General features: G+C 45.4%; 1 protein-coding gene across 1 annotated transcript; it reads left to right on the top strand.

Moving 5' to 3' along the window:
• Positions 1–26,215: 26,215 nt before the first annotated feature.
• Positions 26,216–106,998, top strand: BBS10 (Bardet-Biedl syndrome 10). The gene is made up of 2 exons (XM_069629374.1): positions 26,216–26,700; positions 95,996–106,998. Exons 1-2 carry the CDS (start codon positions 26,666–26,668, stop codon positions 97,920–97,922), a joined length of 1,962 nt encoding a protein of 653 aa, XP_069485475.1. The 5' UTR covers positions 26,216–26,665; the 3' UTR covers positions 97,923–106,998.
• Positions 106,999–144,179: the final 37,181 nt, after the last annotated feature.

Below are 144,179 nucleotides of genomic sequence, written 5' to 3'. Positions count from 1 at the left end.
TAATTTAAAAAAATTGTTTCTTTTAATGAAATTCTTTGTCTTCTTTTTTTTTTATAAAAAGCAGTTAAAATGCCCACGGACAGCGTGCCTGTCCGGCCTGTCCTTAGTTAACAAGATGTGGATGTCCTAAGGACACTACACCTGTCCGTACCATTCACAACCAAGATGGAACTGTTCGTAGAACACACCTGCTGCCCGAGATATCCGTAAGTGAGCAAAATGGACGAATCCTAAGGACACTATACCTGTCTGTACCGTCTGCAGCCAAGTTGAAACTGTCCTAAGAACACGCGCGGTGTCCGGGATGTCCGTAGTCAGACAAAATGGAGGTGTCCTAAGTGCACTATACCTGGCCATACAGTCTGCAGAACATCTACGCACATGCGCACCACACCCGTAAGTCCTGCAAACATCGCGCCTGTCCGTCTCACTTGTGTCGCTCTTTTAATTAGCTTCAGGACCCGAACACTGTCCGTTCCTGTACATTTGATGTCCTGCGGACACCCGTTCCCTTCGCGGACGTGTTCCGACGTCATGTGACCGCACCCATGCTGAGCGTGTGTCCTAATTTGCAGATTCTGTCCGGTTACCCAACATTTTAAAATAACTTATTCAGACAATACAAATTATTGTACAGTAAAAATTCACCATTTCATATGTCCCAGACAATGGCCCTGGCTTTCCACATACTTTTTGTAACTTTTTGAACCTTTTTGAGTGTTTGATATGTTTGTGAGGCGCACTCCTCCACCCCTATAAAAGGCCACAACCCAGAGCTGATCTTCATTGTACTTCTGGCTATTGCAGATTGACTTTTGCTGCCTTTGCTGCTCTTGCTGAGATTATCTCATCAACCCTAATGGCATCCATGGCTGCTGCTGCTATATCTGCCTCAGCACCACCACCAAACCCTCCACCACCTCCGCAAGGGCCTGCAGAGGGGAACACACGTGAGGATGTAGAGAACGAGGATAAAGAGGATGAAGAGAATGAGGTTGAGGAACTCCCTACTATCAGCACTCGCCGGTAGTCTTGGGTGTGGCAGTTGTTTACCGTTTATGATAACGTACCAAAAGCACGTGTGAACAAGGTCACCTGTAACCAGTTCAAATTGGTTCTGAGTCGTGGGAGACGTGGTTCGTACAGCTTTGGTACGACATCCATGAAGCGACACCTAACTTTGTTCCACAGTGCGGACATTCGCAAGGTTGTACCTTGTGATAAACGTAGGTGGAGTTCCTCTACAGCATCCTCCGTTTCCACTCCTCTCACCACAAGAGACACTCCTGTGGGAGAGCGCATCCCTCCAGCTGCTTCACAGGCCATTCGTGATGCTGTTGACCCTTACCTTTCGAGAGTCATAATATTGTGTATGTACTGCGACACAGTACTCTGCAGGGGGGAGAGTCTTCGAAGTGCTTTCGAGACTACGGTCACGGAGCACCAGAAGACCTGCTACCTACCTAAGGCCCACCCTACATCTTCCTCTCTCCACCTGCCCTTTCTTATCCCCGTGGTTGGTGTCCCTTCCTTACCCTCCTTTCCCCTCGTCTCATAGTGTGTCGTGTGTAAAAAAGCAAAAAAAATATAAAACAACAAAAATCTCCCAAAAAAGTCTCTTTTCAGAGCCGCCTTTCACAGTTTGAAAATAGAAGTGTCAAATAGTGCAGGGCCCTGAGCATTTTTTGAAAGTCCGCGGACAGTCCTAGGACATTTAAAATTTTGGGGTGCTGCCCTAGCAAAACCAATGCACTTTTCTCTGGGAAGAAGTGGTGGCTCTGTAAAGAACCTTTTGGTGGTGTTTTTGTGTGTTTGAAAAACTTGAAATGGTCAACCTCTACTGCAAAATAAGTCACTCTAATTACAAAAAAGGTCGCAATGCATTTTGTACATTTCTCAGAAAAATCTGATTGCCAGCATAAGTAAGATGTACTCCATCTCTGCGAAAAATGCATGTGCTACGAAACATAATATTTTCATTGTGAAAAGAGGACATGCCAACATCTCTTAGAAAGGCACAAACAGCCTTATTGACATTGCGCCTCGCTTTCTCCATTTGTGGACCAAATAAAGAGGAACGCAGCCACATTTGTCTTTGCGCAATACGAGACAAAAATTACTTGGGAATTTGGAAACATGTCCATGACCTTTTCAAGTCCTTCTTTCATTGCAAATTGCAAAGAAATTCCAGACACATGTTCCAGACAACTGTTCCCTCCACAATGAATTATAATTATGTCTGGATGATGCTCTGTCTCTAAAGTAGCACAGAGAGGTACCAAGTCCAGCCACTTCATTCCACACACTTCATGCCATAGCATTTCCATATGAGGGAATCCAAGATCTGCAGCTACTCCACAACGTTCTGCATGCACCTCCAACCAATGTATCCATGAGTCTCCCAAAATCCAGATAATCTGTTTTCGAAAACACACAGCAATAGCTATCTGTTCTTCTCTCAGGAAGAAGACGTTCTCACAAAATCTCTCCTTACACAACACACCCACTAAACTATACTGACCAATCCCTAGCTCCGCTCGTTCTCATTTGCATGCCTCTCCACCCCAGAATCCCTGTAATACGCGCTGTCCGCAGACTACTGCCATGTCCGCTGACATATCGAAGATCTGAACGTGGTGAAGGTACATTTAAATAGTGTGCCCCATTTCCCCTTTGAGGTGGGCTCTGAAAAGGTTTTTTTTTTTTTGTTCAGATGCCTGACAGACACCTGTTTGTTTTTTTCTTCTTACTTTACAACTAAAATCTTCACATAGCCTTCTCCAAAGCAACCCTTACATTCCAAAACAGCTTGGCATTTCCCAAAATATTCTCATTATTACAGAAAAACATACCTCCTCTAAGCATGAAAGCACACATGCCTCGATTGATTGCACACCTAGCAATGTTTTGCTGAGGACCAAACACAGAACTATAGTCCCATATTGCCCTAGGTAGTAATCCAGAAAAAATTACTTTCGCATTTGGCAGGATGTTCATTACTGCTTGAACCAACTGTTCCAAATCTGCCAACAAAATAGGGGCACTCACGTAGCCCAAATGGAAAGCACCATAGTGCAAAACTACCAGATGGGGACTGTTCATCATACGCATATCTTCACGAACTTGTAGAATTCCCTCTACATTGCAATCGGGCACAGCGCTCCACACCACCTCCACTATTTTAACATCGAAATTGTTTGCCACATGCCTGCATTGAGAATACTGCTGTAAACCATGGACAAACATATCTACGAGCACCAACACCCTGACTTTCTCCACCTCTGCCATCTTCACTACACACACTCTCTTTCTACACAAATCCACAATGTCAACCTCTGATTGGCTGATTCCTACAGTCCCCTTTCCATACTGGATTTGCTGGAAAACCCATAATGTGGCACGCCCTACCTGCGGACAGCCGCGGTGTCCGCGCGGCACATAACTCTTAGCCAGCCCTTCTACCCTTTCCATATCACTCTCGGTGCCATTCCCTAATTGGATACAGCTAAGCAGTCACACAACCATCCTCCAATCACATCCAAGTACAAGTCTCATATCATTGGAAAGCACCTACTACAAAAACTACTGTACATGTCTCGAAGATTTCTACTTACAGCTCCATGCATATCCACATGCATGATTACAAACTACAGGTATGCATATTTTATTCAAAGTACATGTACAACTCTTATGTATCCATATAAACGGAGTAATGCCACTAAACATGCCTAACCTATACATACATGCCAACCCACCCGATTTAGGTGCGAGACTCCCGGTTTTTCCTTGAAAAATCGCACAATTTTTTACTGTCTCGTACCTAAATTAATGCTAATCCCAATGCAATCCTATGCGGAAAATAAATGTTTCCGATTGCTGTGGTGAAATCTCCCACTCAGGGGCTCCCGATTGTTGGCATGTCTACCTATAAAATGAACTTATTGAAATGTTTCCCATCTACTATAATCAACTATCACTTCCAAACCTGTCTGCTATCTACAACACAGCTTTAAAAAAACAAGTGAATTTCATGCACTTAAAATTCTACTAATTTGCAAAGCATGTTGAACTAACATATTGTAAATAAAATTTAAATGCTGCACATAGTCAAATGAAATGCACGCATACACTATGTTCAGGTATCAAACAAGAATACTACCACAAAAACATAAAAATCAACGTCTACATTAACATCAGTGCTATAAACACACAAAATTACTAACTTCTTTCTTTTACAAATGCAGTAAAGACCACTCTCCTGAAAATCAGCAGCATCCGAACTACAAACAACATATCTGAAGAAATCTGCTCATTCCACAAAAAAAGAGTTAAGTACAATACTACCTTAGTATTCTTACTGTTCCTCAGAGACACTGTGTGGTTCATTCATGTAATTTGCACACCAAAAAACCAGCGATTTCTGAACCATTCTGCCCACAAATCCCCATTTATTAAACCGAGATTAGCAGGCAGAATGGCACACAAATCCCTGTTTTTTTGGAACACAAATAACATACCCAACCCTTAGAATGTTAGTACTACAAAACAAAGAACTGTTTTAATTTTATACCATTACATTTACTATTAATGCTTCTCCTCACCACTAGCTCACTTTCTACTCTCATATGAACCGCAGTTTAGTAACACACAAATAGAAGAATAGCCTTCCCAACTCATTGTAACTGCCCAATGCACAACCACACACCACCCCATACATCTTTCCCATCATACTCAGACACTCATGCACACAGCACACATACATTGCAAAACGGCCCAACCTATACCTTATTTTTTTCCAACTGACCCCAAAGAATGCCTATCAAAAAGCAAGTCCGTAGAAAGCAACGCAGAAATAGAGCAAATGAAAATGTGTCCAAAATAAGCATCCATCTCTACCAGAGTTTGTACAAAACGTTCAAACAAAACAGCTAATACAGTCATTTAGCGAAACAAAACAAGCTTCTAGTACAGAAACTTTGCCTCCTCTATCAAAATGTAAAACGAAACAAAAAATGCTTAACAAGAATTCGGCTACCAGTACTGCTAAAACTGCTCCTATAAATCTTGATATACTAGCAAGTAACCATACCAAAAAAAGTTTTTTTGCAAAAATGTTCCGCCACAGAGTCCTTCAGAACCTGATAAAAACAGGAGAGAAATCATGCACAACCCTTAAAACCTACCGTAGAAAATTAATCCTAGAAGCTCTCGTAGACAGTGCAATCCTTCTCAAAAGGAAGTTATTTATTTTAGTTTTAAACAGGATGAAACCACTAACAAAACTAACTACTAAACTACAAAAAAACTTCTCAATAAACGGAATGTCAACAAAAATAACTTCCTAAATATCTGTGGAGGTGAATGGAGTCACACCACGAGCACAGAACCATATTTCGAAGGGATTGTGTCCTCTGACATATTCCTTATCTTAGATATCTCCTTCCAGCTCTGCTGGCCTCGGAAAATTTTTCTCTAGAGGCCGCTGCGCGTCGACGTGCGCCGAGTCGATGTCCCTCGACAGCCGCCGTATCGACGTCGACGTTATCCTGCCTATAAAGGCTGCGCGCAGCGTCCGTTGCTCAGTTCCATTTTTCCGCGCTTACTCATTGCCTCGGAATACCATTGCTCAGTTTCGTAGACAATTTATTCTATTTACCTCGAGATATTCGATCCGTACTCGATGGCTTCCTCGTCGGAACCGACGACCCCTCGGTCCGGCTTCAAAAAATGCCGAGATTGTGGGAAAAAGATGTCGCTGACTGACCCTCACAGAGTTTGTCTGTGGTGTTTGGGAGCTGAACACCATTGTTCAGAGTGCGAGGACTGTATGGCCATGACAGCTAAGGCCCTGAAGGAGCGTAGGGGGAAGCTGGAGAAAGGTAAGACTTCAAAAGCTTCTTCTTCCTCGACGAAGTCGAGACATTCGTCTCCTCGTCACCATTCGCGCTCCAGGTCTCGGAGTGGGTCCCATCACTCCTCGAGATCGAAGCACTCTAAGAGGAGACGTCGAAGATCCCCTTCTCCGTCCTCCTCTTCCTCTGTTTCTCCTAAGAGAATCCCTTGCCCCACGAAACATAGTTCCCGGGCTGAATGGGAGGAATTCCGCAAAAATATGATGAGCGTCTTCGAGAAAGCGGCCTCGACCCCCTCGAAGACTGTCGAGAGCGATGCTCTGGTCGAAAGACCCGAAGGTCAAAAACGCCGCGACTCGCAGTACCCGGCGAAGGAAGCTTCTCGAGCGCGTCACGAACCCTCGAGTAAAGCTATGACCTCGAAACCTTCTTCCAAGGTTCCGTCGACGCTGTCGACGAAGGTTCCGTCGACGCCGAGGTCGGTGTCTTCGACGCCGTTGTCGAAGGGATCTTCGACACACGGGTCTGTCGACTCGACGCCATCTTCGACACCGGCGTCGACGCCAAGGAAAGTCACGGTCACGACGCACCCAGTGACTATCCCCAGGTCCTCGAGCAGAATCCCAATTCTATCGAGGACCTCGAGGCCTCCGCCTTTGTTTTCGACGCCACGCCCGAAGCCTTCGACGTCGACGACATCGACGTTTTCGAGGCCGATTATGACAAGTTTGGCACCCTCTGCCTTGGAGATGGGTTTTACACCCTTTGTGAGTTCAGAACAATTGAGAACTATGTCCTCAATTTTGGAAGAGGGAGAACTTTCTGAACAGGAAGACACATTTGAGTTGCAGGGACCTGCAACCCCAGTTAGAGAGGAGTTATCCTCAGAAGAACGCAGGTTAAAGGATCTTCATGATTCCTTACATGAGGCAAGTGGGTTAGACACTTGCCCTGAGGTGGAGTTTGCTAGGCCAGACCCGGGGGAGCATGCTGAAACCCCCTATAGAGCCTTAATGGCCAGGATCACAGAATTTATGGGGTGGTCAACACCTTCACAGGCTTTCCAACAAGATGACCTCATGGATATTCTTGACAAAGGTCCACAGGAGGATCCTGTAGTGCCCTTTCATAAAGCTCTTCAGAGGAAGATTATGACGAACTGGGACACCCCAGAGGTCGTCCCGGCAGTAAATAAAAAGCTGTCCACAAAATACATGGTATCTTCTGCAGACCCGGAGTTTTTGTCAAAACACCCATCCCCAGAAAGTCAGGTGGTACAGGCAGCATCTTCTACTGACGTCAAGACTGCTTACCCTACCGTCCCACAGCACAGGGACGATAAGAAATATGATGCTATGGCAAAGAAAGTTTTTTCGGCATGTAGCATGGCGTTAAAATCTGTTAATGCTACTTGCACCCTTGCTAGATTCAGCCATACACTTTGGGAGTGTGCTTCTACAGCGGCTGACTGCATCCCGGAGGGAGAAGAAAGGGAGGCGTTCCTAAATATCATACAGGACGGTAAAGACGCTATGTGCGAATCCCTCCAGACGGGCATTGATTCGGCTGACAGTATCAGCAGAGCAATGGCGGCAAGTACAACAACCAGGAGATTTGTTTGGTTGAGGAAGTCTGGTTTTGCCCCAGATGTGCAAGCCTGGCTCTTGAACATGCCATTCGATGGCTCTTCTTTGTTTGGGAAAAAGGCGGATGACAGTTTAGAAAAACTGCAGACTTCAAAAGCAGCAGCAAAATCCCTAGGCGCTGCAATCCGTCAGACACCTTTTCGTCCCACAGGAACCTCTGCGAGGGGCAAGTCCTTTCGCTTCTACTCCGCATTCGGAAGAGGTAGAGGACGACCGGCTCAAAGGGGACAAAGAAGAACTACCCGAGGTGGACGGGGTAGATATTCAAAAGCCACAGCAACAGCAGGTGCCTCTTTACCATCGGCATCTGCATCAGCCGCCCCAAAACCGAGGACTTCCCTCACAGGACACCTGTAGGAGGCAGGTTAACTCAACATCTGGCGGAATGGCAGGCTATCACGTCAGATGCTTGGGCATTGGAAACAGTTGCCCACGGTTACTGCCTGCCTCTCCTACGCATACCTCAGAGTCATCCACCAGGGATCAGCTCTCAGAAAGCTCCAGATCCGCTCCTCTTGCAGGAAATTTTAGATGTGCTAGAGAAAGGTGCCATAGAACCGGTACCTGTAGCGGAGAGGAACAAGGGCTGGTACTCCCCTTACTTTCTCTTTCCAAAGAAAGACGGAGGACTGAGACCCATCTTGGACTTGCGAGAATTGAACAAATTCCTCAGGAAAGACAAATTCAAGATGGTAACTCTTTCTCAGATCCTTCAGGCCCTTCAGTTCCAGGACCGGTTGGTATCTCTGGACCTCCAGGACGCTTATTTCCATGTGCCTATCCATCTCAAACACAGGAAATACCTGAGGTTTGCAATTGGCAACTCTCATTATCAATTTCGGGTACTGCCATTTGGGCTGACCTCCGCCCCGAGGGTCTTCACCAAGTTAATGTCGGTAGTGGCGGCAAGTCTAAGGAGGGAAGGGATTCACGTCTACCCCTACCTGGACGATTGGCTGATCAGGGCTGTATCTTCGGAACAAGCTCAGATCCAGCTAAATCACGTTTGCCACTCCCTTCACAAACTGGGCTTCTCCCTCAATTTAAAGAAGTCACAAATGATACCATCACAGAGACTCCAGTTCATCGGAGCGATCCTGGACACTTCCCTGGGAAAAGCCTCGCCACCAGAGGTGAGGGCTCAAGATATTCTACAGATGGTTACCAAGTTCCGAAATGCCCAACGTCTCCCAGCCTTCGACTTTTTGAGGTTGCTAGGCCTCATGGTATCCTGCATTTTCCTAGTGCCAGAGGCTCGCCTGAGAATGAGATCTCTCCAGTGGACACTGAGGACTCAGTGGTCACAATTCTCAGGAAGAATGACCGATCATCTTCAGGTTCCCGACAGGGTGGCTCGAGACCTTCAGTGGTGGGCCTATCGGGAGAACATTCTGAAAGGAGAGCAGTTTTGGCAACCTTGGCCGGAGATAACAGTAGTCACGGATGCCTCACTCACGGGGTGGGGAGCCCACGCCAATGACTTGACCATCAGCGGTCGTTGGTCTCAATCGGAATCCAGACTACACATCAACCTGTTAGAGCTGGTGGCCATCAGACTTGCGCTGAAGGCTTTTCTGCCATCTGTACAAGGAAAGAATGTCCTAATAATGACGGACAACACAGTGGCCATGCATTACCTCAACAAAAGAGGAGGCGTAGGATCACTACCTCTGTGCAGAGAGGCGATGCAGCTCTGGTTTTGGGCAATCCAAGAAGGAATCTCTCTATCGGCAGTTCACCTAGCTGGAGAGAAGAACTTGACAGCGGACGCTCTGAGCAGGCAGAGCACAGTCTCCCACGAGTGGGAACTAGCTCAGGAAGTCCTTCAAGAGATCTTCGCCCTTTGGGGAACCCCTCAGGTGGATCTGTTCGCCACCAGTGTCAACAGGAAATGCGACCTGTTCTGCTCAAGGGAATTTCCCCCGATAGGAGCTCTGGAAGACGCGTTCATAGTGGACTGGGAGTTTCCACTTCTGTACGCGTTCCCACCGGTCCCTGTCATTCCTCAAATGATCAGGAGGTTGAGAAGATTCAGGAAAACCATGATCCTAATTGCCCCGGATTGGGCCAGGAGAACGTGGTACCCGGACCTTCTAGACTTGTCCATCTGCCCTCCAATTTGACTTCCACTCAGAGAGAACCTACTCTCACAGAAGGGAGGTCAGGTTCTCCATCCAGACGTCAACACCCTCAACCTTCACGCTTGGCTTCTGAAAGGCTGAGGTACAAGGATTGGGACCTCCCTGATGATGTTATGGAGGTGTTGCTTTCGGCAAGGAGACCAGCAACAAAGTCTTTATACCGCTGCCGTTGGAACAGATTTTGCAGCTGGTGTAGAGAAAAGAATATCGACCCTTTTTCATGTGGTACACCAATGGTTTTGTCCTTCCTACTCTATTCGGCGAATTCAGGCCTTCAAGTTGGCACCATTAAGGGCTATCTCGCAGCGCTATCCATCTTTAAGCGCACTGCGGAAGAACCATCCTATTTCAAGTTATCCTTGGTAATACAGTTTCTAAAGGGGTTAACCAACGTTTATCCCCCAAGATCATTCCAGGTTCCCCTATGGGATTTAAACTTAGTCTTAACTTTCCTGATGGGCACACCTTTCGAACCACTCCATTCTTGTTCGTTAAGATTTCTTACCCTTAAAACTGTTTTATTAATAGCACTTACATCTGCTAGAAGGGTGAGCGAGTTACAAGCGCTTTCTTGTAAACCCCCTCATACAATCTTTCACAAAGACAAAGTTGTCCTGCAAGTGAAGCCTAATTTCCTCCCAAATGTGGTTTCTGAATTCCATATCACTCAGAAGATTACCCTGCCATCTTTCTATCCTCCTCCTCATCCGGGGAAAGAGGAAGAGAGGTTACACAGGCTGGACCCTAGAAGGGCTTTAAGTTTTTACATCAGTAGACTGGCCAGGATAAGACAAGCAGACCAGCTGTTTGTAGGCTACACAGGTCACAAGCTGGGGTTACCGATAACTAAGCAGACCATTTCCAGATGGATCATTCTAGCCATTTTGGAACGTTATAAACTGGCAGGAAAAGAGCCCCCTCAAAACCTTAGGGCTCATTCGACCAGAGGTATTGCAGCTTCATCGGCCCTCAAAAGAGGAGTGCCGGTTAAAGACATTTGTGCGGCCGCCACATGGTCGTCCGTCCATACCTCTACACAATTTTACAACTTGGATTCCTCCTCCAGTCAAGAGACTAGGTTTGGAAGGGCAGTATTGCACTCTATTCATCAATAGAAGGCAGCATGAAGTCTGTACTCCCACCTCCAATAATAGAATACTGCTAAGGGAGCCTATCTTAGATAAGGAATACGTCGGAGGACACAATCCCTTCGAAGAACAAGTTACTTCTTACCTTGTAACGTTCTTTCGATGGGATGTTCCTCCGACGTATTCCTTATCGACCCTCCCATCCATCCCCGCAGTTCTATTTCCCTTGTTACAGCTTACGCTCCTTCAGGGTGATTACTCTAGTCCAGACAGAAATACTGTGGGCTACAAAACGGAACTGAGCAACGGACGCTGCGCGTGGCCTTTATAGGCAGGATGACGTCGATACGGCGGCTGTCGAGGGACATCGACTTGGCGGACGTCGACGCGCAGCGCCCTCTAGAGAAAAATTTTCCGAGGCCAGCAGAGCTGGAAGGAGATATCTAAGATAAGGAATACGTTGGAGGAACATCCCATCGAAAGAACGTTACAAGGTAAGAAGTAACTTGTTCTTTAATGAAGAAGCATACAAACAAAACCAAACAAACACAATTGCCATCCATAGCAGTGGCCGAGGTTATGAAAAAATTAATAATACCATAATGGAACAAGAAATACTGCTTACAAAAATATCCCCAGAAAACTCAGAATTACCTCTCCATTCGACTGAACCAGAACGTCCAGTATACAAATGGCCATGAATGTCAATATGTAACATTCCCAAAAAATCTTTACGCCTGTCCAGTGCGCAAATACACAGGACTACAAGGACTCTTGTTAGCCTGCATTTCAGGACCTATTTGCAAAAGCACCTTCCATAATATGAAAATGATATCAACACATCATTCAACTATAAGAAATCTAGTCTATAAACTGTACTATGCTAAAAGTCCTGCTTTAGAACTAGCCAATTTAAATAACACCCTTCTACATGGTACACCCAAAGACCTACAAGAAGAAATCGACCGTATCCAGAGAAAATATTTTGGAAGTGAAAGACACTTACAAAATGCAATAGCTTTACAACAGACTAGCAACAATTCTGCACATGGCAACCTTCTACTACACACATACAAAAAAGAAATACTAAAATTTAAAAGTACATCCGCTGAAGTACCAATCCATGTGTTTGTGTGTAGCCGCAGAACTTTTTACAAATGTAACACAAAAACTATAGGTGTAACATACAAAATAGAAGACAATGAAGATTCCAAATGGTTTGAATTAGCTCTCTACCTTGTAGCAGAAAACAAATACGAAATAACTGACCCCTTAATACTTTGCAGTTACTGCACTACAAAACTTAACAACCAAACTCCTTCACGTGCTATCACAAGTAACTTTCCCACTACCAAAACCCCTGAAACAACTCGATTTATATGAGAGTATCATAATTCAAACAGTGCACCCATTTGAAGCAATAATACGCCTTGAACCAAAAACAGCAAAATTACCTCCCTCTGAATTGTTGAAAGACATTTGTGGCAAAGTAGTTTATTTACCATTAGATCAATTTGGCAACAACTTGTGGACTTACATAAAGTTAGACAAGCCTTGCAATATCTAAAAGACTAATGAATACTACAAAGAAATAAATAAGTTAAGGGAAACAACTGAAATAATTAAAGAGTCACCAGAAACTGGTCAATTTGAACTTCTAGATCCTGCTACAGTAGCCAATATTTTAGACCATCATACAATTCATCCATTACACTCTAATGACACCATAGATGATGCACTAGAAACGTACCAAATGCGACAAACCAAAGGATCACCAATTAGCATATGGGGAAAAAAGTATAGAAGCACATGCTTTTCCTCTACTCTTTCCTCCTGGCAAAGGAGGAAGGTACGATGATAGACCCACTCAGATAACAGCATCAGAATACCGCTCATTACGAATGAATTCTGAAGATTCCAGAATACATATTCCACCTACTCTTTTGAAAGTGAACTAGCAACTCTGTTACGGAGTTGCACATATATTGAAATCAGGAACCCACTTTCAAAATGTGTCAGCTACGCAATTAAAAAGTACAAGAAAAAGATGGAGGTTTTACAATCGAGCATTACAAATCTGTTTGCAAACATGCGTGGTACGAAAGAGTACTGGTTCCGACGTCACGGAGATGTACGTTGTATGGTAAGAAACCTTGGCCCACCCACTTGTTATTTTAAGTTGTGCAGAATATGCATGGGAAGATTTACATGATTTCCTACTCATATCAAACAAAAACAAAACAAACATAGATATACTACCACCTGGAGAACTTTGCTCTCTAGATCCTGTTAATGTTTCAAGATATTTCCACCATCATTTCATTGCTATATTACACTTTATTTGTAATAAAACGGTTCCTCCCCTCGGAGAAGTGCAACACTTCTTTTGGAGAAAAGAATACCAAGCCAGAGGAGCACCACATATCCACATGCTTTTATGGATTAAAGATGCTCCTAAATTTGGTCAGGACAGTGATGCCACTGTTTTGCAGTTCATCCAAAAATGTCACTTGTGAAATCCCTTCACAAACGAGACATGGCGACCTTCATGCACAAATTGTACAATTTCAAAGACACAAATGTGGCAAATATTGTCGTCGCAAATACAAAAACAAAGGGAAATACTACACCAAATGCCGCTTTGGTTTCCCTACACCAGTTACAGAAACAGGTGAAGTGAACAACTTCATGTCTTCAGTTAGACATAGTGTTAAAGGTAAATCACCTAAGAACACATATTACATAAAAAGAACAGAAGAATCAATGATTACAATGCAATCATTGCCCTCTTATGGAATGCAAACATAGATGTGCAGTACATAGCAGACAATTCCACTGCAGTTGCACAATATGTTACATACTACTTAACAAAAGCAGAACAAACAGATCTTCAAGACCTCTGGAATGACCTATCATCAGACAAAACACTATCTCAGAAATTGTACAGTTTAGGCATACAAATGCTATCTCATAGAGAATGTGGCTCCTATGAAGCTGCAGATCGTTTAACTGGTACTGCTTTGTATGGAAAATCTGAAAATATAGTATGGCTAAGTCTTGTTCCTGCTAAATCTAGGAAAAGAGTTCTCAAATCACATGAGGACATTGTCATGATCTCTGCTTCCAAAAGGTCAGGGTTTTCCCAACTCCCTTGGAAGCAGATCCATAACCCAGGTTCCGAGTGCCAACCAGTCCCAATTGGGACCTTTTGGACCCAGTCCTGGCGCCAGTGGCACCAGGCTCATAAATATGCCCAGTCCCAGCGCTGGAAGCGCCGGGCTCATAATGCTTGGGTGGACTTACCTTCAGCAGACCATGCTGCTTACTTGCCTGCCAGTTGAGCCTCTGATCCTCTTCTGTTTGGAACTACTTTTCCCGTTGGGTGGGGCTGGAGCCACTCCCTAGATTCAGAACACTGGAACTCTTCTGGAAGGCAGGAACTCTTTTCTTACCAGGAACTCTTTTCTTACTTAGGCGTGGCTGTGGAAGGAGACACCTAAGCACTACAGGAGGCTATTTAAACCAAACCCGGTGGATGAATCTTGCTTTGCGTTATTCTGCAACCTCTGCAGCAGAACGCTCATCGTGTCTTCTGCATCCGGTCCTGGGCCTAAGGAAAAAGGCTTACCATCCTGAATCCAGTCTTCAGCAACACCTATAAAGACAAGAAAGAACAGGTTAGCATTCCGGCATCTGAAAGGCAAAGGCTTACCATCCTGAATCCAGTCTTCAGCAACACCTATAAAGACAAGAAAGAACAGGTTAGCATTCCGGTATCTGAAAGGCAAAGGCTTACCTACTCTTCGTGCGCTCCGGAGGTCTTCACACTGCATTCCGGCATCTGAAAGACAAAAGTTTACCAACTCTTCGCACGCTCCGGAGGCCTTCGGCGCTGCATCCCGCATCTGAAAGACAAAACAAGGTGCGTTTAAAGACATTGGGGAACTTTAATACTCACGTGCCATTACTCCTTTCCACATCTAATCCAGTGGGTATTCCGGCACCCTGCAGCCGCTCCGAACTCGTACCTGCAAAATAAAAAGACAGTTAGAGCGCATAGTGAAGCAGGCAACAAGCGCTTACTTACGTGCTTCCAGGCGCTTCTATTCATCACACAGGCTCCATCTTCAACTCACTTCAGCCCGTCATCCGCCATCGCCGGAACCCTGCAAAACAAGAGACATCATTACTAAAGACTTTAAAGACATTTGAATGACTCGAAACTTACCGTTCGTGCAGTAAACGACGGACAGCAGTCCTCTGAAGTCAAGAGGCCTGCGCTACCTATCCAGTGAAGAAACTGGTTACAGCACCCTGCCCCGAGGCAGATGGAGAGCTCGGCATTCACTTACCTAAGGTGAGAGCGTTAACCTTTGGGGGTCTACAGGAGAGGAGAAGAGGAAAGAGATAGGGACACCCCAATAACCCCAGTTCATTAACCCCATATTTTCTATCTGCAGACATCTTACTCTACACGTCAGGCATACAGTGCACAGAGGTCCAGCCCAAAGAGCCAACCGGGTGCTACATGTTAGGGAGAATTCTCTGTTTAGGCTGAATTTCCCTACCTAGTGAGTCCCCCAGCAGCTTTGCTGGATTTCTGGGGTTTCTTTTTTTCTCCTGCCAAGAGTGAGACTCTTTTACCCTCACTCTTGGACATGTTGAAGTGTGTTTTCTTGGTTAAACCTTGTGTTGAATGGGCTATGGGGTCTTTTACTCCATAGGGCCTCATGTATTTTTGTGATGTGGGTTACACAGCACCCTCTGTGCCGTGACCCAGGGGGGTCCTAGGGACTCCCCAACATAGACTCCATACCCTGGGACTGACTACTGTCTCCCAGGGCATGTAAAGTCACCAAAGACTTTGCTAGTCTTGAATCCTGAACAGAACCAGTACAAACCATCATATTGTGGACGTACTGGCTGGGGCAATTCGATTGCCCCAGGGTCTGTTAGTCGAGGGGGCACGTCTCCGTCCCCCCTGATCGAGTTTTGGCTGGTGGCAGTGGAAACTACGTTTTATATTCAACCGCGAATATTTTCCTATGGGATTTCCCATTGTTTTAGGCTAACACATTTAATTATTTATTTACGGTAGCCTTAAACATACCGCCGGTTTATATATTTATTTTTATAACTCCGGTTGGGACTTTTTGCCAAAACTTGATTCTAAAATGGCGTTGGTGTTCGCCTCTGTAACTCTGACCCAAAGTGGAGCCCTTTGTTCCACTTTTGGCGGGCTTCTCCACAGAAGCCCTCCAAAGTGGTGCCACTCTGTCTGGGGTACTTAGGAGGGGTGGAGGGGGATTTAGGCACCCTGGACTGAGTTACCTTGGTAACTCAAGTCGCACTCCGTCCTGATTGGCCCAAGTGGTGAGCCGGCCGGCTCACCACTTAGCATGTTTGAGTGACAGCTAGGCTGGGTGAATGGGGGTTTGCTGCATAAAAGCAGGGCTTTGGGGACTGGGACTTCAGAAGTCGCCACAGGACCAAGAATCCGACGAGGGAAGAACTGAGCCGACCTGCTTCGACGACACCACCCGGTGGAGCCCTGCTGAACCGTCTCACCACTTTTCCCGACGACCGAGGAGAACTCTTAACGGAGTGGCTCCTTCCCTTGACTGGTGGGGACAACCAGTTTTCGCCTTCTTTTCGCTTCTCGAGGTATCTCGTGGCCGCCTTGCCAGTGCCAAGCACCCCGGCAACCGGAACCCCACCACTTTTGCCCCAACCACGAAAGTCGGTACAACCCTTTAACCGGAGGACTCCGCGGCTGGTTTCTTCCCGGGCAGTGCAACGACCTTCTTCTTCTGCTCTTCAGCGAGAACTTCTTCTCCCCTGACCGACGTCGAGCCTTGCTGCCACTGCCTGGAACAACTGCCACCGCTGGAGGATCCTTTCCGCTTAAGGTACCGTGTTCCGCCTGGCTTCCCTTGCTACCGACTGTACGGGGTAGATTTAGCCCCCGGCTATCGACCCTGGGAGTGCCTGGGACACCCTGGCTAAACTTTCTAAGCCACTCTAAACTCTTTCTAACTCTTTGCAAGACTTTGAATCCCTAATAATAGTGTGATCTTGGGCACATTTTCGCTCCGGCTACTCTAAGAGTGGGCCCTGCCTAGTGACTTTTGCTCACCTGTGACTTTGTGTTTCTTTGAGCCTATTGCAAGTGTTCTGGACCGTAGAGTGGTGTGTTTAACCCATTTCTGTTTCTTTTTACCCCTTCCTTAAACCTACTAGAGTGTCATCTAACGTTAAGCGCTCACCTCTGTTTTAATTATGTGGAGTTAACTTAGAGTTGTCTAGATAGGAGTAAGGGTTGAAACTGCTTTCATTATAACTGTGTTTTAAGTGTTTTTACTATACTTTGCTAGAGTGTTTTCAACTTATGTGTTCTTAAGAAAATAAAATAACTATATACTTTTGAAACCAAGCTCTGGTCAGTGTTTGCTTGTGCTATTGTGTCTGAGTACATATTGTGTATACTTTGCATACTGCCTAACTCTTCTTGAGGGAAGTCTGACTGCTCAGCCACAGCTACCAGGTAAATCTGGGTGGTGCGGACTGCTACCAAGTGGGTTTACTGCTATACCTGTAGTCTTAAATCTTTTGCAGTGTTCCCCAAGGGAACTGCACAGGTTTCTGCCTAACACTACACATCACCTTTGAAGATATAGTAGTCGCCCAGTCAAGACCGGCGCCTCTGCGAGAATCAGGTGAGCGTTACAGAACGCAAAGCCTACCGCAAAACTCTCGCCCAGGCGCTATGGAAACCTCGGATACTGACCCCCTAGCCCGGTTACTTGGGGAACTAAGGGCAGAAGTGCATGCAGCTCGTCAGGAAACGAATGCTCTAAGAAGGGAACTAATTATTTCCAAGGAGAGAACAGACAATCTTGCTAGACAAGTGCTACAGTCACAAGCCGGACAGACCCCGTTACCCGCATCAGGGGCAAATCTTCCTTCAACATCCTCTATGAATCCAGTGCAGATCAACCTACCTGGGAATGTACCTCTGGCTCCGCCCGAACGATTTTCTGGTGACCCAAAGAGGTTTGCAGTATTTATCAATCAGTGCCGGATGCACTTCTTATGCCGGCCAGCAGCCTTTCCAACTGATCAAGCAAAAGTAGCTTTTGTACTTTCGTACCTTAGTGGCAATGCGGCAGACTGGTCGATCCCTCTAGTTAATCAAGATGATCCGGTTCTCCATGATTTTCAAGCCTTTCAGCTTAGTATGGAAAAACTGTTCGCAAGACATTCACTGGGGCAGGCCTTGGACAATGAGCTTCTTTCGTTGCGACAGGGTAATCAAGACCTTTTGGCTTATATTGCATCTTTCAATAGACTAATAGTGGAAACTCAATGGCCTGAGGACAAAAGGATTACGCTGTTTTATAGAGGTCTACGTGGAGAGCTCAAAGACGTTTTAGCCCAAGTAGTGAATCCCCCACAAGACTGTTCGGATTATATAGACTTGGTCGTTCAAATAGATCACAGGCTGCAGAACAGGAAGGCCGATCGTTCCAAGTTTGATGCTCGAGTATTTTCCAAACCGCCAACTCCTTCCAAAGGAGTAGACTCGGGGGAACCCATGCAAATAGGGGGTCTGAAAGGTCCTCTAACACAAAGGGAGCGGGAAAGGAGGAAACAGTTGCAATTATGCCTATATTGCGGAAACTCAGGGCACTTTCTTCGAGACTGTCCGGTGAAACCTGCCAAGAAGGCAGTAGGAGCTGCAGTTACCAAAGTTACAAACTCTGAGCAGGGAAACGACCTCGCCCGACAAGAATAGAGGTCCTCTTGCCGAGCGTGAAAACCAGTTCCGTGACCTCGCATTTCGTGATACCTATGGTCCTCATTAGCCCTGATAATCCGGATCGATTACATGCAATTGAAGCTTACGTCGACAGCGGTGCCATCGGCAATTATGTGGATCATGAAATGGTTTTGAGGATGAATCTAACTCTTTGTCCCAAGGCTGTAAAGGACGTCATTACTACGGTGGATGGTACGGAGATAGCCTCCGGGCCAGTAACGCATACCACTCAAGAGGTGACGCTAGTAAGTCAAGATGGACACCATGAGAAGATCGTGTTCGATGTGATCAAGGCCCCTCAGTTTCAGATTATTCTAGGAATACCTTGGTTAGAGAAACACAATCCTCTGATCGATTGGCGAGCAAGAACGGTCCAGTTTCCAGAATGTGTCTCTACTTGTCACCCTCCACCTGGTGTTGCACTGGCCGCAATTTCTTCAGAGACTCCCCAGTTACCTCCCGAATACCTAGAATACCAAGATGTTTTCCGGAAGGATCAGGCTAACTCTCTACCTCCTCATAGGTCTTATGACTGCCAGATAGACCTGATACCTGGATCTACTCCTCCTTGTAGTAGAATTTATGCCCTCACCGAGCCTGAGAACCTTCACCTTCGACAATACCTGGATCAATACCTGGCAAATGGGTTTATTCGTCCTTCCAAGTCCCCTGCTTCTTCAGCTTTGTTCTTCGTTCCAAAAAAGGAAGGAGACCTTAGAACTTGTATCGATTATCGCTCCCTGAACCAGATCACCGTTAAGAATAGATATCCGTTACCTTTGATCCCTGAACTCCTGGACCAAGTCAGAAAAGCATGCATATATACAAAGCTGGATCTTAGAGGAGCTTACCACTTGGTACGAGTAAAAGAGGGCGATGAATGGAAGACGGCCTTCCGCACCAAGTATGGGCTATTTGAATATCAGGTCATGCCCTTCGGACTTTGCAATGCCCCGGCCGCCTTTCAATATTTTATGAACGATGTCCTCAGAGAGCTCATAGATGTATGTGTTGTTGTTTACATTGACGACATCCTCGTTTATTCTTCATCGGAATCTGAACATCGGAAACACGTGAAAATGGTCCTCGAAAGATTGCGTCAACACAAACTTTTCGCTAAGTTGGAAAAATGTGTTTTCAACGTGACTGAAGTTGAATTCTTGGGATTCATATTATCACCTGGCGGAGTGCGTATGGATTCAAAGAAGGTCGATGCAGTTCTCAAATGGCCATCACCATCCTCCGTAAAAGGTGTGCAAAGCATGTTAGGCTTCGCTAACTTTTACCGCAGGTTTATCCCCGAATTCTCTCGAATAGTCCAGCCCATCACTGCCTTGTTAAAGAAAAACAAACGTTTTGAATGGTCTACCGAGGCGGAACAAGCTTTCCAGGATTTGAAGACTAAATTTATCTCTGCACCAATCTTAAAACACCCTCGCCCCGAACTCCCCTACATCGTGGAAACTGATGCTTCAAGCCTTGCCATGGGGGCAGTTCTATCACAAAAGGACCCGGTAACCAATCAGTTGCATCCCGTGGCATTTTGGTCCCGCAAATTCTCGCCTCCTGAAATCAATTACACGATTACTGACAAGGAACTTCTGGCTATCAAGTCTGCCTTTAAGGCTTGGCGGCATTATCTGCTGGGGGCCCGACACACCGTTACTGTGATTACGGATCACCGAAACCTGCAATATTTGAAGACCGCAAAAGCCCAATCCTCTAGACAACTCCGTTGGGCATTATTCTTTGCCGAGTTTGACTTCATAATTACCTATCGACCTGGTACAAAGAACGGTAAAGCCGATGCCCTTTCTCGGATGGGAGTGGAAGAACACTTGGTCAACCCTAAACCTGTACCAATCATTCCCGAACAAAGAATTCTGGGTGTAATCGCCACAGAATCCATAGAGGAAGTTAAGGATAAAGCCAGGCAACTTGTAACTCCAGCAGACATACAGAATTGGCATCTGCAGGGAAAGGACTTTGCAGTAAAGGACAACTTATTGTATTTCCAAGAACGATTATACCTACCCAGCACAGATTTACAGAAAAAAGTAATCTCTTGTTATCACGACTCTTTAATGGAAGGTCATCCCGGTATAGCCAAGACCTCAGAAAAGATCAAGCGCTACTTCTGGTGGCCGTCTTGGAAAAAAGATATCAGAGACTTTATAATGTCCTGTGGAGTATGCGCCCAAAACAAGAGTCAAAAGGAAAGACCAGCAGGCCTCTTACGCCCTATTGACATCCCACCTCGCCCTTGGCATACGCTTTCTATGGACTTCATCACCGATCTACCTCCATGCTCCGGATACAATACGATTCTAGTAATCGTGGACTTATTCTCCAAGATGGCGCATTTCATTCCGCTCAAAGGCTTGCCAACAGCAGCAACTCTGGCCCGAGAATTTCTCGAAAACATCGTCCGACCACACGGTTTTCCTTCGGTTCTAATTTCGGATCGAGGTAGTCAATTTATTTCTCATTTTTGGCGAAGTTGCTGTCGGTCGGCTCAAATTGATGTGAGACTATCGACCAGTCACCACCCTCAGACCGACGGACAAACCGAGAGGACCAATCAAACTCTGGAACAGTATTTACGCTGCATGCTGCAACAAACTGAAAAAACTTGGAAAGATATCCTTTGGATAGCCGAGTATGCCTACAATAACTCTGTCCATTCGGGAACTGGGAAAACCCCGTTTTTTCTTTTGTACGGCAGTCAACCTCGGAGTTGGATCCCCTCCAAGATCTTGAAACACCAGCAGTAGACTACCTGCATTCTACAATCACCCAAGCCTTTAAGGAAGCTGTTTCTCACCTTCAAAGGGCTAAAGAACAATACAAGAAAGGAGCAGATCAACATCGGAAGGAAGCCCCTCACTATCAAGTAGGGGATCAAGTCTGGTTATCCACCAAATATCTATCTCTAAAAGGGCCACGCACATTCAACCCAAGATACCTTGGTCCCTATTCCATCACTACCATAGTAAACCCAGTAGCGGTCAAGTTGGACTTGCCCCCGCACATGAAGATACATCCGGTCTTCCACGTCTCTCTATTAAAACCCGTGCAACCTCAAACCCGACTAACCAAATCTCCAAAACCTATCCTAGTGGATGGAGAACTCGAGTTTGAAGTCAAAAGCATTCTGGACTCCAAGATCTCCAAATCTAAACTATTCTACCTAATTGACTGGAAAGGCTACGGCCCCCAAGAGAGATCCTGGGAACCTGCTGAATACGTCCACGCTCCTCGCCTAATCAAAAGATTTCACAGAACATTTCCTGACAAGCCAAAACCCCCGGAGAAGCCCGGTTTGGGAGGGGCCTTGAGGGGGGGTACTGTCATGATCTCTGCTTCCAAAAGGTCAGGGTTTTCCCAACTCCCTTGGAAGCAGATCCATAACCCAGGTTCCGAGTGCCAACCAGTCCCAATTGGGACCTTTTGGACCCAGTCCTGGCACCAGTGGCACCAGGCTCATAAATATGCCCAGTCCCAGCGCTGGAAGCGCCGGGCTCATAATGCTTGGGTGGACTTACCTTCAGCAGACCATGCTGCTTACTTGCCTGCCAGTTGAGCCTCTGATCCTCTTCTGTTTGGAACTACTTTTCCTGTTGGGTGGGGCTGGAGCCACTCCCTAGATTCAGAACACTGGAACTCTTCTGGAAGGCAGGAACTCTTTTCTTACCAGGAACTCTTTTCTTACTTAGGCGTGGCTGTGGAAGGAGACACCTAAGCACTACAGGAGGCTATTTAAACCACACCCGGTGGATGAATCTTGCTTTGCGTTATTCTGCAACCTCTGCAGCAGAACGCTCATCGTGTCTTCTGCATCCGGTCCTGGGCCTAAGGAAAAAGGCTTACCATCCTGAATCCAGTCTTCAGCAACACCTATAAAGACAAGAAAGAACAGGTTAGCATTCCGGCATCTGAAAGGCAAAGGCTTACCATCCTGAATCCAGTCTTCAGCAACACCTATAAAGACAAGAAAGAACAGGTTAGCATTCCGGCATCTGAAAGGCAAAGGCTTACCTACTCTTCGTGCGCTCCGGAGGTCTTCACACTGCATTCCGGCATCTGAAAGACAAAAGTTTACCAACTCTTCGCACGCTCCGGAGGCCTTCGGCTCTGCATCCCGCATCTGAAAGACAAAACAAGGTGCGTTTAAAGACATTGGGGAACTTTAATACTCACGTGCCATTACTCCTTTCCACATCTAATCCAGTGGGTATTCCGGCACCCTGCAGCCGCTCCGAACTCGTACCTGCAAAATAAAAAGACAGTTAGAGCGCATAGTGAAGCAGGCAACAAGCGCTTACTTACGTGCTTCCAGGCGCTTCTATTCATCACACGGGCTCCATCTTCAACTCACTTCAGCCCGTCATCCGCCATCGCCGGAACCCTGCAAAACAAGAGACATCATTACTAAAGACTTTAAAGACATTTGAATGACTCGAAACTTACCGTTCGTGCAGTAAACGACGGACAGCAGTCCTCTGAAGTCAAGAGGCCTGCGCTACCTATCCAGTGAAGAAACTGGTTACAGCACCCTGCCCCGAGGCAGATGGAGAGCTCGGCATTCACTTACCTAAGGTGAGAGCGTTAACCTTTGGGGGTCTACAGGAGAGGAGAAGAGGAAAGAGATAGGGACACCCCAATAACCCCAGTTCATTAACCCCATATTTTCTATCTGCAGACATCTTACTCTACACGTCAGGCATACAGTGCACAGAGGTCCAGCCCAAAGAGCCAACCGGGTGCTACACATCACCTTTGAAGATATAGTAGTCGCCCAGTCAAGACCGGCGCCTCTGCGAGAATCAGGTGAGCGTTACAGACATAGAAACAATAGTCAAAAATTATCCCAACTGCCAAGACATTTTGAAAAACAATTTAATAGACACATACTACCTGAACAGGAGGACCACTTTGGAAACCATGTGTCTTTACCACGTAGCCCAAAACTTTGCATACAAAAATAATATAAAACCTGATGAAAATAAAGGTAGATATAGAGTGACAGATTTTGAAGGCAGCTTACTGAAACTTACCAAACGAAGCTTAATTAATCATATCAAATTGTCATTAAAAACTCCTTAACAGAAAGAACTATATTACATGTCCCTGCTACAACTTTTTAAACCATGGAGAAAAGAAGAGATACTAGATAACTATGACTCCTATGAAGATGCTTTCAAAGCAAATGAAAGCATTATCACTGATGTAAACTTTACGCAGTAAAAACAATGTTGCACAATGAACAGCAACACGAAGAAGAACTCCAGGCCCAACTAGATAAGGACACTCCCGACAGTAGTCAACCTTCTGTCACAGGAAGCCAAGAACCACTGGGACAGCCACCAATAGCAAATGAGGCAGAATTAGCTATGACAGAAGCAGAAAACACCATGTGTCACTATGAAGAAGATACAGAAGACTTAACTGTACTACAATCAAAACTGAACAAAGAGCAGCGCACCATTTTTGAAGAAGTAACAAAAGAAATTGCATACGGTGTACAACATGAAAATAAAGAATGTACCTGCCAAAATTACAAACCTATACTATACGTCAGTGGTGAAGCTGGTTCAGGCAAAACATTCTTCATCAAAATCATCAGCAAGTTCCTTCAACAATTGACAAACAACAAACTGTCAGCTGTTGTAACTGCCCCACAGGTTAAGCTGCCTACAACATAGGCGGTGTCACTTTACACCGATTACTACTCCTTCCAGTAGAACACCAAAACAAATTAGAGTATTACAAACTTTCTACAGAAGCTGCAATGGAACTACGCAGAGTGTTAAAACAAATGAAAATGCTACCAATAGATGAAGTGAGGATGGTCTCCAACCTAATGTTGGCTTTGATTCACATCAGATTGCAAAAAGTACTTAAAACAAACTACGAAGAGCTCTTTGGAGGAAAACACATTGTTTTCGGAGATCTTCTTCAATGGACACCAGTGAAAGGTGAACCTATTTTTAAAACCTTAGGACACAAACTCTGCTGTAAAACTGTTGGCAGCATAGGAAATGTCAACCTTTGGCAACATTTCCAATACAGAGAATTAACAGAAAACATGCGCCAATCTGCAGACCTCACTTACGCCAACATTTTAAAAAGTATTAGAGTTGGTGTATTATCTCAAGAAGCACACGCAATATTAAAAACCTGGCACGTCCATGCACTTTATGGCGATAACTCATGTGCTACTGATGTTATGGAACAATTGGCGCACAAAAATGTCAATTGTATGTTCTTAATGCCAACTCTTGCAAGCTGTTCCAAAGTCAATGAAACAATGTTGAAAAAAGAAATGCAGAAACAAAAGAAAACAAGGCAACTTTGCCTTATTATAACTGGCACTTCTCAGTTGGTCCCTAGAGAGGGCTGCAAGTTCCCAAAGTATTTCTATCCAATGTTCTAATAAAATCAAAGCATCAGTTAGATCCGTGCAGTTTTGGCCAGGAATGTTTTATTCACATCCCTGTTTTTCTAATTAGATTAGATTAGATTAGATTTATGAATGTGATCTGTTGGGCGATCATATTTTGCCATCAATATACATTTAGCCAATGCATTTCGGTGAAAACATTCATCAGGGCTGTATATAGGCTCTTGATTACATCATCAAGGTACACATAGTCATACATTTGTCAATACAAGTTCATTAAATGGTTTGTATACAACAAATTCACACATACCATTTTGTTTGTCCCACGAGTATTCAATTGGTACGCCAGAAAACACAAATGAAAAACAGAAATGATCATTTAGTGTCAGCGTTACAAAACTCTATGTACACAGTTTAAGAACAGAAGAGTGTCCTACCTGATCACTTTCAATGCGCTCTCTGTCAAATCTGGTAAGCCCCAAAGGCTTTTATTTTGCAACCCTCACGGCTCCAGCCACGTGTGTTGCAGATGCGTGGTGAAACGCATATGTCAATCGTGTCTCTGTGAAAGAAACAGGCTGTTAGACAGCCGTTCTAACATGTCTTTAGTGATTGTATGAATCAAAGTGGCAAATGTTCTCCAACGTTTACCTTCAGTTCCTGCGTTGTTCTGCCTTCTGCAGAGAGACATGCACGCGCATGTCTCTTAGTTCTATTGAAACGTTGCCTTGGAGACGGAGTCCTGGCGCCGAGGTGCGACCGGTATGCCGGAGCACGTACGCCTCGCGCCACACCCCCGGGTGATTACCCTGGGGCGGGGATGTCTCCATGACAACTCCTGAAACGCTATGTGTTGCCAAGCTGTCAGCGCCGTTCTCGTGTGATTGACATTAGTTTCGGACTGTTACTGTGAATGCGTGTGCATTGTAGCGTGATTGCATGTTATAAGTGTAATAGGTTTTTATAATTTCTGCTGTTTTAAATTTCTCATTATTGCAGATGGTACCAAAAACAACTGCAAGCTGACTGGATTTATACACGGTCAAGTATAACTTGGTAAGAAAGACTTAACAACAATAGGTATAATCTAACACGCAGGAGCCACAACCAATGCAGGTCACTACACTGCATATATAAAAAAGAAATGTGGATGGTTCGAATGTAATGATAGTACCATTACTCGAAAGCAGAGATTACCAGCAAATCTTACAAACGCTTATTTAATCTTCTTAAAACCAAAATTGTATAACTTATCTGTGCTTAAACATTAACAAAACTTCAATTAAAAAACTATAAACTGTTTGAATACGCCAACAGGTATCTAACTGCCCCAAGATTCTATAACAACCAAACAGATAAATGAATACCATTACATTATAACAAATAATAGACAGTTAGAATATGCCAACAGGTATCGAACTGCTCCAAAAATCTGCAACAAGCCAACAGATAGAGCTTAGCCAGAAACAACAAGTGGACACTGAAAACAAGACTGTAGCATAACAAAAATCCGACATAGATTTTTTATCCCACAGACCCAATGATTTGAAAAGCAAACACAGAAACTGAGCAAATTGCACAGTACACTGGTTTATAAACTACTAAATATGAGGGTAAAAAAAAAGCTGAACTGTCTATTATGCAATGTAATAAGTCTTTATAAAATACATACACTAACATGCTCTTTTCTTTTATCACAGAAATTGAAAAAAGAATATGTACTTCAGTTACCAATCTCAACAAATCAAACAGTAAGTATATTCTAATAGAACGCATAAATACTGCTGCATAACAGAACCATTGAAGCAAACATCTAACCATACACCACAATACATAATGTTCACTTCCATGGATATTTTATACTACAGTGCTTGTTACCAAACTCTACAATCTTAATGACATGACGTAGCCAAAACTTCACATACAAACTATACAAATCAAACAGTACAGAAACTGTAGATTTCAGACATTTGATAGATATTCGATTCTATGGGTGTGATCTATGGGTGTGATATGCTGCGGTGGTTGTGGCCAGGGCCTAGAGTCTTGGGTGCATGGCCGCAGGCCTCGGCCTGCGGTCATGCACCCAAGACTCTAGGCCCTGGCCACAACCACCGCAGCATATCTCACCCACAACCACCGCAGCATATCACACCCATGCTGACTTATAACTTCAGTGCTTATAACTTCGGTCTTGGGTGCATGGCCTACGGCCTGTGGTCATGCACTCAAGACTCTAGGCCCTGGCCACAACCACTGCAGCATATCACACCCATAGAATCAAACATTTTAACTGCGGCATACGGTCCATTTTAATGTCCGCTGACACCAAGCGTGTCCTTAGAACAGTTTCAACTTGCCTACGCACAGCACGGACGGGAATACTATCCTTAGGACACCCCTCATTTTCACTAATTACGAACATCCCGGACAGCGCAGGCATGGCGAATACATCAGTAGCACCTGCCACCTAAATAAATACAGTATTTCACCCATCTCTTACTCCCCAAGCACTCTTGCACATCAAACCACTCCCCAAAAGTGCATTTCGCCTCTTTTCACCACCGTGCTGTCGGCGGATCCAAGATGGCAGGCGCATCGGAACAATCTGACGCACATCACGCCTCACTTCAGCCAATCGGCAGACAAGTTGCGTGTCCACGGACATGACGCCAGCCAAACAGCCAATCGGTGTCCTGCCCGTGGAGCGAACAGGGAAGTGTCTCTGCGGAGCGGACATAGATATCACTAATCTTTTTAGACCTACTTTTTTTATTGTTTTAAAAAAAACTACTGGACGGGTTTTCACCAAATTTACAAAGGCACGCTTTCGGGACCAAGCCGCTGCTCCTGCTGCAAATTTGGTGAAAATCTGTCCAGTGGTTCTGGCTGTAGGCGTGCGCAAAGTTTTCCCCCATTCAGTCTATGGGAAAAAAATAAATTTTGGGATCCCTCCTATAACTTTTCCTCCCCTGGACCAAACCTCACCAAACTTTGCAATAAAATTCAGAGTGGGCCATATACTTTTTTGCAAAGTTTGGTGTGGATTCGTCCAGGGGGAGCGAAGTTATTAGCCGAGCGGGGTCCCCCGGTAGGAAGATGGAGAAGGCATTCCCTAGTTGGTGAGCCCACAGTGGAAGGTCAGGGCCCTGGTAGGACGATGGAGAAGGCATTCCCTAGTTGAAACAGGAGGCACATTTCCTACAGTTTACATCACAAACTGATTTTAATGGTCACAGTATTTGCGGCGATACAAATACACCAGTGATGAGAAGAACTTGGGGGTGGAGGGGGAACACATGCCCCCAGAACTATATGAGAGAACCTTGCAAGATAGTATACCAGGGTTTTTGCAAGTCTGTGACCCGCACCCAAAGTGTGTAAAGGAGAGAAAATGGCAGGAGATTATACCAAGTGTTTTGCGAGTTTGGAACCCGCACCCAAGTTGTGGTATCTTGAAAAGAGAATCTCAAGGGAGACTAATGCCCTTAGGATTTTGAATTGCATTTTCAATGTGGGTAGGGAGTAATTTGCCCTGGAGTGGATTGCAACGCCAAGAGGAGGGGTGGTTATCCTCTTGGGCAACAAAGAGCTTGGTTATTCTTTTGAACTTTTCTTTTGGTCAGGAGAAACATGGGGAATGGAGTCATTCCCTGGAACTGAGAACATTATCCATTTGGAACTTTAGTTGGATTATGTTTTCGTTAAACGTGAATATGTGTGCACATTCCAGGCCAAAGGCAATACCCCTAAGCAGCATAGTTACTTTTAGAATGAGAGGACTAGGATAGAATTTTGGGCGCAGGACATTTTTTTTTTGCTTTGGACATCTTGAAACATTTTTGGTTGTGTTAGGTAAATATCTCCTATATTGGGGACAGTGAGGCATTTTCCGACCCCTTTTTATTATTTAATATAAGTATATACCAATCACCATGAGTCGTCTGTGTCTGCATCTCATTCCTGGTTCCTGACACTCCTTTTGGCTCGTCTTGTCCTTCCCAGCCCTCCATCAGGATGTGAAGGACGTCCCAGTATTCTCTCCCTTAGACAAGTTCAAATGTGAAGAATCCTGTAGAAGCTTGTGGAGGTTTGCATTCAGCAAAGGAGGCTAGGGATAGTAGCTAGTTTCAATTCCTTGAATCCTGTGAAACCAATTTCCAGAGAGAGTTGTTTAGGGTTTGGTTGATTGCTCCATTACGACACATGTCTGGGGTGGCAGTTTGCAAACTTGAATATTTCAAGGTCGAAATAAATTAAGAACTGTAGCATGGTACATAGTAGGCACATCTCAGTGCATAGTGGCAAGAACGGGGGCTAAGTTTGCATATACTTTGGGGAGCAACTATGTAAAAGAACCTATGTTCCCAGATGCCAAAGTTTCCCACACTTTGCGTCAACACCTGTTCAGCACTGTGAATAGGAGGAGAGGGTGATTGGTACCATGGAAAGCAAATCTTATAGTGCTGTCTATTTCAAAAGCATTTGGATACCTTATGCACCCTAGACCATATATTCCTCCAAGAGTCACATTCAGTTGACATACATTTCCCCATGAATTGCAATTTATCATTTGCATCAATCTTATCCAGTACTTTCTATAGTTGTGAAAACAGACCTTTCCATAGATATTTCTCGAAGGCAAGCACCAAAGGTGTAACTTTCTTTTTTTTCAATTTATTTTTTATTTACCAAGTAAACTATACAAACAGTATAATTTTCAAAACAATTGCATGGTAATACTAACTCTCCCCTTCCCTTCCTCCCCTTGAGACCAAGACCATACAGGTGGGCTGCAGTTCAAATACAACGGGGTTCAATGCTGGCTGTCCGGGTCCTCTCCGGAGGAGCTGTCTTCAGTCACATAAAACAGTGACGTTGTGAGGGCCACCCATTGTAATAGGTCATCAGAGGTGTCCATGTTTTGTTGTCGTTGTGCCAGTTCCCATGCCCGTGTTTCGGCTGTGGACCATCTTTGTAGGTCTGCCCACCACGTCGTAATGCTGGCTCTTCCAGGCCATAGTGATTCGTCTCTTTGCCAAAATGTACATTAGGTCCTTAAGCCTATTCAGGGGCCTGTTCTTCTTGCTCCTGGGGTAGGCGCCCAAGATGCACGCCTTGGGTGATTGCACGTCAATATAATGTTCGCTTCGGCCACTTTTTCTTTGATTAGGGTCCAGAAAGCGTGTATGGCCGGGCAACCCCAGAACATGTGAGACATTCCGGCTGAGGGTACGCGGCATTTGGGGCAAGACACAGCGCCCGTGCTACTGAATCTGGAAATAATGTCTGGGGTAATGTAAGCCCTGTGAATGATGTCGAACTGTATGAGCTGGAAGCGGGCGTTCCTGGATACCTTCTTGTGGCAATGTGTTATAGCCTCCCACTCTTTGTCTTCGAACAATGTGCCAAGTTCTTGTTTCCATTTTGCCTTGCTCTTAAGCTCGTGTTGCGAGGCGCAGTTGAGCATGGTCTCATAGAGCCGCGAGGTTTCGTGTCCACCCTCTGCCACGCTCAACAAGTTCTCAATGGTCTCATGCCCTGTATTGAGGGTCTCTATCTCGGGCCAACGTTTCGTAAGTCTTTTCACTGTCGCTCCATGTAGGAGGAATTGGCCTGGTGGCATTCCTGCGGTCTCTTGCAGTTCCGTGAACGTGAGGATGCCTTGATCATCCACTAGGTCTCCCAGGGTGGCGGTGCCGAGGGGTTCCCATACGTTCCTGATCACCTTCTGGCCCTCTGGTCTGGTCGACATGGTAGCAGCTATCGGGATCTGTGGAGAGAAAGGGTCGACCAATTTGGCGGATATGCAGGCTCTTTTCCAGATTCTGGTGCCTAGCGTGATTAAGTATGGGTTTTGTTGTTTTGCGTCCGGCTCGATCCAGAGTAAGTCCCTGAGCAGTGTCTGGGGGTCTGTGGGTCGTAATAGGCGTGTGTCCGAGGTGGGGTCATCGGCCATCCATTGGATTACATGCTTCAGCTGGCCTGCTAGATAATAGAGTTCGAAAATTGGGGATTTTGAGGCCTCCTTTGTCATACGGTATTTGCGTTACCTTTAAGGCGACTCTATGCCTTCCTTCGTGCCATAGGAATTTTCTGCAGAGTTTGTTTAGCTCATTAAAGAATTGCCGGGGAATGTTGTATGGGACATTGGTGAAAAAGTACAGTAGTCTCGGCAATGCCACCATTTTGAGGAGCCCCGCTCTGCCGGCCACCGAAAGGGGCAATTTGCTCCAAAAGTCCATTGATTTAATCAAGCCTTCTTTTGCGTTCTCGGTGTTCAGCACGTGTTCAGTTCTGGGGTCCCGGTGGATCTTGATGCCCAAGTATTTAAATGAGGTGGGTTCCCATTTCAGGGTTAGTGCGGGGAGGTGTTCTGTTTTAGTGGTGCTTAGGGCGGCTAAAGGGTACAGGCAAGACTTGTCGTGGTTGATTTGGATCCCAGTGCATCTGTGAAATCCCCCCAGTGTCTCCAGTATGTAGGGTAGTATGTGTTCGGGGTCCTTTAGGTAGAGAAGCATGTCGTCTGCGTACATGGAGACTAGGTGGGTCACCCCGTTTATTGTTATGCCCCCGTCGCCATACTCCTGCCTGAGGTATGCCGCCACTGGCTCAATGGCTAACATGTAAAGTAAGGGGGATAGGTGGCATCCCTGTCGGGTCCCTCTGGAATGGTTCCATTTGTCAGAGAACGTGTTGTTAGTTTGCACCCTGACGATGGGGTCTGTGTAGGTGAGTTTGACCCACTTTAAGAAGGCTGGCCCGATTCCCATCTTGGCCAGTGTGGCATGGAGCCATTTCCACCGGACTGAGTCGAAAGCTTTGGAGGCCTCCAAGGACGTCACTGTGCTTCTTCCGGGCTCGCCCTCTGTTCTATACATGACGTGATGCAGTTTGCGCAGGTTTTCTGTGATGGATCGACCCTGCACGTACCCAGTTTGGTCTTGGTGGATCAGGTGCGGGATGACAACTTGTAATCTCCTTGCCATTAGTGCCGTTAGTATCTTATAGTCCACATTTAGCATGGACAAGGGCCTGTATGAGCCACAGTCTGTGCTGTCTTTGTTGGGCTTTAGCAGGGGGATGATAGTGGCCTCGCGCATGGAGTCAGGGAGGTGGCCCTCCTCGCATGCCTCATTGTATACCTGGGATAGTAATGGTGCTAGTATGTCTTCGTAAGTCTTATAAAATTCCCCGGGAAGCCCGTCAGGCCCTGGTGTCTTCCCTGAGGGTAGCGTCCTGATAGTTGCCATAACCTCATCTGGGGTGATAGGGCCGTCCAGTGTCTCTGCCATGTGATTGTCTAAGTGTGGCAGCTCAATGTTGTCGAGGACAACTCCTATATCAGTGTCAGCAGGAGGAGTAGGGCCTGAGTATAGGGCCTGCTAGTACTCTTTGAACGCTAGGTTGATCCCGGCTTGAGTGTGGGTGTTTGAGCCGTCATTGCTCCTGATTTGGCAGATAGGTGACCTGGGGATTTCGCGCTTGTATAACCACATGAGCAGTTTCCCGGGTTTATCACCCAGGGCGTGGTTCCTTGCGGTGTAATTGGCGTAGCTCAGTTTCCCCAGCGTCTCCCAGTATGTTAGGCAAGATTGTTTAAGTTCTATTATTTTATGCGTATGGGCCGGGTCAGGGGATAGCGTAGCTTCTAGGACTTTCAGCTCTGTTTCAGTACGCGCAAGCAGGGCAGTGGTGTGTCTCTGGGCTCCCCCAGCAGCCGCAATCATTTCTCCCCTTATTACTACCTTGTACGCCTCCCATGCTGTGCGTATGTGTTGGATGCTGTCTGTGTTAGTTTGCCAGTAGTCTGTTGTGCCTTGTCTGATTTGCTCATTGAAGGCGTTGTCTAGCAGTGCTTCGCTTCTGTGCCTCCATGTCGGGATTGGGTGCCTGGGGGCTGTTAGCGTCCATGTGGATATCAAGGGGGAGTGGTCTGACAGCACCCTGGCCAAGTATTGTGTGTCATCGAACAGAGTTGTATGTTCCTCACTCACGAATAGGTGATCAATTCTGGTGTGGACTTTATGTGGAGGCGAGTAGAAGGAATAGGCTCTGGTTTCGGGGTGCTGAACTCTCCATAGGTCCTTCAGGACAAATTGATGTGTGAGGGAGTTTAGTATTTTGGTGGGTGGGGAGGGGCTGGCATGCTTGTTGTCCGATCTATCCATGCGGGGGTCTAGGGTGCAATTGTGGTCGCCTCCCCATATTATTATTGCTTCTCTATTCGGGCTCAGGCGGTTTTATAGTGAGCGAAAGAAGACGGTGGCGTCTTGGTTGGGAGCATAGGTGCTGATTAGGCAAAGGTCTCTTCCTTCTATGGTGCCTTGTATCAAGGCCATTCTGCCTTCATTGTCCGTTTTGGAGTGGGTCAGGGTGATGGGAATGAAAGGTGCGATCCATATCAAGACTCCCCTCGCATACGTGGAGTGCGTGGAGCCTATCAGGGTTCCTCTCCAGACTTTGGCTAGCCCTGCTAGTTTGGGTGCGTTCAGGTGGGTCTCTTGCAACAGGGCAACTCCTACCTTGTGGCGTTTCAGGAAGGAGTGAATTCGGTGCTGCTTGACGTAACTGTTTAGGCCCCTTACATTCCAGGACATGATTCTGATGTTGTCAGCCATGGACTAAGAGTGGATGCAGTCCTGTGGGCGATTCGCAAGGCGGCCCAGTGGTATGATCCAGTCTCCGGGAGGGCCCGGGCAGCCCTATATCGATTCTGCTGCCAGTGGTCTTGGTCTGTTCCATGTGTAACTTTAACTGGGTTCCCCGCCTGGGCTTCCCTTCCCTATAAACGTAAACTTTTAACTTTCCTACTAACAAAACGCGTCTAGCAAGGTTTCCCCCGTTCTGACTTCCCCGTTTCTGCTCCATTAGACCTGGGTCTCTTGGTGCCCTACGGGCAGGTAAATTACCCAAACGGTTCCTGGGGGCAGGAGTAGTTCATCTTCAGGTGGTACAACTATGAAGTGTTTCGTGTCTAGAGTGGCTCCAGCTACATCGTTGTCGCCGCTTTCCATAGAGTGGCACTATTACACTAGTGAGCGTTGCCTGGGGACGGCGGGGGGGTTCTTCATGATGTTGGTTGTTGTGGTTTGCACTGCTTCGGTTCAAGGTCAGGGACCTGCTCCCTGTCCATCCATTCGCTAACCTCCACGGGGGTGTCGAAGAAATAGGCTCTGTTGTTGTGTAGGATTTTCAGTCTGGCCGGATATAGTAGCATATAACGCAGGCCTTTGTTTTTCAGTCTGGCTTTGGTATGAGTGAATTGGGCCCTGCTCCTTTGGACTTGTAAGGTATAATCTGGATCGATGGCGATCTTCGCTGAATCTCGTTGTATGGTGCCGCCTTGTCTTGAGAAGGCTAGAATGGTTTATCTATCCTTGGGTGTGCAGTCATAATGTCGACATCAATAATGTCGACAGTCAAAATGTCGACAAATTAATGTCGAAAAACAATAATGTCGACAAACAAAAATGTCGACATTTTTCGATATTTTTTCGAAATTTAATTTAGTGTCTGCATAAATAAATAAATAAATATATATATGATGTGTTGAGTATGAGGGGTGGTTGGGGGGGTGTGGGGGGGTGGCAGGGGGGTGTTGGGTTGGGGGGGGGGACCCCCCCCATAGTAAATACAATTTTTATTTATTTAATTATTGAATAAATAAATAATTGGTATGTGTTGAGTATGAGGGGTGAAAGGGTGGGTGGGGGGGTGGCAGGGGGGTGTTGGGTTGGGGGGGGACCCCCCCCCATAGTAAATGATCCTTTTTTAGGTTATTTATTTATTGAATAAATAAATAAATAAATAATTGGTATGTGTTGAGTATGAGGGGTGAAAGGGTGGTTGGGGGGTGTGGGGGGGGTGGCAGGGGGGTGTTGGGTGAGTTGTCGATAGTTTTAAGGGTTTATAGTCATAATGTCAAAAAAAAGTCGACATTTTTTTTTCGAAAAAATGACTTTTTACATTATAAGTATAGGATGTCGACATTATTATTTTCGACATTTTTTTTTCGACATTTTTGTCTGTCGACGTTTTTTTTTCGACATTATGACTATAAACCCTATCCTTGTAGTTAAGCACTTTGGCTATGATGGGTCTAGGCGAGTTTCCCAGGGGTGGCCGCTTGGCGAAGGATCGGTGAGCTCTTTCTATGGTGAAGCCTTGTGATAGTTTCCCGGCTCCAATTTCGTGTATGAGGAGGTCTTCGACATAGTTCGGGGGGTCATTACCTTCGATACCCTTGGGCAGGCCAATGATTCTGATGTTATTTCTGCGGGCCCGCCCTTCTGCCTCGTCAGCTCTATCTTCCAGGTTCTTCACCTTCTGTGTTAGGGCGTCCACTTCTTTCAGGAGTTGGATTTTTGCTTCGGTATTGTCAAGCACTTGGGTCTCTAAAGCGTCTGTTCTACAGGCAATGGAGCGCACATCCTGCCGCAGTAGGTTCAGATCAATAGCTACAGCGTCAATTTTATTCCATGGTTTATTCCATGGTGTTTTGGAGCGTCATAATGGCCTCTAAGAGCTGCGAGTTCGCCGGTTCCGGTGTCTCCGTGCTCGATGTCTCTCCGTTGGCGGTGCCTGCGGCTGGTCTGAGCGACCCGGTGGCCGCAAAGGACTCCATTGTGGTCCTTCTGTGTTTGTTTCGGCCACCTTTGGTTGACATAGCCTTGAGAGCGGGCAGGCCCGCAGGGTCTTTCCAAGCTTCTTAGCGGCGGTTGAGGTTGCTTGCCCCACAGAGGCGCAGTTTCCAGGGCTGTTCCGGGCCTATCTGGCTGGTCCACGTCCTGCACTTACACCTATGACAGGCGTGGTGCAGGTTTGTGGGAACAATGGGGTGATTGAGGTGGAAGGGGTCCCAGTGGTGTATTTGCCTTGCAAGAGGAGCTCCTTTAGTCTAGGTTGAGGGGGGGCTCCAGTGCCGGTCCTATCCGAGCACCCAGAGTGTACAGGCAGTGCACTGCGTCGGGATTCAGGCTTGGCTGCGGTCCCGCAAGCTGCAGGCACCACCGCGGAGCCGCAGGGTATCACTGTGCCTCCTGCGCACGGGGTGCGGAATGCGATCACAGTTTGAAAGTGTCAATAGACAGGGGCCCTTGCAAAGGTGTTGGTTCACGAGCGCAGTGTGGGGGCCGTGGTGATCGTCTGGCCCTGCGCCACCCGCTGCCTCAGCTCTGCCCCCGGCCGCACCCCACGACCAGTCAGGGTGCGGGCCCTAGATCCGTGGCCCACAACCTCTGCTCAGCTGGGGGCCAATGGTATCTAAGGCCTTCTGTGGTGGCCTTGCCGCGCTCCCCGCGGCAACGCTGCGTAATGCTTGATGTAGGGCAGAGTATGCAGTCACTGGGCGTGCACGCGGTAGGGCCAAGGGATCCAAGGGATATTGTGTTTATGCACTGCGCCAGTGGTGTCCTTGTTGCCCCCTCCTCCCGGCTCCTTACCGCATATCCTTAGGCCGCCCTGCAGGTTCTCTCGGTGCTGCCACCCGGGGCCAGGCTTTCCAGACGCCCGCCGCGCCGGGTGACCGTGCTGAAGGTTGCGGCGGCTCCCCCCTGGGCTCGTGGAGCCACCGCGTGCACCAAAGGTGTAACTTGACGTTTACCAGCAACTTTGACTTGGGGGTTTGATATTCAATATTGCATCTGGGCATAACAGAACTGTTCTTCCTCAGTTAACTGAAAAGCCATCTTGCAATCGTCAAAGGCTAACAGAACTTGATTATATAATTAAGCACAACATCTTTGTTAATTCAGCATCCTTATTTTGTTGATGTGTCCGGAGCAGGAAGACGGCATAAGCCCACATCACAAAACCTCTAAAACAGTTTATATGGTTAGCCATGGCCCTGAAATCCTACCAGATCTATCTCCTGGAACACAAACACATGGGGGCAAGAGTACCCACTAAGAATCAAACCTGTGCCCATGCTGTATAACAGCCTTGAATGCATCGGTCCACTGAGGCAGAGGCCCCTTGCTTGTTGAACACAGTTCACCCACTGAGATAAACTGCTTCACCTTGTAAGCATGCCATGCATTAGCTGGTGCACAGCTCAACTTATTATTTATTTGTGTATAGTTCAAATAACTTTTATAAACACAACATATTAAACCACAAACAAATAATACCGTATAATATCATATAACATATTGAAATCAAATCCAAATCCAGATCCAATAGACCTCCAGATTTAAGAACAGATACAGACACAAATACAGACCCTGCGAGCAGAACATAGCATACTACAGAATCTAGGGTACATTTATACTTCTCCAGCATGGGGTCTGGCATGGATTCACATGCTCATAAATAATCCCCGTCGTCAGGCTGGGAATCCTCGGTAAAGAAAAATCAGTATCAGTTTCGTTTCTGATCTGTCTTTCGTAGTAGTAACCAATCACTGATCTCTGCGTCATACTGACCACAGCCAATGACTGCCATCTCCCTAAGCCCCGCCTCTGGCAGCCATCTTCAGATTTTTACCGCACGTTCAAGTGTTGGGAGTCCTCGTGCTTAGCTCTCGAGCTTTTGCTGCGTTTTCGCGCTTTTTCAGGTGAATTTTCACATTTTTCGGTTAATCGAGCCTCAAGCTCCACCGTTTCTACTCCCGTTAACGGGTACCCGTTGCAGGATTTTCCTACGCCCCTCAAGGGTGAAGATTTCGTCGAATCAACCTTTTGGAGGATTCCAGAAGATTTGCAGCCTACTTCGAGATGGCCCAGGACGCGAGTTCGTCAACTGGACCCAAGCTGTTTCGCAGCTGCCCTGGATGCGGGCTGCAGAATGTGTTTAAGGAAGACGAACATTTGCGATGCCTCTACTGTCTTCACGGGGACAAGACTCATGTAGAGAAGGACTGCCAGTTCTGCAAGAACTTGTCAGAGCGGACCATGAGGGACCGCCGATCCCGTCTCGCCAGCTGGTTGGAGAAGGGCTCAACGGGTGAGAAGGGTCCGAGCGGACTTCTAAATCCTGTGCGGGTCCCCCGGCGACGGGGGCCCAACACCAGGCCAAGAACCGCGAGTCCGCTGGCTCCGGGAGCGCCGAAAGGTCGGGCTCTTCTGTCGCCAGGCAGGGTGCACCTTCCCCGGCACCGTCAACCACGAGCCAGCGCTCCGGTTCGGGGAAGAGGGCGTTTGAGACCCCGGGTAAGCTTCGGGAGAAGCCCCGTCCGATCTCGGGAGAACGGGAGCGAGGCGTCGCCCCTCCCCCTAAGGAGAAGGTCCGGGACACACCTAAGGTGGTGAAGGTCCCTACCCAGCAGGCAAAGGCCTCTATCGAGGCGATTGCGGCGACTCTGGCCAAGCCGGCAGAGACCCCCCCAGCGGAGACTGCCTCCGGGACTAGAGTTTCCCTGCCGCCAAGGAGGGAATCCTCTTTTCAGCCCATCGTCATGGCCACCATGATGGAAGAAGCGAGGGGGGGGCACGGTAGCCTCCTCGAGCTCGGAGTCAGCCTCAGAGGAGGAACTGACCGTGGCCGCGAGGAATCTCGAAGTCCAATTCGAGAAGGTTCGATCCCGTAAGGAAGACCCTCGGGAGATAACCGAGGAAGACGACGAGGGCGAGGAAGAGCAGCCTTCCCTTCCGGCGCAGCCGGAACCTAGGCCTCAGGATAGCTCGGCTGCCATTTTGTCTGCGATCCAGTCCTTATGCTCTGAGAGAAGGACGAGATTACCACGGCCCAGGCCGCAACCTGGCCCGTCGGGAAGTCCTCCGAACAAACGACGGAGGACCCAACCCTCTCCTCCATTCGCCCCCGTAAGGCCTACTGTTCCCTCCTCATCCTCTCACGAGTCGGGAGATGACGGTGCGGTGGGCTCGACGACGGATTCTGAGGGCGACGACGAGGGAACGGGTCTCCCGTCGCACGGGCCTCTCCGCCCGACGAGATTGGCTCATTCCACGTCATGATCGCCAGGGCATCCGAATTGTTCCAGCTCTGCCCGGAGGAGCAGAAAAAGGAAGGTTTCCTCTATCAGCGCCGGGAGGCCAAGAGGAAGACTGTCATCGCGGTGCCTCTAATCGATGACATCTGGGAGGAGGGCCTGTCGGTACTCAAGAACCCCTCCACGGCACCAGCCAAACGGGACCGGTACGAGAAGAAGTACCAGGTCCCCAAGACCGCTCCCCTGTGTCTCAGGGCCCAGCCAACGCCAGACTCGGTCGTCTCGGCGGCGGCGAAGAAGAAAGCGGCGGGGTCAGGAGCCTCAACGTCGAATTCCCCTCCGGACGGCGAGGGTAGGAAGTTGGACGCCATGGGGCGACGGGTCATTTCGTCTGCGGCGACGACGATCAAAGCGGCCAACGCCCTGGCGATCGTGGCCCGGTACGACAGGGAGCTCTGGTTTAAGCTGGCCCCCATATTGGACTTCCTACCGGACGACAAGAGGTCCGAGGCCCTGGATATACTTCAAGAAGGCGAGGTGGCGTCGGACCACGCCATAACGGTGGCAACCGATCTTGCCGATACCGGGTTCCGCCAGCTGGGCAACGGAGTTTGCCTACGATGACGGGGTTGGCTCCGGGCGACCGACTTCCGTCAGGACGTCCAGACCAGGGTGTTGGACATGCCGTTCGACGGCAGCAACTTGTTCGGGAAGGCAGCAGTGGACGAATCCCTCCAAGCCATAAAGACGGACACAGAGACAGCCTGCGCCCTAGGAGCCCTTCAGCAACGACGGCCCTTTCGGAGCTCTGGAGGCAGACAGGGGGCCTCCAAGGGATCCAGCGGTGGCTCGTCGTCTTACCGCCATGCGGCACGCTCCTCGTCTCAGGAGGCCTACAGGGGTCGCGGCAAGCAGGGAGCGCCTCGCCGCCGTCGGCAAGGGGGCCAGGGTGGCAAGGCCACCACCTCCAAGCAGGACTGAACCGGCTGTGGCCTCGGGCCCCCACCGAAGCACCCCAGTGGGAGGCCGGCTGACTAATTTCGTCGGCGTGTGGAAGTCCATCTCCACCGACCCTTGGGTGCTGAATACCCTGGCAAGAGGACACTCTATCGAATTCCTGAAGAAGTGCCCTCACGTTCCACCTGTGGCCAGGAAGGAAAATCACGTCCAGCAACTGCTGTTGGAAGTACGGGCGATGCTCAGGAAAGGCGCCATCGAGCTCGTCCCGAAGAGGCTCCGGGGCTCCGGGGTGTACTCAAGGTACTTCCTCGTCAGGAAGAAGACGGACGGCTGGCACCCCATCCTGGACCTTCGTCGTTTGAACAAATACATCAGGTCACAAAAGTTCAGGATGGTCACCCTCCAGCACGTGCTGGGACAGCTGGAGGAAGGCGACTTTCTATCGTCGTTGGACCTGGAGGATGCATACTTCCACGTTCCCATCCTCAGAAGTCACCGAAAGTTCCTCAGGTTCGTCGTCCAGGGACGCCACTACCAATTCAGAGCACTGCCGTTCGGATTGAAGTCGGCCCCCAGGGTCTTTACCAAGTGCCTAGCACCTGTGGCGGCGCGGCTGCGCCTGCAGGGGATTCACGTCTATCCCTACCTGGACGACTGGCTCATCCGCTCAAGGACGAGGGAACTCGCCGTCGAACACACTGCGAGGACCGTCCAGCTACTCACAGACCTGGGATTCGCCATAAATTACCCAAAGTCCCACCTGGTGCCGTCGCAGGTGGCCCTGTTTCTGGGAGCGAAGCTCGATACAGTGAGGCGCCTGGCGGCACCGTCGAAAGAACGGACGAGGACCATTCTGGGCAAAGTGCAGCGCCTGCTAGCCACGGACGTGGCCAGGGTGCGGTCCATCAAGTTCCTCCTGGGGATGATGTCCTCTTGCATCTACCTGGTGCGCCTTTGCAGACTACGGATGCGCCCTCTTCAAGAATTTTTCGACGCCCGTTGGATGCAGGCGACGGGCACCTTCGAAGACAGGGTCCCCCTCAACGAGGTGTTCCGGCGGGTGATTAAGTGGTGGGGCGTTCGAGCGCACCTCACGGCGGGCAAGGACTTTCAGACGCCGGCGTACCAGGAGACGGTGACGACGGACGCCTCCCTGGAGGGTTGGGGCGCCCACACCGGAGATCTCCACGCAAGAGGCCTCTGGCTCCTGGAGGAGAAGCTCCTGCACATCAACATCCTGGAACTCCGAGCCGTGTTCTGGGCTCTCAAATCGTTCCTCCCATCGCTCAAGGGCAAGGTGGTGCGGATCTTCACGGACAACACCACGACAATGTTTTACATACAGAAGCAGGGAGGCACCAGATCCCCAGCCCTATCCAAGGAGGCACAGGATCTGTGGCACTGGGCGGTCGCCCAGGGGATGTTCCTGGTTCCCTTCCACCTGGCAGGAGAAAGAAACACCATCACCGACTCGCTCAGCAGGGAGGGGCGCGCGTGTCACGAGTGGGAGCTGTGCCAGGATCAGGTGGATCAACTCTTCCGGCGATGGGGCAAACCCCAAATCGACCTGTTCGCAACAGCGACGAAGTCGAAGTGCCAGAGGTTCGCCAGCAGGTTTCCCCAGCCGGGAAGCATGGGCGATGCGTTCTCGTTCCCCTGGGACGGCCTATACCTGTATGTGTTCCCTCCGTTGCCGTTGCTGCTTCGACTCATCAACCAGCTCAAGAGGTCCCGGTGCAGGATGATCCTCGTCGCACCGGCGTGGCCGAGGCAGATCTGGTTCCCGGACCTTCTGGACTTGTCAACGTCCCCTCACATCAAGCTGTCGGTGGACGCGGATCTTCTTCCAGAGAAGGAGGCGCCATCTTCCACCACGACCCGGCGTCGCTGAACCTGCAGGCTTGGCTCCTGCAGCGCTAGAGTTTGGAGGGTACGATATACCGACCGACTGCAGAGAGGTTCTTGTAAAGGCCAGGGGGTCCTCGACTCTCAAATGCTACGGTCACAAGTGGAAGAGGTTCTCTATCTGGTGCCGGGCACAGGACATCAACCACCTACGGATTACGGCCCCTCAAGTGCTGCCGTACCTGCTATCGCTGGCAAAGGCTGGGCTAGCCCATGCCTCCATTAAGATTCATCTGGCGGCGATCTCCAGATATACCAGAACCACAGGACAGACGTCCCTGTGGTCCCATCGACTGGTAAAAGAGTTTATGAAAGGACTGTTTCGGTCGTTCCCGCCGGTGAAGGCCCCAGCCCCGGCGTGGGAACTTAACGTGGTGCTGACCAGGCTCATGGGGCCCCCATTCGAGCCGATGCACTCCGCACCGATGAAGTTTGTGTCGTGGAAGACTGCATTCCTGGTGGCCATTACCTCCGCACGACGAGTGGGAGAGATCCAGGCCCTATCCTGCAAAGCACCGTACTTGACTTTCCATGTCTCGAGGGTGGTGCTTAGGGCGCACCCCTCCTTTATGCCCAAGGTGCCGTCGGACTTCCATCTTAACGAGCCCCTGGTGTTACCTGTTTTCTTCCCGTCTCCTTCGTCGCCGGCCGAGAGGACTTTGCACTCGCTGGATGTGGCTAGAGCGCTGAAGTTCTACGTGGACCGCACAAAGAGTTTTCGGAGGACATCACAGCTATTCGTGAACTTTGGACTTGTGAATCAAGGGAAGGCTCTCTCGAAGTCTTCTATTTCCAGATGGCTTTCCGGCTGCATCATGCACTGCCACCGGTTGGCTAACCGACCGCTGCCAAGCCATCCGAGAGCCCATTCGACCAGAGCGATCGCTGCTACTACGGCGTTCCTATCTGGTGTGCCCCTGCTGGACATCTGCAGGGCTGCTACGTGGATGTCGACGCACACCTTCACGAGATTTTACTGCGTCGATCGTGATTCCAGGGAGGAGTCCAGGGTCGGCCAAGCAGTGCTGCGCAACCTGTTCACTTAAGGTGAGCCTGGTGAGGAGGTAAGAGATGCTTAATGTTGAGTTTTTTGTATTGCTTAATGTTGAGCCTTTTGCCACCCCCCGTGGTTGTGCATGTGTGTACTGCTATGTATTCTTATATTCATGAGCATGTGAATCCATACTTACCTGTAACTGTTGTTCTCCAGCATGGGTCTGGCATGGATTCACATGCGAACCCTCCCGCCTACCCCTCTGCGGCTCTTCACTTGGTCATACTGCCACTTCACGTGCGACCAAATCTGAAGATTGGCTGCCAGAGGCGGGGCTTAGGGAGATGGCAGTCATTGGCTGTGGTCAGTATGACGCAGAGATCAGTGATTGGTTACTACTACGAAAGACAGATTAGAAACGAAACTGATACTGATTTTTCTTTACCGAGGATTCCCAGCCTGACGAAAGGGGAATATTCATGAGCATGTGAATCCATGCCAGACCCATGCTGGAGAACAACAGTTACAGGTAAGTAACTTGTTCCATGTGCACCTTTACACTTTCATGAATTCCAAGAGTTTTACCATTTCAAGCCATGAATCTTTACTCTAGATTGCTTTGTCCATATTTACCTGACCTGAGCGTGCCCCAATTACAGTACATACCATAGGTACTAAGGCAAGAGTGGTAACCAACCTAATTAAAACAACTAAAATCAGATCTCAACCCGTCGTTGAGGTATGCAAGAAGAACAGCGAGACTCTCACCAAAGTGGACTCTCAATAAATACATAAATAATAATCTAGTGCGGGGCATCAAGTGCAGTAACCACTTCATCTATTTGCCCAGATAGGCTAGATAGCTACCTGCCCATTAGTACTAAGTATCTATTTAGAACATCTGATCTACGTTTCCCTGAAGGACCTTTCACTATCTGCTTTGTCATGGTGTTTAGCCACCACACACCAGAGGCGAAACAGAGCAAACCTGACTCTTTCCGATTCAGAGTTTATACAATAGTTCCAGAAATCATCATCTTTTATCGCTTCATACTCATGCACAAAGCTCCCCAGGGTCGTCATATATACATCAGCCAGCTTTTTACACTGTGTAAGGACGTGCCAAGGTATTTCCAATGCCCCTAGTATCTTACAGATACGGCATAGCCTGGTATCTTTGGGTTTGCCGGTAGTTATGCGTCACATTCGCTACGTACTTATAGTTAATAAGGGTAGACAAATGTGAATAATTGTAATTCCAATCCCAGTTCCTTGTTTTATTTTTGAACAGTTGGTTCAGTAAATTGACCCTCGTCCTTTGCTTAAAATCAAGCACCATCCTATCCACTCGTATAGCCTAGCTATTAGGCTGCCATGTTCAATTTCACTTTATCTGAAAAGACAGCCTTCCGCCTTGCTAGGAGTGGCTATTAATTTACATTGTGGGAGAGAATTAACTTTTATATGGAGTAGACCCTGTCTCAACATCAGTTGTTCTTTCAGGGAAACCAACCCCAGTTCTAATTGTAGATAATTCATCGGGGTATAGGAACTCAGCCTCAACAACCATTTCCAAAAGTAACCTTCAAGGACATCCAACCACTTGTAATCGCCCATGCAAAGCACCTCCAGCCCGTACAATACCATTGGGCAGAAGCACTGGATATAGAGTGCAATAATACCATCATGAGCATAGCCTGCTGTCTTAGCTGAATATGTTCTTATTAATGCAGTCAATTGCCGGGCGTTTAAAATCTTGGCCTCTTTGATTTCCTTGTAAGCCCTGTTAGCGCTTTCCTCAAGGCCCAAATAGGGCTATGAATCCACATAGTCAATCCTACCCAAACTGGTATTGACTATTCTTTTAGGTGCGATGGTCATTACCTTAGTCTTTCCCATATTAATTGTTAAATCGTTATCCCCAGCCACCTTGCTAGGGTTTCAAATCTGGCCCGAGCACAAGACAGGGTGTGATTAAACATGACCAGGTCGTCTGCGTATAACATACACGGGATAGGGCAGTTACCAATCCTTGGGAAGCGTCCGACTCCCACCTTAAAACACATTGGGCCTCATTCCGAGTACGGCGCTAACCAATGGCGCTATTAACGCCTTGGTTGACGCCGTACCCGGACCGGCAGCGCCTTGGTGGTTGGCGGAATTACCGCCCCATTCCAAGGTTGGCGGGGCGGTAATTCCCCAATCCCCATTTACCCTTCCCCATTCCCATTCCTGCCCCATAGGGCATAATGGGAGTGGGGAAGGCGTCAATTACGCCACCGTAAATTACGGTGGCGTAATTAACATCAAGGTCCCTTAGCGCCATGGTATTTAACGCCTGCTAAAAGCAGGTGTTAAAAGCACCATGGCGCTAAGGGAACTCGGAGTATGGCGGTAAGGGATTACCGCCACCGCTCTCGTTAGCGGTGGCCGCTATCCCTTACCGCCATACTCGGAATGAGGCCCATTGGCAAATCTGCCATATATAGGCTATACAGGAATGGGGCCAATGGGCACCCCAGTTTAATTCCCCTGTGTATATGCACCAATTGGGTCATCACACCCTGGTCATCTAATCGGACACAAACTTGGGTGTTAAAGTGCAGGTCCCTCATGATGTTCAACAGCCATTCCGGGCATCCTAATTTTTTCATTTTCGCCCACAGCTTCCCCCGGTTAACACTGTCAAAAGCCTCCCGGAAATCCACAAAAATAACATAGAGGGTAGTCTTCTCAGAGGAGAAGGCTCCCCGACAGAGGGCATCGAAGACCCTCAGGTTGTGCATCGTACTACATCCGGGCTCGGAACGCTGTTTGTGTAAAGTGCAATAAATTGGCGCTAGAAGCCCAACTCTGCAGGGCCCTCAATATAAATCTGGAGAAAATGTTCCCCGTAACATCCAAAAGGTACAGCAGTCGGTAATTGTCCGGGATCAACCAATCCCCTTGTATACTGGCACAAGAACCGACTGCTGCCATGAGTTGGGGACAATTTGTGCCCTACAGACCTTATCGAACAAAATCTCAAGGATTCGTGCTCACCTGCCAGGGTTTTGCTTTAGGACCCAGGTGCCCTCGAATCCTTAAGGTTCCGTATTACCTTTCCAATTTCATCTGCCCCTGTTTCCAGGCACCACCCCTTTAGCAAAAAGCTTGGGCGACCAGCCTCTTGTACACCGCCTCTCCCGCATATATTCCATCCACCTACCTTCTTTTATAGGGTGTAGTTTCTACGTTCTGGGGCCGCCTCTTGTCCTAGATAACTCCGCCCATATATTGTTGGAATCGCCCTCACACAACAGCATAAACATATGTTGCCATTGCTTATTTAGTGTGGAGCGTTTTCAACTTCTCAGCCAGCATTTGCAGTCCCTTTTAATCAATTTTACCAAAGAAGCCCTCTCCATAATAGGGGCCTGGGAACAAATCTGCCTACGTTTACGCCGCATCACACGTTTTACATCTCTAATAGCGCTATCGAACTAGTAAATAGGTTTAGCGCAACTAGCGATGGGGACCCTGGAGCAGGAGTCAGTCTTCTCTGCGATATCCTTTATCCATGCCTCAGTATCGTTGAGTCCCATCTGTCCTTCATCACCAACTACTTTCATGCCAGCTCTCCTTCCCTAGACCTATTTGCTATCACTAAAACCTGGATTTCCTCATCTAACACTGTCACTCTGGCGGCCTTACACAACTGCAAACTATCTTTCATTCACTCTCCTCATCTGACTGGCAGAGGTCAAGGCGTCAGACGCCTACTCTCTTCCTGCCTCAACACCTCACAAATCTGCGATGCCATGTCCTCTCCTATCTCTTTTGAATCCACCATTTCTACTATTGCTCTGTTCACTCGCTTGACATCTCTATCGTCCTTCTGGTCCCAATGGAGCATTCTCGGATTCATTTGGCCAACTCCTTGATTCTCTTTCCAGTAAGCATCACCTTGTCCTCTTAGGTGACTTAAATCATCCCTGTGCAACCACTCTCAAAAATCTGAACTTCTGTGTTTTCTTAGTGACCACGTTCTCCACTCTATCCATAACCTACCAAGTCAAACCGGTAGTAACTCTTTGGCTCTCTTAATCTCCACCACTAATACTAGTGTCCCACCATCCCCATCTGATCACTCCACTGTTTCCACCACTATCTCTGTTGCACCCTCTGACCTCTCCTCACCACTGGCCTCACCTATTTATAAAAGGAAATATAAACCTGCAATTCCCACCTTTCTCTCAGACCGAGGGTACTAATTCACACTAACACTGCCTTCTACAACTTTCAAGCTCTACTATATGACTGCTTGTCCTCTCACTTCCCACTGCTTTCACCCCTAAGTCTCAGCATCCTCAACCATGGGTCACCCAGTTCATGCTCTCTCTCCGCACACACATCCTCGGCTGCTGAGCAAATGGAGGTGTACCCACTTGCATGAGGACCTGCAATTCTACCTCTCTGCCCTGAACGGTTTCATCCTGTTTTGATAGAGCAAAAACAGAATTCTACCTCACCCTCATTGGCTCACTCCAACCATCCTCCCTGGCTACAGCAGGACCTAAACGCACTCCTACTAAACCACGATCACAGCTAATGACCTAGCTGAATACTCTACTGCAAAAAAATCCCAAATGAGTGACTCTCTCCTCACCTTCTTCACACTCCCCCTCCTACATTCCACACTTCCGCCTACTCTACCTTAATCTATGTACTGAACGCTCTCTCTATCAACATTTCCAACAGACTCTCTACCATTAAATATTGGATTGCTTTGCCCTCTAACTCTACCACAACAGAGATGCTCCTCTTCCCTGCCAAATACTCACATTCATCTCTCCCCCTGCCTACTGAGAAATGGATTACTGCCTTCCCCAGGCTTTTTTAGGACATTCAGTATTACTCAAATCCTCAAAGCATCGATCTTCCTTGGGATTCTCCTTTCAAAAGCACAACTTGAGTGCGTGTCCCAGACCCGCAAGACACCTGGTATACTCTCCGGCCACGTTCCTTTATTCATTTATTTATTTACTATGCATTACAGTTTAATTTTAAACTTTTCACACATAATACAATTCAGTTCTAAAAATGTGTTATATTAAAATCACAAAATGACATTAAGAAAGTCCAGTACAGCAACTGATATCAAAATCTCATTGGCATTCAATATTCACATCCAGAACCAGACAGATGAAGAATTATCAGGAGTGTGTACAAATCTGCTAAACCTTTCTATGCGATATGCAACTAAACCAGAGCATTCAGTACATAGATTAAGTGTTTCCACTTTCACATTGCAATATCGACACAATCTCATATCCTTTGATATTCACTCTGGCTCCTATCGCATCCTCTGTTAAGTGCAAATTTAATTTAAATCTCAGAACAGAGGTGCTGAACTCATGTGAAGGGATGTTTTGTGAGGTGAGGTGCAAGTACGTTAAAATGTTTTATCGACCAGCTAAAATGATCATATAAACGTCTATAATTTTAATAAAATGTCCCTGTTTAAAATCTAGTCCTTCCTAAACCGTTTTTGTTTTGTTTTCCTCAGGGAAATACACAATTTGTTCACCCTGGAATTAATGTTCATTAGCAGCTCATCACAATTTTCTTTCCAGGTCATCAAAGTCCTACTTGTGTTAATTGCTTATTTTGCCTGTAAGTTAAAAAATAAAGAAGCTTGCTTAGGAGACAAGAAGCGTTCATAAATGTGTAAAAACCTTCCAGTCCACACGAGGTTGGAGAGAGACCATGCCCATCTTATATCTTGTTTCAGCCATTGGGACTGACCTAGGCCGAGAGAGCCTTTTTTGCCAAAGCAAAGCTCCCAACTTAGACCATTCTATTTCTTAATCTAATGTTTCTGCCCCAAAGATTAGGCGCAGCACCAGCTTTTGATAATAAAATCTAATAACAGGTAAAATAGTAAAACAACCACATTTAAAATCAAATTGGTGCAGTTGTCTAGCTGCTGCTAAAAACGATGCTCTGAAAGTTGTATACATTGTTTTCCCCTTGACGCATATATATAACTCTCCAAGTATTTAAAACATTTGACCCCTTATAGGTCCTGACCCCCAATCTTTCATTTGAACTTTTTCCTTTTAGATTTTTTCTTCATTTAGTATTAGGATTTTTGATTTAAACATATTCAAATCTAGATCAAAATCCAACAAATATGTGTTTTAAACACTCCAGAGATTTTTGTAACCGTATACATGTCAGGTCACAGATTATCATATTGTCTGCATAGTTTAGGTATTGGATTTTAGTTCGACCAGTACTGGGCGGGGTGGGGGGGAGGATTACCCTGCACCTTCTCCAAACTCTGACCCATGTCCCAAATATATACACTAAATAAAAAAGGTGCAAGGACGCACCCCTTGCGTAATCCGCAATTTGTGTTAATCCACTTTGTGGAGCCACCCTGTCTGTTTAGTCTAATCTTAATTCTTGTATCTTTATGCAAAGCAATCAAAATACTAACCAGAGCAGGCGAGTAACCATAGAACAGCATTTTCTTCCACCGTTTTGCCCGATATACACAATCAAAAGCTTTTGATATATTGAGAGAAGCTAGATGAATCAATATTCCATGTGTCCTCCAATACTCATCTAGCAAGGTAACTATAAAAATTTTTAGCGTTGTTCCCACGCCCTTCTTAAAACCAGACGAATGCACATCAGGGCAACCAAAGTTACCTGCCCAACGTTGTAATTCGAGCAAAATCATATTTTCCTCATTCAATGCAGTTCAAACAACCTAAGGGCATGGGTCTTCCTTAGCATTCTCCTTTTTTTTTTTATTATTTGTATTTTAATCCTTAAGATTTTTACAAAAAGAAGATCGCAATGTAAAAGTTGTATTCGAGTTTACAAGTTTTCAAAATTTCAAGTTTTCCGAGTTTCCTAAGTCTCTAGGAGAGAAGTCAGGATGGCGCCTGCAAGGCGGTTTGCTGAGAGGAAGAGGGTGTTGATGTTGATGAGACACAGTTCTCCGTCAGCTCTATTGAATCCGGAAAGGCTTTTTGTATGTGGCGTAAGATGTTGTAGGTTGCCAACAGCCACGAAGTCTTGTCACCCACCATCAGCCTTGCCCATCAAAGGTCTTCATCCTGGAGCACAAAGTCCGAGAAGATGTGTCTTGAGTAGAGAGATCTTAATCTCAAAGTCCCAGGACAACAAAGCAACAAATGGCGATTGGATTCCACTACTTCCGGTAGTCCACAGAATCTTCAGCCATTTGTTGTAGCAAGCCCCTGTATAGAGAGGTTTTCGTTGGTTTGTAACAAGTTCATTCTTGCTCTCAATAACAGGGACCTCGCTTGCTTAGATGGAAACTGTTTTATGAACGGTTGTAGCTCGTTCAATTTTCGTTGGTTCACAGGTAAATGTCTCGTTAGTTTGTTAGAAGCAGTTTTCTTGCCTGTTTTTATCCAATCAAGCTCTTTCACTCTGTATAAAACTTTCACTGGGTTATTGTTGAGGGTCTCCACGTCGGCTGAGACCTCTTGTAGGATTTCGTTGTTCCGTTTTGACCAACTGTTTAACATCGTGCAACTTGAATCGTTCATTTCTTGTAGGATCAAGTTGTAGACTGAAGGTTTGTCCGCAAGCTGGCATTTGCGGTATAGCATCAGGGAGTTGCATCTGACTGAGCCCTCAAGGGAAGTAAACTAAGTTCTTTCCTTAAGCATGCAATTGGGACGCATTTAGGAAGTCCCAAAATTTCCCACCAAAACATTGCCTTCAAAGTTGGCCAAAGAGATGCTGGAATATTAGGCCTGGCGTCTGCTCCGTAGACTAATGTTGGTACCACCTTCATTTTATAAAAGTTGATCACCGGGATCATGGAAAATTGACCACATTTTCTGTCGATAGCTCTGCCTTGTGCCTTAAGTTTTCTGTTTTTTTCTTTTATAAGATTTTGCATGCCTGTCTCATTTTTAGAATTGTCCAAGATGTCTCCCAGGTATCTGAATTCTGCCACATTTTCAATCTGGTTTTCGTTCAACACTAGTTTCGTTTTTGTGTTTCTTGTGTTTTTGAACACAGACATGAGTTTAGTTTTGTTTTCGTTGATCTCCAAGTTGTTTCTTTCCATATATGCCTGAAGGTTGCTGAGTTGACGTTGCAACCCTATTGGCGTGTAATTGAGTATCACGTCGTCTGCTTACAAGAGTCTTCCTATTTGAAGTTTCCCTATTTTGGGTGGGAAGCGAGTTTTTGATATCGCAGAGGAAAGCTAGAAACAAAACCGGAGCCAAGGGACATCCCCGTTGCGTCGAAATGGGAGCGGAGAGAAGTCCTTGTTGGTCGAAACGCACCCTCATGTTGGTATCCGAATACAGGGCTTTAATAGGTTCCAAAAGAGGAGCAGGACAGTTCCATGCCGCTAATTTGTCCGATAGCAAAGAACTATCTACACGGTCAAACGCTTGGGTAAGGTCCACGAAGACAATGAATATACTGGGGCCTCCCTCTAGGACTTTGTGTTTAAAGGTCTTCATTATCAAAATGTTTGCAGATGTTCCAACATTTTTCTTGAACCCCGTTTGCAGGCTATCCTCGCATGGCGCCGTCTTCTCCTTTCATGATCTGCAGTTCTCTTTGCATACTTGGTTTTGCATGGTTTACTCTCCTTCCAGGACTTTTCTTATGTGGTTCACTTCATAATCCAGTTTACTTTTAGTACAGGTCCCAGACTCGCACAGCCCACTTGTTGGGTCCACAGCCCTCTGTTAGTTTGTGGTTTACTTTCTACTTGTGAAATATTTCTCACTCTCCCAATCAACTCCTTTATGGCTTCTGAAGCTGTGCAGTATATGCTGTTAAGTGCCCCAGCATCCCACCGCCTCCCATTGGGCTCACCGGTTTGCTGAGGTCGCTTCAGCATCCTTCGCGCTGCTCGGCTACTGCTTGCTGATGGACTGGTAAAGCACCTTGCTCCTGCTTTGTCGCATGTCAGCTTGGTGTCCCCTGACAGCCTTGCACTGGCACCGTCCTCACGTTGCCTGACTAGTTCTCCGGTTTACAGGGAACAGCGGTTCTTGCCATTCTCTTTGTTTGTGCAGCACATCTCTGGCTTCCAGTTCTCCATCTGGTCTCACCTGCAGCAGAGCTCTCCCCGGGCCTTTTCTCCACCTGACTGGAGCCGTGTGCTCCTATGGGCTTCTCTCGCCCTTCCTTCAGCTGTCTGGGTTTTAAATGTCCCGGCAATGCAAGCCTCTTTCCAACGACTAGAATGTATCATTGGCTTCCGTGCTCTAGTGATCCTTATTACTCCATTCCTCTGCTTCGAACCAGTATTTTCAAAGGCTTCATATACATTGATTTGAAAATCATTTCTTGTCATTCTTTTGATTACATGATTTTGAAAGATGCCATCAGCAAGTCTTGCCGGTGGTTGAAGTGAATTATTACAATAGGTCATCAAGACATGAGGAACGGAGAAGACCTCTTTAGAAGGGAAAGGTTGGATACCATGTCTCACCTGATGTCTGCTCCGCCCCTCCTCCCTCCCATCATGTGATCCTCCATCATATAGCTACCCCCCAGGATCAGGTAGCAGCTGTCGTCACTTGGCCACATGCGGAGAGGCTACCTATGGGAAAGGAGTGGTGACATCATCAGCTTCATCACATACCCAATCCCCTATATCACATGACTCCCTTTGAATTCCCTCACTTGACACCTACTTCCTTGTACCGTCAACAAGCTGGATGGGTGACAATGCAAAACAGGACCAGATTTAAATTTCTACTCCTGGTTCTCAAATCTGTCCACATTAAGCAACCACTGTATCGATCATCCTCTATCCAACTCTACAAGGCTTTGAGTCCTCTCTGCTCTGCCTTCTCGACTACCCTTGTGGTACCTCACCCTCTGTGTTTCCTATCGCTTCTTGCTCCACTTGCATGGAATTCTTTCCCCATACATCCGAGAAAAAGTCAACACATTTTTTTGTCTTCCCCCCCCAAAACCAATCAAAAGACTTACCTACTTACCTCTTACTCTACCTCTCATCTCCCTATGGCTAACATTTTTCCTTAACCTCTAACTAGCCTCTGTCCCTCACTTTCTCTGCCTCCACTCTAGCACTTCATCCACCATGGTCACATCCCTAACACAGCTGTCCGTACCGCCTACCTGACTTAACATTTTTTAATGTTGCTTGTCCTTAATCTATGAATGTCCACCCATGTATTGTCCCTGGTGATTTTTCCATTTACTCGCCTCCACAACCTGGTAAGAATTACTCCAACTCACCCCATTGTAAGAAACTCACTGCTTCCCATGTAATCTGATTTTGTATCTATTGTACGTTCTTTTGTGATCAAGAGAGCATTGTTCTCCATGTATATAAACAAATAAAAATAAATATAACATGCTAACAATTTCATGATAAAGATGTCAGCATGTTTCGATTTGCTGCGTAAGTGTGTGTGGCCTGTCGGTAAAGGGTCAGCTAAGGCAGGTGCTCTAAGAATGCTGAGTAGGGCTCCTTAATTCTTCTAGTAATTGGGACGCCCATAACATCTGCAACAGCACAAATTAAAGGGGACTGCATGTTTACATATCTTGGGGCCTAGAGAGTGCAAATGCATATGGTTGTGAAGCTATAGTATTTTATGGTGAAAATGAACGCTTTGCAATTCTGTAATTGTCCTGGCATTATGGGTCTCTTTCATGTCAGGATAAAAATAATTTCTGCATTGTTACCTGCAAGTGACACCACTATAGTGTCAGACCCGGGATGCACAGCCATGTCTCCCGCCCTGCATTCCTTCCAGCACACCCTTCCCTGTGAAGCCAGATTACAATTAGGATAGATACAATGACCCACACAACACCCAGGGGCCCAGATCGTGAACAATAAGGAACTGCTCTGTTCTGACTGACTTCCTTGCAGCACCTTCTGATTTTTGTTTTAGATTTAATAATCGAGATAGGAAAAGTACAAGGAATAGATGGAATGCAGCTTCCCCCATGTCAGTCCCAACCTTCCACACAATACAGCCGGACATTTCAAGTTGATCTGCTCCTCAATGTTTCCTCCCCTGGTTGATTGTAGAGCCCTTGCTACCAAATTGTCCGCTCTCCCCTGTTAGCTTCCCGCTCTGTTGTTTCCCTGCTTTCCTCACCATGCTCTTACCCCTATGATTGTAAAGCACTCAGTTGCTTTCCAAAGCTAGGATTTTGACATTTCTGAGGTAATACTGATAAGATCGACCTAACATTAAAGGGCATATCTGGGAAGATTTTTGTAAGGGTCAAACTAGTACAACCATAGATTATATAGCTTTGTTTTCTAGAAAGTGTTGCGAGGGTGTCCCTAATTACGCTCCCACAAGAATAAATACACCCCTCTAGGTAAATAAGGCCCAATGTCTATCTTGTAAGGATAACAAGTTTAATCTTGCAAAAATGAGGATCGTAACAAAGGACTCTGCTGCCTGAACGGTCTTCTCCTGTCCCTCTTCCGTTCCCTTTCCTGCCAAAGTGGTCCTAGGCACAGGTTTATATAGTCCTATCTTGCTGTAGTGATGTCACTGGATACGGGCCATGGCTCCATCCCAATGCATCCTTCTTCCATACAAGGGATGCTCTAAAGCCTGCCTTTCTTCATGGTCAGTGGTTTCTGTCAGAACATGCCGCTCTACATTTTGCTAGCGTATGCAAGAATACACTGTAGCTCATGCTTTCCTTTATTTTGCTACCTATAAATATTTTATGTATAGAAACATTTTCTAGTCATTCTCTCCATATTCCACTCATTCTACTCATGTTTATCTGGGCCCTGTAGGTTCCCCCACCCTTAATACTCATATGTCCCATTTCTGCATTTTGTGCACCAAGCATGTAAATCCCATGTTTAGCCTGCATGGACTCTTGACGCCCAGTAGACAGCTGGTGAGTCAATTTGTGTGCTCTGACAGTGCTAGCGAACACTGCAGAAGCCTGTTTCTTCCTGGAACGGAGGGAGGGGGAGTTTGCATCTACTGTACTAAGATTTTTAAAATGCATAGTATCTTGACATTATACATTTATTCAGCTAATAGTTAATTGCGCCTTATATTTAAACAATAACTTCCTTCTTCAGTCTCTGCCCATCTCTGTGTATGTGATTATATCTGCATGAGAGAGCCTTCCCAGTGCTGCTCCTCCCCCTCGTATTTTATAGCACCTAAAAGAAGTCTTGCATAATTCTAAAGCACTTGGGGGTGCGGGAGGACCCTGGTTCCTTCCCAACACATGTGAGAAATAATGATACGTGATCCTGCTTTTTTAGCTATTCGATGGGAGGCGATTAACAAAAACGGAAAAGCCTGGTCAGAACAGAATTTGAGTTACATTGGCCCAAATAAGGAGTATAAAAGGCCTTCATATTAGTATTTTTGGGAACAATTGCTATATTGTGTAAAGGAAAAAAGTAGTGCAGCATGCCTTAAGAGATGCTAGTAAATGTCATGAGCTTTAGTGGGAAGTGATCACACAATGTAGGAGGAGCAAGAACAATATATAGAAATTGAGTTAAGAATGATAATAAAATGAATTGAGGGCAAACTGGAGGAACATGCTGGACATTATAAGAAAATAAATGTTCATAAGATTCTGGGCAGCACACTTTCCTAATGATCCTTTGAGATCCATATCACAAATTAGTCCTCTTGGAGGGGGGATATGGGTTAAACATATTGTGAGGAACCTGGGGGCATCCTCACATCTTTTCCCCTTGGATCTTCCTCTCAGGTGGCCAGGGACAGGCCATCACGTTTGGATCCCATCACTGGGGGTGGATATGCGAAGGAGAAATCACCTGGGCAGAGGGAACTTGGGAAGTGGGTAGAGGATGTCCTTAGGTGAGACATGGAATCCCCATTTCCTTTTTCTCAATAAACCCTCTGTCCTCGAAGCCTTTGTCGGCTACTGTCATCCCCCCCACCCCCTCTAAATGTCCCCCAGAAAAATCTTAACACTGGGACGAGGAGGAAACGGAGTTATGCACACTTACTTTAATTCAAAACACCACCCTGGTACTGAGACGAAAAAGAGAGTTATGGAGGATAACAGGTAGAACATCCAGGCATGTCCACCTAATGGACTCTACGGTTTGCATTGAAGGTCGGGAAAAGTGAGCGTGCGAGACCTGAACTGAGAACAGGTTCAGCATTACGTGGGCGGCCAGCTTCAGGTTTCAATCTCCTGGTAACTGCAGCAGTTCCTTTTGAATAAATATCTAGCTAGAGGCACTACTAGCACCACCAATAGGTCTACTGCGATCTGACCCGTTGGGATGGAAGTTCTAAGTACACTATTTCAAAATCAACGGGATCCTCGCTCTGATGGTTGAAAAATCTTAGTTACAGCGATAATACATCACAGATTTACTCTGGATTATGGTTTTAAGAATATATCAATATCTCCTGATGAAGACGTAACACAAAAAATGTTAACACGTCGAAACCGGTAGAGAAAGTGTGGATAAGGCTATTTGAGAAGACCCTCTATTCTTTGCCTATCCGAACCATTGACCACTCTCAAGAATTATTGTGGCTATTTTGTTTGTTGTTGTTTCTTACAACATATAATAATTTTTTTGTATAAAAAATCGGATTGTGAATGAATTTTGATGTTTTACATGTGTTTTTTACTTGTACTTATTGATGTTGTGTATGAATGAGTTACTGTATGGTGTATGGCTGAAAATAAATGTGTGAATGAGTTTAGAGTATGAATTTCATGAAATTATGATAAGTTTTTAAACAAAAGTGTTCTGCTACCATGTTTAATTAAATAAAAAAATGTTTTGAGTGCAAAATAAATTTGTGATTAAATTCATATAACAAGTAATGTATTAGGTTTAATTAAATCCTTAATACGAGAAATTTAAATGATATTCTCTGGATGTTTTTTCCGAGACTAGTCTTTATCACTAATACCCTCTTCCAGAGAGTGGGGTTTCCTGTACCTTTCAGAGAAATACACCTAATGGACTCTGCCATGGTCAGCACTTAGCCTTAACCCACACCTGAGGTCACCTAACATGCCAAATGGATATAAAAATGCTGGCTGCACAGCACAAGGCGAGCGAGAAGCAGGCTGGAGAGGCGCAAGCTTGAGACACAGAAGCTGGAAGCCGTGTTGAGCAGGAGAGAGGGACGCAGAGGCCGAGGTTGGCCACAAGAGAGTCTGGAAATCCTTTAGCCCTGTGTCGGGTGCATGCAGCGGGAGCCGTGTGGCGCCAACCCACTGCAGAAGCCGTGAGACTACAGGAAAGCAAGTGGTGCTATACTTGGCCTCTGCGAAGGAAGAGCAGAGGTGTTGGAAGCCAGAAACCATAGTGAAGAGTGGAAAGAAGCCAAAGGGAGCAGTTGTATGCAACCGCTGAGTGAAAACGGGGAAACGCTCATACCCAGGTGATCCAGAAACTTAAACCAAGCCCTTTTGAATACTGAATAAACTGAAAGTTGTTGTAAGCACTTTTGAATGCCGATGAAGTCCTTTTTGAATACCAAACAAATTGAAAGACATTGAATAACACACAGAGCAAAAGCAGGATTATGAGCACTTGTGAATGGAGTGAAAGCGGTGGTGCAAGTAGCAGATACCACAGAATGAATTGAGAGACAAGTGCTGGCAAAGCCAAGAGACTACCAAGAAGGGTATGAGATGAGAAAACAAGTATTGGGCAAAGCTAAAAGAATTCAAAGAACTGCAGGTTAAGAGGAAACCTGTATTGGCAAGAGCCAGATGAATACGAAAGTGCATCAAAGTGCGTAGTGGCCAAGTAAGCCATGATAGAGTGTTAGAAGAGTGTGACACTGATGAAAGAAACAAACTTCACTGTAAAAAGAAGGCAGTGGCCAATTGTTGATGGAAAGCAGTCAAGAAGGGGTATCGGTTGCGTGACCTGTAATGGGTGGACCATGTGGTCCAACAACTGCGCCTAGACAGAGTGCCCCCCTTTATGGACAGAGCCAATGAAAGTATCCACAAAGAAGCTTGTGTGTTAGAACAACCGCTTATGTGATTTTGAAGTCAAGAAACAGGAATACCTATGTGAACAAGTGAAAAGAACTGATGTTAAAAGGAATTGGGAAGTGTCCCATGGAACTGGTATGGTTTTGTTTGCAAAAACTGAAAGATTTGAACTCTTGGGAAAGGGAGCCCTGATACATTGTGAACTGTTTTGAACTTGGGCAAGAGGACGCTGAATACAAGTAACACAATGAAAGAGGGGTGGGCAGACAAACCCTAGCGTCTAAGCGCCAACGAACGTCTATAATGTTCGTAGCTAAAACTCCATATCTCAGGGTTAGGTGACAGCGTGAGGACAACTTGCGCCTGTTCTACTTCGCTATGATGTACTGGACTATTAGTGTGGTAAAGGATAGCGACAACCAGTGGTCTGGGCCTTCCAGGTAGGCTAGGTTCAGAGTGGTACCTTCAAAACGGGGACAGAGAAAGATCCAACTGTCCCTACCTCTCGGGATTGTTTTCCCTTGGACGCACTGGTGGGCCGCCTATCTAATAGTGAATAGAAAAAACACACTTTTTTTTACCTTAATTCTTACGAGAATGTACACTTTCATGTATAAATGGCCCAGACCCTGTTGCGTACATAGCTGTCCACAAAGTGAACATACCAGGACAGTTTGACCCAACAACCCTTGCTTCGGAACAATTTAAAAATGTAGGGTTCAGTTCAAATACCAACCAATATAAGCGCAAGCTAATTACTTTAATGGTTGTTACTGGAGATTAGTAGACCATAATTAAAATGGTATTGTCTTGCTTTGCAAGACTAAAATGGAATCGTTTTTTTAAAGACTGATGGGCGAGTAAGTACTACTGTTTCTAACTCTACCCTTCAGATAGGAGTGGTATGCGGCAGCAAGTGTCAGTGCCGTCTCCACTTGTAAGTTGACCGGTTTTGGTGGTCTAGGTAGTTTGAGCCATCTTCTTCAGGACTGTCTTCATAATAATTGCAAGGAAAAATGGCCACTCGGATTACTGTAACTAATATCCAGACGTGACAAAGGAACATTCTCACCTCAGCAGAGTTCCCTGTTGACATTTAGGCTGCCCTGTAAATAAACAAGGGAGCTGCATTAAAACTAGTTTTAGTGTACTAGGATCAAGTATATGAATAGATCAACCTATTAAAGGTACAGTGAGGAGCAATTGCATTATGTAGTATACAGTAAATACTCAAAAGTCACACATCTTTCTTAGTGCTTGGTAGCAGCTCTGTAGAGAACCCGTAGGTGTACGGTAAATTCTATTTCTTTACTCCTGAAAAGAATGAGGTTCTTTTTATTCAGGTGTCATGTTACAGACACTATAAGCATTGGTTACATTTGTGTAAATGCGTGTGATACCAATAGCCAAAAACATTTTGTTGGTGCTCTTAGTGCTATGTCCCATTAGCAATACAGGCACATATTACTATGCGTATGCTACACGCGGTGTGTGCTGCAGTTGATTAAAGCAGCCTCTGCCTATGTTTTCCCACGTATTCCAGCTCAAAGGAAAGAAACAATTTGGAAAACTATCTGCATAATATGCAGTTTAGGGGCTACATTTGTATGGTGTTTGTGTCACATTTAATGCTGATATTGCCTTGCCGATGCTGCATTGTTGTCTACCTCCGTGTGAGGGAAACATGGCAAAACTACAGATCAGGCAAAAAATGCTGGCGTCCTGGGAGCAGGCGCAGTTCTAACCTACCCTTAACATTATAGAACCTGTGCTATGCTGTTCGTGAAAAGCACTAGCAGGTCGGCTTGCACGTTAACAGCTGCGTCTTACGTTGAAGTTTCAGCATACCCGGATAATACGGTGGTCTGTTTCTCCTCGTTTTTGCGTGTAATGTGAAACAAAAGACTGCTATAAAATGTTATCACCGTGACAGCGCGCATGCGTAGAAATGGATAGTCGAGGCCCATGATATAAATCTTAGCAAAGCGCCGCCTACAGCCGGCTATTAGTAAGTGCACAGTAACAGAAAAATAACAGCAGACTGCTCAGCTTTCTGATAGGCATACAGCCGGTTTGGAGCAAGTATGATGTTTAACAGCAAGTTTGCAAACTTTACCTCATGGGAGGATAAAGGCCAGCACGTAATGAACGACTGTGTAATCTTGTATGCACCAACCAACTGAGGGGGTGGGGGGGACACCTGGTGTTCTGGATGATTTATGGTGGGCATGTGTACATAGTGGCTGTAAATTAGGGCAATAACTGGTTCATTTTTTGCCAGGGAGTTAGTAATAATACTTGTCAAGGTACTACCCAGGTATCTTCAGTGATGATCCACGTATGTGGTGGCCAATCTATGCCAGTTTATGGATTTATTTAACCCTTTGCGGTCAGTTTTAAGGCAAAAAATCCATTCCTGTTCCCTTTCTAGTAGGAGGGATTGAATATCTCTGCCTCTTGTTGGGACAGTTACCATCTCTAAGATTGTCCAGTTGAAATCGTTCTCATTATGTTTTTTTTAAAAATAAATGTTTTATTACATTTTCTGTTACAACAACCAACGATAACAAAACCTCAAACAGTGTACATGATCATATTATAGTATCTATTCCGGATATTTCCCATAAACTTCCTACCCCACCAAACCTGCCTGTGCATAATGTCATTGATTTGTACTTCTCTTGTTACACTGTTTCTGCTTCTTCCAGTATAGCCTCCATAGCATCTTCCCCCTTATCATGTGTAAACAAAGTCACGGTCAGAGCAATCCACCTTTGGATGTCCATTCCTAGTTCTAGTTTTTGTAAATCCAGCGCATTTTCCCATACTCCTTTTTCTGCTGTTGCCCATTTTTCCAAATCTTCCCACCATCTAACAATGCTTGGTTCCTTTGTATTCTTCCACCTCATGGCTATGCTGCCCTTTGCTGTATGTACATCAGATCCTTCATCTTGTTCAGCGGTTTATTCTTCGCACTCCTCTTATGACAGCCAAGCATGCAAGCGTCCGGGGTTTGGATTTCAAGTTCGATGCCTCCTAGGGCCGCTTTATGTGCCACTCCCCTCCAGAACACCTGCACTATTGGGGATGCCCAGAACATGTGTATAAGGCCTGCCTCTTCCGTCCTGCATCTTGGACATTCTTGTTTGCCCGCCCCATTGAATTTTGCGATGGCAGCTGGTGTGAGGTATGCCCTTTGCGTAATGTAGAGCTGTATCAGCTGAAGTCTAGCATTTCTGGAGACTTTCTTATGATAAAACTCCACATCCTTCCATTACTTGTCTTCGAACGTTCTACCCAATTCCCTTTCCCATCTCTCCCTACATTTCAATTCTACTTTCAAGTTATGTTCTATCAATATCTCATAGATCCTTGATATGGCGTGTCCACCCTCTGCTGCAGAAAGCAATGCCTCTATTTCTTCGCTCCCTATGGTCTCCTCATTGCTGTTTGGCCACCTACCTCTTAATACTCTGAGCACTGTTATGTAACAGAAATTGATCTGTATGTATACCAGTAACCTCCTGCAATTCAATACATCCCATCAGCTCCTGTTCATTCCGCAGGTCCCCAACCGTAGCTATTCCACATATTTCCCATTGTGACTGCACCATTGCCCCACTGCCTGGCACACCTGCCTTTATCGCCGCTATATGGGTTTGTGGCAAAAGTGGATCTACTTTACAGGTCCTTTTCCAAATTTGAATGCCCATTTGCACCAGGTAAGGGTACCTATTTTGTTCTCTCGTGGGAGACCAAACTAGATCCCTAAGGTATCTCATCTTTATGGCCGGTTGTAAGAGCACAGTCTGTCGTAGGATCATCTGCCATCCATTGCACTACGTATTGTAGCTTGCACGCCAGAAAGTACAACTCAAAATTTGGCATCTTCAACCCCCCCTCGTCATAGGGCCTCTGTAATATATTCAGCGCAACTCTAGGTCTTCCTCCTTGCCAAAGGAAGCCCCTACATATTTTTTCTAAATCTTGGAAGAATTGCTGTGGAATATTATACGGGACATTTCCAAAATAATGCAGGAGTCTCGGCAACGCCACCATTTTCAGTAATGCCTCTCTTCCCATCATGGACAAGGGTAACTTGCTCCAAAACTCCATTGATTTCATGAACCCATTTTTAGCCTGTAATGTGTTGAACTTGTGTTCGCGTTTGGGATCGTGATATATGTTGACCCCCAAGTATCTAAAGGAGGTCTTGCTCCATGGGAGGAGGAGGACCGGCAGAACCTCCCCAGCTACCTTCGCCGTTCTCCCCAGCTACCTTTGCCGTCTTGGCCAGTGGGAACAGACATGACTTGCTCTTGTTTATTCTAATCCCTGTCAATGCACAGAAATTGTGCAACACCTCTAGTACATATGGCAGATTTATCCCTGGACTGCACAAGTACAACATATCAGCGTACATGGACAATACATGCTTTACCCCTTCTATCCCAATTCCAGCATCACTATAGTCCTGTCTCAAATAGGCAGCTATGGGTTACACAGCTATAATATATAGCATAGGGGACAGGGGGCATCCTTGTCTCATACCCCTATATAGTTGCCACTTGTCTGAGTATGTACTCCCCGTCCTGACCCTCGCCATTGGTTTGGTGTATATAAGCTGTACCCACTTCATATACTGTGGCCCTATTCCCATCTTTACCATTGTGGCATACAGCCAGTTCCATTGAATGGAATCAAATGCCTTGGTTGCGTCCAGTGAGGCAACCGCACACTGTGCTTCGCTATCTCTCATGCTGTCAATCACGTGGTGCAGCCCTCTGAGGTCTCCGCAGTATTCCTCCCTGGCACATATCGAGTCTGATCCGGATTGATCAGCGCTGGTGTTATTTTTCAGAGTCTGTTTGCTAGGATTGCTGTTAGGATCTTACTGTCTTGGTTCAGCAGTGACAGTGGTCTGTAGGATCCACAGTCCATACTCACCTTATTTGGTTTGAGTAGTGGGATTATCAGGGCTTCCCTCATGCTATCAGGAAGAATGTCCTCTTCGTACGTCTCATTGTATACCTTGAAAAGGAGTGGCACCAATGTATCTACGTAGGTCTTATAGTACTCAATAGTGAGTCCATCTGTGCCTAGGGCTTTCCCTGAGGGCAACGTTCTGATGGTGACTACGACTTCCTATGGGGTTATGGGTGCTTCCAGTGCATCTGACTGTTGTGCATCTAGATGTCGCAGGGCAATAAGATATAGGGTATCTTGTAGGTCGCACTCGCCATCTATCGGAGGATCCTCAGAAAATACTTTGTTTATGCCCATCTGCGTGTTTACCTCATCTTGATCTATGTTTCGGATGGAACATATAGGGGATCTTGTGTTCTTACGTTTATACAGCCAGGCTAGCATTCTTCTGGGTTTATCACCTTTTGCATGACTTCGTTCAAGATATCTTGCGTGATAAAATTTCCCCAACCAATCCCGCTGCACTAGACATGCTTGCTTCAATCTAATTACCTCCTCTACATGTTCCCTGTTTTACATTTGCTTCCCTCTCCCAATACAAGCAATTTCTCTTCCATGCTTTTCAAGTCATTCACTATAGATGTTTGTACTCCCCTCCCCCCCAGCCCCCGACTCTATCATTTGCCTCTGATTACCACCTTGTACGTTTCCCAGACCGTGCTCACCTTTTTCACGCTTCCCTCATTTATTGTAATGAGGTCCACTGTACTTTTCCTGATGTTCTCAGCAAATGCTCTATCTAATAATGATTCACTTCTCAACCTCTATGTGGGTATTGGTGGTCTCGGGCGCAAATACTCGCCATTTCACTAAGTGTGGAGTGGTCTGACAGGATCCTAGCTAGATATCATCTCCTACAAACAAGTCATCTATTCTTGTGTAGACTTTATGTGGGGCCGAGTAATGGGAATACTCTCTTATCATCGCCATTTTGTACTCTCCATAGATCCCTCATCTGGTAGCGCTTCAAAATCATGTTCAACACTTTGGCTGGTGGGGGCGGCCGAATGTGTTTAGGGCCAGATCTATCAATGGTGGGGTCCAATGTGCAATTAAAGTCCCCTCCCATATCAATATACCATCTCTGTAAGGTCCTAGTCTAGCATACAACGATCTGAAGAAGACTGTGGCATCATTATTTGGTGCATAAGTGTTCACAATACATATTTGCCGGTTCTCCAACATACAATGTAGCATGGCCATTCTACCTCATTGTCCGTCTTCGTGGTTAACACCTTGAATGCTATGGCCGGGTTCACCCAAATGACGACCCCGCTTACATATGACAAATATGTGGAGCCCACTAACGCTCCACCCTACGCACCAGCCAATTTATTTTGTTTTTGTGCATCTAAATGGGTTTCCTGCAGTAGCACAATCCCCACTTTATTTCTCTTTATGTACATGCTTACTATTCTGCGTTTAACATAGTTATTAAGTCGCCTGACATTCCATGTCATGATTTTAACTGTTTCAGCCATTCCATTTACATACCCAGAGTGCTAATTGGGTCGCCAGTCTGATGCAAGCTATAGTAGAAACTTTATGCAGTGTTTATTCCATTGATGCCAGGTCTCCCTTTGTCCTCCCTCTCCCCTCACCTCTCAACCAACCCCAAACCAAACTCAAACGTAACTTGTCCAGCTGTGCCAAACACGCTAGGACTTCCCTGTTTCCGCTCCATTTGACCTGGTCAGCAGCCCAGTCTCCTGGTGCCCAACGGGTGTGCACTGTTTAGTAACCCTAATAACTACCTTTGTGGGGTTAGTGGGTCTGCACGTAGCGTTCCCTCTACCGGGTTTCTGTGGGTACACTGTACTGCTCCTGCTGTTACTTTAAATATTATATTGTATCCATACTTCTTATGCGCAACTTTCTCAATTTAGTCTAAGCATACCCCTCCCTGAAATACATATCTATGCGTCTTCGATTATGCTATGGAGGAGTGCTCACATTCTTCTGGTACTTGTCTAAGTATGTTGACTCTTCTCTGTAGTCTCTGGGATCTGAGCACTGTCAATCCAATCCTGTGCTTCCATCGGTGTCTCAAAGAAAAGTACTTTGCCATTGTGGAGTACCTTCAACTTCTCTGGGTGTATCAACATATACTTTAAGCCTGCTTTTCTAAGCCTTGCTTTCGTTGTGATATAGTGAGCCCTTCTCTTTTGAACCTGGAAGGTGTAGTCTGGGTATACTGAGATTTTAGCCGAGGCTCTTTGTATTGTCCCTCAAGACCTGGAAAAGGCGAGGATTTTCTCCCGGTCTTTATAATTTAGAACTTTGGTTATAATAGGTCTGGGCGGTGCATCAAACGGTGGCCTTCTGATGAGGGAGCGCTGTGCTCTTTATATAGTGAATCCTTGCGTAAATTCACCTGCCCCAATTTCTTGTAGTAACAAGTTTGCAATGTATGTGGTAGGGTCAGCTCCTTCCGTTCCTTCAGTTAACCCCACAATTCTTATATTGTTTCGGCAAGCCGACATTCCGCATCTTCTGCTCTATCTTCCAGTAATTAAACTTTCTGCAGGAGGATACCGATGTCCTTTGTTGTCTGCACTCTGAGCACTGTATTTTCCTTGACTTGTTCTTCCGTTTTTCCTGTGCGTTCTGCTATGGCTCGCACATCCTGCCGCAGTAGTCCCACATCAATGCCCAACGCGTCGATCTTGATTTCGATCGTCATTTGTGATGCTGCAATGGCTTCCAGAATCTGTTGGTTCCCCAAATTCGGCATGTCTGCTACAGGAGTTGCCCGTTACTTCGCTTTATCACTGCTGTCTCCTCCTTGTCGGTTTGCTTGACCTTTCGTGAAGGTTTCCATTGTAGTTTGCTTGTTCTTCGATTTATTACCTTTGGTTGCCATTGTACACAGTCTGCCTTAGTGGGACCAATGCTAACCAGTGGTTCAACTGGGATTATCTTCCCCTGTAGTCTCTCGGCCTTTTTACTCTGCCTTACTCCGGGATGCTCTTACTCATATTCTGGGCAGTGTAGGGCCCCTTCTGACGACAGTCGTGCTGTGTTCGGTTAGTTTGGGCAGTTTCCTTGCAGTGTCTCCCACCAGGTGCACTAGTCGCAGTGTTTTGCCGCCTGCGATCCACTGGTATTCGGAGAATCAACCTTCTTACCGCCCTTCAGCATGTTCCCTGGGCTTGCTATGTAGTATGAGTGTCCCAGACTTTTTCCAATATCTGGCCCAATAAGAGGGTGCGCCCGCTATTGCCATGCTCTTCTAATTTCCACTTTCTCACTGTGAGCCAGAACATGAGGGCTGCCTGGAGCTGACCTTTGTAGTCTGCGATGTTGTGCCAGCAACCTCTATCTTCCTTGTCCTCAAGTCAATTCCACAGCCTTAAGTTCAGCCTCCTACTTAGGTAGCAGCTTTAGGTATAGTGACGCGTGTCTCTGCTTTTGGGCTAGGCCATATGTGTCTCTTCCTTGCCACCTCAACCACTTGTCTTTGTATAACAATATTGCACTGTGTCAATTGTGCGACACACTGTCTTCCGTTCTCTTTGTGCTGTTTTCTAGCAAGCCCTTTTGTAGTGTCCACACTCTGGTCTTCTGAGCTCTGGGGCTTTCCCTGACACCCTGCTTGTGCGCTGCTATTCATATATGGCTCCTCGTGGTTTAGGCTAGGGCCTCTGCACGCTGCCACATTGCTTAAGGTTCGTAGCCAGGTTCTACTGGGGAGGTGGAGAATCCACTCTCCCGGGAGTCGTCCCTTATGATAGACTTTCTATGATACTGTCATTGCCTTGTGGCGCAGGCCCTTTGTTGCCTCCCGCTTGCGTCTTCCCTGCTCAATGGCCTTTACGATCACCCTGCTTTGCGCTGTGTGGTTTGTCGTCACTGAGGTTTTAGGCAACTGGCACAAACCCGCTGTTTATTGCCTGCCACCCTGTTCTTCTGGGGATGATGTCAGTTTGCCTCCCGCCGGGAGGTGTTGTCCCTTCTGGTATACTTAATATAGGACTTGCGTAGCGCATCAGTGCCATACACTGTCTCCCGCTAGTGCTGCGTCAACTCCTAGCAGGCCCTTTGTTGATCCCACATTAGGGTCTTCAGTATTTGAGGGCTATTATTTACCCCCTACCTTGTGCACTGTCCTCCGTATGGCTTCCCGTAAATCATGCTGGGGCCTTAAAACATGGACACGCTGCTTAATACGTGTCGCCAAGTTCTCAGGAGGAGGAAAGTTCTCCCCCCGACCCCCTGGAGGTGGTGTTCCTTCTGGCTCGTTTAACACAGCTCTTCCGTCGCTGAGTGGTAGAGCTCTAAGTGTGGCGGGAGGGAGCCCTCTTCCATTCAGTACATTTATAGCGTTGTAAGCGCAGGGCCCCTCTGGCCCCCCAACTCCTTACCGCCTCCGGCAGTGTCTCCGGTCATCATTCTCCGACAGCTCCTCTGCTGTCCCTCCTTCTACCGCCACTGCAGCTGCCCTCTGGAGAAAGTTATATGGCACAGGAAGGAACCAGTCCGTTTCGTATCTCAGACTGTTGTGGTGCAGTAGGTAACCACTTCAGGGGGCCAGCTGAGTTCGTAGATAATACTGCGGCTTTGTCTCTGTATCACTGCTGTAATCGCTACGACTGCCTCTCGTCACCTTCTGTAGTGTGTCTGCCACGTCCCGGCTGTGCTGCACCTCCAGACTCCCGTTGTGTTTCGACGAGCCTCCAGCAGCAGCCCACCAGGCTCTGTAATCCGCCTCCACTCGTTGCTTCTCCGCTCGCTGGATCATATGAGCATCGGATACCCTTCCTTATCCCGGAGGTTCGGCTGTCTGCTCGCGTCACTGTCATGATCTCTGCTTCCAAAAGGTCAGGGTTTTCTCAACTCCCTTGGAAGCAGATCCATAACCCAGGTTCCGAGTGCCAACCAGTCCCAATTGGGACCTTTTGGACCCAGTCCTGGCGCCAGTGGCACCAGGCTCATAAATATGCCCAGTCCCAGCGCTGGAAGCGCCGGGCTCATAATGCTTGGGTGGACTTACCTGCAGCAGACCATGCTGCTTACTTGCCTGCCAGTTGAGCCTCTGATCCCCTTCTGTTTGGAACTACTTTTCCTGTTGGGTGGGGCTGGAGCCACTCCCTAGATTCAGAACACTGGAACTCTTCTGGAAAGCAGGAACTCTTTTCTTACCAGGAACTCTTTTCTTACCTAGGCGTGGCTGTGGAAGGAGACACCTAAGCACTACAGGAGGCTATTTAAACCACACCCGGTGGATGAATCTTGCTTTGCGTTATTCTGCACCCTCTGCAGCAGAACGCTCATCGTGTCTTCTGCATCCAGTCCTGGGCCTAATGAAAAAGGCTTACCATCCTGAATCCAGTCTTCAGCAACACCTATAAAGACAAGAAAGAACAGGTTAGCATTCCGGCATCTGAAAGGCAAAGGCTTACCTACTCTTCGTGCGCTCCGGAGGTCTTCACACTGCATTCCGGCATCTGAAAGACAAAAGCTTACCAACTCTTCGCACGCTCCGGAGGCCTTCGGCGCTGCATCCCGCATCTGAAAGACAAAACAAGGTGCGTTTAAAGACATTGGGGAACTTTAATACTCACGTGCCATCACTCCTTTCCACATCTAACCCAGTGGGTATTCCGGCACCCTGCAGCCGCTCCGAACTCGTACCTGCAAAATAAAAAGACAGTTAGAGCGCATCGTGAAGCAGGCAACAAGCGCTTACTTACGTGCTTCCAGGCGCTTCTATTCATCGGGCTCCATCTTCAACTCACTTCAGCCCGTCATCCGCCATCGCCGGAACCCTGCAAAACAAGAGACATCATTACTAAAGACTTTAAAGACATTTGAATGACTCGAAACTTACCGTTCGTGCAGTAAACGACGGCCAGCAGTCCTCTGAAGTCAAGAGGCCTGCGCTACCTATCCAGTGAAGAAACTGGTTACAGCACCCTGCCCCGAGGCAGATGGAGAGCTCGGCATTCACTTACCTAAGGTGAGAGCGTTAACCTTTGGGGGTCTACAGGAGAGGAGAAGAGGAAAGAGATAGGGACACCCCAATAACCCCAGTTCATTAACCCCATATTTTCTATCTGCAGACATCTTACTCTACACGTCAGGCATACAGTGCACAGAGGTCCAGCCCAAAGAGCCAACCGGGTGCTACACATCACCTTCGAAGTTACGGTAGTCGCCCAGTCAAGACCGGCGCCTCTGCGAGAATCAGGTGAGCGTTACAGAACGCAAAGCCTACCGCAAAACTCTCGCCCAGGCGCTATGGAAACCTCGGATACTGACCACCTAGCCCGGTCACTTGGGGAACTAAGGGCAGAAGTGCATGCAGCTCGTCAGGAAACAAATGCTCTAAGAAGGGAACTAATTATTTCCAAGGAGAGAACAGATGATCTTGCTAGACAATTGCTACAGTCACAAGCCAGACAGACCCCGTTACCCGCATCAGGGGCAAATCTTCCTTCAACATCCTCTATGAATCCAGTGCAGATCAACCTACCTGGGAATGTACCTCTGGCTCCGCCCGAACGATTTTCTGGTGACCCAAAGAGGTTTGCAGTATTTATCAATCAGTGCCGGTTGCACTTCTTATGCCGGCCAGCAGCCTTTCCAACTGATCAAGCTAAAGTAGCTTTTGTACTTTCGTACCTTAGTGGCAATGCGGCAGACTGGTCGATCCCTCTAGTTAATCAAGATGATCCGGTTCTCCATGATTTTCAAGCCTTTCAGCTTAGTATGGAAAAACTGTTCGCAAGACATTCACAGGGGCAGGCCTTGGACAATGAGCTTCTTTCGTTGCGACAGGGTAATCAAGACCTTTTGGCTTATATTGCATCTTTCAATAGACTAGTAGTGGAAACTCAATGGCCTGAGGACAAAAGGATTACGCTGTTTTATAGAGGTCTACATGGAGAGCTCAAAGACGTTTTAGCCCAAGTAGTGAATCCCCCACAAGACTGTTCGGATTATATAGACTTGGTCGTTCAAATAGATCACAGACTGCAGAACAGGAAGGCCGATCGTTCCAAGTTTGATGCTCGAGTATTTTCCAAACCGCCAACTCCTTCCAAAGGAGTAGACTCCGGGGAACCCATGCAAATAGGGGGTCTGAAAGGTCCTCTAACACAAAGGGAGCGGGAAAGGAGAAAACAGTTGCAATTATGCTTATATTGCGGAAACTCAGGGCACTTTCTTCGAGACTGTCCGGTGAAACCTGCCAAGAAGGCAGTAGGAGCTGCAGTTACCAAAGTTACAAACTCTGAGCAGGGAAACGACCTCGCCCGACAAGAATAGAGGTCCTCTTGCCGAGCGTGAAAACCAGTTCCGTGACCTCGCATTTCGTGATACCTATGGTCCTCATTAGCCCTGATAATCCGGATCGATTACATGCAATTGAAGCTTACGTCGACAGCGGTGCCATCGGCAATTATGTGGATCATGAAATGGTTTTGAGGATGAATCTAACTCTTTGTCCCAAGGCTGTAAAGGACGTCATTACTACGGTGGATGGTACGGAGATAGCCTCCGGGCCAGTAACGCATACCACTCAAGAGGTGACGCTAGTAAGTCAAGATGGACACCATGAGAAGATCGTGTTCGATGTGATCAAGGCCCCTCAGTTTCAGATTATTCTAGGAATACCTTGGTTAGAGAAACACAATCCTCTGATCGATTGGCGAGCAAGAACGGTCCAGTTTCCAGAATGTGTCTCTACTTGTCACCCTCCACCTGGTGTTGCACTGGCAGCAATTTCTTCAGAGACTCCCCAGTTACCTCCCGAATACCTAGAATACCAAGATGTTTTCCGGAAGGAGCAGGCTAACTCTCTACCTCCTCATAGGTCTTATGACTGCCAGATTGACCTGATACCTGGATCTACTCCTCCTTGTAGTAGAATTTATGCCCTCACCGAGCCTGAGAACCTTCACCTTCGACAATACCTGGATCAATACCTGGCAAATAGGTTTATTCGTCCTTCCAAGTCCCCTGCTTCTTCAGCTTTGTTCTTCGTTCCAAAAAAGGAAGGAGACCTTAGAACTTGTATCGATTATCGCTCCCTGAACCAGATCACCGTTAAGAATAGATATCCGTTACCTTTGATCCCTGAACTCCTGGACCAAGTCAGAAAAGCATGCATATATACAAAGCTGGATCTTAGAGGAGCTTACCACTTGGTACGAGTAAAAGAGGGCGATGAATGGAAGACGGCCTTCCGCACCAAGTATGGGCTATTTGAATATCAGGTCATGCCCTTCGGACTTTGCAATGCCCCGGCCGTCTTTCAATATTTTATGAACGATGTCCTCAGAGAGCTCATAGATGTGTGTGTTGTTGTTTACATTGACGACATTCTCATTTATTCTTCATCGGAATCTGAACATCGGAAACACGTGAAAATGGTCCTCGAAAGATTGCGTCAACACAAACTTTTCGCTAAGTTGGAAAAATGTGTTTTCAACGTGACTGAAGTTGTATTCTTGGGATTCATATTATCACCTGGCGGAGTGCGTATGGATTCAAAGAAGGTCGATGCAGTTCTCAAATGGCCATCACCATCCTCCGTAAAAGGTGTGCAAAGCATGTTAGGCTTCGCTAACTTTTACCGCAGGTTTATCCCCGAATTCTCTCGAATAGTCCAGCCCATCACTGCCTTGTTAAAGAAAAACAAACGTTTTGAATGGTCTACCGAGGCGGAACAAGCTTTCCAGGATTTGAAGTCTAAATTTATCTCTGCACCAATCTTAAAACACCCTCGCCCCGAACTCCCCTACATCGTGGAAACTGATGCTTCTAGCCTTGCCATGGGGGCAGTTCTATCACAAAAGGACCCGGTAACCAATCAGTTGCATCCCGTGGCATTTTGGTCCCGCAAATTCTCGCCTCCTGAATCAATTACACGATTACTGACAAGGAACTTCTGGCTATCAAGTCTGCCTTTAAGGCTTGGCGGCATTATCTGCTGGGGGCCCGACACACCGTTACTGTGATTACGGATCACCGAAACCTGCAATATTTGAAAACCGCAAAAGCCCAATCCTCTAGACAACTCCGTTGGGCATTATTCTTTGCCGAGTTTGACTTCATAATTACCTATCGACCTGGTACAAAGAACGGTAAAGCTGATGCCCTTTCTCGGATGGGAGTGGAAGAACACTGGATCAACCCTAAACCTGTACCAATCATTCCCGAACAAAGAATTCTGGGTGTAATCGCCACAGAATCCATAGAGGAAGTTAAGGATAAAGCCAGGCAACTTGTAACTCCAGCAGACATACAGAATTGGCATCTGCAGGGAAAGGACTTTGCAGTAAAGGACAACTTATTGTATTTCCAAGAACGATTATACCTACCCAGCACAGATTTACAGAAAAAAGTAATCTCTTGTTATCACGACTCTTTAATGGAAGGTCATCCCGGTATGGCCAAGACCTCAGAAAAGATCAAGCGCTACTTCTGGTGGCCGTCTTGGAAAAAAGATATCAAAGACTTTATAATGTCCTGTGGAGTATGCGCCCAAAACAAGAGTCAAAAGGAAAGACCAGCAGGCCTCTTACGCCCTATTGACATCCCACCTCGCCCTTGGCATACGCTTTCTATGGACTTCATCACCGATCTACCTCCATGCTCCGGATACAATACGATTCTAGTAATCGTGGACTTATTCTCCAAGATGGCGCATTTCATTCCGCTCAAAGGCTTGCCAACAGCAGCAACTCTGGCCCGAGAATTTCTCGAAAACATCGTCCGACTGCACGGTTTTCCTTCGGTTCTAATTTCGGATCGAGGTAGTAAATTTATTTCTCATTTTTGGCGAAGTTGCTGTCGGTCGGCTCAAATTGATGTGAGACTATCGACCAGTCACCACCCTCAGACCGACGGACAAACCGAGAGGACCAATCAAACTCTGGAACAGTATTTACGCTGCATGCTGCAACAAACTGAAAAAACTTGGAAAGATATCCTTTGGATAGCCGAATATGCCTACAATAACTCTGTCCATTCGGGAACTGGGAAAACCCTGTTTTTTCTTTTGTACGGCAGTCGCCCTCGAACCTCGGAGTTGGATCCCCTCCAAGATCTTGAAACACCAGCAGTAGACTACCTGCATTCTACAATCACCCAAGCCTTTAAGGAAGCTGTTTCTCACCTTCAAAGGGCTAAAGAACAATACAAGAAAGGAGCAGATCAACATCGGAAGGAAGCCCCTCACTATCAAGTAGGAGATCAAGTCTGGTTATCCACCAAATATCTATCTCTAAAAGGGCCACGCACATTCAACCCAAGATACCTTGGTCCCTATTCCATCACTACCATAGTAAACCCAGTAGCGGTCAAGTTGGACTTGCCCCCGCACATGAAGATACATCCGGTCTTCCACGTCTCTCTATTAAAACCCGTGCAACCTCAAACCCGACTAACCAAATCTCCAAAACCTATCCTAGTTGATGGAGAACTCGAGTTTGAAGTCAAAAGCATTCTGGACTCCAAGATCTCCAGATCTAAACTATTCTACCTAATTGACTGGAAAGGCTACGGCCCCCAAGAGAGATCCTGGGAACCTGCTGAATATGTTCACGCTCCTCGCCTAATCAAAAGATTTCACCGAACATTTCCTGACAAGCCAAAACCCCCGGAGAAGCCCGGTTTGGGAGGGGCCTTGAGGGGGGGTACTGTCATGATCTCTGCTTCCAAAAGGTCAGGGTTTTCCCAACTCCCTTGGAAGCAGATCCATAACCCAGGTTCCGAGTGCCAACCAGTCCCAATTGGGACCTTTTGGACCCAGTCCTGGCGCCAGTGGCACCAGGCTCATAAATATGCCCAGTCCCAGCGCTGGAAGCGCCGGGCTCATAATGCTTGGGTGGACTTACCTGCAGCAGACCATGCTGCTTACTTGCCTGCCAGTTGAGCCTCTGATCCCCTTCTGTTTGGAACTACTTTTCCTGTTGGGTGGGGCTGGAGCCACTCCCTAGATTCAGAACACTGGAACTCTTCTGGAAAGCAGGAACTCTTTTCTTACCAGGAACTCTTTTCTTACCTAGGCGTGGCTGTGGAAGGAGACACCTAAGCACTACAGGAGGCTATTTAAACCACACCCGGTGGATGAATCTTGCTTTGCGTTATTCTGCACCCTCTGCAGCAGAACGCTCATCGTGTCTTCTGCATCCAGTCCTGGGCCTAATGAAAAAGGCTTACCATCCTGAATCCAGTCTTCAGCAACACCTATAAAGACAAGAAAGAACAGGTTAGCATTCCGGCATCTGAAAGGCAAAGGCTTACCAACTCTTCGCACGCTCCGGAGGCCTTCGGCGCTGCATCCCGCATCTGAAAGACAAAACAAGGTGCGTTTAAAGACATTGGGGAACTTTAATACTCACGTGCCATCACTCCTTTCCACATCTAACCCAGTGGGTATTCCGGCACCCTGCAGCCGCTCCGAACTCGTACCTGCAAAATAAAAAGACAGTTAGAGCGCATAGTGAAGCAGGCAACAAGCGCTTACTTACGTGCTTCCAGGCGCTTCTATTCATCACACGGGCTCCATCTTCAACTCACTTCAGCCCGTCATCCGCCATCGCCGGAACCCTGCAAAACAAGAGACATCATTACTAAAGACTTCAAAGACATTTGAATGACTCGAAACTTACCGTTCGTGCAGTAAACGACGGCCAGCAGTCCTCTGAAGTCAAGAGGCCTGCGCTACCTATCCAGTGAAGAAACTGGTTACAGCACCCTGCCCCGAGGCAGATGGAGAGCTCGGCATTCACTTACCTAAGGTGAGAGCGTTAACCTTTGGGGGTCTACAGGAGAGGAGAAGAGGAAAGAGATAGGGACACCCCAATAACCCCAGTTCATTAACCCCATATTTTCTATCTGCAGACATCTTACTCTACACGTCAGGCATACAGTGCACAGAGGTCCAGCCCAAAGAGCCAACCGGGTGCTACACATCACCTTTGAAGATACGGTAGTCGCCCAGTCAAGACCGGCGCCTCTGCGAGAATCAGGTGAGCGTTACAGTCACTACCTTTCTGCTCATTCAGTTTCAGAGCCGGTCACTATTCTTCGCCGCCATTTTCTTCTCGTAACTCACGGCTCCGCTCTGACACGATTTACTCTTTGTAGAGTCTTTCTGGGCTCCTCAAGCACCCAGCAGTTCTTCTGATGTTTCTAGCTGCCGATTTCATTTTTTGTTGTTTTTTAGTTGTGGAAGTAACATATGGAGCTTCTCAATGTATGGACCGACATGCTGCATGGTTATGCAGCATGATGTGTTCGACAAGAGGTGCGTTCAACCTTTTGGTCCGAATACAGGATTGATGCTCCTGTATTTGTTTTTTGATAGGCCTAGCTGTCATGCCAATGTATTAGAGATTACAATAACATGTAATCGCATAGATTACGTTACTAGAATTATAGTTGGTAAATGTGTTTCGTCTCCAGGGTGTAGAGAAGCCCAAATCTGCAGTAGTGGATCTGTAGGTGAGTGGACAAACTGAGCATGTGCTGCAGTGGGCGTGGCCAACCGGTTTGGTTGTATTCCAGATGGTGGGCTGTGTATTAGGCTCTGGACTGTGATGGTAAAATCTTACAACAGAATCTCTAATATTCTTCCTGTGTTTTACAGCAAAACGAGGTAATCGCAACAGTGTGGACCCTACATTATGATAGGCCACAGTTTCAGTATCTCCTTTCTAACTCTGTTCATTTGGGAGGAGTAGCTGAGGACAGCTGTTATACGGTTCTCTTGTACTGATCTCAGATTTTGTTCCAAGGTTGTATCGCACTGTATATTACGTGCGCGCTTTCTTGCTAGTTTGAGCAGTTTTCTCGGATTATATTCACCTACATCAGAGCAGTTCTGTCGAAATCTCAGGAATTGCCAAAAAGGCAGGTTTGTGGTCACTGTTTTTGGATGAAAGCTGTCGAACTGCAACAGCGAGTTCATATCTGTAGGCTTTCTGAAGATGGTGGTGCAGAGTCTGCCGTCAGCAGCTTGGATCTTTAGGTCCAGAAATTGAACTCCTGCTGGCATGGGTACATTTGGGGTGCCTATTACGGGTGTTGAGCCAAGAGATGAATGCATCCAAGTGCTCTTGATCCCCTGTGTATATCAATAGTGCGTTGGCTAAGTACCTGCGCCAAAGGGCGATCTGATCTTCGAATTAGTTGTTCGAAATATGTTGCTTGTCAAATTCTGCCACATATAGGTTTGCCAAAGAGAGAGCAAATGTGGCTCCCATTGCGGTGCCAGATGTTTGCTCATAAAAGTCATCTTTATAGACATCCCACAGGTGGGTTGCCAGTTATAGGGTCGAAAACAAAAGGATCAAATGCCTTTTGATCGACAGTCAAAGGACCGAAAAAAAGGGTCTATTTATTTATTTCTTTATTAAAAACATTTATTTTACCAACCCAAACTAAAAAAATATATACAAATTTTAAAAAATTCAACCCTTTTTTTTTCGATCCTTTGACTGTCGATCAAAAGGTCATTCGATCCTTTATTTTCGATCCTTTGACTGGACACCCCACAGATGGAGACACTAATGGTGGTTGACAAAATCCTGATGGAGATCCCACAGCTGTTTCTATTACAACTTGCTGACGTTGCTCCGACCAAGAACTTCTTTCTATATAAAGAGGACTTTTACGAGAAAACATCTGGCACCGCAATGGGAGCTACATTTGCCCCCCTTTGGCGAACTTGTATTTTAATGCTGCTTTTGATCTGGTGGGTGGGGCATATTCATGGTCAAAATTGGATGTCTTTGTAGGTATCCGGTCATATTTTTTAAAACATGTTTTCGAATTACCATTATGTCGAAAACATTTTGCCGAATTTTTTTTTTCCGAATGGTTTCTTTATTTTATTTTTGGGTTTCGTTAGTAAAAAAAAAAGTGTATATAAAAAAAAAACAGCGGCTTGGGGGAGGAACCCCCCCCATTTTAAAAATTAAATTTAAAAAAAAACATTTGAAAAATAAATGTCAAATGGCACTCGAAAAATCTGGGTTTCGAAAATATCACTATAAACCATCTTTGTTATCAATAAAGGCTTGCTGAAATGATAATACCTCATTCTGATGCAAGTGTGAAAGTAAGGCTAAATGTGGGATGTTAACTCTCTAAGCAGATCCAAACTAATCATGGCATCAAGGAGCATTGGGTTAATTGCGCCCTCCTTGTTTAATTAATATCTGACTGAACTGACCTTGTACAAGAAAGCTAATTTCCCCCTAAATTGGGTACCCAGTATATTAGTTGTTGGTCTATGCAGATGTTGTTTTATTCAATGTGACCCACATAGGACTCCAATATAGCCTTGATTCACTTGGCAATTTGCCATGTCTAATGGTTTAGAGATTAACATTGGAATTTCTAACATTATTAACTTTGTATACAATTAACTCTAGAAAAAAAAATAGTTTTTTGCATATTCAAAAACTTCCTATGTGATGTGAACACAAATTTTAAAAGAAACCACTATTGACTGAATGATTGGGTCATACTTCCCCCTTCCCCTGTGTGCCTCTCACTACTCTTTGACAATTACGAGTAATGATGTTCAATATGATGCCATAAATTAATATGTGGTCATTTGAACATAATTCATTAAATGTAATTGTTGAGAAATAAGGAATTAAGTATACTTGTATCTTCTCCACTTCAAATGAAGCTGTACATTCAATTCTTCGTTTCCTGTATATCCCTTGTTTCTTTATCATTTATGCATTAATCTTGCATCAAGGGATATTTACAAAAGATTAGTGCTAACAACACCTTTCCGGTCGTCTATACATTTTTCTCTTTAATTATTTGTCCAAGGTACTGTCCCTTGGCATGATGTCATTTAATGTTCTTATATATGTTGTATGATTATAAATGTGTGGTTAACAGTGTGTGAATAAAATTCAGTTATGAATTGTAACTTATTAATTGAAGCATTTACTGCTTTTGCCCTGTGTCCCCTTTTTGGTTGTCATACAAGATATGTTGAACGGAATATCAAGTTAAGATACCAGACCATATGGAATTGATAACATTAAGAATAAAATTAAGAATGTCCAAAGGTGGAACTTTTTTTGTTGTAACATCCTGTACAACTAAAAGAAAGAAAACTTGTTTTCTTGGGATTTGGGTTATCTTTTTTTTAACTTTGTTTATTTTAAATCAAGGCAGGATGATAAGTACAGACATTATAAGCAGTGGTTATTTAGGCAAGTTGAACCCCAGTCCTCTATCCCCCCCCTGCGACTTCTCCCTCCCTCCTCCTCCTGGTTCATCTGTCCCATAGGCCCTGTAGGCGGGTTCCTCCCTCCCGGGCAGTCCGAATTGGGCCTCAGCGACTATGTGTCTTCCTCCGGGATCTCCTGATTTTTTAAGATCCAGCGGGCCCTGGTGGGTTTGTAGGTCAGGGCGGGGAAGCGCTGGTCGAATTCCAACACTGGGGCCCAGATATTCTGGAAACGATGAAGAGTTCCAGCTTGTGCTGCCGTCACCTTCTCCGCTATCAGAATGTCCCAAAGTTTGGTCCACCATTGGGCTATGTGAGGGCCTTCCGGGGTTTTCCAGGTTCGGGCCACCACCGTTTTCCCTGCTAGTAGGCAGTGGTTTCGCTCTGGGTCCGGAGCGCGGATAGGTCCCGGGAATTGGAGCACCCAGCAAAACCGTTTCTGGTTTCAAGGGAATCGTGGTTCCCGTAATTTGTGAGATGGACCCTAGGCAAGCTTTCCAAAATGGTTGGATCTTAGGGCAGTCCCACCACATGTGGAAGAAGGAGCCTGGGTGGCCGCATCCTCTCCAGCAAGAGTGGTCCACCTGGGGGTTCATATGGTGAAGTCTGAGGGGCGGATAGTACCACCGCAGCGTGATCTTATACGCACATTCCCTATTGGTGATGCAGGTGGACGAGGTATGTGTTCTGGTCCATATGTCAACCCAGGTTTGATCCTCTATCGGGTGACCCAGGTCCGCTTCCCATTGGGCCATGCAGCGGGTTCTTGTGGTCAGGAAGTCGCTTAGAAAGGGTCTGTACAGGGTGGATACTCTGCCGCGGGTTGGAAGATCTCCCAGGGTGAGTTCTAAGGCAGTAAGAGGGCGTGTTGCTGCTTGCAAGGTTTGGGGATGCGAGCACCAGTGGCGTAGTTGAATATATGTGAATCTATCCCATTCCTGGAGTTGGAACTTCTCCTTGCATTGGGCGAATGTGAGAGCTCTCTCCCCCGTAAACAGCTGGTCTATGGTCTCCAGCCCACCTTTGATCCAGTTACGAAAGTTGCGAGGATTCATACCCGGTGTGAACGTTGGATTATGAAAGACTGGGGAACGTGGGCTCAGTCCTCTTGGCACTCCCTTTCATTTTAGCGCCCAGTCCCAGGTGCTGAGGGTGTGTTTAGTTGATAGCAGGAGCTCTCCCCAATGGGTCCTGAGGGGGGGCGGGATGTGTGGTAGAAATCGCAGGGGTAGGGGTGCCCGTGATTGTTCCAACTCCACCCATCTGGGGCGGTTTGTTATATTTTGCCAGGCCTGGACCTGGGCCAGTTGGGCTGCCACTCTGTAGGCCTGAAGGTCTGGGACCCCTAGCCCACCCAATTTAGAGCTCCCCAGCATAGTTCTGAGAGGGATACTCGCTTTATTACCTCTCCAGATAAAGTTCAGCATTTTCCTCTGGATCCCTCGGAGAGTTGGCGTGGGGATTGCCACTGGTAGTGAGGCGCATGTGTATAGGAATCTCGGAAGGAGGTTCATCTTGCATGCAGTGATGCGCCCAAGCAGGGAGATCTCTTGGGTCTCCCAGCACTTCAAGTCGCCTTCCAGTTCTTTGAAGAGTCGGGGGAAATTGGCTTTGTACGTATCCCTTGGGTCAGCCGGGATGTAGACCCCTAGATAGGGGATGGCGCTCTTTTCCCATGTTATTGGGCACATCCTAGTCAATGGTTCTTGTTCTGCTGGGGTGAGGCCAATACCCAAGGCGGATGATTTATCGAAGTTTATGGTGAGGCCTGAGACTTCGCCGTAGCTGGCGATTTCGTGTATCGCGTGTTTGAGGGATGAGTGGGTCTCTGAGATCGTGAGCAAAATGTCATCCGCGTATAGGGCGAGTTTATGGTGCGTGGGGCCACTTTGTATGCCCTTGATTTGGTCATTCCGCCTAATTTTTTGTGCGAAGGGCTCCATGGTGAGAGTAAAGAGCAGGGGCGACAGTGGACAGCCTTGCCGGGTTCCGCATGATAAGGGGATTGGGGCCGAGTTGTGGCCGTTGATCCTCAGGCTTGTTTTAGGGCTATCATAGTTGGCTAGAACCATCGTTTGGAAAGCTGGTCCAAAGCCGAAGGCCCCTAGGGGTGTGTCTCATAAACGACCAATCCACCCTATCAAACGCCTTAGCTGCGTCGAGAGCCACTAAGACTAGTTTTTGGGAGTTCCGGGAGGCGAGGTCCACCAGGTTCAGGGTTCTCCGGATGTTGTCACCTGCTGTCCGGTGTAGGATAAAACCTGCCTGGTCGGGGTGGATGATCTTCGGCAAGATGCGATTCAAGCGGGTTGCTAGAATTTTTGAGTATATGTTCGCATCGATATTTAAGAGTGTGATTGGTCTGTAGGATGTTATGCTTCTTGGGTCTTTTCCAGGTTTGGGCGGGAGGATGGTGGTTGATTCCTGCATCGATGGGGTCACCGCACCCGTTTCCCTGAAGGAGTTGAATAGGGTAGCCAGGTGGGGGGTCAGTTGTGCTCTGGATAGTTTATAGAACCTGATTGAGAAGCCATCTGGGCCGGGGGCCCGTGTTTTAAGTGATTTGATGGCCTCCTCAATTTCCTCCCCTGTGATGGGCTCCTCCAGTTTGTCTCTCGTTGCGTCGGAGATCCGGGGCACTGCTGCCTGCTGCAGGTATTCCTGCTGTTGTGATGAGTTTCGTGGGGTTGCTTTCATGATTTGGGCCAAGTAATCTATTCCAAGGCGTTGCTTCTCGGGCTCTGAGTATAGTGTGACCCCGTTGGCATCACGCAGGCCCGTGATTGCGTTGATGCGTCTCTGCTTGGCTAGTTTGGCCGCCAGAAACTTGTTCGCCTTGTTGCCCTTCGCGTAGTATGACTGTTTGGCCTTCGCCATTAGCTGGGCGGTTTGTTCCGCATAGTGGGCTTCCAGTTTTTTTCGTGCCGTACGGATGATCCGTTGTGTTTTGGGGGACCAGCCTTTCTCCTTATGGAGTGCCTCGGCCTCTCTTAGTTTGTTCTCTAGGGCCGTCTGGGTCTGACGTCTGTCTCGATGGTAGGCCGCACCCTGGGCTATTAAGGAGCCCCTGATTACTGCCTTCATGGCGTCCCAGTTGTTCGCTAATGAGGTGTCTGAGGCTGGGTTTTCGTTAAAGAAGTTTCTTATTCCTGTTGCGATCTTGTCTCTGGTGGCCATGTCGTTGAGGATCGGGTCGTACAGCATCCATTTACGCGGGATGTTGGGGTTAGGGTTATGAACCCGGAGTTCCAGGAGCACTGGGGCATGGTCGGATATCGCTCTTGTGCCGATGGTGACCTCTTTGACTGAGGGGAACGTATGCGGGGAGATCAGGAACAGGTCGATCCTTGAGAAGGTGCGATGGACAAAAGAGTAAAAGGAGAAATCTTTTTCGTCAGGGTGGAACACCCGCCATGAGTCTATTATCTCCAGCGTCCTGAAGAATCGAAGGAGGCTGAGTGCTTGGGCGAAGTCGCTTGGAGTCGGGGGGGTGTGATCGGTCTTTGGTGGGGTCAGGAACCCCATTGAAATCCCTGCCGACAATTGTTTGGCCCTCCACAAAGCTTGCGAGAGATGTGCCCAAGGAGTCATAGAAGTGTGACTGTCCAGTGTTGGGAGCGTATACTGAAATGAGGGTATATAGGTCTCCCATTAGGAGGCATTTAATCGCTGTAAATCGGCCTTCTGGGCATATTTTCGTTTCCAGAATCTGTGGGTTCAGATCTTTCCTGAAGAGAATCGCCGTACCTCCTTTTTTATTTGTGCCAGAGGCGAAGAATTGGAGCGGGAATAACCGGGATCGAAGGTGGGATACATCTGCCGGCAGTAGGTGGGTCTCTTGAAGCATAGCTATCACTGCGTCTTCGTCACGAAGTTTCAGTAGAATTGCCTTTCGCTTGTTGGGGGAGTTCAGGCCATTAACATTCAGGGAAAGGATCCGAAGCGACTGAAGGTCCTCTGAAGACTCACTCCCCGTTCCTTGGGTTAGGGGGGGGGTCAAGGGGTGGTGGCTCAACTGCCATGTCTGTTGGGGAAACTCTTGATATCATCCTGCACTTGAGGTTTTAACGCGGAGCCCCAACGGGGGGCCGCAACTTTAACAGGGAGGTAGACCGACATTGTCAGTACGGTCGTACCTAAGGCCAACAGGGCCAACTGTCCCATCACGTATCGTGTACTGTGGGTTTCCAAGGAACAGAGGGTGGAAAGTATCCTTGGAGTGGGTATGAACCATGGGTGTGGCCCGCTGCCACCGTGTTCAAGGTTGGTAAGCTCGAAATCTAGGTGGCGGGTCCTACTTCAAGCAGGGGCATCTGTGTCCCGGCTTACTTGCTGACGGAGCCTGGGATCGTGGAAGCGTCCCCGTTCATCTCTTTCTGTTGTTCCGCTGGGTCGACGACCATGGCGTGCGTTTGGGCTTTGGAGAGGGAAGCGGTCCAGAATCTTCTGTCCCCTCTGGGATTGGCGTGGAAGGATCTCGGGGTGAGGTTGGGTGTAAGATTTTCTCGGCGTCTTCCAAGTGGCTGATTCGGCGTAGGGTGCCATTATATGTAAACTGGAGAGCTGCCGGAAACAGCCATCTGTAACGGATCTGTTGCTCCTGGAGGAACAGTGTCAGAGGCCGAAGTGCTCTTCTTTTCTGGAGGGTGAGTGGTGAGAAGTCCTGGTATATTTGAAGAGGAGTGCTCTGAAAAGTGATCTCATCTCCTTGGCGACTGATCGCTGATATTGCCTCTTTCGTCGTAAAGAAATGGACCCTGGTGATAACATCTGGGGGGGGTCCGAATCTGTCCCACGGCGCGGGCGGAGTCTGTGGGTCCGGTCCAGCAGGAGCTGGGATTTGTCCAGATCCGGGAGTAAGGCCTCGAAGAAGCTTCCCACGTAGTCCGCTAGTTTGTTGTCGGGGATAGAGGACGGGACGCCCCGAATGTGGAGGTTATTTCGACGTGCCCTATTTTCCAGGTCTTCATGTTTGAACTCCAGGATCTCGTATTTGTGATGCAGGGAATCGATAGACTTTTGCACTTCCCCCAGTGTGGTAGCGTGATCCTGGGAATGGTCCTCGATCTCTCCGAGCCTCTGTTCGAGTTCTGTGACCCTCTGATCCGTTTGGTCAACTTTAGCGGTGAGTTCCGAGAGGCAGGCGCGGAACTCCGATTTGATGTCTGCCATGAAGGCTATCGGGTCTCCTTTGGTGGCGAGAGCACCCCTATCCTCTTGTGGCTTCTGTGGGGTCAGTTTAGGAGGATCATGTTTCTTGGGTTTCTCCGGAGCCGTAAACATGGCGGAGATATCTGTGCCCTTGCTCCCCTTTGTCTGCCTCGACATGCTGCTCGTGTCAGGCGGTCTTGATTAAGAGAGTAGCAGCGAGGCCTAGGACGGCGGGAGACTGCACTCGGGGAGTTCCTCACCCTCGACCCCGGCTCTGGACTAGATCTGGGAGAGTGGGCAGGGGCGCCCCAGGAAACGTTGGTGTGGGGAGAGGGTCTCCGTCGGGGATGATGCAGGGTGGCCGCGGGGGGAGGGGTGGAAGCCTGCTCTCTCGGTCCCTCAGAGTGTATGTAAGCCGTGGTCGCCGAGGCAGCAACCCGGAGTGTTCTGGGTCGCCTTGGTTTCGATTCTGCTCCCCCTCTCCAGCTCCTCGGTGTTCTAGGGCCCCGCTACCGCCGGGTGCGGAGTGTGCTGCTGAGTTCCGGCTTGGCGGCCATCTTGGTTTCTTCGGTCGAAGACGGGGGAGAAGTTCAGCCGCTGAATTCTGATAGAACGCCTCCTCGGTCGAAGGCTATGTTTAGCCAGGTTGTGCCATGTCGGTTCAGGTCGCTTTAGATGGCATTGGCGACGCGGAACCCCGCTTAAAACCGCCGGAATTCGACGGCGGCGGCGGGCATCCCACGGGCGGCCTCAGAGGAGCGACCACATCGATGGCGCTCCAAGCCACGGCCCGATTTGGGTTATCTCAAATTGGATGTGGTCACATAGTTTGTGTGCATATGTGTTGGGCTCTTTAAAGAAATATGATGTTTGGGTCAAGGAAAAGAGAACAACTAAGACCTTAAGGTTTATGGTGAAATTATGGATTTTAACGATGTGGTGGTTATTCTTTAAAGCCGTTGCCAGAAGCATATATAAAGAAATTAATTGCTATTGAATTGATCTGTTTTATGTAGATCAGACTTTCCTCTGAAGTGATTATATATACACTGCAGGGGCAATTATGGAGACTGTGTTGGTCCTTCCAGTATCAGTCCCCACACAGTGGATCAGAGTTAGGTTGGGCCTATCGTCTTCCAAAATTACTTGTTGAAAGTGGTTGCTCAGTATTTTAAAATCCTGTCGGCTGAACTGAATACCCTCCTGCATGACATAAAACAATATTAATTGGGGGCGGGGTGGCAACTCTGGGGATATTACATAGCAAGTTTTAGGGATCTTGTTGATTCAACTAATTACACTCTGATAATGTACATCAAAGGTCCCATATGCAAAAGAAAATCAAAATGAAGGCCTATAAATAGGACCATGTAATGAATTTGCAACACCATTGAACCTATGTCTTCATAAGAGTTTTTCGTTCAGGTCTTCAAGTGCAGATATATTTGGTGCGATTTCTGGACAGAAAGGTGTGGCAACCATTTATGAAATGTAAGGCTAATTCTGTAGATACTTTAGAAGTTCTGGTCCCTTGTGCCTTGGTGGGGCAATAAGAGCAGACTTGGTTTATGTAAGAGAGCAGGTTGTCTGGAGACTCTACGCTACTTGCTTATTGATTGTGTATTTACTAGTCGGCTGAGACATGTAGCCCTTTGCTCATTTCAGGATCTTGAATTCCTGTCGTCTGAGTCATTCTGGCTATGGCCTTTAAGTGGGTATCAGATATGATTGATGGTGCAATTAGTGTAGGGCTGTAATAAGAACTTGCACATTTTATTAGCTGAGTAAACTCGATACTGAAAGGATTTTGTTTTATTTTTGAGATGTGCCATATTGATCTTCATGTGGTTTGCATTAAGGTATTGTATATTAATGTATATTGTGGAAAGTTTGCGTTTATAAACTAAGCACAATAAAAAGAATGCTTTGCAGCCATGCGTCGTTGAATATGATCTGTAAAGCAACGTTTCAATTATGCTCAATGCTTTGTCTAACTTTGTGCTACATACTCTTGCTCTTATTCATTGCTCCTATTGCTGCTAACAACCCCACTCTGTCAATAATTCCCAATGTATATGATGCATAGGAGTAGAATTTCGCCTTTGTGGCAAGAGTGAAAAAGAGAGGAAACTATATATTAAAATGGATTTTCAGAATCCCTTCAGGGGGAAGATTCGGAGAATCCACCATTTTATAGTGAATCGGGGAAAAGACACTGCGGTCTATCAAGGTTGGTGACTGAGCAGTGAGGCCTAGACTCCAAAGAATGTGGGGTTGGGTGGGGTGCATTTGTTAAATCAGATACACATACAGATCACTCCAGTACTTTAATTTAGACAATAAAGTTTACAAATAAAATATTCTTTACGCCTGAACACACCTTGCAGTGAAAATAATAGGTACATACTATCCTTAAATACACACACTGTACATTGGGGAGCACCAACGCTTTACATTTAAGAATGTTCAGATAGGATTCAAGTAAGAACTCAAGGAAATTGTATGCAGTAAAGTAAGTGAGAAAAACAATTAAGAATTGTAGAACCAGTTAGAAACTGGTATCATGGGGAAGAAATTATAGTGGCAAGCTACTAGCCTGCCATTAAGTCACTTGCCACCTCAATTCTATACATACCCACAACACATCATTTTTTCCTCACCATGAGTCAAATATTACTAGCCAATGCATCAAGAGGACAGTACAAACATGAATACAAGGCCCTGTAATATAAGGCCCCAGCACTTAACAAGTTCTTCCTTTCTAAAGAGGGTGGGGCCTACTGCCCTAAACATCGCATGTCCCAAAGTTAACTCTTTGTAGGGAGTAAGGCGCCTTGAAAGTAGCAGAACCAGTTTGGCAAAGCCAACCGGGGAGTGCAAGTGTTAGTTCTTCATAACTCAACCGATTACGACAGGTAAAGGAGAGGTAGGTTTGAAAACTTGTCCCTGTTAAAACCTATGGCAGGAGGGGGTTAGAAACAGTGATGTAAACTCATCCATTACTCCAATTACCTCAAACTACTCTTGGGGTTACCAAATCTGCTGTACCCACTTTCTTGGAGTGTTGGTTCCGCAGGAGGAGGTGCACGGTTGAGGATGCTTTAGTCACTTTCAGCATCTGGATTGGGTCTGGTTAGTCTGTGGTCAGTTCTTGTGACTGGAACGGTGGGCGACTCTGGCACGATGAGATGAAGACCACCACTGTTCTGGCGACCTCAGAGGAACCCAGGACGTAATGGAGGTTGGCTGCAGCGACGATCACAACGTTCAAGCAGCGAAAAGGTGACACTTGTGGTAGAGACAAAGAATCTGGTCCTGCTAGGCCTCTCTTCATTCTGGAGCGCAGCAACTGTTTGGGTATGCATCTTGTCTCACAAGCTGTCCTCCATTTATCCTAAATTCCAGCTGGAGTTGCCCTCAATCCCACCAATGACAATTATCTACACCATTCAAACTGGCAGGAGCTGTCCAATCGGGGAAAGCCTCCTTCCTTCACATCTGCCCATCAACAGACACACTGGCCGAGGTGTGGACTGGGACCCGGCAGTCCCAGCCCCCTCATCGCCCACAACCACATACTGCCATTTTCCCCGGAAAAGGGTTTTTGTTATATGGTGTTTCCAGACCCATTAGGGCAAGAAGAAGGCCAGATGAAGACAAAAAATTCATGGCACATGTGTGACACTTGCCATTTTGAGTCCTACATACCCTAAAATGGCATTTTGCAGTAAAATGCAAAAGTGTACGATAAAAAGCAAGGTCGAAAAATATCTGCTGCCACCAGCCCATCTAGGACACATCATGCTAGTATTAGAAATGTTACTAAAAACAAAAGAAAAAGAGATACAGAGGACCCATGGCGCATCTTGCTGTAAGGGGATGCGTGCAATAGGGAATTTCATTTGGGGGGCAGGGATCTCCGTGCACTGATGACCATAGGGACTGATCAATGTACTCAACAAGTTGGCGGGAGTTCCAAAGATGTGTGTGGAGGGAAAACAGCAAAATTCAATATTTCCTAATACTATATATCAAAATAACACAGCTAACATTGGGATCAATTGCGGACCAGGAGAGCTCCTTGGTGGAAATTGAAGTTGACCAATTACCAATGGTTTTACTTTCCCTAGTTGCTGAGTTTTGTACATTGACTGAAATACTATGTCCAATGGATTAAAGTTTCATCACAGACTCTGTTATTGGTGTATAACCGTGTCTGCTGCCATTTGTTTTTAACCACTGGAAGGGCCATGTGTTTTTCTGATATACATGCATACATCCTTGGTCCAAAAACCCAAAAGCCACTACTGAATCCAGTAAAAAGCATTTTAACTGATCATTGTGAATTCCCAAGGGTCCAGCCTGTGTCGATTGGCTTGAAGAACTGAGGAGTCCTAGTAATTGTGATGATAATAGCCACTGTAGTTTTTGGCACAGTGCAGCTACCAGGAATCCCGTTTTAGCACAGAAACATTCAATGTGTGTACAAAAAGCTGATGTCTTGTGCAAGATGGCTGCCTTCTCTTAAGACTCTATCAGAGGTAAGGAATAACCCTTGCTTCAGCCCTTAATCTGGGATCAGCGACCCAGGAAAAGCAGATGGAGGGACTCCAGATACTCCCTTGAACAGATGTGTTAAAAGCCGAAACTCGGTTAAGGTGCGCGGTGCAGCAGGGTTGCGGGCATTCAATCCCCTCCGTCTTGGCCTACTTATGCCTCGGATAAGGTGAGATGTGACTGCCGCCGTAGAGAGCGATGTTGCTTGCCCTGCTGTACGGTGTGATAATCAAGGGAGCCATAACTGAGACTGGGCCAAACCTAGGCATGCTTACTAGCTTTTTCTGCAGTCTGTGAGCAGATGAGGTGATACTCCTATGAGGGCAATGACTGCCTGAAGGAGCTCTACCATCTCACTGCAGCCGAGTGCAAGAGCCATTGAGGAGTAGCGAGAGGGTGGTAGAGTTAGTCCTTTCTCGCTATCACTAGCACGGTGGGCAATATTAACCAATCTACGCTATTACAGGGAAAGTTGGACTCTGAGCAGACATGTGGGCAGTATTAACAAGCCTTCCCATGGGAAACATGTATGCAGAACAGTCAATGAAAACTTGGTAACAACATGAGTAGGCTTGTACCCATGAAAAATGTCTCCTTCCACCCATTAACAAAGCAAGAGTCTAAATCCTATCATAGTAAGACACACAGGTGCACATTGGTTGGTAATGCAGTGTCATAGGTAAAACAATGGCTACTGGTGAAGAATAAAAAAGAGGAGGCTCTTGACCAGGACCTTTCTGCACCACAATGTCCTACAACGAGTTCCAGGCCCCTCCTCTCCTTAAAGAGATCCTGTCTTAGAAACTCTGAGTTAGACTGAAAAATCTATGACCTGGTTAGAAAGTAAATGTTATGAACTCAATGAGAAAGTACCTCAATTGCAGTCTAGAACATCTAGCCTTGAGTAGAGAACCACAGAACTAGACAAGCAAAATACTCAAACAAATCCAACACTGAAGCAGATTAGGAAGGAAATAAAATCAGTTATCAAAGGAAATAAGGCCATGGAAAGTAGGCTGGAATACTTGGAAAATGTGGTACTAGCAAAACAGATCCGTGTCATTGGCCTCCCCTCTATGGTGGAAGTAGAGGACCAGATTGTCTTTGCGTCAAATTAGATCCCAGAGTTGCATGACCTACATGTGTACGAGGATCCTATATTTGTGAGTGCTATAGGATCAGAATGCATGCCTCAGATAGATCCCAAATATCAGAAGTTGGCCCAACCCTTATTAAATTGTCAGATGTAAAGAAAGAATAAACACAGCAATTGAAAAAGAAAAACTGGAATACTAACAGCATAGGATCTTCCTCTTTCCAGATCTGGCTCTGGTAGCAGAAAGGAAAAGGTGGAGACTGAATGCATTCAAGAAATCATTTCTAGCCCAGGAAGTAAGAGCTGGACTGGGCTGGGCTGCTTTGCCCTGCTAAACTAAGAGTAACATGGAAGGACAAAGAATACATTTCTTGGGACACTGACAAAGCCGAAGAGTTATTCAACTTAATTCTGGTGAAAACTGTGTCTCACACAGGCAAGGGATGAATACATGAAGGGTTTCAGTAACATGTTGTTGGCCAACTGTTATGCTGCAATTACATATCGTTGTGGCCTAGTTCATGACGATACCTTCTCAAGGGTTAGGCTGAAGCAATCCTCATTACTAAACACTTGTTTAACGCATTACTACCATTTACTACCTTTTTTAAAGTCTTTTGTACTGAGAAGGGGTGGTAGGTTATGCATGCAAAAAGGTTTCCAGAGCATGACTGAAGCGGTCACAGGTGGATGTCAACAAATCTGTAGACAATCGGATAATCAAAGTGGTTAGCGTGACGTCTTAAATTAGTTATTTAAATTAGCTCGGGGAAGCGCGAAACGCGTCGTTCAGGACACTGCCCTGGCATCCTGTTTTGTTTTGCTGTGTGTTTTGCCTACTTTTTTTACCATTTATTAAACTCGTTTTTGCTTATTTGCTTCGAGTTTGTCACTTTTTTTCTGGGACTCTCAGACCTCATGCTGTCCACTGTACCCATGATCCCTCACGCGTCTAGGACCCTCAGATTGTTTTTTTCCGCCATACTGGTCGGAAGCATTCCGCAGAGTTCCCTGGCCTTAGCCATACTTTTGCAAAAATATTGTTATATTTCCCCATTTGTCCACCCCAACGTCAAGTCACCGAACATCCACACTCGACGCCGGCCCGGAGAAAGAATCGACCGTGGACAGCTGCATGATGGATTTGGGCCTCGGAAGGCCTCTGGCCTCGGCCCTGCAAGTAGGGAGAGTGGGGGGTGGACATACTCTACACTCTTTTGGTATATAGGTACATTCTTATATATTCCCACACTTATTAGCCCGCTGCCACAAGGTGCATATGGAGGGTACCCCTTTCCAATTTTGCCCCAAGTGCAACTGCAAGTACCCTTGGGTTGACAGACACGCCACATGCAATCTCTGCTTACCAAGGGACCACCCCGAGGCTAACTGCAGAGCGTATATTAGGTTCAAACTGAAAACACTAAAGGACCGTTCGATCAAGCGTTGGGCCCACCACGCCAGGCGTCAAGAGGCCATGGCAGCGGAGGGCACCTTCAGCGATGGAAGCAACGCCGTGCTTTCGGACGGGGAGGGCAACGTGGCGTCAATTGACAGCCAAGCGCAAGTCCCCGACCTCGGAAGGTCGTCCGGCAAGGCGGCTATGGGGAAGACCCCGGCGACACAAGCGCTACCCACAGCACTTCCACAAAACACATGAAGTCCAACCGAGACTCGACGCGCACGTCGAGTACTCAGAAAGAGGCACATAGAGAACGGTCCGAATCGGTGTCCTCTGGGCGTTCCCGATCTAGATCGCTGCATGACTCCAGGCAACCATCCACTGTTGCCAAGAGTGCCTTGCTCCCCAAGGTAACGGAGGTTCGATCGTCGGAAGACGAAGCCGACCTCTATCCCCAGACCGCACTCCAGGAGTCGGCATCAACAGGCCTCGCAACGGCTGTTCCGGAGTCCCAACCTTCACACTCGAAAGATAGCGACACTACCCCCCAAACCTCGGCGCCAGGCGTCGAAAGGCTCTGAAGGGGCGAAAAAACAGGGTAAACACTCTTCCACCCAAGGGAAGGGGAAAAACAACAAAGGAAGCAGTCTCAGCCTCCTTCCACACCTCAAAAACATTCTACTCCACATAAACAGTTGGACAAGTCTCAGCCTTCTGTTATCCCAAAGACCCCTGTTCAAACCAGTAGGTCTAGTTAAGATAAAACAGGGAAAGCCCTCCAAGAAAGAATCATTCCCAGTTCAAGAGAATGGTCTAGTGATGACATAGACAGTCATGTCAAGGATGTCATCATTGGCAGATTTCTACGCCAAAAACCTTGAACGCTTTCTCTCTTATACCGCAGACGGGTCAACACCCTCAGGCTCTAAGGATCCTATTCCCCCAAGTAAGAAGTCCCGGTTTGAAGCTCCTACTTCAGACCCCTTCTGTATACAGCCCTATTCTCAATATCAGGGAGATCCATCCTTTTGTGAGGATCCAGATTTGGGCATGTTGGAAGAACAAACTGGGACGGGCTACTATGGGGATGATGAGGACCAAAAGGAGGAGGAGGAGGACAACCCAGAAACCTACAGGGTAGATTCCCCGGTAGATAAAGAACCCCCGGTTACCGACTCCCCTGTCGACAACCAGCCTCTCTTGAATGAAGTTCTGTCCAGAGCGGCAGAACACTTCTACATTGACACCAAGGGTGCTCAGGAAGAGAGGGACTTTGCCGAGGAGTTAGTTGGAGAAAGGAGACCTGTTGCCCAGGCCATCCCTATCCTTAAATCAATACAAAGGAGGATAGACCCTTCCCTTGTTAATCCCAATATCACTAGGGTGGTAAACCCCAGAGTTCAGAAGCTTTTCAGGGCAGCCCAAACAGACCCACTGTACATAAGAGGGCATCTGAACCCGGACTCCCTGGTAGTTACAAACACCTGTAAGCTCCTCCCGACAAGGAGAGCAAGAGGATTTATGGCTTGGGCAGGAAAGTAGCCTCCACTTCCGCCTACCGGGCAAGGATTGCCAACTCCACCACCCTGCTGGCGAGTTACAACTGCCACCAGTGGGAAGAAGTCGCGGCACTCATAGATTCCGCCCCAGAACCCTTTAAAAGCCAATTGGCACGAGTTTCGGCGGAAGCAAGAGCCGTGTCCGGTTGCATATTAAAAGCAACCTTTGATGCCGCGGATAACGCCGGCAGATTGATAGCAGAAGGTACTGTTATCAAGAGGCATGCTTGGTTGCGGCAGTCTGGGTTCAAAGCCGAAACCCAAGCATCATTGATAGATAAACCGGTGGAGCCGGATCTATTGTTTGGAAAGGCGGTCGAAGACGCGCTGAAAAATGCCAGGGACGAGTATGAGACACTCAAATCCCTAGGCCAACTAACCAATAAACCCCCTAACCAGAGAGGGAATGGCAATTTTCGTCGCCCACGCGGACAAAATTCCCAGAGAGGGTCTAACTATTCCCAGGGGCAGGGTACACAATGGAACAACAGCCAGCAGTCTACCCAGGGTTATGGCAGGGGTAATAAGAGAGGACAAGGTAAAGGTAGAGGCAGCCCCAGTATAGGCGGCGGCACGCCTCCACCAAAACAGTGACGCTCCGTTCAGGGTCCCTTCTCACGCATCCCCAGTAGGGGGACGCATTTCCAACTTCACCCAAGCTTGGGAAGGGATCACATCAGACAGATGGGTGCTGTCCACAGTGTCCGCAGGATACTGCATAGAACTGTCAGAGCGTCCCCGAAACCACTTTCCACGACAAAGAATACATTCTTTGGACCACGAGAAGATCCTCCTCGAGGAGATCGTCAATCTTCTAGCAAAGGACGCGATAGAACTCGTCCCGGGACAGCAGGTAAACAAGGGTATTTATTCAACTTACTTCCTTGTGCCAAAAAAAGATTTGACAATGCACTCAGTATTGGACTTACGGCCTGCAAACAAGTATGTCAGGCCCCAAAAATTTCACACGACTACTCTCCAAGAGGTAATCCCCCTCCTAAAAAAGGGGGATTACATGGCAACATTGGACATGAAAGATGCCCATTTTCATATTTCCATGTTCCCAGCGCACAGAAAGTACTTGCGCTTCAAGGTGGACAGTCGGCACTACCAGTTCAAGGTACTGCCCTTCGGGATAGCTTCGGCTCCAAGGGTATTCACCAAGGTACTGGCGGTGGCGGCAGCACACCTACGCAGGGAGGCAATCCCGGTGTACCCTTACCTGGACGACTGGCTCATCACGGGGGAGACCCTAGTAATTTGCAGAACAAACATTCAAAGGACGATCGACCTCCTCTTCGAATTAGGTTTCTCAATAAACGAGAAAAAGTCAAGTCTGGTGCCAAGCACCTCCAAACAGTTCCTAGGAGCTATCCTAGACACGCAAGAGGGGTTGACCTTTCCATCAGAGGAAAGAATTTGGAATATACTGCTGCAAATTCCGCAATATCAGGCCGGTCGCCAGATAACGGTACGCAAAGCAATGCGTTTGCTGGGCATGATGGTATTATGTATTTACCTGGTCCCCCACGCGCGCCTGCGCATGCGTCCCATGCAGGAATGGTTGGCAAAACGGTGGTCTTAGGCAAGTGGTCAGTGGGACGGTCTAGTGGTCATTTCGCCAACACTTGTACAAAGCCTTCACTGGTGGACAAGAGAAAATCTGTCCAAAGGGAAACCCTTTTACGATCCAGAGATACAGGTGGTAGTCACAACTGATGCATGCCTGACAGGGTGGGGAGCTCACCACCTCCACCACACAGCTCAGGGTCTCTGGTCTCACTCAGTGGCCAAGAATCGCATCAACCTGCTAGAGCTTCTGGCAGTATTCGGAGCGCTTCAAACATTCGAGCCCTACCTGCTGAATCTGTCAGTGCAGATTCGAACGGACAGCACTACAGCCATGTTTTACCTGAACAAGCAAGGAGGGACTCGTTCACCAAATCTGTCCAAGCTTGCCCAGAAAATTTGGATATGGGCACTCGGGACGGAACATCTTCCTGTCATCTCAGCATGTTCCAGGGGATCTCAATTCTCTGGCGGATGCTTTGAGCAGAGATCCCCTCCGAGAGGAACACGAATGGTGTCTACACAGAGAAATCGTAGAAGGTATCTTCTCTCAGTGGGGTTTCCCCACTATAGACCTATTGGCCACAAGCAAAAACAGACAGTGCCCAGAATTTGCATCCAGGTTCCCCCAGCCAGACTCCCAGGGGAACGTCCTGTGAATGAACTGGTCAGGGATGTTTGCGTACGCTTTTCCACCAACAACTCATCAGGAAGGTGGTCAACAAGATGAACAGAGAATCAATGACGCTCGTCCTAGTTGCTCCCATGTGGGCGAGACAACCGTGCTTCCCACCCTTACGCAGACTAGCGGTGTGCGAACACATCAAACTCCCGGGCTGGTACAACCTACTGTCCCAGCACCAAGGTCAAACGGTGCATCCTCAACCCAACTCAATGAACCTGGCAGCCTGGCTCCTGAGGTCATAGAGTTCGGACATCTCAAATTACCACAGAGATGTATGGACATCCTAAAAGAATCTAGGAAGCCAAACACGAGGCACTGCTACTTTGACAAATGGAAACGATTCGTTATCTGGTGCCAGAATAAGCAAGTCAACCCAGTTGATTGCACTCCTTCCACAATTGTCACATACATGCTACACCTGCTGGATGCAGGACTGGTATTTAACTCACTGAAGGTACACCTGGCAGCGCTGTCAGCATACACCACCTCCCATAACAAGGTGTTGTGGTGGAAGATACCAGTGGTTAAAGCTTTCATGGAAGGAGTAAAGAGACTTCACCCTCCTATTTCAAACCCACCACCAGGATGGGACCTTAACGTGGTTCTATCTAAACTCATGGGTCCCCCATTCGAACCCATGCATAAAAGCAGTCTCAAACACCTGACCTATAAGACTGCCTTCTTAATAGCAATAACCTCTATAAGAAGGGTCAGTGAAATTCAGGCTCTGTCAGTGCAGGATCCATTCTTTACAGTTCATAAAGATAAACTGGTTTTACGTACACACCCTAGGTTCTCACCTAAGTTTATTTCTAAATTCCACGTGAACCTGTCCATCGAGCTTCCGGCTTTCTTCCAAGACCCACAAAGCTCGGCTGAGGTGAAACTACACACCCTAGATGTGTGTAGGGCGGTCCTCTACTATGTAAACAAAACCAGACCGCTAAGGAAAACAGATCAGCTGTTTGTCTCCGTAGCTACAGGCAGAGAGGGAGATCGCATCTCTAAATATGCCATCTCTAAGTGGATTGTTAACTGTATCCAGCTGTGTTACTCTCTTTCTGAAAAAACTCTGCCTTTCATGCCAAGAGCCCACTCTACAAGAGGCATTGGGGCCACTCTGGCTTTCATTACAAATGTACCCCTTGACACCATTTGCAAAGCAGCTACTTGGAGCTCTATTCACACTTTTACTCAGCAATACTGCATTGACACCCATTCCAAGACAGATACTCAAGTGGGACAAGCGGTTCTAAGACATTTGTTCGCTCATGACCCTTCTCACATCCCACCTCCTTCTTCTAACACTGCTCGCTAATCTATGCACAGCATGTGATCTAAGCAGATTCCACAAGCCTCAGAAGGGATACATTACTCACCGTAATCGTATTTCTGATGCTTGTATCTGCTTAGATTCAAATGCGACCCACCCTTCCTTCCCTCTGAGAGAAGGTGCATGGATGCTTGTAGTCTTATTTATCTATCTATCTGCTTGGATTATCTGTACTCGCGCTACTCCTCATGCTACCTCATGTCAGGAAAAATACAATCTGAGGGTCCTAGACGCATGAGGCATCATGGGTACAGTGGACGTCACACTAGGGATAGTATTACTGGCACGCCCTGTGTCGACGCCCATTTTCGAGTTTCGAAAAACAAACTGTAATACTCCTCAGCTTCCACCAGATGTCGGCCTATGCACAGCATGTGAATCTAAGCAGATACAAGCATCAGAAATACGATTACGGTGAGTAATGTATTATATATATATATATATATATGTGTGTGCTCTGAAAGTTGCATGTTGGGATTTCTAGCTGATGGACTGTTGATGTCAGTTGCCCAACCTCCCCGCCCCCCAAATCAACAAGTGAACCCTCAGGGACCCCCCACAACAAAATGAGAATGTGTTAGCTGTATGAATACACAGTGATGGGGCCGATTATGTTGTGCGTCTTGTTCTTGTTTTGTATTTAAAACTACAATGAAAAGACATTTTTTAAAGCTGTTTTTTTTTGTAAATTGTCCAGTGTACAGTTTGAAAAAAATATTTGTAATCTGTTTCCATATGTTTGAATCAATATTCTTTTTGTTGCAGAATGATAGTGGATTGTGCATCCAGGCTCTACCGTGTAACTGGAGATGGCACCAAGGCCTTCATCATGTTGCTATGCGATGTACTGAGAGGACTTGAAAAAGTCGTTAAGAAAAAGGGAGGAGGAGCAAAGCACCGAGGACATGGCTGTGCACTGAAAAGAATATGTCAATCTCTGATGCAGTTTCAAATGAATGTGCTTGCGAGGGTCATGGGTACCCACGTCCGCCCGCACTTTATTTCTGTGTTTACTTTCCCCGGCAACAATTCGGAATTGTGCAAAGATGTGTTGAAGTCTACGTTGGAGGCCTACTTTTTTGGTAAAATTGGGAAAGTTCATACAAAATACGTTGCTGAAATAGCGTTGGACTTTGTCAGCAAGTGTGTTGTGCGCGATGACTGTAAGGACGATGTGGTGAGCTTGCTGGATGACTGCTTCCTGGAACTTCACACTGCCGTGACAGGCCTTCCAGTCGGGAGGTCTACGGTGCTTCCAGGACTCGTACTTCACAGGGATTTCGCTGTGTTCTGCCCAGCAGAGGGAGACATTCGAGCCCTCGTTCTGACAGAGCCCGTCAATTCCCGCCTTTCTACCAACGGTTTTGACTTGGCCGTGACCTCTGAAGAGCAGTTTGTGCGATTTGAAGTGGGGGTGACGAAAAGAACCGAAAGCTTCATGAAACACTTGCAGATTTGTGGTGTGAATCTAATTTTGTCAAGTGTCAAGCAATCGGAAACTGCTCTTTACTATGCCAAGCAAAGTTGCATCTCAGTTGTTCATTGTCTTTCAGAAGAAGACATTGCCCTCCTGTGCAGGGTCACAGTCGTGGCACCTGAATCCAAACCCAGCTGGGAACTGTTGCGCGGAGAGGTCACATCAAGTCTGACAGCATCGTTCTGCAAGCCGATTCTACTTGGCTCTCACAGGTATGTGCACCTGGGTGTGACAAGTACTACTGCCTTTGACCCACACTGCGTGGTACTCTGCGGGCCAGTGAAGGGTCTCACCCAGCAACATGTCTCCGCTTTCCAAGGTGCATTAAAAATGCTACGTCAGTTGTTCAAAGCACACGATGTCATTGGGGCAGACGATGAAAAGCAACCCAGCTTGGCCACCGGAGACTGTTACTCTAGCACTAGCAAGCAACAGGAAATCCACAATAAGGGAGCATGCAGACAAGGTGTGGATTTGTTGGGACGGACAGAGGCTGAAGGCTTGAACAATGAATGTGATACGCAAAACAACGTTCAAGTCAAAGCAATACCGAATGCTGAATCAAAGTGTTACGTTGCACTATCTGAAATGGAGCCCATGAGCTGTACTGCCAATAGTTTCAGCAAGCTGTCTCTTGAAAGTCAGGCTGGAAAGAACGTCCAGGAAAATATTGGGCAAGGCGACAACTGTACCGAAGAAAACAGCACATTTCATATTACTCAACAGTTGAGAAGCATGAGTAACGAACCGGAGACAATCTGTAGGCGGGTAACGTGTATGCAAAGGACTGCCCGTGCAAGTGGGCCGCACAGATATTCTGAATCGTTCATACCAGCAGGATCCCTCCTCCCCGTTGGAGGAACGTTGGAGATCCTCTTGCATTATTATCTACATGAACATGCAGCACAGAGTCGGCATGGAGAGTTAGCTTTGGTCACCACGTTATTTGCTGATGCTCTCTTATGCATTCCTCGAAACATTCATAGGACCCCAATGGGGAATGCACCTTTTCTACGCGCCTATAGTGCCGTGATCGGCGCTGTGCGAGCAAACACGCCTGTTATGAAACAGAAAGGCTTCGAGTCTGTCGCATGTAAATATGAGCTCCTGGCTTCGGTGCTTCATTGTGCTGCAAAACTGGTGACAATCGATTTAGTGATTGGCGTTAAGAAAGCGCCCCCAAATATGGATGAAGACAGTGACTCTGAACTATAAATCCTGAAATATGTTTTTTGTATGTTGCAGCTCTTCAGTTGTCCACGTCATAGTTCAGAAGAGCACTAGAAATATCCCCAAGCAATGCGACCTGCAATGAGTTGGCACGTGTATACTCGTAGTACACACGCATACATGCCCTAGATTTGTTTTACTCTTTAATGTTATTTGTGTGCATATATATGGGGCTGATTTACTAAGCTCAAGAAATAACATAAAACTAAAATGGCTAAGCTCAAACTAATCGCGTAAGTAAAACTTGAGCCGTTTTGTTTTACATATGTAGGCGTAAGATTTACCTACGCAATTTTTTTAGCTTGGTAAAGGCCCATATATTGTGCTAATTTACTAAGCTAATAAAATGGCCCAAGTAAAACTAAAAGCGCTAAGCTCCAAAAAAATAGTGTAAGTAAAACGTAAGCCATTTTATGTGTAAATTTTACTTACACTAATTATTGAGCTTAGAAAGTCCGCCCCATAATATATTGTTTAAATAAAAAACACGTCCCCTATTGTGAAGACATGGGAACATTTAAGTGAAATCATTGGTATAGGCCATGACTGCTGTAGAGATAAAGAATAACCAGTATGTCCACTACAAATCTAACTGTTATGAAGCATCAATGTGGTTTTCCTGTTTTCTTTTTTTCTATCAGCTGAGATGATAACCTGAAAAAAAGTTCCTGCTACTATAATAATTATGTAGGTGTTTTAGTAAACGTCGCACCATTATTCATAATGGGGCTGATGTTTTATAGCCCATTAGTTCTTCCGTTTCACTTTTTTTTTAACCTTTCTGCCCATCAGACCGTTGCAAACAAAAATATGTTACACATATATTTTTATAGTCAAAAGGGAAATTCGCAAAAAGGAATACAGAGTAACCTGGTTGGGTGGGAAGTTTTGGGGGCCCAAGAGAAGGGAATTAAGTTCAAAGAAAGGGAGTGAGTGGAAAGAGGGGGAAGTGAGTGGAACTATCAGTTGCTTCTGCTGGCATGGCATTGATTGGCTATTCTGTATTGCATGTCAACACATCAGATAATTTCTCTCTACTGATTACTACCTGGCTTGTCTCTGTAAAGAACAATTCTGTTTTCTTGTTCTACAGCCTGTCTTGCTATCAGCAAGAGCACCAGTAGCGTAATCCAGCTTTTACAGTTCAGGATGTTTGCACCCCGACATGAGAAGTTTGTAAAGTCGGATTTTCCTGGTGTTTTGGCCTTATCTGCAGTAGCATGCCATGTTGCAGACACCATTGTTCCCAACTGGCCAAAACTAAAGATGGGAAACTTAATCACTTAAATCTCCATTACTAACACACTATCTAAATGGATCAAGATACAAACAGCACCCCTTAATCCTGCCGACATCCAATACCTCTGCCTGCTTGTGAAATGCTGCTAGCACTGACTACTGCTGGCAGCGCACTTTGTTGCCTGTTTTTCACCCTCTTCATCCTCCCATCTTCCTCTCCAGACGCTCCTCGAAAGTACCTCGTTCTTCAGTGAAACCTCTCCCCAGCCGCACATACGTCGTCTAAGTGCCCTGCAGTTCCAAATTCCACGCCATGTATTCTGGCATCATGGACAGAGCACCATCTGATGTTCCTCCATCTATGTTTTGTGCACCATTGCTCAGCAGGCTGTCTGCTGACTCAGTGCCATCTAAAACATTACTGAAAGTAACCACAAAATGCAAATCCTCTTCAGAAATTACCTATATATCTACTCCTTACAGGTTGAATTATCTGGGGACACTCTGGGTCAGTGAAATTTGACGATGCCAGCCAGCCTGCATACTAATAATTTAATTGCATTTTGCTCCAGTAACGCAGATTCGTTAATCCGTACACCACAAAAAAGTTAGCCTTCATAGAAATGTTTGTATTTAATAATTGGTATAAAGTGTTAGCCAAAGTGAAAGCACAATTTAGATGTACATTTTTAAAATTGGTACAGCCTGTAAACTGAAGGTTATATTGGAATTTGAATCTTACTAGTTATGTCTATCAAAAAACTGCTGTAACGTGCGATGCTCAAAACAAAAGCATACCCTAAGATTATTACACAACAGCCCATGTATTATGTCAACAAATGCAACATCACAACTGGAATTCTGTTTAGATTGATGTTCTGATTAAAGTGATAAGATGTATTATTTAAACAGATGGGCCTCCTATACTGCCCGTCTCTCCCTCTGACCATCCCATCTCTTTCACTGCGTACCTATTTTCATTTATTTTCAAGGGATATGCAATGTTAGTGTAGTAGCCTTACCCGCTGTTTATTCATTTTAATCGTCGGTCAATCTAGTAAAATAAAAAAACGTTATTGAAAGAAAATTGAAATTACGATATGAAAAATAAATATCGTAGAAAAAGAAGCTACAGGATTCACTTGCTTTGTTAATAATACACAATGTAGAACAAACATTTGGTGTGCTAGAATCTCTCTCTCTCTCTCTCTCTCTCTCTCTCTCTCTCTCTCTCTCTCTCTCTCTCTCTCTATTTTGACTAAAGGGACAGACGAGAATCCCCTTGTTTTTGGCCAAAGCAGTGACCTCATTGACAATATGATTATAAAGTTTTTAAAACTCCCATAGTTGTAGCAGAAATTAAAAGCTTTATTCTCAGAAGCCCCTGTTTAATGAAGACGTTCTTGTGGTTATTGTTCTATTATTTTTTGGAATCTTTATCAGCCCTCAAAACTTGCACTTATCGCTAACCATTGACAATTGATCATTAACATTTGGTGAGTTACAAATGGTGTGCTGTGTGGAGGCTGAGGGGCTAGGGAACTTTGTATATCTGGCTGGTTGCTTGCAACTTGAACTTTTTATATAAAGTGATGATGCAGTCAATTAACAATGTTATAATTGTCATATTTTAGAGGCCAGCTGTAGTGGAAGAAGGCGTAAGTTGCATCAAGGCGGATCGGGGCCAGAGGAGAAATAGGAAGTTGGTAAAGGGGGTAGAGGTCAGGAACCTAGTATAGGGAAAAGGAGGTGATGAGGCCATCTTGAGCTCCTCTGTAGAAAATGTAATTAGCAAATCCAGTTGGCTCTGTATTATGAACGTCTGTCTTTCAAGGGCTCTTTTAATAAAACTGTCAGTCAACACACTTTTAATTCAGTATAAAAAACCTTCAAGTTAAACAATTTGCATAAAAACATCTTGATACAGCAAATTCAAAAAACGATTCAAAATAAATTTCCAAAATCTGTAATATGATTAATTAAGACATTGGTCTTAAGTAAACAGTTAATAGCAGGAGAAAAAGATCATAACATAAATTATTTAAAACCAAAAAATCGAAGATATCCCAAAAGTTAAAGGTTTTCAGTCATTCTTGCGGGGAGGGTCAACTCACAACCCCACTACTTAAAAAAAAAAAAAACACAACCTCAATTGGCTCAACAATAGTACACTATCCTAAAATTTTAAAACACATTTTAATAAACTAAATTGAGTGTCCAGAATGACAGATCTCAGATATTACCCATAATTTACCTATAATGTCCCAGAGTAGCTGGCAGATCATCAATAAAGTAAATGCAATTCATGGTAAATCACATTGATGAGGCTTTCAGGCTAAGTACATTATGTTCCCCTGAAAATGTTCTTCAAATTCTTTGATCTGTAGAGCCACGGTTGGTGTGTATACCTTGCGGCAGCAAAAACATGTCATTGTGGATATTGTCTTAAAAACATTATGGCATCACCTGTGCACGAATCACAGCTTCCTTCAGTACGGGTTTCATTTACCAATATCTCAGATTAAGGGGCTGGGCCATATCAGTAGGAAATGAGTTATTGTTTCAATGGCTGATCTACACATGGAGCATAACCCTGAACCATTTTCAGACCATGTTCTGGTGAAGGAAGCAGTCTGCAGGATTCCCCTCTCAAAGGAACATACAGTGAACATTCAAAGGAGGGAGACATTGAATCCAAGTAAGTATGATCACCAACTGTGGCAGCAAAAGCAAATAATCCATACCCAACTTGAGAGATCCAGCATTGCATTCCAACCTCTCCCTTGCTTTTATTTTTATTACTTCCTCTAAATCTGAGTTAGTAGAACCTAAACGAGAGACAGAGCATGGACTTCGTGTGTGAAATCCATTTGATGCTGTTGGCCCCATTCAGTGATAAGTGTTTTACAGCATCCTGATAAAACTCTAATGCAACTGATTTCCATAAACGTTCCCAATAAAGGTCAGATTCAAACGCAACCTGATCACCTATCGGGATTAGGTTAAACTCTTAAATTGAACTAGAGAAGAGTGGGCAGTATTTGGAAGGAGGACCAATTTCTTCAGCAACGTATGCTCTAAAACTACTAATTTCCCGGTGTTAGCCTAGCCCCATAGTTCGGAGCCATACATAACTTCGGGTAGAGCCTGTTTCTTAAATATCCACAGCCGGGAAAAGTGAGCCACCACTGTGTCTGATAAACTATTCAACTAGCCCACTGTACTTCTCCAAGTTAGTTCCTGCTTTAAGCACCTGATGAGACCATGTACATGAGCCTTGAAATCCAACACCTAGATAATCAAAATATCTAACTTGCTCGAACTTGACTCCATTTACTTTTATCATCAAGGGGCGATATTTGGCAAATTGCAGCTTAAAGACTATGGGCCTCATTACACGGTAGGCGGTAACCACGGTGCTATTAGAGCCATGGTTGCTGCCGGTATTTTACTGTGTCCGCCTTGGTGGATGGCGGAATTACCGCCCTACCCCAAGGTGAGCGGGGGTGGTAATTCCCCATTCACCAAGGCACTTCCCCATTCCCATTTTTGCCCCCATAGGGCATAATGGGAATGGGGAAGGAGCTAATTACGGTACTGCAAATTGCGGTACAGTAATTAGCACCGAGGTTCCTTTGCGGCACCCTACTTTAACGGCTGGTATAACCAGCCGTTAAGGTCGGGTCCCGCAAAGGGAACTCGTAGTAAGGCAGTAAGGGTTTACCGGTACCGGTGCCCTTACCGGTACCGGTAAACCCTTACCGCCTAACATGTAATGAGGCCCTATAACTTTGGTTTTGTCTACATTCAACCAAAGGGGCAGTTCCTTACATTTTAGCATAAAAATATCCAATTACTTTATCAGACCCATCAGCGAAGTTATCAAAATGACTCCATTGTCCGCCTAGAAGAGGGCAGGGAGTTTCGATGATACCATCTTCCGGGGATCTAAACAGTCCCTGACAAGGGCATCTATTTCCTGAATGTACATGAATGGGTGTATCTGCTCACCGCTCAAGCAATAATGCTTCAGAAGCTTGATTATTAGAATAGAGCAGCATTATAGAGGATAACAATTGGGGAATTTCTCTGTCTGCACCAAGAAGAGAGCCCTCATCCAAGCCTGCGTCTCTGCGCCATCCAACAACTCGGCCAAACTCTTTAAAATCTGCAAGGAGCTGGCCAATCCTGCTGCAGTCTCTACCTCGCCTGTCCCCTCCCAGGCCCTCTGCACAACCTTGGCTTCTCATTTCATCTCTAAAACGCAGGACATCCTGTCCTCTTTCTCTTCCTCTCTTCCTCCTCCCTCTACTTCCCTCTCTACCCCTGGCCTTTCTGTGGCCACCTCTTCTCCCCCTTCTCTGCCTTTCCACTGCTCTCCCTAGACGCAGTTTCTAGATCAGTCCGATCTATGAAAGTCTTGTCAAAACAGGTTCTCCCGTGTTCATCTAAAACCATCAAGGACCACATTGACACCCCGGCTCTTGCTTTGGCTTACTTTTGCAACCCCTCCTTCGCCACTGGAGTCTTCCCTTCCCTCCTGAAGCACTCCCTTGTGCAATTCCTCTTTAGAAACCCTCAGCCGACCCCTCCTGCCCTGCTAGCTACCGCCCAATCTCCATCACTCCTTTCCTGGGCTAATTCCTGGAGAAGCTGGCCATCTCCCAGCTTAATCTTCACACTGAATTGGTTGGTTGTCTCCATGACCATAAGTCTGGCTTCAGAGCTGCCAGAAGCACAGAAACTGCTCTCCTGAACATCCACCAAGGCCTGCTCTCCAACCTTGACTCCAATACCCCCTGTGTCCTCATCTTATTTGATCTCTTTTCTGCCTTTGACACGGTCAACCATACCATCCTGCTCAACCGTCTCCGTGATAACCTGGTTATCACTGATCAGGCCCTGGCTTGTCTGACCTCTTTCCTCTCCGAGCGACCCTCCCAGGTCCTTTATCTCTACATGTGGTGTTCCCCAGGGGTCTAACCTCTCTCCCTGGCTGTTCAACCAATACCTGGCACTTCTTTTCCACCACATTGCCGATCTCTGCCCTAACTTTCAGTGCTATGCGGACAACACTCGGCTAATTTCAGGCTCCCTTCTGCCACCTCTTCTCCTTCTCTCATCTCTGACTGTCTGCCCGCTATCCAGGAGTGGTGTGCCGCCAATGATCTCTGCCTTAATGCTAGTAAGACTTAGATTCTCCTCATCGGCACACCGGCTCCTCCTTTCCTGTCACTCTCTGGCCAGCCTCTCTTGGCCCTCTTCCTTCTCCCACCTGTGAGGCTAAAAACCTCAGGGTCATCTTCGACTCCACTCTCTCCTTCTCTCCTCACATTTCTGATGTCTCTTAAGAAGTCACACTACCAGCTGCACCTCCTCAGAGGTATTCTTCCTTTCCTCTCCTTCCCCCAGAAGCGCTCTGTCTCCAGAGCGCTGGTTCTCTCTAAGCTGGACTACTGCAACAGCCTCTTTCTAAATCTGCCTGCTTCTATTCTCCGCCCTCTGCAACTCATCTAGAACAGGACTGCAAGACTTTTCCTTGGCCTCAAGCCCAGGGATGGTATCTCTCCAGGGCTGAAATCTCTGCACTGGCTCCCAGTGGCTGCAAGGATTAAGTTCAAAACCCTCTGCATTGTCTACAAGGCCTTCTGGGGCCTGAAACCTCAATACCTCCAATTCTCTCTTCCCAAATATCTTCCTGCTTGAGCTCTTCTCTCATCCGCCTCCAACTCCCTCAGGGCGTGCCGATTCTCCAAGCAACGAGTTGGTGGTAGATCTTTCTTCGGCTGGGGCCTCCCTCTCGAACATCCTCCCAGCCTCCCTGAAACTTGAGGAGAACCATCTCCGGCTACGGGAGCACCTCAAGACCTTCCTCTTTGCTTCTGCTTTCTCTCCTCCTCTCTGCTGCTGAACTCCTGACTGAAACTGCACTGGTCACCTGGCTACCCTCTGATCTCGGGCCCAGGTCCTCTCCCCACCAGCTGCACACCTGCACTGCCTCCCGGGTAACCCCTGCACTTGGGGGCTGTTTCTGTATCTCTATATCCCCCCAGCCCTTGACACTTGATGTCTATCTTACCCCGGCACTCACCACAAGCTGCCTGCTCTTTTACCTATTCTTTTTATTATTTATTCTTTACTGTTGATCCTATGTATTGCACTGCCCCCTCCCCTTTGCCCCCCCGCACTAACCCTCCCCAGCACTTGCACGATCTCAATGTCACCTGGCTTAGTAAGATCGTTGTCTTCCCTCTGTTCCCCCTCCCTTGTCTCGTCGTGCCTTGACGTGTGTATATGCGCGTTATAAATGCCATATCATATCAATCTTAATAGTTGGACGGGAGAATTACACAAATTAATTATATATACATTGATAGTGGTTAAAATGATAGGTCGTTTAGTCCATTAAACAGGATGAGGTAGCTTTAGCTCAGTGTACACACAATATTGTTTTCATAATCTCAGATCGCTCATTGAAATCATGGTATACCTTGGCAGCGTATTGCAAATATATATTGTAACAGTTATCACTAATTGAGAGGGTTTTACAACAGATAACTGGGCTGTCAGGGCAATGATGAGGAATTTAACACCTACATGCTGTATTATCTGTTGGTAAAGCCTGATTGGGCAGTACTTGTTGATATTGTTCACAATTATTTTTTAACTGTGAAACAAAAAGTCATAATTTAAAGAGTACTTTACAAAAAAGAATGTTTCTGCTTACAGAATACCCCTCAATTGGCACCTCATTTTGGCCATATGAATGCCCTTCTCTTAACTACAAAATTATCTACTTCACATCTCCACATACCCTTCTTTGGTAGCAAACTGCTGCCCGTGCACATCAAAATATTTTCCTGTGCTTGCGAAAAAGCCTGTCTTGTCATCAGAATGATTTACTTTGCCCACCAGTAATGTCCACTTTGTTCAGTTTTTAAATATATAGAGCTATTCGCGACCTGCTTGCCACAAACAAGTACAGTAACACAGATTGTCAACAGAAAAATATAGTTATACAATAAATACCATAATTTAGATATCTAGTTGACACCCCTATCTTGGTCCTCTTCTGAATCTTCCAGCAAGGATTTAAATTGGGCTCTGAAAGTCCAATTTGTTTTGCTTTTGTGTAATTTAAGAAGAATCATTATTCTGCAGGTCAATTTCCTTCCCTGCTGCCTTTAAAATGTGGGCCATATGTTAGCACCTATTATCTCCTTTTTGTTTTTAGGACTCTCACTGACCGGTTTAGATGACAATGCAGGATTACTTTTCTTGTAGATTAAGAAAACTTTACAGGCGAAATTGGAGACTCTCTACAGAACAATTAAGCTCCTAGTCTCTGTATTTCGAGTATTACATTTATTTTTTAGGAAATTAAATAATGTACCAAAGTATGTAACTTTGAACCCTTGTATTATAACAAGAAGGATTTAGATGTGTTTTAAACTTTATAAAGTTCTGAGCATGGCGGGTTTGGGTCCAAGATTGGGTTTGGTAAAAATGGAGCTAAATGTTGACTTTGTAGATCCGACGTGGTTCAAGAAACTATTAAAATCTAGTTTTTTTTCTGTCCCAATATCAAAAACATAAGATCAGTATGTATGTATGTATAATTTTCTTTTCAGTCATGATTTTAAGAAATTGTATTGAAGGAAAAAAAGAAAGTCTTAAAGGTTTTTAAAAAAATCTTTACAATTGTATTTAGTAATAATTGAAATGTATAGATTTGTATAAGTTTTAATTTAAAACCAACTCACAATAAATACATCAATAAATAAAGACCTATAGCCCCAGTTCATTTTGGGGAACAAACTAAGTGGACAATTCACAGCCTTTTTTGCAGCCCGATTTGTTTATTGGCCTAACTTATTTCCAGGGGCTTTTTTTTCCTATCAGCACCATACAATATAAATAGGTGTTCATTTAAATCCACAAAAACATATTGTAGTTTATTATTCCTGATGTACCATCCCACCCCAGAATTCTGGGGAAGAAAACGACAGTCTAGTCAAAAACTCCAAATGTATTTAAAGGACTACATAATCTTCCACCAATGGTGGTCTCCAGCTTTATACCAAGGAAATCACTACAATGTTATAGGCTTATAAACAATTGGTCAACAAGGCAGATTTCCTCCTGCCTATTTGAATTTCATTAATGTCTATTCACTCAAGCACACATTACGATAATCAATTCTAGGTATATTCTACTCTAAAAGATACTAGGCATTCTAAACGACTCTATTGCTTGTCCTGCTTAATATTGCAAGAACAGTTCAAAAGGAGGTATGCCATTTCGGTTTAAATGTGTCAAAATACAGTGTTAATGTTTCTCCCAATGACGGCCACCATTTATAGTGTGAATACTTTTCCCAACATCCAATGTGGTACAGGGAATTCTTACATGTGAATGCAGCTGTGCATCTTTCAATGTACATGTGTGCAGTTTTCAGTGTGTGTGTGTGTATAGCTTTCAACCTACATGTGTTTTTCCAGTAACAGTTCCAAGTTAAAGCACCCTGTCCTTTCACATTACACATATGTATGAATTCAGGGGTTCACACTGCACAATGTTCTATGAATAGAATGAATTATCTGTGTTAATTTCTGTTGTGGCAACATCAAATTTATGACTACACTTAAATCGGCTGCAAATTCGTATAAAACCAGATTAAGCAATATGACTACACTATGGCCTGCATGATTCTTTGTATGCATGATCCAAGAAAGCAATATGCATTCCAATGCACAAAGTATGACTACACTATGTAATGGGGTGGGGGGGGCAATCTACCGAAAAGGTACATGCCTTTAATTATTTGGGCATTAGATTTGCACACAAAGGTACTTGGTCTGCACAGGTAGATAACTCAGTGACCACATTGGATAGAGCGCCCTGTTAAAATTAGTTGTCACATTTGGTGGTGGCGGGTTTTCTTCCTCCCTTGAACTTTACAATGTGCGGGCAAGGGCTTCTGCTTTATATGGAGCTGATATTTGGGCTTATGTTAATTGCGTGCTATTGCAAACCACGGGAAACGCCTTTTAAAGAAAACTATTATGGCTGCCCAAGAGCTCTCCGAATACATCTCTCCACATTGAATTAACACAGCCACTGGTGGCAGACGTCTTGGCCAGCAGACCCACCCTATGCTGGATACGATTTTAGGCTATCCCAGAATTGTCTAAATACAGAGAGGCCATGCGCGACCTATTGCTGCAATCTGGTGTTGGTAGCATCCATTGGTGTATGCATGTGAGGAAAGAACTGGTCTTTGCTGCAGCTATGGTATATTGCGGAATTAATCAACTTGCAGACAAAGGCCCGGGTCATACAGAAATATTGCCTCAAATCTCAATGTAATATTGATAGCTATCTCACATCGACTGTCCAGGCAAGGGAATACGCATGATGCAAGCCAATCTTGGGCAAGGAAGAGTACCTGGACGATATCACCTCTCCTATGCTGAGATCATTGTATGCAAAGCACTGGTTGGGAATGTTGCCACAATGCTGGCGGGCAACCAACTTCGATCCCTCTAAAGTATGCCTACTTGGCAGCAAAGACGATGTGCATTTGTTTGTTTTTATGTACTTAGTGTTTGTATCTCAAACAACCTATTGAAGCCTGTTCAGCAGAAATACGTCAAACATCTACAAAAAGCGCATTGTAATTGTCCAGGTGCACACAGAGGCGTAGACAGGGCAGAACCTGAGGGGCAAGGCCCATCCCAAAATCTGTAAATGCCCACTCAGCAGCGCTGTGTAGGCATTTACAGATATTTTTGTCAGTGCAGTGGGCCCAACTACATTAGCTTCAGGCCCCATTTGCTAGACAATCCTGGCTACGCCTGTCTGGGTGCACAGCTGATAAATTGGTGACCTTTGCTTTTGCAACCTATATATACTGTGCTTGGTCACTCAGAAACAGGTTCCTTAAAAACCAACTAGATGGTATAAGCCCTACATATGAAGGATTTGTCTATTTGTTACCCTGAAGGTTTGGAATTGCTCCGCTTAAACTTTTTGCTATGGCACAGTGACCCAAACAGGATGATGATTTTAAGGAACTCCCATTTATTTTGGCACATTTAGCATGTATTTATGTACTGACTGTTATGTTACTTTTATTTCAGCATCGCCATGAAAAGCGGATCTGATGGTGATGTGTGAATGCATCATGAAGCAAGAGACAGACAACAGATTCATAGTTCAAACCAAGATCTTTATTAACTCAATTGTCAGGATGGTGTAAGGCCTAACTTGCCCTATACTAAGGTAGGATTTCCCTACCTCAATAAACTAAGGATTGTTTTAGTCAGTAAGTTCAACTTAAAGGATAGTTCCGGGACTTTTTTTTTATTGTCCCTACGGTTCGGCCATGTGTTTTTAAGCATAACTCGGTAGATCGTAGAAAACTTTCCTATGGACCTTACCCGACTTTTCGTCCATTAACGCACTCGAAATCAGCCGCCATTTTCTGATAATCCTATCATTTCCCCCCATCGCCCTGGCTCACCTGCTTTTGCGGCACTAAATCAAATCCCCCGCCCCTGAAACAGACTTTATCAAAACATTCATATTCCCCGCCTCTATCCGTGACGTGACTGAGCTGCGTAGGCAAACGCGCCCAGGCGTCTTCTACGCGACTCCACACAGAACCCGGAAATCAACACAGATGAGCTCACAACACAGCGCGCCACAATTGGGAATATGAAACTGTACTTTTAAATTAAACCGCAAGATTGTAAATTTGGTAAAGTACATTTACTTGACATCAAATGTTTTGAGAATATTCAGCGATTTGCATTTTTATTTGCTCACGTTCCAAAAAGTTCGTTTTGAGGCACGCGATGTTCCTTTGCTGTACACAGGGTCTTAGATCATCTCACAATACAGCGCCACAATTCGGAATATGAAACTGTGGTTTAAAAGCAAACGGCAAGATTGTACATTTGGCAAAGTACATTTATTTGACATCAAATGTTTTGAGAATATTCAGCGATTTGCATTTTTCTTTGCTCTCGATCCAAAATAGTTCGTCTTGAGGCACGCGATGTTCGTGTGCAGTATACAGGGTGTTGGTTTACGATAAAATAAGCTCTTCGGTCGCACTGATAATCGCATGGCTGTTCCAACAACGAGGCACTAGGCCACCACAACGGTCTGTATGTTGCATCTAGCCGTTAGTACCGCGTAAGGGCATACTTGTACTTGGCGATCGTCCCATAAAATGGTCAAGGTGGTAACGTTGTTCACGCGGAGAAGCAACTGGCGGTTGAAAAACCCATCCGCCGGTGTCTGGTACTCGTGACACATACAATAATGGATGATGTACCTGTTTGAAAAACATAAAAAATGAAATTAGTCTCACCATCAGATCTTTATTAAAATTATTCATTTTATATATTAGGTCGGGAAATTATTTCATAGCTAGGACAGTGCAACTGGGTATTATACGTCAAGGGGGGGGCTGTAGGATACTGAGACAGTCCCCAATGCAGGGGTTGACAGGGAGGCAGTGCAGGTGGAGAGTGGAAGGGCCCAGGACCGAGGTCGCAGACAGTGGACCAGTTGTAGCAGGGGAGAGGGAGAGAGAAAGCAGAAGCAAAGAGGAAGGTTTTGAGGTGCTTCCGTAAAAGGAGATGGTTCTCCTCAAGATAGTGCGCGGTACAAAACAATATGCCACATAGAACGAACAAGTACAACTTAACCCGTCTTTAAAGCTACTGTATAGTAATTAAATTGCGGTATAAACTCATCTAAAGAGTTACTTACATTATATTTGCATTTTCCATTGTGTCTGTGCGTAGGGCAGCCCCGAAATACCACTCCTTCTATGCCGACGTTATTTCTTCTAATGAACGAACATTAAATGGCTTTCGTTTCTGGAATTATATTCATTATCGTTTACGTTATTGCACCACACCCCCAAAAAGAAGTCTTTCGGGATGGTCCCGGCCTGTCAAGGTCAAATAACAATAGAACCTTATACTGAGTCGTGGGCCATTCCGGCACCCGAGCAAAAAATCAAAGCAGCTGACCTTCACTTTGAACGAGCACACATTCCTAGTTAGCTACATTCAGTGTAAGGCCATCTCACAGGACTTGAAATTTACACTCCATCTTTGCATTTTGTGTGCGTGTATTTGCAGCCCCAGAGAACCATAAATACGGAGACATTCTATATATTTTGAAAAATGATTTATATTACTGTTTGGTTTAATTCAATGTGCAAATGAACAAGGTTGGAGAGACACATTGCATGTACACTGAGCAATCACTTTTATTTACACAATACATAGCTACACATATTCAATGGGCCTGCGACATGAGGAGACTCGAGAGCAAAGTCACAGGTGACACCCGGGTGGTTCGCACTACTGCACGGTGAAGGGAGGGGCAAAGGTGGAGAGACACATTGCATGTACACTGAGCAATCACTTTTATTTACACATTACATAGATACACATATTCAATGGGCCTGCGACATGAGGAGACTCGAGAGAACAGACAATCAAATTACAATCATTTAAACCGTGATGTGTATTTCTCAATGAGCTCTTCTTTAGGTGGACATGGAACAGAGGCAATGTTGGGTGGCAATGCAGTTGTCCCCTGCACAGGTTCGTTCACAACTCCATGTATGTGCCTATCTAGGACATCAACAATAAGTCTCTCAATAAAGTCATATTGCATATCCTCAAACACTGGTTTGATAATCCATTGTTTACTTCTTTTAGTGAAGGCCTTATTGTAGCGAAGCGTCCCTAAAGTTCCGGTCGTCCTACTTTGTTGACGGCCAACATTATGGTTATGTGCCAAGACCGCTAGAAGAGTCCGATTTATCATGCCCTCCATGCCAAAATGCAATCGTTTTGGCCTGTACTTTAGGCACATATTGTGGAACACCTCCAAATCTCCTGTGTGGCAGAATTCCGTGAGTCCCCTCAAATCTCCTGTTATAGTTTTATCAAATACAATCTTTTCAATGGCTTTGTGAGTGGGTGATTAAGGAATCAACCACTTCTTCTTCCGTGCCTCCTCTGTGGACAAATGGCCATGTTCACAATTGTGGAAATGTTGGTTTGTGTTCCAACGGTGAACGTTGGTACAGTGTAGCATTACTGACCGCCATTTTTCCAGTAGACTTTCCAACGACCCTCCACATGTTTTTGAGCTCCACCAAAGATGGTTGCCGATTGACTTGGACCACTGTGAAATACCTTGCATATCTTTTTTTTTACCTGCAGCCGACATTTTTTTATTGATTGTTTTTGCAAGATGCCAAACGTCAAATTGGTGATTTATATTTTTGTACTCTTCTCTCATTGTCTTGGCAATTGAAACGTGTCTGTCCGTGGCTATCAGGTCGATCACCATGCCCCGCGATTGTAGTTCTTGCAATGATGCTACAAAGCCAACTTTCTCCATGGCCACTGAGGATGTACTTTGTGACACCTGCACGACCACCGAACTCACAATTTTCTTACTTTCCATATCCTGAAAGTGGTAGGTGCAGTACTTGGCTGAAAATCCTGGGCTGTCGCACTGTCCATCACCGGCTAGCCTGAACCGTTTGCCCGCGAATGTACTATCAATAGACATTTTTTCCATTCTCCAAGCTTCGCTAATGGCTGGAAATAGATAATCGGTTTGGTATTTGTAGAACTGAGTTTTCGCAATGAAATGGATTCCCACAAACTGAAAGAAAGACTCTAACTTTTTAAAACTTGAACCACTAAAAAGTGCAGCCGCTGCACAAAGTAGATTGCCTGCTGGCAGTTGCCCCAGCATGGGTTGTGCAGACCATGAGAAAGGATGATATTTTGTACAGGTGGCATGTATTTTAAGGTTAGTGCCTCGAATTGCACGAGTCACATTAATCAATGGCTCCCCACATACTTCCCCACCAACCGAATGCCCACATTTCATCCGAATAATAATATCAATCAAACAACTATCGAATACAATGAATTTGGCCTCTTTCCTTATACTGTCACTCTGCATCCCAGCTGGTTCGGCCTGTAACGTTGAGGACATGTCACTCACATGAAAGGTAGAATCTCTGATATCGTCTTCTGCTATGTTCAGTGATATTGATGGTGTTTCATTGTCGTCCACTTCATTCTCTTCCATTGCAACATCTGTTCCTTCTCCGGCGATGGGTGAATAAAACAATTTCTTCAACTTTCTCGCGGTCTTAGTTTTTGCGGGTGTGGATTCTGTGAATTGATCTCCGACTGCATCCGAACTACCAGGAGGACATTCACTATCAATGGCTGGTGGTGGTATAGCTCTGTTGTCAATCACTTCATATTCTTCCCATTGGCACGATGCACGTCTAGTCTCAAGTCCCTGCCAAAAGGTTTGACAAGCAACATCTCTCGTTCGCTTCACTGTCTGTGTAGATCTAGTTCGTACACCCACTCGCAACTAGAGGACAGATTGGAAAAGGGATGTTCAGTTTAAACACAACTTACAGTATTGAACTATTAACAGTGAAAAACAACATAATATAGTGACCAGGACACTAACCTTCTTTTGCTTTCTTTTCTTTGAAACTTTCTTGCCTCGAACTTCAACATCAGGACGCTGTTGCTCCGACTCGTGTGTGCATGTCTCCACTTCCTCTTGCGCTGCAACGACTATATTTTCATGATAAGCACATCCATCACGCACTGACGCTCCATCGACTCCCTGAAACATAGAACTTTCATTAGTATGTATAATAATATCGAAAACACAAAATGTACTTGGGGACCAATACACACGTACATCTCAATAGCAAAACACGAATGAACGCTTTGTGTAGAACATTCAAACGACAATTATTCACGCATTGTTGATCTACTTAGATGGAACTGTCAAGATCCATACCTCGGGCTCCTCATAGACTTCCATTGATGATATTATTGAAGATGATGCTTCAGTAACTCCCTGAAACACAGTAATTGCATTAGTATGGTTTTCTATTTTGTTAAAAAGAACATAAACTTTGTGCAGGCGTCAACGGCTCATCTAAATAGACCTGCACAAATGATCAGTTGTCTAAAATAAATAATGGATATGTAAATATGATTCGATTTGCTCGATCGTTGGAAGTGTCACCACCCAGAGATCTGCATCAACTACTAGGGGTGATGTTCTTGTAGAAGAAGCTCCGTCATCTCCCTGAAACATAGTACTTGCGTTAATAAAGAAGGAAGTATAGCGGATGTAATCACGTCATATGATTTCGCTTGATCGAACTGTCAGTATCCATACCTCGAAATGCATAAGAACATCAAGGGACGATGTAACTGCGGTGCACACTTCTGCAAGCTGTTGCGCCGACCCGTAACTGCATGCTCCCCCTTCTTCTTGGACTAATGCTCCATCGACTCCCTGAAACATAGGACTTTCATTAGTAATGAACACAATATTGAAAAAAGAAGACACATAGGAGGGCGACGACAGAAGGACATATCAATGGCTAAAAACAAAAGAAACATTGTGTGTAACAATCACGCTACAAGAATGCAAGATCTGATGATCTCCATCGATGGAACTGTCCGGAAACGTACCTCGAGCATCTGAGTGACATCAACGGTAGTCGTCAATACGTTGGACTCCTCAGCATCTCCCTGAAAGACAGTACTTGCATTATTTTGGATAACAATAATTATAACTGAAAACAAAGACTAGAGGACGAGTACAAGGGTGTACCATTAGGTACAATAATTACACGATAAATTAAAACTATTGATTTACATGCCTAAAACAAGTCAGTGGCAGAATAGCCAAGTAAGATTACCCGATAGGCGCTTGAAGTGGCTGATGACTGCAATAACGACACGGATGGAGAATCTTCCGCCTTCATATTGAGTGGATACATAAATGGGGAAATTATTGTTAGCTAATGCTACACACTACCGCAAGGCCGAGAGATAAATACGTAAACTTGACTCACCAGTGGAGGGATGTGGATGAATAGAGTGGGAATAGCGGTTGAGAGCAATTTTCGCCTCGCTCGCGGTGTGTTCTTCTTTATTAGCAATGATGTGGAGTACATGTCAGAGGTAAAGTGCCTGCTGCAGATGCAGTATCAATCACCCCTCTTGTCCGCAAAGACTTCTAGGGCTCTACTTTCAAGCTCAGACGGTGGATATCCGCAATATCGGACCCATTCTCTTATCTGATCTATTGTCTTACGGAAAACATGCATTATAGTACCTTCAGATTTATTATGGGTCTTCGAAGGGCAACCGCCAATGGAACAGGCAGGCATTGTGGAAAGTTCTGAAAAGTAAAGATCAACAATTCTCTATGAATACCAATGTAAACTCAGAACATGTGACTAGTTCCTTGCATGTACTGTCTTGAACGAAAAGAAATTGGACGCAAAATGATTATGGTACATGGCCTTACCTTGACGAACAAACAGTTAGATGCAGGGATCAGAGTAGTTTCTTGTCGTAGAACAGGGAGCAGTTCACAGGTTGCAAACTGACGCGTTTCCTCGAAGTGGTCACGGAAGTTCACAGAGACGAAGAGCAGATAACCAGCACCTTCACGGGTTGACTAGCAAAGCGCAAAGAAGTGCTCATTAGAAATATGAAGTGGGTTATAAAGAATTCGAAACAGGGGTGTGTTTGTGAATGAATGACGTGTATATGTCGTGGCATTATGCGGTTTGCAGGGGGCCGTCCAGCGTGAGGGGGGATGCTTGGCAGGAGACACGGGGTCTGGAGGTAGACATGGGAACAACAACCCATGCTCTATAGACCACTTTGAAGTGTACATGCTATTTGGCACCTCTTGGCCTTTATCGCTCCCTGACAGCTCCACTTGCCAGCACAAGTACCCCGGTGCGAACTGCCTTTGATAGGGCGGGGGGTGGATTGGGGCGGTGGTCGTGCAGACAAGACACAGGAAGACTTGTGAATGGAGACACACTTATGTGGATTGCAGGGGGCCGTCCAGCGTGAGGGGGGATGCTTGGCACGAGACACGGGGTCTGGAGGTAGACATGGGAACAACAACCCATGCTCTATAGACCACTTTGAAGTGTACATGGTCTTTGGCACCTCTTGGCCTTTATCGCTCCCTGACAGCTCCACTTGCCAGCACAAGTACCCCGGTGCGAACTGCCTTTGATAGGGCGGGGGGTGGATTGGGGCGGTGGTCGTGCAGACAAGACACAGGAAGACTCGTGAATGGAGACACACTTATGTGGATTGCAGGGGGCCGTCCAGCGTGAGGGGGGATGCTTGGCAGGAGACACGGGGTCTGGAGGTAGACATGGGAACAACAACCCATGCTCTATAGACCACTTTGAAGTGTACATGCTATTTGGCACCTCTTGGCCTTTATCGCTCCCTGACAGCTCCACTTGCCAGCACAAGTACCCCGGTGCGAACTGCCTTTGATAGGGCGGGGGGTGGATTGGGGCGGTGGTCGTGCAGACAAGACTCGTTTGCCGCAGGGCCTCACCAAGGAGAGGCCATCTAACTGCATGTAAGAGGCAGGCTGCAGGATCTAGTACATGGAAGGCAGGGGGGTGAGTTTATAAATACCTCACCCTCCCAGGAGAATATATGGGTGCAGTTCACCCTGGAGACCCTGGATGCCTAGGCAGTTAGTCAGCAACAGGCTGGCCTGTGGTGGCAAGGCGGCACGGGCCAGAGGGGGTCATCTCTGTACCCGGTGCCCAAAAGGATGATTTATTATGATCAACCATATTGATTATTTACCTATAACCATGTTTTGTATCAATAAAATCCAACGGCCTTCCTTTTATTGCCAACGCTTGAACAAAGTGGAGACACACTAGATTCATTTAAAAAATCAAAACAACCATTGTCAAAATATATGTTGGGTTTTATTTTAGATCTTAATTTCAATTGAACATAAATAATAAACATTACACATTGTAAAGTTCCGGTTGCAGCACATCCAGGGAAAATCCGCGGTATTGTCCACTGTCGCTGGGGAAATGTTGTCTAATGGCAAGTACCGCACAGGCAGGTATTACTCTCCGAACGCGGTGTCCGAGCCTCCCGTGAAGCCACCAAGTGAAGCAACGATAGGCCACCAGCCTGTACCACCTGTGAAAACGAAAGATGCAAACTGTATTAAAATGACAAAACTTTCTTATCACTGTCGATTCAGGTAAAAAATGTCATTCTGCTTTGAAAAAAATTCTATCTAGAAAATGCACAATATGGAACCAATTTACATGCATTCGAATGATATGTAGATGTCATTTTATATGTGGGAGACGACCATGACATAGTAGTGGCATCACTGACATCAAAACCAGAGTATACTTACTCGTTACTCGGATTACGCGGACGAACAGTGCCGCGAAGTTCGTGCATAAGCACCATCATCATCCTCAACACGGTCCGTGAGAGGCAGGCTTCCCTGAACTCTGGCAGCTCGGTGATGCATTGCGGACTTGGCTCGCCTTCCGAAATGTAGGCCAAGCACCCGGAATTTTCACGGCAGCAGCAGTTCTCCTCCTCAGTTGGCATTAGCTCGCACCGATTGCACGTGCACCAGGTGGAGACGCCGTCCATGCGACATGGTCCAGGCTCTTCATCCGTTGAATGGTCCTCCCAACCGCCGTCCGAATCCCCATCGTTTTCGCGTGCTTGCCTTTCCAGTAGTTCCTCCTCGGTGTACTCTGGCTCGTACATATACGGCATTATTGTAGCCATTGTGTGGTAAAGAAAGTAAAATAATTTACAGAGATGGTACAGGTGTTCACAAGGCTTAGAAGCGGCGAAGGTAGCTGACCAGAGCACAGAAACGAGTCACAGAATACTCAAAGTAACACAGACAGAGGAATGGAATCGAAAATCTGCTGCTGTGTGTTGTGAAACGGTCTGTTTATACTTATTGAGGAAAGAGGCGTCCTGCCATTTCCATGGCGACACTTCATTAGCTGAGGCGCAGCGATTGTTGACACGAAACGTGCTTTGGCGTTGGGAAATGGGCGGTACGCGTCTGCTGATGTCAGGCTCAGGGGCGGGGGATTTGATTTAGTGCCGCAAAAGCAGGTGAGCCAGGGCGATGGGGGGAAATGATAGGATTATCAGAAAATGGCGGCTGATTTCGAGTGCGTTAATGGACGAAAAGTCGGGTAAGGTCCATAGGAAAGTTTTCTACGATCTACCGAGTTATGCTTAAAAACACATGGCCGAACCGTAGGGACAATAAAAAAAAAAGTCCCGGAACTATCCTTTAAGTCTGTCCATGTCCACAACCTACACTTGCCCTCACAACTAAAGTTAAAAAATGCATAGCGATGTCAGCAACCAAAGAAACAGTGTTCAAACTGAATTTCTGATCTTCTTCCAGCTCCAAGCTTGTTCTTGGCCCCCTTCGCCAAGTTCAACAAAGTTCCAAAAAAATGGCCTCTGTGACCCGAACCAGCATCAAGCAAGTACCAGGGGGATTCACCTTCCAGACAGTGGCAGAGATAAGCCCACAAGGGAAGGGTCTGGGACCCGGTCCACCATAATAGTGGAGAAGAGGAAGCCACTGGCCATATAAGAATGGTCTGGGACCCCAACAGAAAGACATTAAAGCCAGAGGACACTATAGTGGTTTAGATAAGTCCTAAGACTAGGATCTGGGATCCTAAACAAGATCTCGGGCATTGGGGAAAACAAGTCACAAAGGCAAAGTCTATATCGACCTTGAAGCACTGTGGAAACATGCTATCAAGAGAAGGGAGTCCTTCTCCTGATAGCAAAGCAAAAGTCAAAGTAAATGATAGAGGTGCCAGGGGAAGGGAGTAATTCCCCCTGGCCTTGTGTAAAACTCTGACAAAAGCTACCAAGAAAAGGAAGGCATTCTCTTGGCCCTAAACTAAGCGTTAATCTGAAGCATCCAGGTTAAGGGAGTCATTTCCCCTGGTATTATTATAATGAAGGAACATTTTGTTTAACACCATTCAAGAAGCGGGAGAAAGGAACCACTCTCCTTAAAGAAGGAACTTTGTTAGTTTACTCTTTAGTTGTATAGTGTGAGGGATAGAAGTAGGTTTTGACACAAGACGGTGGATTCTACGTTGATGGACATTCTTACAGACCCTTTTAATCGTTCTGAGGCAGGGAAACTCCTTAGAAGTTGGGGATAGTGAGGACCCTTTCTTCATTTCCAAAATAAGTCTAGAACCAAAATCATGCCACCTTTGTGTCAGTCTTTTTCTTAAGGTGTTGAATCTTCCTGTGCAATGCCTATTTGCAGAGATAATTATTTTTCCTACTTTTTACATATTTTCTCATTCACGGGGTGATTTGTAGGTTAGGGGCAAGATAGACATTTTACCTAGAAACTGCAATTTGTTTTAAGTTGTTAGGAGCTTTCGCCATAAAGATATGTTTTTAATATATTGTGGGTTTAAAATGCAACATATAACTTTCTTATTTACAATGTACTTGCAGAAATGCTGATTTCGGCCAATAAAGATCACTGTTGGTACATCCCATGCAAATTCCCCTTCCTGATATGAATACATGTTGGGGCTAGTTTCTTTAGCTTTTTCACAGATATCAAATACGTTTTATTAGAGGCCTGGATTTGCTGAATGCGACAGGTCTTTGTAATTTATCCATTAGTTAACATCCAGCAAGTCTAGCCTTCCATGTATATAAGCTTTGAGTGCATCATTGAAATCAATATACTTTGGTCCCTTAGTGTCTCATGGAGGGTTTCATATAATTTTGTGAAAGGGGGAAGTGATATTGTTAGCATGGACATACTAGCTGAGTCCAATCCAGAATATGTCTCAGCTGTGTAAACTTTCCGTACTTTTTGCCTTAGGCCTTTATTGCCTCTTCAGGGTTCTTTCCTACCTAAATACTGCTGTTCGCTTAGCTGTTCGTCTGACGTTGAGTTTTCCGAAGTAGAGGAATACATTGATGGGCTAATAGCGGCCGGTCTTTCTTATGAGTTTAATGTGACTGGTACTTCTATTAAGTAGTTTCCTAATTCCCCCAGCTTTTCCTTAAAGCAAGGCATAAAATAACTGGTATCATCGCAATTCACTAGACAAGAATGATTAATTGCTTTTCATTTTATAAATCATGTCGCAGTGCAATGTAATTTCAGAGAAGGTGAGGATGTTTATTATTCTTTGTACCAAGCTCCAGGACAGTGCAGGGACTGTACAAAAGGAAAGCAGAGGTCCAGGCTGCAGGTTGACTCCAAAGTTCACTTTTAATGAGCACTTTGGATGATGGAAACTGCAGATAAGGGTGACTGTGTGGGAGCTTGTCTGTCTTCCACTCTATATATTGGGAAGGACGCAGGATGGCACTAAACAAGTTACCCCTTTCTCTCTGATCTGTCGTTGCTTCCACCTCTGTTCCCCAGCATTTTTCTATTTCATAATTTGTTTGCTCCCTTTCGCGGCCTTAAAAGGTCTATCCCCTTTTTTAAAACTTTTCTCTCATGTATCCACCGACCCTATAGCTTTCTCTTGCCCATCTCCCCATATCACTTCTGAGGGGCTCTTCTTTCATCTATTTCTTTCTCACACATCTTGCTTCCTAAATCAATTGTCGAATTCCCCTTTGTTCGCTGTCCACCTTTGCTGAGCTCTATATTCCACTCAGACTGCAATGGCCTTAAACATGATAGGCTTTCATGTGCGCATGCAAAATGCTATTGTGTGCATGCATCTGAAAGGATGTGAAAGGCTGAGTGCACATGTGCATTTTTGCTGTAAATGCATGTGAAGGGCTACAGTTTTTTGTTTTTTTGTGCCTGAAAAGCTATGCTGCATATGAAAGGGTAGGTGTGCACATTTAAGGCTAGGTGTGCACATATAAGGCTGAGGTCTGTGTGCATGTGAAAGTCTGCATTGCTCATGCAAAGCTGTGGTGCCACTGTATGTGTTGCTGTGGGTATTGTACATATTACCATTTGGACAGCATCTTAATTCAATGACAAAAGCTAAGATTATGGTTAACCCATCTATTACCAGATTCTACAGTCCGAACCGAGCATTTGATGGGAACTTGATATGCATGCTGGCATTAAACTCATGACAAACGTGAACTTTGCTTTGCATTGAAAGTTGCCAGGTTTATAATTTGCGTGACTGTGCAATACATGAAGCCTCCCATAATTTGCATATGTATTGACATCGCTGGAAGCGATACCACAGAAAATGAGCTCACATATAGCCTTGGATACTCAATGTGATGATGGTAAGTTACATTACAAAACGTTTTCATAAGTAAGCCAAGAGACAAATAACTTTTCTGTGCAGATTAACAAGTGGCATTATAATTATTATATATGAAATGGTACTCTGAGTGAGCTTTTCTGTGTAGCATACACATGTCAACTGAAAGGTTTGTGGGCATTTCTGTGAGATCAAATGATTTGCCAAGGATCACACACTTTAGTTAATTGTGAAGCCGGGATTTGAGACCAGTCTGCAACATAAGGCCCTTAATCAAATATCTTCCCAGCTTTAGTTGGCAGAAATAGTACTTTCTTTGAAAGAACACTCTGTTTTGTAGAGATGTTTTCAAACTTCATCATCCAAGCTGAAAAATATATAAATCCACGATGAGAACAAACACTATGGTTGTAGCTTTATTTACTAATTCTTGAATGGAAAACCATAGGAACGCAAAGTAATGTTAAGCTAAAAAACATCCTTCGAGTTTGGTAAATGTACGATTAAGACGGTATTGTATGATAAGGTCACCTTCTTGTAGTCATTGTTTGACAGAATCATGCTTGCTACTGCAGATCATGTGAAGGGAAAGTGCACACTTGACAGAAACGATGGTTCATCAATGAACCACCACTAATGATGAGCTTGCCATTTAGAGGCTCTGCCGATAGATAAGTTTGTGTTTATTCTATTTATTTTTACATTTGTATAGCACGCTAAGCTCAAGAGCATCAAGGCGCTGTTGCACGACCACTTACTCAGAAATGTACAGACATTGGGATAAGCACGGTGTAATAGTTATTCAGTAAAAGTTATTGTAGTTTCGAACTTCAGACCAGGTAAAGGGCCTGTGTCCAGCATTCAGTCGTTTTTTTTTTTTTAGAGTTCTTCGGAAAGTCCAGTAGGAGAGTTCAGCACGTAGGGTGGGATGGAGGAGGTTACAGTGTTTGGCCAAATATTCCCTCCTGCTACGTATATGCTGGGCAGAAGAAAACAAAATGCTCAATGCTTTTGACTTCGCTAGGGCAAAATGGACACATGGCCCAATGAGACACATTCCAGATGTGCCCAAGAGTGGCCAAAGTCAAAATACCAATGTGCATCTTCGTGTACAAGGCCCTTATAAATTTAGATTGCATATTATCTAGATAACATTCAAACCCAGGGGTTAATTTCCTAACCAAATAAGGTGCCCCCCCCCAAGATTTGGCTGGGAAACTAGAGCCTCCAGCATTGGTCCTCCTTGAATTTAAGCAAAGTGATGGCGTTGGCAGCTCCGGGAATTGTTGACTATTTGCGAGGCACTAGTAGGAAGCCCTGTTGAATTTGCAAAGGTAGCGGTATCCAATCACATGTCCAACAAAAGGCATCAGTGGTGAAACAAGCCTGCGAGGTCCCTAGGCCCTCTGCTGCCATACAGGGAAAACATGTCTTGCATTGGCCCCAATAGAGAGTAAGCATATACAAATTTGCTAATCATATACGTTGAATTGCTAATCAAAATATTTTTATTTAGCAGTTTCGGCTTATCAATTTTGCAAGACTAATTTATGCCTTGTTAAAGGCTGCCTTAACTGCCCCCTTATCTCTACTACAGGCGTTGGCTGGCATCATCCTGCTCTTCTCCACCAAGTGAATAATCTGCTCAATTCTCGCAATGTCTGATTTTAATGATCTTTGCATCATTATGTCCTGTTCTGTAGCTTTGATTATAATCCCTCTGTTAGTGTCTGGTGTACTCGTTTCATTATTATTTGGCCTCAAGTGATTCTTGTTAAGTTTGCCCACCCTTCATCAAGGGTTCTCCATTCTTCATATTCCTCACCCACAATGTGGGGTGGAGTTGAAGTTGCGCCTCTAATTACGATGGGCTCCTTCACCCTCCCCGGCTGTATTTCGGGAGATGTTGTTATGGTTCTCTCCGTCAGGCTTTTCATGGCCTCCGACTGATTTTCAACTCTGTTGGTCAGTGTGACTATGCCATTTCATGCGTTCACCTGCTTAAAGCTTAAACCCTGTATCTTTCACAGGGTCTCTTGCCGGGTGTTTTACAGAGTCCACATCCATGCTGTCCAAAATATCCATGTCGGTTAGCTCATGATCTCCATACTTCCATTGATCTGCCCTTGTGGACCCAACGTCATCTGAGGTTCACCCACCAAGATTTTCCGTTCGTAAAACTATTGCCTCACACTGGCGGGCATCCATTCCTGGAGGGCCATCTGGAGGATTTCAATGATCAAATATGCTGCCTTTTCTTAATCAATCAATCAATACTTTATTTCGATCAAACATAGGTCATAAAAGTCATATAAATTGCACAGAGAAAGAACAAATAAAATGCAACATAAAATAAAACCAAGGATAAAATACAAAAATACACTGTAGATAAAAACAATGCATATTAAAAGAATAAGAAAGCCCATTACGCACTAGGTACTCATAAGTCTGGCCCTGCTGCAGTTAAGTGCTTGAGGTGCTTCCTACATGCCAGCAACAAAAAGTGCCCCATGCCAAACAGCATGTTAGGATCACCATCCAAACAAAAATGCAGCACCAGTGATGCCTTGTTGCATAACTAGAGGTACCAAATATTCCCTCCTGCTACGTATATGCTGGGCAGAAGAAAACAAAATGCTCAATGCTTTTGACTTCGCTAGGGCAAAATGGACACATGGCCCAATGAGACACATTCCAGATGTGCCTAAGAGTGGCCAAAGTCAAAATACCAATGTGCATCTTCGTGTACAAGGCCCTTATAAATTTAGATTGCATATTATCTAGATAACATTCAAACCCAGGGGTTAATTTCCTAACCAAATAAGGTGCCCCCCCAAGATTGTCCATCCGTAGGTCTATTGCCTCACACTGAGGTGTATCCATTCCTGGAGGGCCATCTGGAGGACTCAAATGATCAAATATGCTGCTTTTTTAAAAATCTTTTTTTTTTACCTCTTGGGCCTTCTCGTTTCATGCTTCGTTGTGTGGTACTTAATATGCTTCCTTGCCTACTTTAGGCCATCCATTCTCAAGGTTACTGATCTGAATGCCACCATCGGTCCACGTATTCGGGGTCCTGGGCATTGTCAATACTATGTTTGTGAGCCTGCCACCTGCAATTCTCCCCATCGCATCTTGGCTGTACCTGCGCCTTAACTCTACACTGGCCCTCAATAGCAAGCTCAGCGTGAGACTCAGGCGCAGGCCCCTCAGCTATCATTGTTGTTACTGCCCCACGGTCAGGCTCCCCAACTCCTCTCCCCAAACACCAGGGGATGCGCTGATGCTGTTTGCGCTTGTGGCGCTGGTGGCCCTGTTGAACCTGTCTGGACCGTTGGCATTGACTTTGTTGGGTCTCTTGCTTTAAGAATACTCCTACCATCTTGGGGTTTATCTTTCACTCCATCTTTTATTCAGGAAATTGGTTGCCCCAAATTCATTAGGTTCAACTCACTAGCAGACTTGCTAGACACAGCAACGCTTGCAGAGGAGTGTGTTAAGTTAGACTGCAAAGTTTAGAGCGAAAGAAGGGGAAAACAGTATTTACGGGGGAAGTTGAAGGTACCAATGGGGTACTAGTGGTAGCGGGGATCATAACAACCACGTTAAGGGATTATTCTGCAATCTGGGGGGCACTACTCGTAGAACTTTCCAACAAAGCCTGCTTACCTCCAGCCACCAGTGGTGGACTGGGAACCAAAAGATGCCCTGGAAATAATTACTGGGATCCTAAAGAGACCCTGGAAATAATGTTCAAAGTGGCCCCCCATTGCACATTTTCAGCAAGCACACTGCCTTTCCTATGAGAACATTTGGAAATACCACACAAGAGTCCCAGAGTGCAGAGGCCTACTGGTAAATCTCCAGAGTTCTCTATGGGCCAGTCCACCCAAGCCAGCCACCCCAACCCCTTGGTAGCCTCATGCCTTTTCCGATCTCCACCACTGGCACCACTGACTTCGGAGAGGGAGATCTCCCAGACCTCTCATGCTCTTCTCTCTTCAAACGTAAGCACAGCAGATTTCGATTTTCCTCCTTGGTAGAAGACAGGATCCAAGGTGCAGTAAAGGGAGCAGTTAAAGAGCAGTTAAGGTGCTGTTGAAGTGCTGTCCACACTGTCAGAGGAAATTAGCACACGTTTCACAACAGAGACAAATGGAAGGAGACTCACCACAAGTCTACCACCAGCCTGTCAGAATGATTTGCTCGCAGTGCACTGCACACTGCACTCTACACAATATAGGGAGGTACAGTGGTACAAACAGCTGCAAGTGCTGCACCAACCTCCTGGGTTTTTAAGACACCCTCGGCAAGGACCCCACACAGGCTACCAGACAAGCTGCCCTATCCCCGGCAGAGTGCAGGGTGCACTCACTGCCATGCTCTTGATCCTGTGTCAGGCCTGTCACTTCCACAGCTCGGTAGCTCTGCACGGCAGGAGAATGACCCAATCTGCACTCTCCCACTGCTGCACTGGGCTCCGAACTCTGGACGCAGGAACAAATTAGCTTGTCTCTCCTGGTCTCTCTTGAGCCTCTAGAGGAAAGGACTGAAAAGCATATCAAGCCGCACTGCACTAACTCACCTTGCAGCCTTTTCCGTCACTCTATTTTTTGATCCTCGTGCTTCTCTGCCTTATAGTGACTTTGCAGAATGATCATTGCTGTTATTTCTATCATGATGTCTGGAGCCCGAGCCCATCAATGGCAGGCAGTAGTGACTCCATTCGATACCGAAGTAGTGCTGAAGTGGTCAAGTGGATCAAAGATGACTAATTCCAACAGAACTATTGTAAGGATAACTGTCGGATTGCTATCAGAATGAGGATATGTTTGGTTCTGGCAAGACATTATTAGGCAAGGTGGCAACAGCTCACCGCTGCTTAGGCCATATTGGGTCTAGTCTCTTCCTCTTTTAGAAGGATAGATTAATTACAGTTCTCCAGATAGCAAGACGTGTGCAGCTGTTGGGCTGGCCACACAGCTGACAAGTTTATTTGGAAGCACCTCATTTCAAATCCAGGAACCTGGAGATCTGGGCTTTGTTTATGGGAAAGGCTATGCTAGTGGAGCGTGGGATCGAAGCAAGTGCAGAGGTCTCCACTCTCCAGGTCTTTTTTTCTCAAGGTCTTTTTTCTCAATTTTCAACGGAATATCTTTGGGGGAAAAGCACATGTCCATGGAAGAACAGGGGACGTTCGTACTGATGCGTTACAAATCGAATCTGATCAGCAGACAGTGGTGGCTGGTGAATTTTTAAGTGGAGGAGTGTAACTGTATGTGCCAACAAGTGGAGCTTGAGGGGGTTTAAAATAGTGCATTTTATAGCACGTTCTGTGAACAATTTGATACAAAGACCGACAGTTTGCATTCAATTGTGTATGCTAGCACATGCAAAACCCACACAGAGGCAAGTTACCAACAGTGCACACCAAGGGACCATTTTCCAATGCATTTTCATTATGTCTTTACCCACAACATATGCTAGCATGTAAAACATGTTCATGCTGGCTGGGCCCAGACATGTCCATGTATGCTGCACCAATGTATGCCAGTATTACCATATAAGAACTCCCAACCAGTAAAAAATGCCATGCCACAGAAACAAAGTATATCCAGACTGGCTGTGCCAAGATAGGGCAGTGTACCAATTAATAACACGTGTGTCTATGCTGATGCGTGACAATGAGCGCCACCAGGGACAGTCTTGCATCACCCCTCCATCTGCCATTAGTCACCGCTACATTTTTTGCAGAGCCCTTAGACTCTGCAAAATAATAAAAATGCATAGCAGGGGGTTCACCCTTGCAGAGAGGCAGGCAGCACAGTGCTCCATGCAAATAAAGCACACAGCGGACTGTGCTGCCTGTCACTCAGGTGAAGTGGCCTGCCGCACAAGCAGGGCATGGCACCCCCCAATAGTGGTGGGCCGCCACTGTCAGCAGATGATTCGTGAATGGGTACCATGCCACGACTTGCACATGCCATTGCTCTCTCCTTGGTGTACAAGTAAATACAAATGACCATACTTTTGCTGGCAAGCTGACATTTTACAAATGCAAAACGACATTGTTTGTATTACCTTTGTAAATTATTGACATTGCGTATGCAGATTTTGGGCTTGTGTAAGTGCTGCTTATATACACTTCAGCAAGACCGGGATGAATGGACCACAAAGTGGTTTCAGTTTTGATGGGGGTTTATGTAGTGCTAACAATTGGGAGGTTGCTAATCATATTGAAAATGTGAGATTATACCGAATGTGGACTTGTAACAGAATCGCCATAGGCATGCTATAGTTTGATGGCGAATTTAAGGCAGTAGTTGTTCTAGTGGCCTGGATAGCCTCTGTAGCAGGTAACAGATTCCCAGGCAATAGTATCGTACAATGAATCCTATGCCGAGGTAATAAAGGCTCTATTCCACATTGTACCCGTTTAAATGAATGCTCACTCTGTTGTAAGGAGCTCAAACATATCGTCAGTCTAGATACTAATGCGTTTTTACGTTTGAAGGGCTTGGGATAAACATGTTCACAGTATGTAGTTAATTATTCACTACCTCCCTTTTTTAGATGGAATTTCGCACTCCCATAGGCCCAAGGATACACTGAGAAACGGGGCCTCAGAAAGATTACTTTTTAAATGTAATCTTGTGTCCTTAATGATGAGTGAATGTGGGTGTGTTTAGAGAATGGAATTCAAGTAGCAATAGATAGGTGTTCTCTAGCTAGGCTATACCTACACTTGGCAGTGAGGGTGAACTGGCCCTTTTTTTGTTCTAACTAGAGGGAGTTAAACTTTCTTTAGTGTAGAACCTCAAAGAATTCAGAACGGACCAACATAGTAATAAACTGATGAAAGGGCGATTGGTCTCTGAAATACAATCCATGCACGGTGGCCAAGAACTGGAGGTGACTGACGATCCACTAGTACTCTTGCAATGTAGTTTGATTGGCCCACAACTCTACCACTGGTGTTGTATGGCCTGGATGAGGTACATGATGTTATGCATTTTCCAATTAGAATTGGTAAATTTGAATAGCGATACTATATGGGTTGGTTATGTAGAATTATACCCAGGACTCAATAGTTTAAAATAACGCATTAAGTCAAGTTGGAATAGAAGTCCATTTTTGTTGCTTTTTTAACTTAGTCGCGAAGACGGGCAGAGTGGCAGTCCCCTTGGAGGAGATTATTTATGGAAAGAAGCAGTTTTGTTTCTACTGGAGACAGTGATCCAAATGTTAATGCTCCGTGCAGTACAAAACTGGTGAAAGCCGCTCCTTTCTACACTGTGCTACATGCCGCCAAGTGACTTAAAATGGAGGCTAATGCTATTCGGTTACTATAAAAGTGCCTTTGGTTGGTTTTGCATTCATGGCGTAATTGTTTGCCTGTAGGTACTGCCTATCTGTGCAGTGAATTGTGGAAGACACTGTTATAGCGTGTTTGATGCAGTTTAAAGCACTGTGGCCAGACATAGCACAAAGCAGTTCCTCTGTGAGGGATGCTGGCTCAGCAGCAACCTAATCCCACATGAAAACCCCAAGCAAATAACAGAACTGCTGCCCGCAGGATCTCTTTCAGGGTAGGATTAGCGACACATGAGTTGAAACTGCTGCCTGTGTGGCTTCACGCTAAGCCCTACGTGGCACGTTGTATCATGCCTAGCATGGAGTGGTACTCTCTGCAAGATAACATGCCTGCAAAATGGCATTAGAAAAAATGCCGAAGGGCTTCCATTTAATTACCTGCACTTATTCAGTCAATAACAAGTAAATTGATTGATGGGTTGCGACTGGTAAAGAGCAAGAGGGCCCCAATTAAAGCAGAGAACCGGCTTCTATTGATTTGTGCCCCCCAATGAGAGCGCAGTCAAATAGCGCTGGCTGCTTCATGTAGTCTGAAGATGGCGGATGCCGCACCGATTTTGTAAAGCTGCACTTTAGCATATTATTTTCGAAATGTTTTGTTAAGGAGAACTTCATGGTTATAATGAAAAACAAAATTCGAATCCAGTTTATTTTATGCAAGTCTTTAAAAACTGCAATGCATGGTAGGGCTAGGTTTGTAAATGAGTAGAAAACTCCACTTTGAGTTTCAGAATAAACGAACAAAATATTCTGCATTGAAATGCATTTTATATACATTTAGATGCATATTAAATGTGGATATTCTGAAAATATTAACTGGATTTTACAATCCAGTGGGTAAATAATTCTTGCCTTATTGCATAGCACTGCATAGCTTTATAGAATATACCATGTTGGTGCTGTCACCAATTTACACATGTACACACATGCTTGGACGGCGTTTGTGCTCATGTCAGTAAATTGCATGGTCTTCCTCTGCCATCTTGGATCACACTGCACTAGAGCAAAAGCTTTTGCACCTTTTTTTCTGTACGCAGCACCGAAACAATGGAGCATTACGTCACTGCTGATCAACTAGGAGTTATTTAGGAACCTACCTAGCAAAGTGACATGACACGGTTTTCATTGTCGTCGTCGTACTCAAATCCTGCACATTAAATGCATCAGATTTAGCATGATGTTATATGATAGGGAAAGAAAGAGGTTGTCGCTAGATTTCAAAACATGGATCGCTTTAGTACAAATCTGTTTTGCCTGGAGAGAATAAGCCAAATTTAGAAAATGTGGCATAGAAATGATTTAAAAGCGCTAACATAATGTTATGCATAGCTCGTCAACGATTAGCAGTGTGATGAACAGTGTGAAGAGGTTGATACACAAAGCTGAAAGGCGGCCCTTTCACATCTCCTCTATATTAAAAGTAACAAAAGTCAGATTTCCATGGAAACAAAAATTGGATAAAACTCAGGCTGCAGTAGTATGGGCGAGTGGGAGCTGAGAGGGGGCAGCGCTTTCGCAACAGTTCTAGATGGTTCCAGATCATTTCAATGCTGTGGCACGCACACATGGGAAAACACTTGCTCCTCGGTGTTATAGGACAGAAGGATTCGCCATTCCTATTTGAAATACCTATAATTAACATCTCCTTTGTGAATTGTTGGGTGTTTTTTCATAGACCACTGTAGGAGAGTACATTTTAAAAGTCTCCCAACACAAGAACTGATATCGTGAAAATGCATTAAGACAGTGAATTTTACTAATGATTGCTCAGCCTTCTATATCAGGACTATTAATGGATATGTATGTTTGCATCCTTGTCAGCACACCTCTGCACTTACTAATTCATGTTCATTGGCAATTATATCATTGCTTTAGCTTTACAGTGCAGACTCGAAAATATATTTAAAAAGATGAAATGCCATTTCCTCTATGAGCCAGTTGTCACCTTGATGAATTGTTTGAAATGAATGATATAAACATAAACCTATTATGGCAACTCTGTTATATTTGTAATGATTGGAACAATAGATTATTTAATTTGATGTACGTGACTATTTAATCACCAAAAATTTCAAATCCGAAAACTACGAAATCGAAATGTCCGTCACGCAATAATCCCGTACATCACCCCGGCCCACTATCACCCCCCCCAACCCTCTACCCCCTAAAAGGTACTTCCGTCGGCGCACATACCTGATGTCCTTCCCTGTAGCTCTTTCCCTGCAACGTGAGTTTTGCCTCTCCATTCAGGGGCGGACCTTCCGTCACAGGGTCTGTTTTATGTTTGGGACTTTTTTTATTTTTTAACTTTTCACCCCGTCCCACTATCACCCCCCCAACCATCTACCCCCTAAAAGGTACTTCTGTCGGTGCACATACCTGATGTCCTTCCCTGTAGCTCTTTCCCTGCAACGTGAGTTTTGCCTCTCCATTCAAGGGCGGACCTTCCGTCACAGGGTCTGTTTTATGTTTGGGACGTTTTTTATTTTTTAACTTTTCACCCCGTCCCACTATCACCCCCCCAACCATCTACCCCCTAAAAGGTACTTCTGTCGGTGCACATACCTGATGTCCTTCCCTGTAGCTCTTTCCCTGCAACGTGAGTTTTGCCTCTCCATTCAAGGGCGGACCTTCCGTCACAGGGTCTGTTTCATGTTTGGGACGTTTTTTATTTTTTAACTTTTCACCCCGTCCCACTATCACCCCCCCAACCATCTACCCCCTAAAAGGTACTTCTGTCGGCGCACATACCTGATGTCCTTCCCTGTAGCTCTTTCCCTGCAACGTGAGTTTTGCCTCTCCATTCAGGGGCGGACCTTCCGTCACAGGGCCTGTTTTATGTTTGGGGTGTTTTTTAGTTTTTAACTTTCTTATTCCCCGCTTTACTTTTTATGGAAGCAGGGGAAAACCTGGAATTCTCATAATGTGGATCAAGGTGAGCGGGGGACACCCCTGCAACCTCCGCTCCCCTTATTCAACATTATCGGGATTCAGGTTTTTTTACACTTCAAATGCGCATAAAACACGGATACAGCTTTTAATTTCTGATTTTCGGTGGAAACGATTCATTTATCTTTGTATCTATGTATGCTCTAAATTGATATTTTAACACATTCAATTGTATTGTACAGAGAACTGTCAAGAAAGTTTGGTAATGCACCTTTTTAGAATAAAATGATAAATATATTAATTTAATTATAAAAGGTGTGCAACTTGTTTTCTAAAATAAATGTGCAAACTTTGTTATGATAAAGATAAACAATCATTCTGCAGAAAATGTTCCCCATAAAATATAGACCTGACTGAATTGTTTTTGAAACTTGTGTGCTGTTTCACGAAGTCGGAGAAGGGGAGGGGGCTTGAGGGGTGCAGACGGTGGACCCAAATTATATCTAATATTGGAAATCTCCATACAGAGCATTGACACAATTCCCGTCTCGCCTATAGCCTGCACTGCTGGATAAATCTGTGTCAAATGTTCACGGTCTGCGACAGTCTGGCTCAAAAATGTGGTTTCGCATATTTGGTGCAAATTTGTAAAGTGGTTTGTTTTCAATCTGTAAAAAACTGTACACAAACAAAGTAGTCATATTTGGGTTTGGTTTGCAGACTTAGTTCCTGTTATCTGCGCTCACAGACTTTTTCCGGGAAATGGATTGGCTAGTTAGGAACCATGTAATTGATTGGCTGGGAGCATGCAAAATGTTTTAAAAATCAGTCATTGCAGTGAACTGACCTTTTCTGGGTCTGCCAATGTATGAAATATCAGTGATAAAACGTTCTTAAAGGGACGTTATGGTTACAGTGAAAAAAGAAAAATCCCCCAGATTCTCTGGTGGTGATTCCAGATGCCAGAAGCTTGCATCAGGGATCAGCAAATTCCCAGGCAGTGTTTCTAATCCCTTTGTATGATGAGGGACAAAGAGTTGGATTGTCTGAGGGAACTTGATGGATAATGTTTCTTGAGTAAACTGATAAATCATAATCCAAACCTCTCGTCGGATTCCCATCCCATTTTTAAAATACATTTTTATTAAATAACACCCTCTTATAAAATTTCTTTCAAAATTGTGGTAGTGAAAAAATGAAGATGAGTGTTGGCATATCGAAAATGTCTGAAGATTGTAAATATAAACAGTCAAAACTGCAAACACCAAAATGCGATGCATGGAAAGCTTGGAATAGTTCATAGTAATTGGGAATCCTTCTAAACACCTTCAGTTCCTTTACAGTTTTGCTCGTGTGCAAAATTACAGAAGATAATTAACCATATGCCAATCAGTCTCATTCCTGTCAGTGTCAGCCTGACCTGCTAGGCCCCTCACCTCTATACATGAATACAAGCTACTTAAAGATGTTGCGCCCTTGTTATGCCTAATCAGTGACACCCTCTGAATAGAGAGAAGTGGACCAATATCCGAGAATATGTCCTTTCACTTACGGAGTCTCTCTATAAATACACACATGCCCCAAAAGGTGATAGAATGCTTTGAATTAAATAAAACCATTGGGAATTCCTCCCAGGCTGAAACATGCCACGGTTGCTTGTGGTTTCATGCAGAAGGGATGTGACCTAGCAGTTTGGGCTGAACTGTACCGTTTGGGGAGAGTAACACACTGACTTGTCTGCGGCGTATTGCCTTCTGTAATAGGAAAGGGGGCTAAAAGATGGAGTGTAAAGCATCACTATCTGCAACCCTTTGAGAGCACACTCGCTGGTTGTGGCTTGTACATCGCTTGCTTAATAAAACAGACAAGGGTACGTCGGTGTAGGATGAAAAGGCAGAACTTGCACATGTAGTAACAGAATTAAGAGCCATCTACCACTTACTAATGATCTATCCTTTGCATCACAAATCCAAGATGATATTGGCCTAGAGGTCTCATAACATCATGGTTTCACAACTCTAAGAAACAAAACTCAAAGCTGGAACTTAACGAAGCCCAGAAATATCATGATTTATGTGAACCAATACTATTCATGCTTTTAAAAATGCATTTTGACTATAAATCCACAACCAAATCACTTAGAAATAAACACTGTTATGCTCATCGAGGCACATTCAACTATCGGAAGGCTCGGGAGGATAGCTCAGGGGCAACGTGCTCGCTTTGCAAGCAAGACGATGCGGAACAACACAGGTTCGATCCCCGGGTCTGCGCTTAGAAACCTGTGGGTATTAAGCGTGTTATAAATAACCAGTCATATCATATCATATGAAAGCAAATTATAATTGCCTGTGGATTTTAACAATTCTTAAAATTATGAATAGTAATACCTTTTTGGAAGATTATCGTACATATACATGCAGCATATGCATCTGTCTGGGCCAGATGATTACAGAAATCCGTATTTCATTGATGTGTCATGTTCATCTGATTAGATATAAAAGAAAAATTGATTTAAAATTCAATATTAATCTGAGCAAATCGGTCCGCACCTTTTTCATATTCAGACATATGAGCATCCAATGGAGATTGATGGGTGTGTATGGTGGGAGTGTTGCCCATTAGATAAATCAATGGAAGAACTTGCCTGATCAAAATTGTGACCTGATCATGGCATAAGCATGGGAATATTACTCATTATAAAAGCAGAAATACACAGGGAATAGGTGCCGACTCTGAAATCACAAGCTGCAAAGAAGGGATAACTCTCGTTTAAATTGATGAGTGCTGACTGGATTCTACCTGGGAATTGGGCCCAATTCATGAGGAGAATGGTACCTGGTACAGAACTGCTTTCCAAGAGGGTGGAGAGGGTGACTGGGAATTTCTTGAAATTCATGAGGATCCAGCCTGAGATACTGAGCTAACGCCTTAAAGAATATTTCAAAGTGAGTGTAAGATTCTCCAAATGTAATTAGAAAAGCCCCCTAAAATCATTGCCCTGCTAAGTTCCTGGAGTGGGAGAGATTGGGGCGGTGATTCCCACTAGGGTGCGCTAATCTATATATATAAAACAAAGTTGTGTGTGTTTGTGCATTTGTATATGGTGTTGATCTTGGGGATGTAACTCCTCCTGAACAGTGAGGTCTTGCGTCATTAATTTTGCATGGGATACTTTATTTTCTTGCTGAATTCGTGCAACTATTTCTAGCTTGATATGTCATCCCGTTCCAGAGATAATAGATAATTTGTTTTGGTTTTTCAGCATAACGTTTTGTGGTGTTCCGCACGCCATCTACAGGTCATTTCTAGAAAGTGCTCATCATCGCGCTGTCTGTGCTAAACTGGTCTTGTGTTTTTTTTTTGTTTTCCCATTTTTTTAGAAAAGAGTTAGTGTGTCTTTCTTTTCATTAATTTGTTTTGCAATGAACTCGATACACACCACATTTTTATATACCTCTGATATAAATTCTCACATGAATATCATATTTGTATCCTTACTCTGATTATTTGCAGTGTGTGTTTAGCAGCGGAAATGGCCACCACTGCTAACAACACTGCAAATAATCAGAGTAAGCATACATATATGATATTCATGTGAGAATTAAAATCGGAGATAAATGAAAATTTGGTGTTCGCTTAATTACTGAAATGAACATGTATTGCGTTTTTCCTTTGGGCAAACAACAATATTTGTTCATCTTTTTCGGTGGAAGATGAAAAAATATCAGAGAATGGACATCCCGGGCAAAGCCGGGTATTTAAGCTAGTTCCAAATAAAATATCTTGGTATTTTTTGTGTGAAATGCAACAGTGTTTTTTCACTGTATTTAAAGCCAAGTGAGATTTGACTGTTTGTAGAAAACATAACATTTTTCTACACACACAGTGCAGGGGTTAATAATTAATTCATCTGAATGATAATAGGGTATTGTAGTTGGCTAGTGTGACTTATATCCTGCTTTCATTGTACTAAAGCTGAGGGAGATTACAATGCTGTGATTAGATATAAAAGAAACACTGATTTAGAATTCAATATTGCTCCAAGCAAATATTCCCCCACTTTTAACATATTCAGACATATGAGCATCCAACTGAGATTGAGGTGTGTATTAAGGTTGGGGTATTTCCTATTAGATCAGACAATGGAAAATTTGACCAATCATAATTGTGACATAATCATGGCATACGTGTGGGAATATTACCCATTATAAAAGCAGAAACACACAGGGAATAGGGGATGACTCTGAAATCACAAGCTGTACAGGAGGGATACTGCATGTTCCAAATGAATGAGTGATGAGTCTTTATTTTACCTGCAGAATTGGGCCCTATCCATGAGGAGAATTATACCTGGAGCATAACTGCTTTCCAAGAGGGAAGAGAGACTGACTGGGAATTTCTTGAAACTTGTGAGGGTCCATCCTGACTTAGTGCCTTAAAGAAAATTTCAAAGTTATTATAAAGATTCCCCAAATGCAATTATAAACGTCCCTTAGAATCATTGCCCTGCAATGTCACTGGAGTGGAAGGGATTGGGGAGGTGACTGCCACTAGGGGGCACTCATTCCAACTAAAATATCTTGTTTTTCTTTGTGTGTGAAATTCATCCGTGCTTTCTCACGGAATTTGAAGCCAAGTGAGATTGTAGTGCTTGTAGAAAACATAATATGTATTCTGCACATAGGTTGCAGAGGCTTATAAATGGGTAAATCAGAATGCGAATAAGGTATTTTAGTTTGCTAGTGTGAGTTATATCCTGCTTTCATTGTACTAAAGCAAGGATTGCATTTTAATTGGAACAAAAAGGCTTTTTCTGTGCTTTGAGCATTGTGTAAAACATGGAGCACTTCCAAGCACTGGTAGTGTAGCATTTTGTAAGTGATAGTGAAATTGAATCCTCCGTTATTCACAGGTATAGTCTTACACTTTGGACTGTAATCGGTGGCTACGCTTCATAGACTAAATAGAAAATTGCTTGATCATTTGCGACCTGTGAGAGCCATATACATGTAAACACTGAATGGCGAAATGAAAGGGAATTTACCCTTCCCAATTCCATTCACAAAGAAATTCATACTTACTATACAATATATCCTCCTTCTCTTGACATTGCACAGTAAGGGAAGGGCTCTGTACCTGTGGGATCTGATTTGCTAAGTGAAGTGTGAGGGCGTACTCATCCTTGTATTAGGAAATCACAAAATCATTTTCCTATACTGGATGGACGAACCAAGATGTTGTGCGTTCTAAATTTATAGCATTGTTTTTCCAACCCAAACTTTCAGAATTAGGTGAAGCTCATTTTAGCCTACATTTAAACTGAAAGCACATAGACTAGAAACCAAAACCTCACATTCATACGGGGTGTGGGGTGCAAACTAATGTAAATATGCGTACACATAAATGTCTTTTTCTATGCAACCTTTCTCTGGTACCAATGTTTTGGATACTGGAGAAAATAAAATGTTCTGGACTTATTTACTGGCTGAAGTTGATTATGTGTAACTTTTAACTTAAGATAGCTTTAATATACTGGCAACAAAAGCGGCATTGTGGTCGTAGAAGCAAGTACTTACTGCCTACAGGTGACCTTGTATTACTGGCCAAATGGAAAAACACTATCCTCAAGTACAGTGTTATAAGAAGACAAGTGAGTGCAGTGTTATAAGAAGACAAGTACTTTGCGGATAGTGTTTTCCATTTGGACAGTAACCAAACATTCTTCACTCTTTTCCTTTTAGATCCTTATCTGTTTTTCAAGAAGTTTAGAAGAATGTACTATTGGTCTTACACCCACTTCCAAGATTCAAATTGGAACTACACATTTACGAAGTGACTTATTAAGCCTATGGTGTTTCAGCATGTATGATATTTTGTACACTACATATGATAACTCAATGATTTCTGCAATTAATTACTTACATTTGTTTGTTCTGATTACTTTCAGCACTTGTTAAGAAATATACCCCTGAAGAAGAGAATTATTTTCTCAAAATGCATTGAGTTTTGTTTTAAATTAAAGCTTGTCAAAATTGGATGCCAAGAAGAATTCCTTTCATGAACAACTGATGATTAATCATGTACTTCATATATATCTTTATGGAAACATATTCTTATACTTTTATAGAATGATTTGGCTTTTCTAGGCCCACGATAGTGTGCAGGGAACTTTACTTTTCTGTTTATAGTTGTAGAGTTCATGGGCCAGGACTGCGTTGTCTCCCCTGCACCTCTTTATACTATCAGCTATTTCTAGATATTTCCTCATATTTGTCATAACTCTCTAATAATTAAGACATTGGTGTGCTCTGTCCTACTCATATCGTGAAGGAGGTATCTTCACAGGCTGAATTTGATCAGCTATGTAATGATGCAAGAATCATTAAGAAGCAAAGGAATCAGTTTGCTCAAGAAAAAGACAATTCAGGAAATACATCAGTTTAGCTTATTGACGCAGGCACAAGGTGAGCAAAGAAAAATGACTGCACAAGAGGTCATGCAAAGATCAGAAGAACATTTGACTTTGAAACATAAATCAGAAACAATGCAACGTCTTGATGCAATGTGACAGATTGAGTTCCTGAAGAAAGAATTAGCTAGCTGGCAAGCTATGAGCCAAAAGTCCGCAGAAGAAAGAAATGTTTATCAGAACTAAAAAGATTAAACGTAGAAGGAGTCTGAATGATTCGAAGAGGCGAGATAAGGCCTCTGGTTCCTGGGGGAACCCTGCAGCAATAATGGAGACGGAGCAAATACTGATTAATAAAACATGCTTCTTATTTGGACAGAAAATAGACAGAATACTGTAAGGGAGGCATGGTATCACAAGTATGACACTGACACAAGAGCTACAAGTTTCAAAACCTTTATTAAATTCTTGGGGTTTGGAAAACTCCTACTTTACCATATATTATTATTATTTGTTTATTTGTATTGCGCCGAAATGCCTGCAGGCATCGGGGTGCATACGAGAATACAGAGACAGACAATATACAAACAGTGGTCACAAGACAGTTACAGGTACCAGAGTAGTTCTCGGCCTAAGAGGGATTTCCTCATGAAGGTTTACTTGAAAAGAAATGTTTTAAGCTTCTTCCGAAAGGTAAGGTGGTTAGTCTCCAGCCTAAGGCTGGTCGGTAGTTTGTTCCAGCTTTCCGCTGTGCGGTTTGGGAATGCTCTACCCAGCCGTGTTCTTTCTTATGCATCATTCCAGTTATTAGTCCCTGGGCTTCTGATCTTAGCTCCCTGGGAGGGTTATGGAGGATGATTTTAGATTTCAAGTAGGGTGGTGCTTTGCCGTACAAGCACTTATGTGTCAGGGTCAATGATTTAAATAGTATCCAGTCTTCAATTTTCAAATAGTGAAGGTCACGCCTGTCTTCACTAATATGTTCAGTTCTTGCTTTTTGTTTGATCTGATTGTGTTATTTTGAATCAGTTGAAATGTGTGCATAATTTGTTTACTGGCACCTGCAAGGAGTGCATTTCCATAGTCTAGGCACGATAAGATGGTGGCTCTAGCTATTGTAGTGCAGTTTTTTTCACTGAGCAGGGGTCTAATTGCTTTGAGCAATCTGATGTAGTAGGTGCAGTTTTTACCTACATACATTGCTTGGGCATCCGCGTTCAGGGATGCTTCTAATGTCATGCCAAGTGTTTTGACTTTGCCTGAGACCTCAATACGGAATTCTTTGATTTTAAATGCTTGGTAGTCAGAAGAAAGTTTAGCTTGCGCTTGGATGGAACCGAAGACCATTCGCTCGGTCTTATTGCTATTTAAGCACATCCAATTATTGTCCATCCAATCTTCAATGTTTTTATAGAGATCGTTCAGTGCTGTACTATCCTTAGCGTAGTTCCCGCTCAGTTCCACAACCAGCTGAGTGTCATCAGCATAGTTGGTGAAAAACCCCTGGAGATGGTCTAGCAGTTCTCACAAGAATCGAATATATTGTTTAAAGAGCAGTGGTGAAAGGCTAGCACCCTATGGTACGCCACAAAAGATGTTGTATTCAGATGAAAATATAGCTATGATGAGAGTAGTCTCTACCATCAATTAATAAAGAAAATAGTCCTAGTCAGTCAATGTCAAATCAAAATGGCCTATACTAAAAAAAAAAACGAATGCCTGCCGTATCTCTTATACAAAAAATGTGTAATGGGGAATGTGTATACAAAAGATAGTCGGTGAAATAACATAAAGAATCAAGGTGGCCGAGTCAGCTCTCCTCCCCATGTTTGGCAGCACAGAGTAAGGTGTCCCACGTAGACAGGATGACACACTCTAGCTCAGGTTATCAAGAAAGGCAGTTCAAAACGTGGGTCGAAGGCCTATTGGCCCTCCATGTTAGTCACTTGTTTTTAGCTCACCAAAGGTTCTTTCACAGTTCGACAAACATTCACGTAGGTCTCCCTCAGCTGGGCTCGGATCTCACAATCGCAGCACATGCAGGGGTTCCCTTCCCCAAGCTTCATTCACATTCATTAGGGGTTCACTTGCCCTAACTTTTTTCACATTCCAGGTCTCCCTCAGTCGGGTCCAGACTTTTCATTGATGTCAAAGACGTTAGAGTGTGCAAGGGTTTTTCACAGACCTCCGCAAGACCACTTCGACTTTACTTTATGCTCTTCCTTATGTTATTTGCCCCAGTGTCTCTTGGTCTTGGTAGTTCCATAACACAATCAGAAAAGTTCAAAAACATCTTTCGCTTTAAAGCATTCACCTTTTAACTTCCCCTTTCGTCGGGATTAATCTTGGCTATTGCGCATTTCAGAGTTTGTTCACTTTGTCGCTTTATAACAAGACATCAAACATTTCGTGGAGACTTTCACGTGGACTATTTCCTTTCACTGGACCACTACGCTACTCTGTATCTCTGGCTTCACAGTTATCGGTAAGTTTAAAGTTCACTACTGGTTTGCTTTCTTTCGCTTCTCATTAGCCCGCACGCAACCTTCAATTGTGAGGTACACTATTGCAGCTTCAATCTTTCCCTGACACAAACCAGCCGTTCATGTCTTTCGCGAACTCACTGGTTATGTACATTCCTTTCTTTTCTCTGCGGCTTTGATTCACGAGTCAAGGTTGATGCCACAGGCTTGGCCGTGCCTCCCCAACTCTGTCGTTCGCCCGGGAGTGTCGCTGGTGTCCTTGAAACACAACACATGCTTCTTCCTGTCTGGGAACTGGCTTTCTCCGTGTATCCTTCATGGTTTCCCAGAGGCAACAACCTCGTGCAGGGATCTTTAGGGTTTGCCTACCCATCGCTCTGGTCCCTTGATCTGTCATCCTGCTCCAGTGGGTTTCCCTTTTCCCCTGAGGATCTGCTCCTTCTCGTGTCTCACCTTACTCAGAGTGTGTCTCAATGTTCCTCCTTTTATCTGTGTGGGGGAAGCTAATGGCTATCAGATGTATCTAATTAAGGTCAAGTGCCTGACCTTGTTAACAGGACATGTCCAATGAGATATGCAAATGTTAGCCTCTTTACTCTCAGTCCTCCTCTTCTTCTGCCCAGTGTTTGTGTAGAAAGAGGGAGACAGGAGTTGGAATATTGTAGAATCCTATAAAATAGGATGGGGTATGGGCACGGGAAAGGGGGGGGATACCACATCTCACCATCAGTTGCCTTACTCCCACTCACCGAGGATCCCTCATGCAGGTGATCCTCCTGCACTGGTCCGCCCCCAGGGTCTGGATCCAAAGGCGATGGTCGTGTCCTGGCCACCTGAGAGACAGATCCCTGGGGACTAGCAAGTGAGACATCCTTTGGTTTCTCACAATACATTGAATAGTGGCTGAGATTCGGGTCAGCGCTTTGACAAGTGGCAGCTGCAATTGTCAGAAGGAGCTCTGAGGGCCTTGCCCCAGAATGCATTTTATATAGGCATTTCACAAGCATATCACTAATACGTTCTGGCATTGGCATATTTCCAGGTAGTACTTTCCATAATGGCACAGGAATATTACAGCAACTGTGAGCTAGGTTAAAATTAGCCTTGTTACATTTGGGTACATTCTGTTGCAATATAGGCAAGCAGCATATGCAAAAACAACAGTTATATTCCATATATGGTGATAATGCAGATAGTGGGGAAAAACAAGTAGGCACAGGTGGAGGATATGACGTCTCCTTGCAGCCATTGCTGGGGTCCTTGTTGTTCTGTCAAGCTGTACCTGGATGTGTCAATTGTGCCATGTGCAATGTGCAGTGCTAGGCCTCAGGTAGAGCAAAGGTGGATTTTGCTGGGGCCCAGAGTGTGTGAGGTAGTTTAGCATAGGAATCCTGCCACATCACTACTACAGACTAAACAGCAGATGATAATTGAAATGGACCACAATGCTACATTGAGACATTAAATCAAAGATCATCAGTTGATTTCTGAATCAAAATGTAAAATTTGCAAGGCAGATAGGTTTCATGGAAGAAGGAGATTATCTCCAATTCCTTAGACTACATCTCCACTGCCCAGACCTTGCCAGAGTCATACTGGTGGTTTTGGCACACGTACCCAAAGTCAGGACATAGGTGGCACCAGACACACCATTTCCTCTTCCCAAACTAATGCAGATACACAGGAAGATTTGATTTCCCTGTCAAATACAGAGGCATATAGAAATATTCAGGTGAGCAGAGAGGGGGTGATACACTTAGTATGCCAGGACTGGACAGGAGAGGAAATGAAAGCACTCCCAAACAGAGACGTAGTGAAATAAGATATGAAAATGAGTTAAGGAAAGAAGAATTACAGCATATGATCCAACAGAGAGACTATTGGGCTGACATTGAGAGACCAAAGAATTCAATCTAAAAAGGCATTGTAAAGACCCCTCCCAAGTCCAGAGCATATGGGGATACCACAGAATCCTTAGGTAGACGGGGGAAATACTGATTCTGAGTGACAATATAAAGACATACCATACTATTCTGCCCCTCAGAAAAGATGTGAAGCCCATAACCCAGAATGCCAATGGGAAAGAGATAAGAGACAATCCCATGTACTGTACACATAGGTGTCTCCTTACAGTCATTATAACGGGGGCAAATATGCAAGTACAGGCTCTGATTCTGATGAGGGCAATTGGACTCGAGTAAGGAGACCTAGAAAAAGAAAACCACTATCAAAGTTAGTGAAACACCCAATCAAACAGATTAAGAACATGAAAATCTTTACAACCCATTAACATAAAAATATTCTGTTTGGAAACATTTAGAATTGTAAGAATAAATTATGGCATCATTTGGATTGCAAAATGACCAAAACAACTGTGAAGTCATAAAATGGATGTTCTCTCACAAGTTTTCTGGCTCCTTTGTTGGCCTGGAAGATCAAAATCATTGCAAATGGTCCTCTTACAAGATGGCCATTTTGAAATAATTTTCAACTCACAGAATTCCCCAAGAAGCCTGCAAGGCAGCCTGTAATTTAATGTGTGCTGGGGATCTTTGTCCTAGGGAGTTTACGTGTCGATACCAAAAGTTGAGATTTCAAAACTACATATTTAACATGCCCTTCCAAAATACGTAGTGACTCAACTTAGTTTGTGATTTTGATGACTCAAGAACTCTTGAGTGGATCATAACACAATCTGTGAGGATCTCTGAAGTACAGGACCTAACTACTACCAATAATAAATAAAAGAACCTCAAACAAATGCCTACTTCTTACACCATTAAGGTAGCTGAGCTGAAGAGTACTCCTCAGATAGACTTAGACACAGGAGGGCCAAATACTTATTCCTCTGCTGTTAAGGATCCCAACAGACAGAGGATAATACCCTCTGGTCAAAAGCAGCCGTATAGTCCTCCATTAGAACAACAAAATACTGATCCAACAAAACCACAAACGTACATTACAAAATACTTATCCAACAAAACCAGAAACGTACATTAGTTCTTGGTGTTTAGGCTATATGCCTATCCAGGGCTGCAAATATGTTCCTCCTTCAGAGAAAAATAGTCACAACCCAGAAGTAAGTACTTGGGTAAATCCAAAATCAGAATTGTCCCAGGTAGAGAAGCCAATCTACACCTCCTAGAACCAATTAGCAAGACAATTACCCTTCTCCTCCTCGGTTCCAGGGTAGCAGGTCCCAATACGAGGGTGACTGGAGACCACGCAATACATGTAACAACAGTTATCAGAGTTACCAAAACAATTCTTTAGGATAGATAGTTATCCTTCTAAGGAAATATGACCAGAGACTATCCCACAGTCTTGACATTGGCAAAAATGATCACAACTTGAGCAACAGGTTGAACATTTGACAGAGAGCTCTGGCCAAATCATGAGATCCCAACAGGGAACGCCTGATTCTAATTCTAACTGAATACTTGACCAGAATGAGTCAACAGGTCAGGGTGGAGGATGACAATTCCAATTCAAAATACACAGGAAAAATAATAAAGGGGATGCACAGAATATGCTAAACCTTAGAGGAAGCTTCTTTTAACTCATGGCAAATTACCCAAATATGCTTAAAAATTGACCAAAGCCAATGGTAGCCCTCTTTATTCCTTGAGATAAAATTAGCTAAAATTTAAAAA

This window comes from Ambystoma mexicanum, chromosome 12 (assembly GCF_040938575.1).
Source record: "Ambystoma mexicanum isolate Mex_15411 chromosome 12, UKY_AmexF1_1, whole genome shotgun sequence".
Classification (NCBI taxonomy): domain Eukaryota; kingdom Metazoa; phylum Chordata; class Amphibia; order Caudata; family Ambystomatidae; genus Ambystoma; species Ambystoma mexicanum.
The sequence above is the reverse complement of the archived record's forward strand: the minus strand, read 5'-3'. Positions and strand labels throughout refer to the sequence as shown.

Excerpts from the sequence above, each read along its gene's own strand:
- BBS10 (XM_069629374.1), top strand. The coding sequence starts at position 26,666 with ATGTACTTCAGTTACCAATCTCAACAAATCAAACA. Across the intron at positions 26,701-95,995 it reads CAATCTCAACAAATCAAACA|AATGATAGTGGATTGTGCAT; the intron begins GTAAGTATATTC and ends TTTTTGTTGCAG.